The sequence below is a fragment of the Pongo abelii genome, chromosome 1 (assembly GCF_028885655.2).
Source record: "Pongo abelii isolate AG06213 chromosome 1, NHGRI_mPonAbe1-v2.0_pri, whole genome shotgun sequence".
NCBI lineage: Eukaryota > Metazoa > Chordata > Mammalia > Primates > Hominidae > Pongo > Pongo abelii.
Window position 1 is genome coordinate 27,620,389 of NC_071985.2, and position 144,179 is coordinate 27,764,567.

Here is a 144,179-nt window from a genome sequence, read left to right on the forward strand (position 1 = left end):
GGAATGGTCTTCAGGCCCAGCACCGTACTGAGGACCACGCTGTCCTCAGGGCAGCTTCCAACTCTGAGCTCAAAAATGGTGTGTCCTATATTCTTCTTGAGGTTTCATGGATATACTTGACATCTCACATTTCTCATTCAAATTCAGGGGGAGAAAGGAAAACCGGTTCTGGAGAAGAGGCTAGAGGTGGGGCAGGTTGGTGAGTACTCATGGTTCTCCCACCACTTACCCTGACTTCCACCCCCCAGGACAGTCACTGCCACACACAGGTCTCCTAGGCTTGCCCATGTCCATCTTGAATGGTCATCTTCCTTCCTTTCCGTGACTTGCCATCTTTTTGCAACAGCAGGCTGTATCTAGACCTTTCTCTGCTTCAATTTACCTCTTGCCTTACTATTATTTAACTACAGATTTCAGTCAGCTCAAGAAAGCATTTTTGTAGGAGGGAGAGAGAAGGAGCCCAAATGAGAAAGTGTCTTGTTACAAAATCCATTTTTCTGTAACACTTGAGGCTTGGAGCTTCCATTTCAGGTTGACATTTTAAAATGTATCTGTGAGAACACCAGTAAGGGAACTGATGATGACACTGCATTTCTGAAGCCCTTTCACAAGATGGCTGGGGAGATGATTTATCATATTTATTTATTCCAATTTGGCAGCTAATGGTGGGGCCTGTATCAGGGCTGCACGCACTGGTGCTTGGCTCTGGTTTCAATGCCTCTGCCTTGCTCGCCTTAACCCCAGCTTCTCCTCCTTTCCCAGAGGGTCCAGCTGCATCAGGTGACAATCCCTCTGCAACTGTGCAACCTGGAGGGACAGGGCAGTTTGCAGTTGGGCAGCGGCCAGATGATATCATGCAGTTTCACTTCAGTTTCCCCAACGTGAACTGGGTCAACTGTATTGAGGCAAAAAGGCCATAAGTGGCTCAATACCAGACTGCATCCCTGGAAGCAGAAAGCATGCCTCATGGGCAAGACAGAGACCCCATAGCAGGCTGGTCAACCAGTGTGCTGAGCCCTCGCATACACCAAGCCTAGCAAGGCTCTGCATAAGTCCCAGTTTCCTCATCCGTGAAATGGACACAGGCCCCTTTGGAAAAGGCATTTGCCTTCTTACCTACAGAATGTATCTGCAAAGGGATTAACAATTAGAGCAAGCCTAGTCTATAGGGTTGTCTGTGTCCTGGGAACTTTACCCTTCTCAGTACCCTCTTAGTGCTAGTTTGGATTTGCCTAGTTACACTGTTATTTCAGAACTCATAGAAAAGCCTGGCTTTTGTACTCACAGCAAGACAGAGTAATGGGAATGGAATAGAATTAGCAAGCACTAGCAAAGTGATCACTAGCACATGATCGGGTGGGAGGTGATAGGGTTGGGGGTCATCCTCCCTGAGTATAATGGGGTGTTCAATGGGTAGGTGGAGCACTGCCTTAAGGAAACTAGAGAAGCAGGTGTATTGGTTATCTATTCTCTGGTTCTGTTATCTGTTTGACAAGTAGCCCCTAAATTTGGTAACTTAAAATAATTATTCTCTCACGGTTTCTGTGAATTGGGAATTCAGGAGCAGCTTTGTTGATGGTTCTGGCCCAAAGTCTCACATGAGGTCACAATCAGATGTTGGCCAGAAACAGTCTTATGAAGGCTTGCCTGGACCCTGGGATCTGCTTCCAAGGTGGCTCCTGACCCTTGGTGGACAGCTTTGGTTCCTTCCCAGGGAACCTCCCACAAGGCTGCTGGGGCTGATGGCAAGGTGGCTGGCTTCCCCAGGGGGATAGATCCAAGGGCACAAGACAGAAGCTGTCTCCCATGACCTCACCTCAGAGGTTGTACATTGTCATGTCAGCTGCATGCTACTGTGGTCACACAGGTCACCCCGAGTGAATGTGAGATCAAACTGCTCAAGGGTATGGCTGCAAGGTGAGGATGAGTGGGGACTACCTTGAAGCTGTCTACCATAGCGGAGAAGGTGCTATTTGGAAATGCAGGAAAACTGGATTTGAGGATGGGATTGTTGCGGGGGAAGGACAGGGAATAGCAGACAGATATCAAAACAGAAGCTTGGGGACCAAAGCCTAAACCATGGGCCAACTTACTCAAACTGGATCATAGATTATGAATCCATGCACAGGAGACTCATGACTTTAAGGGAACCTGCAAGGGAGGTGACATGACTCGGGCTGCACTACTAGCTTGACCCCTGTCACTTCACTGCAGAGGAATTTGTGAGCCAGGCAGGATCCTAATGTGCATCTCTGGGCCTGCTTTCTCCAGGATGACTGATAGAAGCTGTGGCTTGATGCTGAATTCACCATCAGGGCTGAGGCTGCTCAGGAGCTTCCTTTTTCAAGCCCAGATAGGCCTTAGAGGTAGGTAGAGTGGCCGTCCATGCAGGGAGAGCCCAGAGGCTGGAGAGGTAGCTAGGCTCTGGTTGAGTCTGTTTTGTGGCTAGGTGGTTGGTTCCGCCTTGTGTCCTTAGAAGGTCCAGGGCTGCCCACAGCCTCTTCTGGTTTTCAACTGCATGAACAGACCCCATGCCCCAGACCAGAGAAGAGAACACTGCGAGTGTGCAAGCAAGCTCATAATCAGCACCTCAATGTGCCTTTGTTTGCCCTCTCCCCCTTGGCACATAGAACCAGTCTCAAAAATTGCTCCCTTACACTTCTATCAAAATCTCAAATTTCCAAAGTCCTATCAAGAACATTATCTCCATAAGCCAAGGCTAGAAATGAGTTTTCGTAATAACTTCACTAGACAAAAGAGAAAACTGAAGCTACAAGAGGCAAGACTTACCCAGAACCATTTGGCTGAGCCCAGCACTCTGCCCATGGTCCATGCACCCCTTGACCCTGACATCAGCAAAGCAGTCCCCATCACCGAAGTGCTGTGTGCCAGGTGTCCCTGGGAAGAAGAACCAATCTGACATTGCAAGCAATGGGAAAGGACCTCAAGTCTTGTGAGGCAACTATAAGAACTTTCAGCCCTAGACCTGTACATTTTTTGTGATTTTTTAAAAATGTAACTCGCCATGTTATACATATCCTTAGCACACATCCCGTACACAAGCTCACTCTGGTCCTGGCATTGAGCACCCAGGGTCTCTTTAGGGGACTCCCTTTTTGTCCCCTGAATGGGCCACTCTTTACCATCAAAATGAATTGCCTATCGTCTGTACTTGGCTTTTTAGCAGTCACAAATACAGGGTGGGGAATTTATTGGATACCAGGTGTCCTATTAGCCAAAGTCCTTTCCAGCTCATGCTGCTGAATGAGCCAGGTCGTGACCCCAACCAGGCACTCTGGTTAGAGCTCAGTGTAGACAGACGTGCACACACTGCTGGGCACAGAAGGTTTGGGAGTGTAGACAGAGGAAGTGAGCCCTATCAACTGGGGCGGCTCCTGCACTGAGCAGTTGGGGCTGAGAGTGAGAACTCTCTGATGCTTCCTCTATATACAAGGCCCGTGAGCTTTATGACTTCCTTCTGGCTTGGTTGTAAGCAAAAATCACCTCAAAGGGGCGTGGGTAAGAGCTACTAGCCTTCTTGGAATGTCTACTGTGTGCCAGACATGAAAGCAGATGCTTTTTTCAAATAATTCTGTAGGATGAACTTTCTTATAATTGTGGTACAGATGAGGAGGCAAAGTCATTTGTCTAAGACCCCACTGTTTCAGCTGCAAGCTTTCGTGGCTCCTCAGTTTGCATTTTTTCCTCACTGCAGTATTACTTTGTGAAGGAGGTCTGAAGTCTTCAAATGAAAATAGAGTTTTCTCCTTATGTAAGTATAGCAATCAAATGTTCTGGAAAGAACACTTTGCCCAGCCAAATTGCTCTAGATGTTCAGGGCAGGAGAGGGGCTGATGTCCTGGTGGTGATGACCACATAACAAGAAGAGACAATGTTTGCTTAAGGTACCAGCATCTCAGGGTGGTCTAGTATTTCTCAGAGAGTGGTCTGAGAGTTGGCCTCTCGTGGTATAGGTAAATTTTTAAGTATTTATGAAAATGCTTATATGTCTGGTTTCAGCCTGACTTAGTAATTTGCTTGTATAATCTCTATGTCTATTCTTGGTGGTCCAAAGGGCCCAGATTAAGAATTTTATGAACATCCTGCTGTGTTTAGTGTGTTATACCTTGGAGTATCTATTTCGCTAACCCAGATGGTGCCGTTACCACACACACATATCCTGCAAGGGGAGGGAATTGTATTAACAAGTATAACCAGCAAAACCACAGCATTTCACTTTAGCAAAAGGGGCTGAAACAGGAAGCAGGTAAATTCCCTCCTCCCACACACCTACCATTCTCTCCTCCCTTCTATGAACTTAGAGTCTCTGGTTTTGTGGCCACTGAACTCCTCTCTACCTCTTGGGGCCAAATCGGGCACTGGGGGGAATTCACAAGCTTTATATTTAGCTCAAAATCACCTGGGCTATATGTGGGCTCATCACTTCCTTAAAGGTGGAAGAAGTTATAATTTCTTTTTTCTCTCTTCTCTTTCTCTCTCTCCATCTTTTCTCTTCTTTTTCTCTGTCATTTTCCCCTTCTCCTTCAAAGCATTATAGTCTTCCTTGGACCGCTTTTTCCGAATGGGCTTCCACTGGCCCATTCCAGAGTACAATTACTAGTACTGTGCTACATTTCCAATAGTCAATAAGAAAGCAGAAGTGGCCACATTGGCTTCCCCTAAAAGCAGCATCAAATTTCAAGTACTTTCTTATATTACCCCCGCTTATTCCACCACCCTCTATAAGCACACAACTCACTGCTGAGCACATCATAAATGCTAAAAAAATAGTGAATGAATCAACGAATTAAATAATTCTTTTATTCTAATTTTTTTGTATAGCAAGCCATTGTGGAGAAGATGGTTCTTTTATCCCCAAAGAGGTTGCCTATTGACTGAAAGCCTAAGCACAGCTTCTGAGAGTCACAATGAGATCACATCTCTACTGTACTGAAAATCTTTTCAGGCACCAGAGAGAAAGGCCTGAGTGTGATTCTCCTTCCCTGGTTCTGAGTGAGAAGGTCATTAGCTCACTAGGTACTGGCAATTTCAAGAATTGCCAAAATGACAGTGATGTGATAAGAACAACTGTCCTGTTGGGTCTTTGTGTAGTATTTTTCCTTTGAAAACAGCTTTATGCTAATTATCCCATTTAAAACACAAAAAAAGAAGGTGTGAGGTCAATGTGGCTAAGATTTACATCCATTTCACAGACATGGATCTGAGATATCTCGTGATTTGCTGGTGGTTGCACAGGTAGTGGAAGAGCTGGGGTAGAAGGGTTTCTTCCTGAGCAGGTTGCTGTTCCTCCCAGAAGTCCTGCCTACCTGCCTTTCTCTTACTGACAGCCATATCACCCACTTTGTTTAAGGGTCAAAACTGTCTCAGGTTGTTCTCACTGCTACACTCCCACTAGCGCCATGACAATTTACAGATGCCATGGCAACATCAGGAAGTTACCCTATATGATCTAAAATGGGGAGGAACTCTCAGTTCTGGGAATTGTCCACCTCTTTCCTGGAAGACTTGTGAATGATCCATTCCTTGTTTAGCCTATAATCAAGAAACAACCATAAAAATGGGCAACCAAAAGCCCTCGGGGCTACTCTGCCTATGGAGTAGCCATTGTTTATTCCTTTACTTTCTTAACAAACTTGCTTTCACATAAGAAAAAAAAAAAAACTTTCTCTAGTAAAAGTTTATGTTCACACCTAAAATTTGTAAACCAATGTGCATAGCATCTTTATTCATGATGGTTAAAAACTGGAAATAATCCAAATCCAAATGTCCATCAATAGATGAGTGGATAAGCAAAATGTATAATCCGTGCAATGGAATATTATCAGGCTGTCAAAAGGTATGAAGAGCTGACACATGCTGCAGCATGGCAAAACCCTGAAAACATTATGTTAAGTGAAAGAAGCCAGTCACAAAAGCCCAAATTATGAATTATTCCATTTAGACAAAAAGCCAGAGTAGGCAAATGTATACAGAGGCAAAGTAGATTAGTGGTTGCCCAGCGTGGGGGGTTGATGAGGGTATTGGAAACTGATGGCTAGTGGGTATGGATTTATTTTAGGGATGATAATAATGTTTTAAAATTTTTGATGGTGGCACAACTCTGTGAATATACAAAATCTCACTGGGTTGTATAATTTAAAAGAGTGAATCATATGTGTAAACTATATCTCAAGAAAGCTGTTTTTTTTTTTAAAGACTGACTCTGGGCTGTGGCTTTCATCATCTTCTTTGGCCATGGCTTTCCCCAGGACTCCAAAGCTGGGCAGTGCCCAAAACTGTCTCCTCTAACTTTGTTTTACAGGGAGATATTCCTCCAACTCTGCCTGCTCAAATTTGTGGGGTGAAATCAGGTGCCTCCATATTTCCAAATACAAAGCACTAGAGGTTAAGTTGTGTGCTTCTCAAATGTCAGTGTACATTCTGATCCCCTGGAGATCTTGCTAAAATGCAGATTCTTATCCTTTGGGTCTGGGACACAGACTGAGATTCTGCATTCTAAGAAGCTCCCAAGCAATGTCAGTGTAGCTGTCGTCCTCATTTTGGGAAGCCAAGGTGTCAACCACAGACCCAGAAGATGCAGCCTTTTGACTCCTCAATGCCACCTATACAATTCAATCAAATATCAAGATTTTCAAAGCATAGTCAATCGAATGTCTTTTTTCCACTCTCTATCCAATTATTAGGTGCATTTATAATGGAAGATTGTTAAACACGGTTACCAACTTGGTGAAATCCTTTGGTACACAGTAATATTTATGGAAAGCACCTAACAACTTGGTGGAGTATTTTTTCTTTGAACTAACTGAATTGGCCGTTTTTGGTTTGCATCATAGGGAAAACCCTGAGTTGTGCTAAGTCTGAGCTTCCTTAATCATTAACTATATATTTTAAAAGCACAAGATTAATTTCTGTGTTCCAAACACCAAACATGTTGTCATTTTGAGGAGTGGGCAGGAGGTTCAGAGGACCTCTTTAGAAGGAGATAAAAGCCAAGAGATGATGAAGTTTTTATTTTATTTTGTTTTATTTTATTTTATTTTATTTTATTTTCTTGTAGAGATGGGGGGTCTCACTATGTTGCCCAGGCTGGTCTTGAACTCCTGACCTCAAGCGATCCTCCCACCTTGGCCTCCCAAAGTTCTGGGATTACAGGTGTGAGCCACCACACCCAGCCTGGATGGTGAACTTAACTTAGTTTTATAGCATCAGTGGATTGTGATAAGAGTTATGCACACAACTTAATTTTTGTTTAATAAGCATGTGGTGTGTATCTGTAACATAAAGTACACTATGCCTGTATCTCAGGAAGAGATATATAAAGATGAATAAGATGCTGTCTGTGCCCAAAGAGAGGCCTTTATTCCTAGTCAGGGAGAGAAACAAGCTCACCAAGAAAAGCAAGAAATAAAAGGGAGAAGGAGAGAGCTTTTGGCTTGTTCTTGCTGTTTGATTGGCTTAAATTTTATCTCCACAGATTTTGCTTTCTCCAGCTGCAAAGCTGAAGGCAAAGCTGAAGAATCCTGGACACTCTTCTTTGTTCAAATAAAACTTCTATTTACACAGGATTTGCTAAAGGAATACAAGGAAATGGCAGAGATAGCATTAAGCTCACACAGCAGTTCCGGAAAGCACCCCTTCATTGTTCTCAGGCTTGTACCTGCAGTAACAGGGCCTACAGGCTTTGAACACAAGACAACTGAGTTTGGAACCTCAGAAGAATTCTGGATATGATACAAAAAAATTCAGGTTCAGATTCAAATTCCTGTTGTGCTCAAGTTTAGATATACGATGATCATTGTTTGTTAAACCTGCTGGGGCTTATTTTTTCATCTGCGATATAAAGATGATTCTACTAATTTTTTCAAAGGGATGACATGAGCAGGAAATGAGCTAATGTATGGAGACAGTTTCATGAACTGTCCAGCATTCTACAGATGTAGGATGTAATGACTGTTTTTCCTAGCCCATGTACTTCAGGCCTTGGCTGTCCCTCTCCTGCCCTCAGGTCTGTCAAACCCCACCTGTCAACTAGCCATGGCTCCTGTGCTGTTTCAGGGCCCTACTTGATGAACCAAGTGGATGTGGGGTCTTCCTAAAGACAATGCATTGTGATTGTGACCAGATGGAAACTTAAGTCCAAGTCCTCAGTGAATTATCTGGGACTCAGTGTCTTCAGCTGTAAAACAAAGTTATTGACTACATTTTGAAATTCCATTATAGAAATGCCTGCCCCATAAGCAGGCATGATTTATATTGGGGCACTGTATCTGTCTCCCATACGAAGAAAAAAGCTTATAGTTCATTCTTTTTCTTCCCTGGGTTTTTGAGTCTAAGCCCTTATTTTCCACAAGCTGGGAAACTAGAAGAAGGGAAATACCACAATAAATCTGCTGAATTAGCCACCACCCCTTTTTCCTCATCCCCACCAGGCTTGGGAGCCTGAACCACCTACAGGCCTCCCACCCTTCCTAAGGGGAGCAGGAGCCACTTACCAGCTCCAGCTTTGGAGCTTTGCAAGCTAATCAACTGCAGATTTCCTAATTCCTGTTATCTCCATCTAAGTGATAAGCCAAACATGGAACAAACTCTTATAGGAAGAATATTACTTTTAAATATGATTAATAAATAATAGCTGAGCCAGCAGAACCTTTACTGATAAAGGCTAGTGAAGATTTCTATCAGAACTACTGTTGAAGAGGGTTTTTTTTAACTCAACCATAATTAATTCCATCCAAAACTTGCTACATAAATTCTTACCTCCAGAAGGTAAGATAACATGCATTATACAATATGTGTGTGTGTGTGTGTATACATATATATATATATATATATATATATATATATATATATAAATACACATGCTAGGTAAGTTCTTTTCAAGGCTCACTTGATGGATGTAGGGCATAAATCCAAACTCTGGAGAATCAGATATTAATAATTACTTCTGTAGTGTTTGATATTTGTGAAGTGACTTGCAGTTATTTGTTACATAGTTATTTTACATTGAGCAGTGTTCTCTCTGGGTAAGTAAGAGCAGGGAATGAAGAATGGGCTGGTATAAAGGTCTAGAAAGATGTCTTTGCCATCTTTTATGGTAGATGTCCTGGGGGAGCCCAGGTTCCCCCTCTGAAGAAGCAGACCACTGTGTCCAGCCACTTCTCCCTTTGTGTCTCTGGCCAAATATCCATGGAACAGATAGAACAGGCGAAGGCTAAGTTTTCACTGTGTAGTTGTGATCAAAGTCCTCTTTCTTGACATAAAGCTGTAATTACTTCCCCAACCCCGTCTTTTCTATGAGGATGTCCTTAGTTTTGTTGGGAGAAGGCGGATAACAAAGGTTCAGCAGTGAGAGGGCCTAGGTTCGGGTCCCACTCCCTTTCTAACTAGCTGTGTGATTTTTGTCAAGCAAATTCACTATTTTTGGTCCCTGCATTCTTCATTTGTCATACTGGAATGACAGCATCTCATCTATTGGGTATAAAAAGGTTTGCTTGTTGTGAGAGTAAAATAATGAGCACAATGGCACTTTGAAGATATTGAAAGTTCCATAAGGTTAGAATGATGCTATCTATTATCACTGCTATTCACATAAACAGCTTCTATCCATCCCTTCCAATCTGAAAATTGATATACGTTGGTCAGCAGCCCCATTCTAGATTTTAACCATGCACTTTGCCTTGCTCCTAATTTATTTATGGTTGCAACTTTACTTTCTTTATACTGAGAGGCCTGGTAGCATAGTGATTGTGATGACTAATTCTGGTTTCAGATGGACAGGATTTAAATCCTGGCTTCATCAAGACGTCTACCTCTGGCCATGATGAAGCAACTATTACTGGACTAGCCTTCCAACCATAAACAAATATAAAACTGTTACAACATGCGTGAGGCACTTTTTTGGTTATTGAACAATAGATTGCCCCTGACTATGATCCTTGAGAGAAGGAAAACACACAAGATGAAACTCACATTTGCTCCAGCTCTCCTCTCGTGGAAAACAGATCCACATTATAGCAGAGAGAATTGGACAGAGCAAAGCAGAGCACAGGGGTATCCCTTAGCCAAGGATTAGCATTGAGGCTGTTAAAGGGGCTGGAATCTGTGGGGTAGGACATAGGAGAGAAGGGAGATGTGAAGAGAGGGCCATAAATCTATTTAGGGGTTCTCCAAGGGTTCTTGAATGGGACGTAGTCTGTGTGTGCAAAGGAAGAAAAAAGGAGTCTTATCAAGTAGCAGCTGCTATGGGGTTACAAGTGGAACAGAGATGCTTGAGGTCGAGCAGTGCTGGGGATGTCAGAGGACCAGTGTAGGGTCTTGTTAGGGCCCCCAAATCCTGAGATCTGAGGAAAGTCATATACTAGAGGTAAGGGGCATGCCCTAGAGTAAGACCTACTCTATAATCACCTTATCAAACCCTCATATCAAGCTTTGACAAGATCTGCATGGAAAACAGAGTTAGGAATTTGAAACCCACCAAAATAAAAAGCCTTGGGCAACATCTTGGGCTTTTGCAAATCTTCCCTGACTAAACCTAACGTAAAGTCTAAACAAGTTCAAAGTGACTGGCTAGTAATTGAACTCCCTGCTAGAATATAGCCCAATGCACTTAAGAGACTGATAACAAAGTCCAGTGTCTCTAAAATGTATAATTTACAGTGTCCAGTGTACAATAGAAAATACTAATCACACACACACAAACACACTCATGAAAATATAATTTATGGTCAAGAAAAAGAAATCAATAGAATTTGACCTCAGAGTGGCTCAGATGTTGAACTGTGCTGACAAATACTTTAAGGCATCTACCCAAAATATATCCAAGAATTAAAGAAAACAAGATCTTAATGAACATATTTTAATGGTCAACATATTTTAACATAGAATATCTTAGCAGAGGGAACAAAACTGTAAAATAGAACCAAGTGGACATTTTAGAACTAAAAAGTAAAATAATTAAAGTAAAAAATTTACTACGAGGTCTTAAAGGAAAATTTGAGCTAGAAGAATAAAAGGACTTAATGAGATTTAAAGGGGCTTAAAGAAATATAGATATAAATTATCCAATTAGCAGAACAAAGGGGAAAAGGTGAAAGAAAAATAAATAGGGAGCTCAGAAACATGTAGAGTAATTACATGCATTTAATTGGATTTTCAGGAGAGGAGCATGAGAATGGAGAAGAAAAAAAAAATGTGTTGAGAAACAATGGTGGGCCAGCTGTTGTGGCTCATGCCTGTAGTCCAAACACTTTGAGAGGCTGAAGTGGGAGAATGGCTTGAGTCCAGGAGTTCAAGGCCAGCCTGGGCAATATGGTGAAACCCTATCTCCATAAAAAATACAGAAATTAGCCAGGCATGGTGGCACACACCTGTAATCCCAACCACTCAGAGGGCTGAGGCATGAGAATCACTTGGGCCCAGAAGACAGAGGTTGCAGTGAGCTGAGATTACACACTGCCCTCCAATCTGAGTGACAGAATGAGACTGTCTCAAAAAAACAAAACAAACAAACAAACAAAAAACACAAAGAAATAGTGGCTGAAAAATTTCCAAATTTGAAGGAAAACATCACTTACAAATCTAAGAATTTTGTGAAATCTTGAGCAAAATTAATACAGTGAAAACCACACCAGCCATATCATAGTCAAACTGTTGCAAGCCAGAACTAAACAGAAAAATCTTTAAAAAGAAGAGGGGGATAACATAAAATAAGATAAATAGCTATCAAGCCATAAAACATATGGAGGAATCTTAAATGCATATTGCTTTGAGAAAGTAGCCATTGTGAAAAAGGTACATACAAGTTACATGACTTAAACTATATGACATTCTGGAAAACAAAAGGTACAGAGACAGTAAAAAGATCGGTGGTTGCCAGGGGTTTGAGGGGAGAAGGAGAGAAATAAATAGGCAAAACACAGGGGTTTTAAAGGCAGTAAAACGATTCTCTATGATCCTATAATGGTGGATACATGACATGATTGTGCATTTCTAGAGCTGAACAACAGAAAGAATGAATCCTAATGTACACTGTGGACTTAGTTGAAAATAATGTATCAATATTGATTCGTCAGTTATAATAAATGTATCACACCAATGCGAGATGTTTAGGGGAAACTTAGTGGGGGTGAGATGGGGAATATGGAAGCTCTCTGTACTATCTCTTCAATTTTCTGTAAACCTAAAACTGCTCTAAAGAATAATCTATCAATTATTTACCTATCATTTTCAAAAAGGATATATATACAAGAGGAAATGATAAGAGATTTTGACTACTTCTCACTGAAAACAATGGAGGCCAGAAGACACTGAAGCAATGCCTTTAAAGTGATAAATGGGACAAAAACCTGCCAACCAAGCTTTCCACGTCCCAAGGAAAAATGTCCTTCAACAATGAAGATAAAATGAATACCTTTTCAGTGAACAAAAGCTGAGAGATGCAACTAAGAAGACAATATAAGCAATAAAACACAATACTAGTATTATTCAATTAACTCAAAATAGGTTTTAAAAAAGAGCAGCAGAGGAACAAAAACATGAGGGACAAATGTAAAACAGACAGCAAGTTGATAGGTAAAATTCAACTACATAAATAATTTCATAATATGTAAATGAACTGAACACTACAATTAAAAGGAAGTAATTGTCAGACTGAATAAATAAAGCAATATTGAATTATGCTGTCTAAAAGGAGCACAATATAAATAGAAAGTAAAAGATGGAAAGAAGTATAAACTATGAACAATATGCACTTTAAAAATTGTGTTTATATTAATCAGACAAAGTAGACTTAAGTATTAACAACAAAGAGAAATATTGCATAATTATAAAAGAGAAAATCATTAGGAAGATAAAACAATCTAAATGTGAATATAATTAATAACAGAGCTTAAAGATATGTGAAGCAGAAACTGACAGAACTGAAGGAAACAGAAATATCCATCCTAAAGGAGATTTTAACACCCCATGTCTGTCAGGAATCTCCAAAGAAATAGAATATGTATTTTATATATAATCTGCAGATTACATATTAAATATGTTATATATGCATACATTTATAGATGACTACATATTATATACGTAATCTCTAGGAGATATATATATATATATATATATATATAATCATAATAGATCCAGATATACACATAGAGGGAGATTTATTTCAAAAAATTGGCTCATGCTATTGTGGGGCTGTCAAGTCTGAAATCTGTAGGGCAGGCCAGCATTAAAGGAAGTGACAAAAGGAAAACTCAGACAGGAATTGATGTTGCAATCTTTCTCTTTGGTCTTTGAACTAATTGAATGAGGCCCACCCACATAACTAAGGTGAATTTCTTTCACTAATAGTCAACTGATCGTTGATGTTAACCACTTTTACAAAATAAATACCTTCACAGCAACACTTAGATTAGTGTTTGTTTAAGTAGCTGAATATATCAGATGTTAGAGATATGATGGAGAAAAGCGAATGCTTATACACTAGTGGTGGGAACGTGAATTAGTTCAGCCAGTGTGGAAAGCAGTTTGAACATTCCTCAAAGAACTGAAAACAGAACTACCATTCAACCCAGCAATCCCGTTACTAGGTAAATGCCCAAAGGAAAATAAATAATTCTACCAAAAAGACAACTGTACTCGTATATCTATCACAGCTCTATTCCCAAGAGCAAAGACATGGAATCAATCTAGATGCCCATGAAAAGCAGATTGAATAAGGAAAATGTGGTATATATACATCTTGGAATAGTATGCAGCCGTAACAAAGAATAAAATCCCATTTTCTGGAGCAACGTAGATGCAAAGTGAATTAATGCAGAAACAGAAAACCAAATACCGTGTGTTCCCACTTACAAGTGGGAGCTAAATAGTGGGTACACCTGGACATAAAGATGGGAACAGTAGACACTGGAGATGCCAAAATTGAAGAGGGAAGCAAGGGGGCAAGGATTGAAAAACCTATGGGTACTATACTCACCATTTGGTGACAGAATCATTCGAAACCCAAACTTCAGAATCACACAATATACCCATGTAAGAAATCTGCACATGTGCCCCTGAATCTAAAATTAAAAACAAACAAACAAACAAAAAACTGGATACTAAAGCCTATGCAAGTTGACACATAAAACTAACCACTCTCAGTAATTGATAGAACACATATATAGACATTCAGTGAAGATATAGAAGATGTGAAGACACCATCAATCAACTTGACCTAATTGACATCTGTAGAAACTACAGGAAATAACTTCAGAGTACACATTATTATTATTTATTATTATTATTATTACTATTTTGAGACGGAGTCTTGTTCTGTCACCAGGCTGAAGTGCAGTGGCGCGATCTCAGCTCACTGCAAACTCTGTCTTCCAGGTTCAAGTGATTCTCCTGCCTCAGCCTCCCAAGCAGCTGGGACTACAGGCATGCACCACACGCCTAGCTAATTTTGGTATTTTTAATAGAGACAGGGTTTCACCACGTTGGCCAGGATGGTCTCGATCTCTTGACCTCGTGATCCACCCGCTTCGGCCTCCCAAAGTGCTGGGATTACAGGCGTGAGCCACCGTGTCTGGCCAGAGTATACATTATTTTTAAGTGCACAGGGAGCACTTACAGGACAGACCACATGCTGGGCCATAAAATAAATCTCAGTAAATTCCAAAAGTCCAAAGTTTGGCTTAACTAGTACCTAACGTATGATCATGGGTAAGTCAATAACTTTCTGTAACTCAGTTTTCCTCATGTGAAAAATGGAAATGGTAATAAACTGCCGTTGCTCTGTTAAGAGATTTTTATGAGAAGTCATTGAGTTAACTTATGAAAATCCCTTTGCAGAATGTCTAGTGAATATTCCATAATTATAGCATGATGATGATGGTGATGATGATGATGATTATGATGACGGAAAAAGAGGAAGAGAAGGAAGAAATAAAAGGGGAGGAGGAAAAGGAGGGCTGTGAGAGGTGAAACAGGAGTAGGAGAGGCAGGAGGGGAAGGAAAAGCGGAGACAGAGGGAAAAGACCTGGCCCAAAATAAGCATAAAATCAGTGAAATCCAACATATAATCATTTGTTAGTGGTAGTAAACATTCATTCATTCAACAAATACTGTTGAAACTTTAGTACATGCTAAGCTCTCTGCAGGAGAAAAACAATAGTGACAAAAACAGCTACTGTCCCTGCTTTCATGAAGTTTACCACTTGGTGAGGGAAACATATTAATCAGATAATCACTTTGAGATTAGTGATGTGAGGGAAAGGTTATAATTCTATGACAGCATCTAAAAGGGAACCTGACACAGGTTGGGGAGAAGCGGGCTCCAGAGAGAGCAAAGAATGTGCAAAGGCCCATTTGATGTATGGAGAGATCAACGTGGCTAGAGGGAACAGAGAGACTACAGCACAGCGCATGAGGAAGCCACAACTCCTGGACTGTAGACTGTGCCAGACACTGTGCAGAGCATCTCACAGACAGTATCTCATGCATTCTTGCAACCATTCTGGAGTAAATAACTGACTAAAACAAATGGTTTGACTTATTGTTTTCAGTTATAGCTAATCATTTTTCTACAGTTAGGTTTAATTAATCATCTAATTTTTTGTTGATCTTTTGGCACCAGTAATATCTTGAGACTCTCAAAGGCAGCAATTATTTCTCTCTCTCACACACACACACACACACACACACACACACACGTAAGAACTTTAACAGGATGTTTGGTAATTGGATACCCATCCTGCCTTCCTCAAATGAAAACATCTGTTTGACAACTGTTCTAAGTTCAGAGTCTACAACAAATGCTTCCATTTGAAATAAAACAACCAAAACTAGAACAATTTCCCAGTTTACACCTTAAATAATATTTCCACTATCCTCCCAGTGCAATTTTATTTTTTATCCTCATGAAAAGTGCAGAAAATGGAAGTGGACATTTCTTTTTCAACAAGGATGCTGGAAGTGCTATATGTATATATATATATATATACACACATACACAGACACTGACACAAACACAGACACACACTCCTACCAAGATTGGGGAGAAATATTATTGGTTAAAAAAAATAAAGCATATTGCAGTTGGCAAATGAGGGATTTCATAAGGTCCCCAAGCATCTGGTCTGGGGCTCAAGGTATGGCCATGGACCTAGCATTGAGGTCAGCTCTGGAGTTAGAGGGGGTTTTGTGGGGCTTGAAGCTTATGCAATTTGGGGGAGTCCAATGTAAGGAAAACAGTACCAAATTACGTATACCAAATTTGATCCAAAAGTGATATTCATTTGAAATAAGAAGTCACGAAAAATTACACATGTGGCAAAGCTAGTGGTTCACAAATTCTACAAAATACAGAAAAATAGTGTAACAACACAACTTAATTACTCAACTTAATTTATGGCCTCCAGAACACAACTGCATGACTCACCTCTAAAGTATTTTTTTTCTTGTATATATTCACCACATATTCTTTGACCACCTTTTCATGTATCACTGGTTTTGGAATATCATTTTCTATACAGAGTATAAAGATAAATTGTCTTTTCTCTAACAAATCTTATTGAAAGTTTTAAAATAAACTTTATTTTTTAGAATAACTTTAGATTTACCAAAAAAAAATTTGTAAAGTTGGTATAAACAGGCCCCATATACCCCACACCTAGTGTTTCCTGTAGATTCTCACATTAGTATGATACATTGATTATAATTAATAAAGCAATATTGATATTTTATTATTAAGGAAAGTTCATACTTTAGGTAGATTTTCTTAGTTGTAAACAAATGTCTTTTTTTTTTCCACTCCAGGATTCATAAAAGATACCACATTACACTCAGTTGTAGTGTCTTCTTAGTTCCCTCTTGGCTGTGGTAGTTTCTCAGACTTTCCTTGTTTTTGAGGACCAGTTTTGAGGAATATTGGTCAGGTATTCTGTAGAAAGTCTTTCAATCAGTGTTTGTCTGATGTTTTTCTCATGATTACACTGAAGTTACGGTCTTGGGGAGGAAGAAAACACAGAAGTAAAATACCATTTTCATCACATCATATCAAGGGTATATGTTGCCAACATGACTTATTATCAATATCGATTTGACCTTGGTCACCTGGCTGAGGTGGTGCTTCTTAGGTTTCTCTACTGAACAGTTATTCTCTGCACCTTTCCCCTGCTGTACTCCTTTGCATGCTGTACTCCTTCAAAGGAAGTCATTCTGCACAACCTATACTCAAGGAGTGGTGAGTTATATTCCACCTCCTTGAGAAAGAAATTCTACATAAATTAGTTGGAATGCTTCAGCATGAGAAATTTGTCTCTTCTCACCCACTTACCTATGTATTCAATCACTTATGTATATCACTATGGACTCGTGGATATTTATGTTATATGTTGGGTTGTAATTAAATATTATTTATTTTTTGCTCAAATTATTCCTGCTTTAACCATTGGGAGCTCTTTCAGTTGGCTCTTGTGCCCCTTTAACATACCGCTGTATTTTTTTAAAATCCTTTCTTACTTTCTGACACCATAGGATGCTCCAGATTCATCTTGTACGTTTCCTCTCCCAATTCAGAATCAATTATTTCTCCAAAGTGCTCTGTTTCCTTTTATTAGAGAATGGTATTAAAAACCAAGTTGTAAGTACTAGGTGTGCTCATTACTACTAGAGTGTTATTGCTTGTGGGCCCTTGCCACTGACAAACCAAGGAAAAATAGGTGTATATACTAACTTGTGTATACATACATATCAGTAAATATTTCCATATGTAACTATCCATATCTATATGAAGCTAAACATCAGTTCATACTGACGTCTCTAACTCCAGTCCATTATCTTGTGGCTCATTCTAGCTTCTTCCTTTTGCTTTTCTGTAACCTCCTACTCCAATAGTGAGAAACTTGGCTCTCACCATCCACCATCGATTTACTTAATTATTTAATTTCAGTATACATGGTACTATGGTTTGAATGTGTCCTCCTAAATTCATGTCAAAACTTAATCCCAATTTTGATGGCATTAAGAGGTGGGATGGGGCCAGGCACAATGGCTTGTGCCTGTAATCCCAGCACTTTGGGAGGCTGAGGTGGGTGGATCACCTGAGGTCAGCAGTTCAAGACCAGCCTGGCCAACATGGTGGAACCCCATTTCTACTAAAAATACAACATTAGCCAGGTGTGGCGGTGCGCACCTGTAATTCCAGCTACACGGGAGGCTGAGGCAGGAGAATCACTTGAACCCGGGAGGTGGAGGTTGCAGTGAGCCGAGATTGCACCATTGCACTCCAGCCTGAGAAAAAAGAGCAAAACTCCATCTCAAAAAAAAAAAAAAAAAGAGGTGGGACCTTTGGGCAAGTAATTAAGTCATGAGGGCTCTACTGGAGAGAATTAGCTTAGGCCCTTCTTTGCTCTTACACTCTTCTGCCATGTGAGGACACAGTGTTCACTCCCTCTGGAGGATACAGCAACAAGGTACCATCTTGGAAGGAGAGACTGGGCCCCTGGCCGGAAACTGAATTTGCCGGCACCTTGACCTTGGACTTCCCAGACTCCAGAACTTTCAGTTCTTCATAAATTCCCCAGTCTCAGGTGTTTTGTTACAGCAGCACAAAATAACTAAGACACCTGGATAGTGATTTTGGAATTATTAACCCTTATGCCTGTGGGACACAACTTTATCAGATAGGGTACAGTGCTTATGCAGTGTCTGTTGCCTTGAGTCTTACAGATGCCACTCATTTCCAAAGGCTCTTCTCCTTCTCCCCCATCCACTTCAGTAAGCTTGTTTCATACATTTTAAATTCAGTTAGATTTTTGTATCACACTCTGCATTCCATCCTAGGATCTCCTGACTTCCTAAATTTTTAAAAATTTGCATATATGAAGGTTCACCTAGTGTCATAAATCCACAATTATAGAAAATTTTTGTTTTCATTTTTTTTAACTAATGATATTGAGTTGGTGCAAAAGTAATGGCAAAAACAGGAATTGCTTTTGCACCAACCCAATAATTTAGAGAAGTTTCTTTCAGATTTGTTATTCATTATTACCAATGCCAAATACATTTTCAGAATTGTTATTAAAGTTGGAAAAACTGTTGAAGTTTCATAAATGAGCTATAAGATTTGGAAGAATTTTCTGTAAACTAGCACCTGGTGCCAAACATTTCAAACCTTGTTTCTCCTCCACAATCCACATATAGTCCACATATTTCTGATGCCATGTCCCTGCATCTTTGTGTCACAACAGCAAGTGAGGTCACACAATGAACAGTGGAAGTATTCCTGAAAATCAGTCTTGCTTGAGAATAGCCAGTAGCAACTTAACTATACATGGAAGTGTCTGAGAACTACATAAAACCCCCAATGATTTTAACCAATTGCAGTTTAAATATCTCAGTATTGACAATTTTTCAAAAATATGTGACCATGTGGACACATTGCTAGGGCCATTAGCAAGTAATAGACTCTTAAGCTTAAGTTTGTTGGCTTCATGGCAAATCTACCCATGAGTTAGAGAGATCATCCTTTCACGCACCCAGCAAATATGTACTGAGCACCTACATATCCAAAGGACTAAGTGTTCAGTGATAAGTGAGATGAAGTCCCTGCCTTCAGGCCCTCATCAAAAACTCATTCTAACAGAAAGAAAAAATACAGATTATCAGCCAGTAAACAAGTAATTTCAAAATGTTATCTGCTATGATGAAAATAAACAGGGTGCTATGACACAGAATAAGAAGAGGACTCAATTTAGAAAAATTCTTAGGCAAGTGGCATTTAAGCTCAGAACTGAAGGAAAAATGGAGCCAGATATGCAAAGAGCTGAGATAAGAGCCTTCCGGAGGGGAAATGGCATACTCATATATGTTAAGGCTGGAAAGGAGTCCATTTACTCCAGGAACTGAGCGAGGCTGGAATTTAGTGAGGGAAGAAGAAAGGATATGAGATGAAACTGGGGATAGAAGTAGAGGCCAGACCCTCCAGGGCCTCCCAATACAAAGTGATTTTATTCTAAAAGCGGAGAGATAGCAGTGTAGTATTTCAAGCAGAAGACTGACCAATTCATATTTTCCTGTTTTAAAGAATTATTCTGTAAGAGGAACAGATTAGAGAGACGTAATAAAGAAGCAGAAAGACCAATTATCTGGATTGAGGGCTAGCTTTGACATTTCCAGGCTATGTGGCCTTGAGTAAGTTACATAACCTCTTTTAGCGTCCTCATCTGTAAAACGAAATAAATAGTTCTGATACTTCACAGGATGATAGTGAAGGTTGAATGAGGCTATGCAAATAAAGTGTTTCCTACCATATCTGGCACACCGTTAACACTGAAACAATGTTAGCTATTATTACTGTTGTTACTATTGTTAGGACCAAAGCAACCTGTGGTCTTAAGAGAGAAGGGAGAGTTAGAGCAAGGACTCAGAGATAAGTGGCCAAAGCCTAGTTTGAAGATTGTAACCTCTATGGGGAAAGGGCTGGAGAATGAAACTTGGAACCACATTCTAAGCAGCACAGAGGACCTGGGGCATGGGCACTGGGATGCAGTCCCTCTCACCTATGGTCAGAATTGTGCTGGAACCTAGGGGCAGGGCTCAGAAGCTGAGCTGGGGTGGAACAGAAAGCTGGGCCTCTCCACTCACCTGCCATTTGTCTGCCCTGAGAGGCTCCCTGATGAGACCTAGACCACCTACGAATATGAAAAAGCAACTGAAGCTTGTAAAATAGATCAGGGTCCTGATCATCCACAGCTGTTTTCTCTTACTGAGCAAAGCACACTATTGAGTGAATACATGAACAGGAGGCTAAATCTCAAAATGAACTGAAGTTAAGGAGAATAAACACTTAACTTTTATTGATTTACCTTTGCTGTTGTGTTCATAGCAAGAGCAGGCAGGAAGGGGACTAACCACTTGTATCTCTTCAATCATTATTTTAAAATCAAATGAATTTGAAGCCCATGCTTTCCGAAAAGACAGGAAGAGACCTGGACTGCTTCCCATGCAGTCAGATATCTGGTCCAAAAGATTAAGCTAGACGCTGGGATACGTGACTGAGTAAAACTGGAAGAGTTGTTACTGTTCAGAAATTATAGTCTGGTGGTAAGAACTTATAAATTTATAAAATAAAAGAAAGACTGTAGGTTCTTGTAGTCAGAGGGAGCACACACTACTGTGGGGGTGAGGAGAACTGGTTGGCAAAGTCTTTCCCTAAAATTCTCTTTCCTTAAAAGCTTAGAATATAGCTTCTTCCTTTTACTCTTTCTTTATCTCCAATTTCTGCTTCTCCCTCCCTACAAATCTGTTCCAGCATTATTTATTCTTCCTTTGTCTACGTTTCCTCTAGTCCAACCCCATCCCTAATCTCTCCCTTGAAGCCTGTTTTCTTCTGATATCTGGCCTTCTCTTTACTTTTATTTGAATTGCCATCCACTGAAAATAATCATTTGTTTTTCTCCTGTCATACATATAAAAGATGTATTGAGCATTTGTAATAGGTACTAGGCTGTGAGCAACTTTTCACATTTAATGTTCACTTTTACCCTCCAAGAAAGGTTCTGGTATTTTCCCAATTTTACAAATAAGAAAACTGAGTTGTAGAAAAATTAAATTACTTGCCCAAGGTTATACAAGACGTAGAAGTTGCCAGACTTAACCTCCAGACAGTTGATTCCAAAGCTCACACCATTAACCGTGACGCCATCCTGTCTCCAAATGATGTTGATATACCCCACAACTGTGGATGCCGTTTACACAGAGGGCATTTACAACTCAACAATGGTATGGAAACTAAGCTGCACCTGTGTATAAAGTGGGTGGCAACAGTGGCGGCAGCAGCAGCAGCGTTGTCGCCTAGTGGGAAGGAGGGTGCTGGGCTGTTAGCAGGAGCAGGGCCATAAGGTCTCCAATGTGGTCTCCACCCAGTATTGGATGGGGATGTACTTTCCAAGATGAGCGATCGAGGGAACTCCAACAGTGGGTGGACCTAAGTGGGGCCGCTTCTAGCATGAGGACAAAACATACTCTGAGGAAGCTTAGAAGATAGTCCCGTGAAGAATGATGGAAGATGGAGAGCCATGGTAAGAAGGATCTGACGCATCGGGCTGAAGGCCTGCTTGTTCATACTCCACAAGAAGGAGATGGCAAAGTCCAGGCTGTCCTAGGTGGCAGGGGCCACCTGTGCCGGTGCGGCAGGGACGGGATGGTTTGCAGCTGTGCAGCCATGCTCTTCACAGGAAGCAGCCCCAAGCATGAGGAGCATCTGTGAAGGTGGACACAAGTGAGGTGAGACAAGGTCAGGAATTCTCTTCTTAAACTTCAATTTATTTATTCAGCCAGTAAATACTTATTGTGCACCTCCTATGTTCCAAGCCCTTGTCTCAGTATCAGACATTCAGGGTTGAACAAAATAGGCAAATATCCCTGCCCTTATGGAGGTTTAATTTATGCACTTCTTGCAGCAAAGTGAATTAATCAGCAACCAAAACAAACCAGATGACGATGCGATATGGGTATGCCAGCCTGAAGATAAGCACAGTTAGAGCTGTCAAAAGAATTAATCAGGCAGCGAATATTTCCTGTAACAAGCTTCTTTGCTTCATACACAAAAAAAAGTTTATTCTGGAGTCTTTTCAGAGATGCACCACAGAGATCCCTGAATACGTGCAAAACAGAATCTAAATAATCAAAAGTGAATTTATGCCAAACTTTTCAGAAATCCTCCTCATATAGAGGGCAGGATGTTCTAGTGAGCAGGTACTAATAAGGTGGCCTAATTCTGTGACTGACACTATAATACCTGGTGGAGTTACTAGTTCCACAAGTCTTTTCATAGTAAGATTATTTCAAACATGGAAATCACATGAAATAAGAAAGGCCTAGTAACAATAACCATAAATTAGAGTTGCTAGTATTGATTTTGTAACTAACCTCTCTTGTCACCTTGAAGAAGTAATTTCACTTTTGTAAGTTTCATTTTCCTTTCCTACAAAAAGAGGGAGAAGATGCATTAAACAATTTGTAAATTCTCTTTCCATTATGACATAGTCTTTCTGTATGCTTCCATGGAGGAAATCTTTCTAGGGGAGTAGAATGGATGGAACGTGGTTAAATGCATGCTAGATACAGAGGAAAAGCTGTCAAATTAACCGGGGATCCCAGCTCTTAAAACCTAGATCTGGGTATCCTCCTGCATCAGAATTACTGGACAAATTATTATATAAACACTAGGTATCTTTCCCTCAGGAGATATTTTGTTTTCTTCCCTGCGCCCTATCTGCATGTTGTATGTGGCCCTGCACATAAAGACTTGAGGGGTTTTAAAAGCAGCCATATGTGTATGTGGCCCCTTAGAGAACATGGTGCTCTACATGAGTAAATTCCCAGAAAATCTGGGCTTATTTCTGGAAACATTAGCACTCCTTTCAGCAGCTTCTAACCTATTTTACTCAGAGCCAGTATGAGGAGCACCAACATTGTTGTGTGCTGAGCTACTGTGACTTGCTACAGCTTGTTCAGCAGTGTAGATCTGAACCCAGATAATGGAGCACTTTTTATTTTTAAAGTTTTCTTTGTTGTTTGTTTTCTTGCTTATTTTTTGTCCTTGTTCTTTCCTCTGCAGTCAACCCTCTCATTGCCCTTGCCTTTTTGTTTTGTTTTGTATTTTTTTGTTTTATACCTCACTGCCTGGAAGAGGGCTTAAAGGCAACTCCATGCTTCCCCAAATGTACATAACTGAGCTCTGTGACTCTTTGTTTCCAGAATGAGGCTTGTTAAACTTCCTATCAGGATGATGGGGCTAAAAGGCTAATCTTCATAGGGTTATTTGGGTATGAAAATCTGTATTTAGAAATCAATAATTAATTCATAAAATAATTATTTGCATTAATAAATCTGCTGTTTTAAATAGGGAAAGCCATGGACACTGTGGGTGAGCACTAAAGGGGAAATAAAACATTGACAAATCAGGGCACGTTCATGCTCTACGAAATGTGAAAGACTGCTCTCTCCTTGAACTTCATGTTTTTTTAATCTGCAAAATGAGAATAGGAACATGCACCACAGAGTTGCCGTGGAGTTCAAATGAGATAAAGTGTATAAAAGCACTTTGCAAAGAAAATTGTTATGACATAGCATTGAATTATAGTTATTTGTAAGCATACCTCATCATCTAAACTATAAGCTATTTCAAAACAGGAAGTTTGCTTTACCAGGTGATATTCAAAATTATTATATTCAAAATATTTAACAACTGGTAGGGCATCAACCAATCAGACTGGACATTGGCCTAATCAAAGCAGACACTGGCTATGAACACCCAGAGTGCCTAAGCCCATGCTCACAACAGCCCTGCGCATGCCCATGGGAATATTCCAAAGGGACTAGTACAGTGCCTTGCATATAAGGGATGCTCAGTGAATTAATTCGAAACATTATCGGCTTTGTGAAACTTTATTTTGCTCACAACATTTTTAGAAGAACTTCCAGTATAAAATGAGCTACATCGCTCTCTATTTCCCCAAGATTTCTTAGGGGCATGTGATCTATTCTTGCCCTACTTGACTCCCCAACAGAATATTTTCCTTCCCAAGCTTAGTTCCAGGTACTAGTCCCTGAACACTTGAAGCCTCTTTTCTTTTACCTAAGTTACAGATTCATTAACCCAGACTTTTAAAAAATGTTATTATTAGAAGTTTAATCACCCATGTCCTCCTTTTAAGTTCTTTCTAAAATTACTTTCTGGCAATAATAATTATGTCAATCAGGGGCCAGCCAAATATAGCTGTGGCCCTTGGGCCAAATCAAGACGGGAGTTTCCAGCCATAATCTATTATTTAGCTCCAAATGGTTGTGCTAGTTACCCCACCCCCAATCCCTCTCTGTCCTACCTACCATTCTTTTGGCATAAAGTGACAACCTAGCAGGTGAAGTCCTAAAGACCAGGATAGAATGTCAGAACTGGGGCTGTTTTACTCTCTTTGCTACATTGGTGTCTGTGGCCAAATTTTGCAAGTTGTATCTTATAGGAATGCAAAGACAAAAATTAAATGGTAAGTCAAGGACAGAAGCCAAAATGGTGGTGGTGTTTGTGGTGATGGTGGAGGGGGATGGTAATATTAGGGATGGAAGAGAGAGAAGCCAGGGAAACCTAGAAATGAAGAGTAGCAGACAAAGTGTGTGGATGGTAAGATTCTCATTTTGAAAGATGATCTCAGCCACAGCTGATTTTGATGTAATCCAGGAACACTTTCATGAATGTACCAGATTCAGTGAAGGAAGCCACAACAAATAGATACATTTCAGTAGTGGCTCTCCTGCCTTTCAGCCTCCACAGCACTCCACATCCATTGTTGGGGTTCTATGACTTTCTCTATAGGCTCTGGGATCTGAGACCACCTTGACCATAATCAGGCAGCATTTAATGATACCACTTTGATCAGCTCTGCTCAGTATGAGATCAACTAAGTTATCCCTTGGCTTCATTTACTCATTCAACAAACATGTACTGGATGCCTACGATTTTCCAGGCACTGTTCTGGGTGATTGGAATGACAAAATGTCTATTCTTAGTGGTAAGGAACTAAGAGGCAACAGAAATATAGGCCAAAAATCTTACGTGAAGGAAACAACATGCATAAAAACTCAGAGACCAAGGAAAGGGCAGATTCCAGTAGTTCAAAATGCCAGGCTTATGGACAGTTAACTGAGCCGTGCCTGGTGTTTACATGGGCTATAAGGAACCAGTGAAGGGCCAACCAGTGGAGTAAAGTGTTTAGATTTGGATTTTTGACAGCTCACTGGAGCAGCAGAGTAGAGAAAGCCTTGCTTGGATTTGCCTGGCAATATCCAGGCAAAATTTCAAAGTGGCCTAGACTAGATTGGTGGTAACGGGGATAGAGAGAAGAGGGTGGATTTGAGAGCTATGTAGGGGAGAATATCAACGAGGCTGGTGAACGATTAGTCAAGGCAGGTGAAGAAGAATACTCCTCTATATTTCTGGCTTGATGCCTTGGTGATGGAAGGTGCCAACTCACCGAGGAAGAGTAAACAAACAGAAGAAAGTATAGGAAGTAAGGTGATGAGTTCAGGTTGGTTAGAGATGTCTCTGGAGTATTTAGATTGATATGTCAGTAGGAAATTGTGTGGATCAGTGTTTCCCAAAAGTACCTGCTCTGGACACTGTGATGAGAAACAGAGTGCTGCCAGAATGTAAATTAATGCTGTGCTTCTTTCAAAGAGAAGAAAATCAGTTGTTTGCATTCCAACACAAGCTTCTTCTCTGAATTTGAGCCAGCAACAAATAATCTGATGTCCTGCACTGGCCCAAGGGACCCCGACTTTGAGAAGCTCAGGTCTAGGGTAGGAGTTCAGGAAAGTTGGGACTAGATGTTCAGGTAGACCATCCGCATATGATGCCATCTTCATTCTCCATAGCTGGTCTTGTCTCCTTCTTCACCTCTTCAACTGACCTCCTCTCCTCTCAACATGTAGCTTAATGTTTATTCATATTTCCATTTCATCTCAGAAGCAAAGGTGTCTCCTCACTTTTGAAGGCTAATAAATGCCCCCGGCCAGGTGTGGTGGCTCACGCCTGTAATCCCAGCACTTTGAGAAGCCAAAGCAGGTAGATCACTTGAGATCAGGAGTTTGAGACCATCCTGGCCAACATGGTGAAACCCGTCTCTACTAAAAATACAAAATTAGCCAGGCATGGTGGCATGCGCCTGTAATCCCAACTACTTGGGAGACTGGGGCAGGAGAATCACTTGAACCTGGGAGGCGAAGGTTGCAGTGAGCTGAGATTGAGCCACTGCACTCCAGCCTGGGTGGCAGAGCAAGACTCCATCTCAAAAAATAAAAATAAAAAATAGAATAATTGCCCCCGGTCCTGCTGACCCATTCATTCATTCTCCTTCATTCAGGACATGGTGCTGACAACTGTCTCCCCCTTGTACTTTCCACATCTTGAAAGGAGTTCATTTCCATGAACTCCTTAACACAGCCTCCAATACACTCAAGTCCTCCATTCAGAAAAAAATAAACAGGAAATCTCCAGGGTACCCCTGGCTACTGCATCTAACTCCTTAGCTCTCTCTTTTCCTTTATCACACACCGTTTTGAAAGAGGAGTCTTTGTCAGTCTGTCTCTACTTCCTCACCTCCACTGTCTCTCAGGGGACAACTCCCTCCCTCTCTGCAACCTGCTTTCAGTGAGATTCTCAGTTGTTATGGCCATGTCTTTTTTCCATCTTCCACCTACTAAAATTCTTCACAATGTTTGACATTCAGTCAAACATCAGTTACTCTTCTTGAATTTTGCTCATTTCTAAAGTCCTAGTTTTCCCAGTTCTTTCCTCACTTCTTTGACCACTTGGCCACAAATTCTTCTCCTTCCACAAATGCCTAGCAGGTATGACTAATTTCTGAAACAGTTTTTGAAAGTAGTTTGAAAATAGTTTCTTTTCTGAAACTATTATTGAAAGTACGTTCCTGCATAAGTTTCTTATGAAAATAGAAACTACTAATGAAAGTATGTTCCTGGAATAGTTTCTTTTGAAAATAGTTTATTTCCTGAAACTACTATTAAAAGTATGTTTCTGGGTAAGTCACTCCAACTCTGTCTTTTTTCTTCCAAAAAATGAGCAGGGTTGTGTTTTGACACTTCCAAAGTCTATTCCAGGTAGAGTTTGATTCAAGAAACATTTATTACATGTTTTATATGTGCCAAGAATAGATTTAGAAAATATACTCAAGAAGTGTGAGTTACATCAGGAGTCAAAATTCACCTACAATCTGCCATGCAACAATAACCTAACTAGCTACTGTAAATATGATTAGGGTGCTCGTTGTTTTAGCCATCCAAAAATCATTCATTGAGCACCTAGTCTCTGTGTCAGACATTATGCTAAGTACACAAATAGAATAATTATTTCTAATCCTCACAATACTCAGGAAGGCAGTGTTATTATTCCCATTTTACCAAAAAATAAACTGAGGCTCAGAAATAGTAAGGAATTTTTATACAAGACAAAAGAGAAGTTGGGGGTTGTGTTCTTTAATTGTATATTTATTAATGTGCCTTCTGGTTTAATGTCCATTTTCTCTTCTAAACAGTAGGCTCTTTAAAGCAGAGAAAATGTTCATTTTTTTCATTACTGAATCCCTAGCACTTAAGAGGTAGGTACAGAGTAGGTTACTGAATGATCTAATCAATCAGTTGATTAAATTAAACTCCAGGGTCACTTGATTCTGAAGCCCATGCCATGTTTCCTAGGAGACTTTGTCCTTTATAAATGGAATGTTTGTGTCACAAAGTTTTTTGGGAACACAAAGGAGAGCCCCATTAATGAATTTTTGAGAGATCTTTCCTGTCATTTTTGGCTATATCTTGCTAGAAGGTGTATATCCTGACAGATAGCACCCTAGATGGCCAAGTAGTGTTGGGAGCAACCGTGAAGGGGCCTAGAGGAGGAATGCAGAAATAAATAGTTCCACAGCAGCTCCAAGGAGCAGAGGAGATAGATTAAGAGATGGATCGAGTACCTGGTGAAAAGTGACCAAAGGAACAGAGAAGTTACTTTCCCTCACAGTCTCTCCAAGTCCAGCTCTGTTGATCTAGAGGAGCACTATCCAAAAGAAATACAATGTAAGCAGCAATTGCAAACAACATAAGTAATTTGAAATCTTCTAGTAACTGCATGTTTAAACATAACAAGAAACAGGTGAAATTAATTTTAGTACTGTTTTATTTAACCTAATATATCTAAAATGTTATTTTAACATGTAATCAATAAAAAATTATGAATGAAATATTTTGTCCATTTTTTCCTACTGAATCTTGGAAATCTGGTATACGTTTTATACTTAGATTAGATCTTAATTCAGACAAGCCACAATTCAAGGGCTCAAATAGCCACATGTGGCTAGTGGCTACCGTATTGGAGGGTGTGGATTTAGACAAGCATAGTGTGGTATGTAGTCCAGTTGCTTCAGAATTGCTGGAAAGCATGCAAGGAAATGTACAATTTCCAGTCCCATCCCAAACCTATGAACCAAGCCCCCCAGGGATCTATGTGCCTTTAGAGTTGGAGCAATGCTGCTCTGGCTAGCAGGCAGGGAGCTTCCAGTCTACTAGAAATGAGGGAGAATGAAATGGAGAGCTACGTATTCACAGTCAAGTACTCTACATATCTCTGATAAAGAGCCAGGGAAACAAAAAACATAAGGCAGCTGCAAAAATGGCATACATTTTTATCTCTGATTTGCTTTTGTGAACTGTGAACCCTTCTTGAGAAATCCACTCCTTAGGCTCTTAGCTGAGATTTTATAATTCAACCATATGTCAATTAACTTGGGAAAGCAGAAGTAACAAATAAATAACCTCAACAAGATGTCAACATTAATACTGAGATTTAAAATGGCTTTCTTAATACATGCTATAAAATTGGGAAAGCAATCTGTTCTTACTATGGAAACTCCTGACAGTCTCAAAATTCAGGATGTTTAGAAAAAGATTAAATATGCATTTGAGGGAAAGTAAAAATATTCATATATTTCTTCCTTCAGGCTGAATGGACACAAATCAGAGGCTCAGAAACTGTATCTTAGGTTTATTTTTATCATTCCAATCTCCAGATTTCTTTAGAATCCCAAAGCCAGAAACTTCAACTGGGATTTTCTATTTTTCCCTAATAAATTGTGGGGGGGAAATTTGTTTTTCTTTGGCATCAATAATTCTGTCTTAGATCTATTAAGTGTATCCTCATCACCTTTTTAGGGTAGTTTTAAACTCATGGAAATTATGTTACTCAAAGATGAAGATGAACCCAATTCTGTACATTTTTAGTAATACAGGACAGGATTGCAGGACACTTGGTACAATTCTCATCTTTTAGGCTATGCTTTGCTCTGTCCACCAAAGGGGATAAAGGGTGTATTAGGATTCTCTGGAGAAACAGAACTGACAGGATGTGTATGTGTATATATGGAGATTTATTCTAAGGAATTGGCTCATGCAATATGGAGGCTGGCAAGTTCAAAATCTGCAGGGTGGGCAAATGGGCTGGAGAGCCAGGAAAGATCCAATGTTGCAGTTAAAGTCTGAAGGCTGACTGGCAGAATTCCCGTTGCTCAGGGGAAGTCAGTCTTTTGTTGCATTCAGGCCTTCCACTGACCGGATGAGGCCCACCCAAATTATGGAGGGTAATCTGCTTTACTTAAAGTCCACCCCTTTACATGTCAATCTTATTCAAAAACACCCTTACAGAAACAAACACCTTCACAGAAACAAGCAGAATAACACTTGACCACATATCCCATGATCCAGTCAAGTTGGCCACAGAATTAACCATCAGAAAGGAAGATTGCACTAGCTTAAACATACAAAGGGGAAGTTCTGCATCCACACAGAGAGAGACACAAACTACTCCTTATACCATGGGACTAGTGGAACTTGTCTTTGAGGTTCTCCTGGGTTTAAAGAGAGGGGCCCCAGATGTGTGCTTGACATCCCTCAACTGTGCAAAAGCAGTTGGCACCTGTCTAAGCTAGTGCAGCCTTCCTTAACATGCACCAACACAGACAGCCCTATTCTTTCTTTCCTGTCCCAGGTGGTGGGGCCCAGTGTCTGCTGAAGTCAATCAGAATGAGTTTTAGTAACATCACATTTTTTTTTTTTTTTGCCAGCAAACATTCAACAACCCCTCTGTAACCAGATCCTATTCTATTTAATAGCTTGTGAAATTGTAAATTTCTGGAAATAGCAAAATACCCTCTACTTGTCTTCTCCTGGCCTTCTCTCTGCCTAAAGTTACCCTTCCCAAGTCTGGAGTCAAAATACAAACTAAATTTTAAAACAAAAGCAAACAAAACAAAACAAAAAACCCAGCCAGCCCACTGTTCTTTTTGCCTGCCTGCCTTACTTCTTTCAGTCCTTCTTTAATATGCTGGGCAATTTTGATGAGTTAAAATGTCTGCCTTTAACTCCTCTAACCCATATTCAGGAGGACTCATGTATTACATGAAGATTAGACTGTGTTGAAAAGGGAGTCCAAATCTACCGGCATTTCTATTCTGCAGAATATAGAAAAGACACTTCATTGGACTGTTTGCTATTATTAATCCAATTTAAGGTTTAGAATGGCGGTTCATAGAGTTGCTTCAGTTTTCCTAATTACTGGGAATAGGAATTGCAAACTGAAGCATGAAGGAGCTAAGAGTCCTTGTGAATTATACATCTTAGTTTACTACTGTAGAAAAATGACACAGTTTTTCTGTCACCATACCTGTGATGGTGAGTACTGGCAGATGAGTGAAGCACAGCGCCAGCTCTCTGTTTGGCTACTTTCTGATCCAATCTATTTATCTTTCTTGCATTCTAAATTTTTGTGACCTGCAAGTTAATGGCAAACATAACATTTCCTTCTTTTCTAACATTTCTACTTGAACTAAAATTTTAGCCAGTTCCAATAAGGATTTTTCTGTTACCTATTGAATAACTTGAATTGACTAGACCTGACCTGATTTGGATTAATTTGAATACCCCTACTATATGCCTGAGTGGTACTGTGGGCTCAGTACTTAGCATAGCATAGACACTTAAATTCACCCAGAAAGGGTTTCATCCACCATGTTCGTACATTCTCGGCCCTTGCTGGTCATGAGTATAATTACAAAGTGTTTGCTTTATTTACCAGCTAACCCAGGGAAAACACTGAACCCTCCCCCTGGGTGGGAAATCCAGGTGGAGTTGGGCCCATTCACAGAGCATTAGAAACAGGACTTCTCAGGGTGCTGCTCCCCAACTAACCCAGAATCAGTAGTGGCATTTCCTTTCAGAGCACATCCACCAGGAAGACGAAGAACTTACTGATGTCCAGGCTCAGGTCCTTGATTAAATGCCTTTCTGAAGAAAGCTATTTATTGGCATCAGTCACACGCTAGAGAAAATAAACACTGGACAATCCATCTGTCAGGGAGATAAACACCAGGAAATGCATGCCTTTGAGAATTACAAGAAGGAAGATGTTGAACGAGAAAAGGAAGATACCTTCATCCTGCTGAAACTCAGTGAACAAGAAGAGGAATTTTTTCTAAGCATTGAAGACAATCATAATTGCAAAGAGCACTGACCAAAACAATAATCAAGTACGGTATGGAGTATAATGAGATGGATTATAATGAGAAAGATGCTGATATTTTCTAAATTCTATGGGAAATAAATGGAGTTAAACTGTAAAGAGAGAAATATGATCAGAACAAAACAAAACAAGTGATGTGTAAACAATGTAGCTCCCCAGAGATAGACACTTGGTTAATATCTGCGTAAATAATTCAAAAGAGTAGTGAATTTAGTGACTTTGGAGGTTTCTAAGTTTCCAGCTATTACAGAAGGCCAAATCAGTAGCTAGAAAGCTATCATCAGATGGACCAGGGTATGCCTCTAGAAAAATGAGTAATTCAAAGGTACGTTCTTGCTACAACCTGAATATTTGTGTCCCCCCAAAATTCATATGTTGAAATCCTAAGGCCCAAGGTGATAATGGGGGCAGAACCCTCATGAATGGGATTAGTGATCTTATAAAGAGGCCTTAGAGAGACCCCTCACACTTTCCACCATGTGAGGACGCAGCCAGAAGTTAGTAGTCTGTAAGCTGCAAGAGAGTCCTTACGAGAACCCGATCATGCTGGCACCTTGATCTTGGACTTTCAGCCTCCAGAACTGTGAGAAATAAATTTCTGTTGTTCGTAAGCCATTCAGTTTACAATATTTTTTTTATAGCAGTCTAAATGGACAAAGACAGTATGTTTAAAAAACATTCACAGTTCATTCATTCATCCAGTCACTCACTCACTGAACCAAAGCTTAATGAGTTCAAACTATGTGCTAGCTCCTGGGCCACCTGCTAGGGATGGATGGCAAACAAGACATGGTTTTGCTAATAGAAGTGTCATAGGCTCTTCCTTGAATTTACCAGTCCAATCTGCAGTAGCAACCAAGCCATTGACACAATTTAGGGCAATATTTGAGACTGTTCTGGAAATAAAGTGGAGGTCTGGATCCATTCCCCAATGTGGAGGCTGCGGTTGTAAGAGTGAGACCACATGGAGATTCACATCATAATGGACTTAGAAAAGTTCAGAAGAAAACAAAAGAAAAAAACAGCAAATTCTTATGAAGAGGCAATTAAAAATATACTGCAGTTTGGAGACTGAGGGTGACATGATAGAAGTTTATAAAATTACAACAAGAGTGAATGAAATAACACAAAATGGTTAAAAGCAGATGCTCTGGTGCCAGATTGTCTGGGTTTAAGTGTTGACTCTGCTGCTTTCTAGTTTTGTGACCTTGGGCAAATTACTTACCCCATCTGTATTTCTGTTTTCTCATCTTTAAATTAAGTTAATAAAAAGTACTTATTTATAGATCGATGTGGCTGTGAAGATTTAAGTGAGTTAATGCATGTAAATCACTTACAGCAGTGCTTAGCACAGAACAAAACACTTAGTAATATGTTACCTATGATTATTTTTTCCCCAAATTCTAGATCTTTAAAATCAGTTAATATTCAATTATAAAGATAAAGTACATTAGGATGCACTTTGTTGTCTAAAGGAACTTCTTATACGTAGAAGTGGTACAGTCTGAACCTACTAGGAGATGCTGAGAATGTTAGATTAATTCTTTAGTGTTAGACCTGAAACAAGTCTTGAGGGGGTTTATGAATGCTTTGCGTGTATGTTTACCTTATAACTTTGCATCCCTCAGTAACACAGTTGGACCCAGCCTCCTGGGGTTGAGAAACTGGCACTGACAGCATATCGTAATGATAAAACATGATTGTTCAGTTTAGTGAAGGGGAAAATGTTAACAGTCTTTGATGTAGCAACACATAATAATAACAGGCCATCCGCCACAGAGGAGGGCATTGTTGGAGACCCAAGGCCAGTGAATGTTTTGTGTGTGTTATTTTCATAAAGAAAATAAGCTTACATCCATGGTCCACACACTTGGGCTGAGGCAAAATCTTCTTCTGAGAAAGAGCAGCAGATGTTACAAATAGGGGAGCAGTGAAGGGGAAGAAAAAACTGAAAGGGATCTGCTTGCCCAAATGAAGACAGGGAGCATATTAATTCCCCTAACCATCCAGTCACCTCTGTGTGATCAGTAGAGGCCAGAGTGAACCTTGAAAAGAGGTCTGAGGTCAATCATGCTTTGGCCATGCCATCCAGTGAAATTGCTTTACAGGCAAAAAAAAAAAAAAAAAAGAAACAGGATTAAAAAACAAAACAGAGGATGGGCGTGGTGGCTCACGCCTGTAATCCCAGCACTTTGGGAGGCTGAGGTGGGTGGATCATGGGGTCAGGAGTTCGAGACTAGCCTGACCAACATGGTGAAACCCCGTCTCTACTAAAAATACAAAAATTAGCCAGGCATGGTGGTGAACGCCTTGTAGTCCCAGCTACTCAGGAGGCTGAGGCAGGAGAATTGCTTGATCTTGGGAGGTGTGGGTTGCAGTGAGCCAAGATCATGCCACTGCACTCCAGCCTGGGTGGCAGAGCAAGACTCCATCTCAAAAACAGAAAAGCAAAAAACAAACAAACAAAAAAACCAGAACCACCACAACAAAAAAATCCCAACCAGGATCCTTTCTTTAACTGAAATTTTACTTTGGAACCCCATGAATAAGACATATATCTATCCATAGCTATATCTGCATCTGTCAGGTGTGGAGGTGTGGAGGACAAGATTGTGGTCACAGAGGCTCCATTTCTATTGCCCCCATTTGCACTGATGTCTTTTACACTTTGTATATAAAGTTTTCAAAATCCAATGTGTATTTTAATCTTATGGCACATCTCAATTCAGACTAGCCATACTTCGAGTGGCCGACACGTGTGTCAAATGACCACCACACTGGAAAATATAGATACAGAGCCTTAAATGGCTCAGAGCCTTTTCCTGAGTCACAAACACACCTGCCCATGAATTTTGTAGGAAAGGACTGCAGGCCTCTTGTGTCCAAACTCATAGATAGTGGGACAAGCACATGGCCCTGCCTCTGTTTCCATCATTACAGTAGCCACTGTCTTAGTCCAGTTGTGCCACTATAACAAAATACCTGAGACTGGGGAAGTTGTAAGGAACAGAAATTTATCACTCACATGACTTCTGAAGGCTGGGAAGTCCAAGATCAAGGTGCCACCTGCAGGTTCACTGCCTGGTGAGGGTCCGGTCTCTGATTTCAAGATAGCACCTTGTTGCTGTGTCCCCACAGGGGAATGGAAGAAAACTAACTCACTCCCTGAAGCCCTTTTGTAATGGCCCTAATCCCTTCCATAAGGCTTCTGCCCTCATGACTTAACCACCTCCAAAAGGCCTCATCTCTTAATACTGTCACACTGGCGATTAAGTTTCAACATATATTTTGGGGGAACATCCAAACCATAGCAGCTCCTTCCTTCAGAGAACCCTTCTTATCAGCCCTTCCCTAGGCCTCGAGAGTGTTGTTGGATGTTTTGCCAGGCTGGTCTCAATGACCTCAAACACTTACCATGCCACTTTCCTATTCCTCAGCTTATTCCCCACTCCTTCTGGTATAATATCATCTTTATCCTGGATTATTTTTAAGTTTTCTCCAAGCCATTCTCTGCCTTAATTCTAGTACCTCCAGAAATCTACCTTGACCTTGAGGATTATTTTGAAGGCCCCACCTTCTGCCATTACCCTACACACTTAACCATTTAAGTGCACAAAAAAGAAGTAATTTAATTAATACATTTGCTAAATACTATCCATATTATATCTTATATGTTGGCCTCAGTTATCATCATCTTTTGACTTTAACACATAGCACTTTGTGCTGAAACAGTCAATATTTTTCTTATGATGTTTGTGGGAACAAAGATATGCTCAATACAATCATGTTACAACATCCAAACTGAATGAAGATGCTTCACTGTTTCTTTGGGACTGAAACTAACATTAAGGCTCTGCTGCTGGTTATTGATATACAGATCAGATTTGTAGCCATTGGCTGACTAGCATTACGAATTTAAGTCTCAGGGCATTATATTTCAGTGTAAGTATTTTCACATTTATCACTCAAAAACAGGAACAGAATCACTTCTTCTTGTCCAAAAGATGTTCTGAAGAGTAGTGAATGGAAAAAAATTCCATCTATAATCTGATTTTTTTCACCAGTCTTATGACTTGAATATAAACTTGGAGATGCCTAACTTAAAAAATAACTACAACTTTGCTTATATTCATAATCTGGTAATTATTCCATGTTTCAGGTTTGATACATGATAAGGAATTTTGCCACCTTTCCCAATGTTTCAGCCTGGATGGCTTAGATTCTTAGGCAACTAAATTATAATAATCTACTACTTTGAAACTATAATAAAACAATCATCTCATTACAAGAGTTACATTTCTTTTTGAAATTACTTTTCCTTTTTGGGCCTGTGGGAAAAGCCGTTAAGAACTCTTCTGCAATTGTGTAAATCTATACTTTGGGCTTAGATATTGAGGCATTAGAAATGAATTCATCATTTATAGATCATACATACCTTTAAAGATAGGCACCTTATTTCCTAAAGCAAGTAAATTAATTTTTTTTTCCACTGAATGCCTTTTATCAGCAGGAGATCTTTTTTCCCCCCTGAGCGCTTGAATGAGTTCCCTTTTTCTTCTGAGTTGGGGTATTACCATTTTATGGATAAATGAAGACAGAGACTGGATGAACAGATATAACAGATAGAGTCAGAATCAGAACTTAGAACTCTCAAACTCTGAGTTAATGAAAAATTTTCCCATAATTGGCTATGTTTAGGGAAAGGTAAGCTTGCAGCCTTCCAGCTCCAGATAGATCAAGGGTAGAACCTCTGGGAAGTTCTTTTCTGACTTGTATAGAAATTACCCAGAACCCAAGTTTCCTGACCATAACCTGTTGATTTTCAAACATTTAAGAACCAAATGGTGTGCCCTAAGCACTCTGCTATTATCAGGAGGGTGAATGGATGTGTGTGTTGGTGTGTGGATGGAGAGAGGTGCAAACCAAAAATAAAATTCTAAGCCCCCCTTGCCCCCCCCCTGCCCCGCCTTCCCAGGCAACCCTCTGAACGGACTAATTTGTCAACCAGGGCTCTTGTAAAATTTATCCTGAAAGACTGGTTCAGGCCACGAAGGGAAGTGAGGGTGGGACATGCCCCATTCATTATATATCAACCAACGGACTAATTTCTCAACCAGGGCTCCTGTAAAATTTATCCTGAAAGACTGGTTCAGGCCATGAGGGGAAGTGAGGGCGGGATGAGCCCTATTATATATCAACATGGACTTTAAGTCTGATAAGAAACATTTTACAACCTATTCTCTCTGAACCTGCTGCCTGGAGACTGCATCTGCATAATAAAACTTTGGTCCCCACAAGCTCGTATCTTAACCCATACATTCCTTTCTTTGATCTCAGGTCTTCAGACAAACTCAACCAATTGTCAACCAGAAAATGTTTAAATTTACCTATAGCCTGAAAGCCCACCCGCCCCTTAGAGTTGTCCAGCCTTTCTGGACCAAACCAATGTATTTCTTACATGTATTTGATTGATGTCTCATGCCTCCCTAAAATGTATAAAACCAAGCTGGACCCCAACCACCTTGGGCACGTGCTCAGGACCTCCTGAGGGCTGTGTCACAGGCCGTGGTCACTCATATTTGGCTCAGAATAAATCTCTTCAAATATTTTACAGAGTTTGACTCTTCGTCGACAGACGTTACACAAAATCCTCTCCTATGTAAGACTATCGAACGTGTACGTGATGCCCGTCGTAACACTGGTGTGAAAAGCTGGACTGGGGGGTATGTACCTGCATGTAAGTGGAGGTGCCCAAGGGGATTTCTCTTCACAGCTCATTGAGCATAGCTGACTTGCTAGCTATGGTCTGACACCTCCTGATTTCAGATCTGCCCTGAAAACAATGACATGAATATGCCCCTGCTACTCAGTATACTATTAGGCTTGGAGTCTGAAGTAGACCTCCAAACCCCATCCAATCAGGTAAGGGAGAAAAACGATAGCCCAACATTCCCTAGTGCTCATAATATTATTATTCCATTATTTCACTTTTTATCCCTTCTCTCACAGATAAAAAAAAGAAAAAGCTCTACTTCTTTAGGGTTCTTGGACGTAGACTCTCCACAGTTCATCTGGGGTTGTTCATCTCCACTTCTTTTTGTATCCCAGGGCAACTTTCCTGCAGTTTCCCTAATGAGAATATTTTCCAGACTAGGCATGGGGCGGCTTCCCCCGCCCCCTACTCTTCTCCCAGGACGGGAGCTGAGGCCAGCTACCTGGGGCCGGCCAAAGTCAGGGGAGCGGGGAGAGGCGGCGTCACCTCCTCCACGCTCCTCCGGCCCCATTCAATCTAGCTATTTGCACTCGGCTCTGGCTGTTTTCCGCCAGCTGCGGCTGTTCCAGAAGTGCCGGGCTGCCGGTCCTGGCCTCGGCAGGGGCCGTGCGGGACCGAGGGGTGGCGGCCGAGGCATGTGGGGCGGGTGGGTTGCGCGCGGCTGGCACGGCGCGGGGACCCAGCGCGTCAGGCGGGAAAGGGGGGCGGCGGCAGGCGCGTAGCGGGCCCCAGGACGCCCGGCCAGGGGATTGGCCTCTGCACCGCTGCTCAGGGCGCGTCCCTTGCCGCCTCTGGCGTCGACTCAAGCTTCCTCCTCCGAGCAGCCCTCAGTGGCGCCGCCTTAGTGCTCCGGGTCGAGCCCCGGGAGGGTTAGCCTGGGGACGGCAGGGGCGTGACCGGGGCGCGGAAGTAGGTGAGCAGCAGGGCGGCGCGCGGCGGTCAGGCCGGGACAGCCAGAGGGGCAGCGACATCTGCGGGCGGGCGGGAGGCGGACGCTTCCCGGGAGGAGCAGGGCCGTCGGGAGGACGCAGGCCGCATCGAGGCTGAAGGGCCTCCCTGTCCGGGACGGTCAGCTGCCAAGTTCGGGCCCTTAGCGCGTGGCCCCTGGGAGCGGAAGCATCACCCCTGGCTGCGCGCTCATGCTGGTCCTAGCGCAGAAGACCCGGCGAGGTCCGCGAATTTTGGCTTAGGGTTTGTCAAGTCACCTCGAGCGACTCGGAGAGAACCCGGCGTTCCCACTAGGGACGGTGATCTCAGTCTCTTTCCTTTAGAAAGTTACTCCGATACTTTTGATCATCCGTCCATAGTAAGGAGGAAAAATAGCGTGGTTTGTCCCCCGGTGAGGGAGTATTGGAGGATCCCGTCCAGTGGGAAGAGCCAGTTTTAGGGGAGCAGCGCGTCCAGCCCGCTGACGCTTCAACCTGGTAAAGGGTTAACTGCATCCTGCCGGTTCGGTTTACATGTAAATAGAGAGCAGCTGCTCCGCGCGGCCCTGGCTGGCTCTTTTAAGTTTTTGATTGGTTGCCAATGACATCACCGCCCGTGTTATAACACCGAGGACCCAGGGCAGCGTCGGATAAACCCTCCTTAAAGAGATGAGGCCACGCCTTCTTACCCGCCCCCTAGGCTGCCCATTGGTCGCGGGGCTCTGTGAGGTAGCGGTCGGCTTTCTCCGGATTCTTATTGGTCCAGCCCGCCGTCGGTCGGCGGCGAGTCCGCCCCCTCAGAACCTTACATTTACAGTGTAGCAAAAGAGAAAGTAACTATGTTGCTGCTGGAGATCAATGAAGCCAAGTGAATGGGGGCTGAATGTGCGAGTCCATAGCTGAAGCGGAGCGTCAGATGGTGGAGGAATACACTTATTTATGAAGTAAGTGGAAGTCACCGCGACTACTCCTGAGAGCCCGGGACTGGAGGGGGAGGATTGTAAGGCGGTGCTTGTGTGAGTGTGAGTGTGTTTGTGTGTGTGTATGTGTGTGTGTGAGAGAGAGACAGAGACAGAAAGAGATGCGATGCTGACGGAGGAGCTACAGCAGGTAGGGTTATAAGGTTCCGGCTGTTGGCTCCTGCTGCCCTGTACGTTTACTCTCTCTGCAGTCTACTTGGATTTGGGGCAAAGAAAAAAATGAGGTTTGTTGGGATGCCTTGCGGCAGTTTTAAATGCCCGGGGCTCATTAGTGCGCTGTGTGCCGAGGAGTGAAGAGGGGGCGGGGGGATGTTAAGTGCTCCAGGAGTGGGGAAGAAGCATTCTCTAACCACTTAATTTTCTCTCCAGCTCTTGCCTAGTGGTGGAAGGGAGAGGGGATAGCTCAGTATTTCTCTAGGAGATTTTCTGGGCCAGACTGGATGGTTTCACGGGCAGTATATACGCCCGACCCTCTGCTGCAGGGATGCAGGTCTCTCTATACACCCCGTGTGTGTGTGTGTGAGCCGTGAACTCTGTGTGGAGGTGGGGGTCCCAGCGTGTGTCTCTGTGAACACGCTTATGCGTCCCTCTCAAAAGAAATGGTATGTTGATCCTGGACGTGTCCTACCAGGTAACACAATAGCAAAGACTTTTACCGCTTGGTCCAACCGGGAAACAGTTATAGCTTCTGGAATAGTACTCGCTCCTCAGAAAAAATACTACGCAAGGGAAGGGGGGTTGACTCCTTCGCTCCCATCCAAAGGTGGGTGAGAGAAACCCGAGTCGTTGGAGATCTGCCGACGTGATGGGTGCGTGCCCCGGTGTGCGCTCGTGAGTGTGGATTCCGCCTGTGACACTTTGGTTCTGTGTCAGAGAATGGTGACGGTCGTGTGTAGACGGATGAGAATGGTGACGGTCGTGTGTAGACGATGATAGATGGCATTTTTCCTGATAGCTCTTAAAGTTCGTTTAGGTGAGCGTCTCTTGGCGTGGGGTTTGGTGTCTTTGCTATGTGCATGTCTAATAGAAGAAGAAGAGTTAGCAAGCCTGGGTTGTAGAGTGCCCCTGTGCCTACAGGAGGAAGGAGCCGTCTTTTTGCAGACACTTTTTGAAATCAGAGATTGATCCGGTGGGCAACAATTCACTGCCCCTTTCAACGAGTACAGGCTAATTGGGAGGTCCTCTTTACGGAATCAGTACCCTTGAAGGGGGGATATCTGTATGGGATTGAAACCTTATACAACGTGGCTGCCTCCCATTGAGAGAAGCTCTAGGATGCACAGTCTGTGCCAGCCAGGGAGATGAAGAGGGGAGGAGAGCCCAAGTTGTCCTTTCCAGGCAGGAATGAGGGTGGGGGTAGATGAGAGAGCAAAGAGTGATGGATTTGCCGGGGTTGGGGTTTCCAGGTTTCCAGATCTGGCTCCATGGCTTGAGATTTCGTTTTAGGACACCAGTTAGTAGTGAAAAGGGGAAATGCAGATTAATTTATAAGAGGCCAAAAGACAACATGTGAGGTTTTAATATGACTGTGTTGTGCTTTTCAAAGGACCCCAATAGAGAATGGAAGGCAAGAATAGCTCCAAGTTAAAGAGATTCACTTAAGGGGATTTGCAGAAAGTTGACATCCACCCTGATGTATATTTAGCTGCTGTACATTTCTGTGAACCATGCCAGTGCTCTTGGTTACCCCTTTGCCTTTGCAGCGAGTGAGGGAATTAAATGGCAAGCATGCAAGGGTGGACAAATGGGTCTTTCTCAGATGTTTGCAGTGTACTTGTGCCCAAGAGCTGAGGTTCAGAATAGATGCCTCTTAAGAGCCTCCCTTCTGTCTTCAGCTTTTCTAATTATTTGTGCTTGTACCTTCTCTACAGCTGAACTTTTATGTAGGTCCAGGAAAGTTTGTTCATTAACATTTACAACATTACATCCAAATTTAACCTTAGACTTAGCAACCAAATTGATTGGAGCCGTCAGGTTTGCATCCTCTTTGAATACATAAAAATGAATTTCAAGTTTTGATAATGGTATGATAAAGGGCAATTAGGACGACTTTGCTCAGAGGGATGCAAAGGTCTTTCCTAGGGATTGGATGAGACTGCCTTTTGTGTCATGTGACTTTATTCTTTCTTTCCCCCTTCCCCTTCTTTACAGACTGTCTTGAGTTCTTCTTGAATTGCCAGTTTTCAGCCTCCTCATGCCTCCGTCTCCTTTAGACGACAGGGTAGTAGTGGCACTATCTAGGCCCGTCCGACCTCAGGATCTCAACCTTTGTTTAGACTCTAGCTACCTTGGCTCTGCCACCCCAGGCAGTAACAGCCACCCTCCTGTCATCGCCACCACCGTTGTGTCCCTCAAGGCTGCGAATCTGACGTATATGCCCTCATCCAGCGGCTCTGCCCGCTCCCTGAATTGTGGATGCAGCAGTGCCAGCTGCTGCACTGTGGCAACCTACGACAAGGACAATCAGGCCCAAACCCAAGCCATTGCCGCTGGCACCACCACCACTGCCATCGGAACCTCTACCACCTGCCCTGCTAACCAGATGGTCAACAATAATGAGAATACAGGCTCTCTAAGTCCATCAAGTGGGGTGGGCAGCCCTGTGTCAGGGACCCCCAAGCAGCTAGCCAGCATCAAAATAATCTACCCCAATGACTTGGCAAAGAAGATGACCAAATGCAGCAAGAGTCACCTGCCAAGTCAGGGCCCTGTCATCATTGACTGCAGGCCCTTCATGGAGTACAACAAGAGTCACATCCAAGGAGCTGTCCACATTAACTGTGCCGATAAGATCAGCCGGCGGAGACTGCAGCAGGGCAAGATCACTGTCCTAGACTTGATTTCCTGTAGGGAAGGCAAGGACTCTTTCAAGAGGATCTTTTCCAAAGAAATTATAGTTTATGATGAGAATACCAATGAGCCAAGCCGAGTGATGCCCTCCCAGCCACTTCACATAGTCCTCGAGTCCCTGAAGAGAGAAGGCAAAGAACCTCTGGTGTTGAAAGGTAATGCCCCTGCTCCCTTCCCAAGCACGGTCCTGATTAGCCGGGTTCACTTTGGGTTTTCTCGTAGAAGTGACAGCATTCTCCTTACCCTGGCTACCAAAGACCAAAATAGACTTTATTCTTGTCTTCCCTTCTATGCTCTTTATTGTTTTGGTTTAGTAAGAAAAACCCAGCAGCACTGAACTGGAAGCCAGAAGATCTGGGTTCTACCCTTAATTCGGGTTCTAATTTGCATTGTGCAAGTCATTTCACCTCTCTGGGACTGTTTTCTCATCTTTCTAAAAAGGGGCTTTATACACACCAGATGGTATCTCAAGTCATGCCTGGTCTGCTAGCTCTATTCCAATCAATCACTAGGTGGAAAGTTATTGTCTCTCAGACTTGACCAATGTTGATGGAACAGAGGAAGGAGCAACTATGGTGAACTACAAGTAAACCTACAGGTACCGGTTCTTATTGTGGGAAATTCTTTCCCTTTCTCACCTTCTGACCAGCTTGACTTTTATGTGGTATATAAAGTGACCTTGAAGAAGGGCAGAGCTTCTTATTCTAAGGCCCCATATAAAGTATAAGTTCACCAATTATATCCATTCCTCTGCCAAGGCTCCAAGGGAACAGAGACGTTTTTATGAAACACTCCCTAACCCATTGTTTTTTCTGGCCTCACCTGACAACAGTTGGCATCATGGCTCCTCCCAAGATGGAGTAATGGGTCACTTGCCCCAGTATACTGAATGCAGAATAACTGAGATTAGCGGAACTGAGCTCCAGCAGAAGGAATTATTCACTCACTCTTCTCGGAGCACCTTCCATACCGTGTTGCCTAACCTTTCCAAGTAGCCTGCATCCTGTGCCCAGCCTAGTTGCACCTCTTTGCCCTCAGGTACTGACTTTTGGGGCACTGTATATCACTCTCATTCAGCATCTTTTACCTGGTGGTGGTAGTGAGAGATAGTCATCTTCTCTCTTCTCTCCTTTTGTGTTTTGAGCCAAGGTACACAGTTTCTGGGTCACATCTCCAACCAGTCTCCTAAAGTGTGTTTACCAAAGGTGTTGCTGAGTTTGAACACATTGCATATTTAAATTGCAATAGGCCATGTGGGTGAGCAAGTTAGTTATTTTGTCTCTATGGGACAGCTTTGCCATTCTCCTTCTTGTCTTCCCAGTGAGGCATTCTGCCTTTTGTTAAGCAGCATTCTGGGAACTATAATTCTGAATTCCATTGACACAATCTCCTCTTCCCACCCTCCACTCTCCTCAAACTTGCCCTCATGGGGCTACACTACCACAAAGGCACATCTCTCCTTAGGGCTGGTGGGGTTTGTGGGAAGGAGAACATGAAGGAATTGTATGTAGAGCGTTCCAGAAGCTTCTAGGCATTTCCTGGTGGTGGTGGTTGTGGTGGTGGGTTTTCTTGGGGTCACAAATATCTTCAGATTTCCTCCATATAGCTCTGTATTTTATTGTTTCTCTATTCTTGTTTGGTTGACTTTGAGTGATTCCCAGGATATTTACCCTGCTATTGTCTTACCATAATCTTGATGTGTCTGGCCTCTTACAAATGAGAAAATCCTACCAAGGAGTTTCCCATTTGTAATGGTTTGTCTTGGGGAGCAAAGAGGAGGATAGCCAATGATCATGATGAGCTCCTCTTTTCTCACGCAGAGCAGGTGTTCATGATAAAAAGCAAGTCTTTTGTGTCTTCATGATCTGAAGAGAGGAAACAACACGGATCAAGATGACCCTAGACCTCCTAATCATGGGGATGATTAGGAGTTGCAGACCCTACCCTCTATTTTGCAGTGGGTGGAGTTGTGGGTAGGGGTGACCCATTAGTCATTGAGAAGTGAATCTCCTGGGTGCTACTTGTGAAAGTGAGGTTCCTCTCTCCCTTTCCTGTGGATGCAGTTGAGATTTTGGATAGCCTAGACTTGTTCCTCAGTGTCAGAGTAAGATTGCCTCAATGGGGCGGGGCAGGACACACTGCTGACCTCACCACTGGGCGCCCTGGGCAGCCACTGCGAGGCCTCGTCATTTTCGAGTTGGTGAGACACCGCGGCAGTCGACTTGGAAGACGCTCTGGTGGTAGAGGTTAGATTATTTGTAGCTTTGGGGGCCTTTTCTTCAAATGTCTGGGAATTTCAATGAAAATATGTAGTTCAGGAGTGAAGGGGTCTATATTCTGCTTTATAATTATCATTGTCATTTTGGTATCTTTTGGGAGAATGGCCTAAATTTGGGACCAAGATGGAAAAGAGGGGAAAGGAATGGGTCAATATTAGAATGCCCTTCATTATCCTTTCAACTTGGTAAACCAGAGATTAATACCATAGCACCATTGTGGTGAAAGACAGGGTGGGCATTCCCCAAAGGCATGACCAGCAGACTTCTCCCAGATTCTTGAGTGGGTCAAGCAGACCATTCTGGTCTGGCTTCTCCTCTCACATTTATTTGAGTAATCCAATCCCCTCCCTTGGTGATAAGATTGTATTTCAGCAAGAGTGGTAGTGGTACCATTTCAGAAAGAGTAATTTTTGCAGGGAAGTTGGTGGGAGCGGGGGCATAGTTAGAACATAAGGAGGAAACTTCTAAAGGCTTGTTAGTTTATTTTCAGAGATTTCAGTACAATCTTGGGTAATTTATGGCTGGCCCATCTGATGCTCTGGTTTATGTTTGTAAACACTGGTTGCTACCCTCCCTGTCCAAGCTCCTTGTCCCCCTGTCTCCATGCCATACTCTCCATTTTTGGTGCTGTCTGTCAAGTAGAGCGGCTGCTAACTTGCCATTTTAGTAATGCTGTGTCAGGTTGGGAAGAAACCGATCAGAGGCATGGCAGCCCCTGGGATTAAGTTACTGTTCTAATTTACAGTGCCCTCCCTGTTGTGACCTATGTTAGAATCTATGTTTTAGTCTCATCTTCTGAAGAATAAATGGCATCAGACCTGTGCTTCTCTTCAACTTCGTGAAAATGATCCAAATGAATAAATATTTAGGGATTTGTGAGGTCTTTGAAAGAATTATATTGTTTTACTCAAAGCTGAATTTTAATCAACTAAAACTTGCTTTCTAGTCAAACTGAATAAGAAAGCTAAACAATTCTAGACCATCCATAATGAGAGCTACTGTTTTTGGTATAAAGTTTTTCAGGCTCCCTTTCTTTTCAGTAAAGCTGGGTTTTGTCATTTACTTAGGTAAGAAGAAATAGTCTACTGCACCTTTTTCTTAAAGACAGTATATGCCTTCAAAAATGTTATTATAAACATTTTCAAGCATATAGAAAAGCAGAAAAGTGTGTAATGAACATCCATATACCTATCAACCAGATTAAACAATTATATTTTTCCTATTTGCTTTCTCTTTTCCGTTGAAATATTTAAAAATATAATATAGATAATGTTTTAATGTATTTAAGTATGTTTAATGTGTAACTTAATGTTTCAAATTCAATAAAGCTGGAAATATTTTATAGTATACTATGAACAATATTTTCACTCGTAAACACTTGAGTGTCATGTACCCATTTTTAAGAGCTTTTCAACTTAGAATCCCTCAGTGACTGACTGGCAGTCAGGTCTACAGAGAAGCTTTCCTCCCTGGCAGTGGGAGGGCTCCAGGTGCCTCCTTGGGGTCTGTGTGTCCCCCTTCCTCCCTGGTATGTCAGAGCCCATGCCTGTACTTGCTCTATGCTGTTGTAAAACAAAGAATGACCAACTGCTACAATCTTTATAGGACTGCTCTGTACCAAAGGCCTTTACTGGGGAATGAGAGAAGAAGAGGGAAATGGTTTAAAAGGATGATCCACGGGGAGGATTTGATCATGCAGGCAGTTAGGCCTTCATACTATAAAACTTCATCACTCCTTAGAATTGAACACCATAGATTGCACACTTTTCCCTAGTTGAAAAGAATTCTGAAATATACTCTTGTTGGCAATGTAGAGTTCTATGACAAAGTGGATGGCTAGGCTCAGAAATCAGAGACCTGTGAAAAATATTCTGTTTCTGCCCTTTTTTGGGGGGTGGGGTGGGGAAGGGAATAAAAGTCTCCCCTTTTCTCTCAGAGATGTTATGAGGATTTCAAAAAATATCTGAAATAAAGACATATCTACATTCACAAATGTGCTGTTGTTATTCTGAGCCTCTGGTTAACATCCAAGGCTAAAATGTCAAACATTAGCCTTGTAGCGAATGATGGAGAAATCAAGGCAGAATTTTGGATCTAGTCAGCCTGAATGCTAGTCTTGGCATTCTCCCCTCTAACTAGGTATGTGCCCTTGGGGAAGGAACTAAATCCTTCAGCTCCTTAGTTACCTCATTAACAAAAAGAGGATATAACAATAGCTATCTCAAAGTGTTAGTTTCTGAAATAAATGAATTAATGTGTGTAAAGTGTTCAGAACTTTACACACATACAGGGTAAGCACTCCATAAATATGGTAGAATGTTGTTATTGATATTGATTGAAAGGAAATAATAGTGCCAGTAAAAAGGTAAATTTTGTTCCTAAGGAGTACAAATAACAAGCTAGGTATAGTAGAGTGTGTGTGTTGCTATGGCCTAAAAATAACTTGGTGACTGTTAACTAATTTAAGTAGCATAGAGTTGGAGTGCCAAGTAATTGCAAAAACATATTGGGCCAGGAGGCTGGAGTAATTTGGGTATATCCAGAATTATTTGTTTTAGGGAAATCTGTAAAAACATGATAATAATTCTGTCCAAATTATGTCCCATAACAAAAGCATAAAACTTTTTAGCTTTGCTTTTTGTTGCCTCTCATCATCTCATCAGGAGGATTTATTTTTGGAATAAGGATTGTGGACTGACTATAAAAGGGTAGATGGAAGGAGGGGTGTGCTGGTTCCTGAGCCTGGGGTTGTGATGAGTTAGAATGTGAAGGAAAAAGGAGGGAAGGAGTTGAATGGCCTGCTCCTGTCTTTCAGGAAGTCCTGAAACTTCTTTCTGAACTGCTGCACAGTTAGTTGGCTGTCCTCTCTCTGAGCTTTTGGGTACACTCTCCTGCTTCCTAATTTAAGTGTAGGTGAACAGATAATAGAAATGAACTCTCTCTCCCAGCCATGTTCTTGCTTCATCTGTTCCTCATTCACGATGTGCTCAGCAGAGTGAAATTTTGCTCACTTACACCTGGGTTCAAATCTAGGCATTTCCATTGACCAACTGTATGCCTTTAGGGAAATCAGGATCTCTCAGAGGCCAGGTTTTCTTCATTGTAAAACAGGGACAGCTCCAGCATCCTAGGATGAAACAAGGTAATATAAAGTACCTGGCATTTGATGGCTGTCAATAAATCAAGCCTCTGGACTCTGCTCTCCTACTCTCATGCCCTAATGTAAGAACCTCTTACATTGCAGGGGCAGGGGTGTTGGGGAGGATGGGCAAGTCCTTCTAAGGACAGTACTGTGGGAGCTTGTTAAGTATGAATACTCTTGCCCTTACCAATTCAGAACAGTTAACTTAATAATCCAGCTTGTCATGGACAAGTTCAAGAAACTCCTCTCCTGGCAATAGTAGACACGATTTCACATTAGAAAAAGCAATGCAGGGGAAGGAAACTGAATAGGTAAAGCACTTTGCCTATTTCTCTTTTCAAAACACAATGTGTATAGGAGAAAGGAGAAGGGAGAATGGTGAATATGTACACTTTTCTACTTGGTCCTTTGGGCAAACCCATCTGAAGGTCTGACAAAATTACGGGAGCAGAAAAACTTTCCATCACATACTCCTGGTGCATACACCCTCAGGGACTAAGTGGGAGCTTTTGACCAGTAGCAAAGATCTAGTTCCTTAAACCCTGCATTATCAGAAGCCAGAACCTCCAAGCCCCAGCATTGCTGAAGAGCAGTTTGGGCATGACTGGGTGATATATCGGAGTGCTTAGGCAGTTTAATTCAAGTTGGTTGAAAAAGATAGACTACATACTAAGGAGAGAAATTCTAGTTCCAGGAGAGGTCATCTCACCTTTTTGGAACTAAAGAATCCCAGCTTCGAGAAGAGCAAGGAACTTTAGAGGGCCCCTAATCCAGTAGTTTTCACTGCAGGCTGTTCATTGGTATCACCTGAAGGTGATTTATAACCTATGATGCCCAGTTCCTGTGTCCAGAAAGCCTGATTAAATTGGTCTGGGGTGCAGCCTGCACATCAAGATTTTTTTAAAGCTCCCAAAGTGATTCTAACAGGCAGCAAAGTTTGAGAACCATTGATTGAGTCCAGTATTCTTATTATGCCACTGCAGGAAAGGGGCTTGTCCAAGGTCACATGCATGATTAATTTTAGAGATTTGGTCCTTAATGTTAAAGTAGGTCTTGCCAGGTTCAACAGATTCAATAGATATCAACAGACTGGAGGTATTCATATGTATTATTATTTAATAATAACAGAATCTAATATATAGCATAAAAGATAAGATTTTTGAGTACTGATGCCTTTTTTCTTGAATTTTGAGATTTCAGTTCAGAACTAAAAAGACCGAAGTCTGAGGACTTTCAAAACCAGCAGTTCATGGTCTATATATTTACCTGGATATTAGAATATGGACCAAATATTAATGTTGATTTAATCTCTTCATCTAGGGAATCTAGTGGTTTCAGCTCTTAACAGCTGTCAAAACAGCTATCAAAGAAGCCCAACCATCTTAGGCTTCTAGGGACTTTTTGGTAGGTGGTCTCCACAGCTGTACAAACTTGTGGGTAGAGGAGATTCATTTGTTTGTTCAATAAATATTGTTGAATGCCTTTGGTGTGCTAGGCACTAATCTGCAGGCTGGGCAATCTGCATCACAATGCTTATCATTCAAATGCAAGAAAGACAACATATATGGATGGGACCAGTCTTCCAGATCCTTTCCATCTTGGAAATTGTGTTCGTGTTTCTATTCTTCATTTTCTTCTGCCACACAATCTTATTTAGGGAGGGTTTCATCTTCACGAAATTTTGTTATCCTGTGAAGCACATGTTTGTACTTTTTTTTTCTTTTTCTTTTTTAAGAAATAGCCGGCTGGGTGTGGTGGCTCATGCCTGTAATCCCAGCACTTTGGGAGGCTGAGGCAGATGGATCATGAGGTCAAGAGATTGAGACCATTCTGGCCAACATGGTGAAACCCCGTCTCTACTAAAAATACAAAAATTAGCTGGGCATGGTGGTGTGTGCCTGTAGTCCCAGCTACTCGGGAGGCTGAGGCAGGAGAATTGCTTGAACCCGGGAGGCAGAGGTTGGAGTGAGCCAAGATCGCGCCACTGCACTCCAGCCTGGCGACAGTGAGACTCTGTCTCAAAAAAAAAAAAAAAAAGAAAAGAAAAAATGAAATAGCCTAGCCTTTTCTAAATATGTCATGGGTCAATAGGATTTCTTTCCAATGTCTTGATCTGAAAATAAATGATTGGTTGGTTTTTAATGAAAAATAAATATTTATGCCCTCTGTGCCTCAAAAGCTCAGGGCTGACAAGTCTCCTCTGTGTGGCAGAGTGAAACTTTGTAATTTGGACCCCCCTAATTTTGTACATGTTGATGATAGGAATAAGGGCTTCGTTTATTTTCACTGCATGCTCTCTATGGAAAGAGGATGTGCTAAGCAAACAAGCATTGTAAACAATATTTCAGAGGCAAGGTTTTGGCCTGCTTTAAAAAAAAATGTTTGCAAGTACAATTAAAAACCAGTATAAGGGACAAGGGTGGGATGAAAACATGTCTCTAAGATTTCAAAGCCTGTGTTATTTCCCCTAAATCCCCTTCAAGGAAGATTTGAATCCCTCTTCAACAAATTTTCATTGATTGTGTTTCTATTATATATACTGTAGACTCTATATTCATGAGTGTAATCATACTAATTCAGAAAAATATAGGAAGAGAAAATGAGTATGACCTGTAGCCTGAATTTCATTGTAAAAGATTTAAAAATATACATTTTATATTAAAATTGATGTAATCTTTTAATTATGAAGACTTTGATTCTTTCGATGTTTTCATCCATAACCCAAGAGCGAGATCTTGGCATCAGTTTTTCCCAGGTTATGTCTACATCATCTATTATTACTTAAAAGTTGGAGTTACATATATAGATATATAGAGAGATATAGATATATGTAATTTTTTTCATTCCAGTCCCCCACCCAAGCAAGACCCATATTTTATGTAACTTAAAAGTAAAGAAAAGAAACCTTGAGCATGTTTTCGGATAAGGAAATGAGCTGTGCAGGCCTAGTACTTTCATATAAGATAAAGGCTATTACCCTGTGCTCTGAATCTGGCAAAGTAGAGAATCACTTACAGAAAGAAAAGGATTTGTGGATGCATCAAATTATCTGCGTTGCCCTTAATGTTTTATGTGTGGTAAAGGCCTACTAAGGCCACCGCCCCCAACCCTGGCTCCCTGACTTGAATTTCATAGAACACAAAACAAAGCGCAACTCTTCCTGAGTGCTTCCACAACGGGATTTTGCTTTCTTGCCTTACTACTTCAGAATGGACCACCGTCAGGCATCTGTTGTCCATTGCACACATCAAGTAAACAGATTAAACTGCCTGAGCCAGGGGGTCGCATCAGGCCTGTCCTCCCTTTGAGGAGCTTAAACCTCTCATGTTATAATGCGAACTCGACTGAGGTAAGGAAGCAGTCACCATTTTGCATCAGAACATCACTATCTGGTTCCTTAATATCTTATATTTATTTTATGGAAGAAATAATCTCGCATTCTTTGTATCACAGCCCTGAGCTTCACTACCATTGAGCTAAATATTACCAGCTGTTGCTACTGGCAAGAGAGAAGCAAAAAACAAATTGAAAGGAGAAAGAGGAGGGGTGGGGGAGTAGACAGAAAAGAATAACATGAGGGTTGAGGGTCTTAGGGTGACAGCAACATATCTTCTAGCTCCCAGACCTGAGTTCTGGGCTCCAGTATTGAAGACTGTGAGTCATTTTCTTCAATCATTACAGTGTTTCTTCCTGTCTTAAAATAATAAGACTAGACACAAACTTCTAAGAGGGCCTTCCCTGAAGAGATAGGGAACATTTTATATTGTTTCTTTTAATTTCTATTTTTATTAAAATGCTATGTTTTTATGATAAGACTTTAAAGGAATGGGTTTTATGGTTCTTATGAGGTGATATTTTAATCTGCCAGCAGAACATCAGTTAATCACATAGAACTACTCTGGCTCTGTGACCAACCTATCATCCCTGAAATTAGAAAATTATTTTCCAGATAGTTTGGAAGAAAAAAAAGTTAAAAGCTATTGAATGCTTTCTAGATGCTGGGCATTGGGCTGTCATATATGTGTCTTATTTAGTTCTCAGAGAAGCTCTGTGAGTGTCATTTTATATCCTGACTTTTATAGCTAAGGAATCTGAGGAACAGATTAAATATTTTCTCCCTTGTTATTAACTAGTGAATGAGAGAATAAGGATTGAAATCCAGTTCTTATGATTTCAAAGCCCAAATTCTTTTCAGGCTGGCCATATCTATTTGCAAGTTTCATTCCTTATGGTGGCTTTAGTTGTGCTTTACCTCTGTGGTGCCTTAGTTATAATGCCATATTCCTTTCCCCATTTTTCTTGTATATCCTCAAATAAAAATTCCATTGCTAAGGTGAGTAGCCTATTCTGTGTCCTTAGAGTAGACTGGCTTCCCAGTAACCTTGCCTCAAATTATATCCCAGCTTTTGGATACTTTAAATTTTGGTCATGACAGTTTTTTAAGGAATAACAATTTGAGCAAAACAAACTTTTGAAAACTGTGATAATACTAACATATATGAAGTATTTCTTACATGCCAGACTGTATGCTACAAGTGTTATGTCTCATGATCACGTTCCAATTTACATACGAGAGATTGAAACTCGGAGAGGTTCAGGCACTTGTCCAGCATTCAGCTGGTGCCTAGTGGATCCTGGGTGTAGCTCTGGTATACTTCTGCTCAGTGTGCTTTTGATATCTGGAACCTTAGAATTCATTCTCCTAGTAGCCTGTGGATAGAAGGATGATATTTCCTGCTTTTGCACATATTAATAAACCCACTTTCTGGACTAGGAAGTAGATGAGTAAAGGTAAAGAAAAGTACAAGTACAAAGTTAGGTATAACGAACAAGAAAGAATCTGTGATGAGTATGATGACTACATCCTAAAGACTCTAATGCCAAAGGTATTTGATTGTTTATGCTTTATATTCATTATCTGTCCTATTAGCGTAGATGATAATGAAAACTATAGATTGTTTTCCCTCAAGTATGTGAAGAAAGAATCTCTAGTAGGTTATGATTGCCCTTTGGGAAGGTTAGTTATCAGGGATAAGTGAACAGATCCTATCAAACCATTTACTGTTTAGTTTCTCTCCTCTCCTTTCCTAATCTTTCTTATCTCTGTTCTTTCCTTCTACAGTCTAAGCCTACAAATATAGCTCAGGTAATCTGGGGGTATGGCAAGGACAGCCCCTGGGAAAAATAATAATGAACACATTTGAAGGACAGCAGGATGGACGCCTTGGAATCCTGTGTTAGGGGCGGCATTCAGAGAGGCAGAATCTGTCTTCTGACAGAGCACCCAGTTTCACACAGTGAAAGTGTGTGACTGTCCTCTCAGATGTCAACTGTAAGGTTTCATCACTGTCTAAGTTCATTTTATGCTGCTAAAACAGAATACCTGAGATTGAGTAATCTATAAAGAACCGTAGGTTATTTGGCTTATGGTTCTGGAAGCTGTGCAGTACAAGAGCAGGGTGCCAACATCTGGCAAGGGTCAGCCCATAGTGGAGGGCATCACATGATGAGCAAGTGTGCAAGACAGTGAGAAAATGGAGGCTAAGAGTTCATCCTTTTTATTAGGACCCACCCCTGTGATAACCCACTCCATGGAATGGCCATGCAATTATGGTCTTAATCCACTCTTGAGGGTGGAGCCCTCATGACCTAATCACCTCTTAAAGGTCCCATCTTTTAATACTGCTACAGTGACAATTAAGTTTTCAATACATGAACTTTGGGGGACATATTCAAACCATAGCAGTAAGGTCACCCCAAACACTCAGGTCCTCCAGTGAGAGGGGAAGGGAGGGGGACATGGGTGATCAAGGTGGCAGAATTAGTGAATGGAGAACAAAATTTAAAAATCTGAGCATTTTTTATTCTGAAATATAAAAGTAATCAATTTTAAGAAAGCTTAAAATAAATTCAAGGAGATTAACTTCATTGATCATAAGTTCTCACATTTACATGGCAAGGTGAGTTTTCTGAACCACAACAACCCCAGGATGACTTTAGAGATGTTGAAAAGCCATAGAGTTACAGTCCATGGCACAGCAAGCATTCACTTACTCTATGCTGAATTAGAAAGGAAGGACATTTTTCAAGGAACTTGGTGCCACAGAATTGTAAGAGATGTTATCAAGCATTTGATCTAACCATCCCATTTTACAGACATAGAAACTGATTACTTATCCAAGAGGATATAAATAGCTAGTAGCAGTACTGGCATAGGATTCATGTTTCCTAACTCTCAGTTTAGGGTGTTTAAAAGCCCAACCAGTATATAATCCTTTGGATTAGTATCTGAGTTGTTGTTAAATAAGCAAATCTTGTGGGTTCAAGTATTCAGCCAGGTCATTCCATAATTTTTCTCATTACCTTTCTTAGGAGCGTATTTAGTGACTGATTGAATGAGCCGGCTGATGCTCCCTTATATTTGTATGCAGTTTATATATTTTCTTGCGAAGGGAGTATAGTTTGGAGGTTAAGGGCACAGATTCTGGAACCAGGCTGCTGAGTTTGAATTCTGGTTTTGCCAATTATTATAATTTTGGACAAATTCACTTTTCTGTGCCTCTGTTTGCTTGTCTATAAAATGGGGAGGGTAATGGCTCTTTTCTCATGGGCTCAGTTGAGAATTAGATAACATATATAGAAGTGCTTTGAACAATAACTAATGCATACTAGCTAACATTTATTAAAAATCAACCATAATTATAATATTGAATCTCTACAATAATAATTCATAATCTGCTTATATTCAACTGATATATGAGTGGTATAGTTCAGTAAAATGCTTTGATGTCACCACTAATGCAATACAAGTAGGAAATACTTTTCTGATGCTTGGTAGATCTTTTTGTTTAAAAGTTTGGAAAAACCCAGTGTTTCTTGTGGGGTGGATAGATAACTATGTAGGGTTTTTTTTTTCCCTGAAATAGTGCTGTGCTGAAAAATTATATGCTATTTCTGTGTAAGGAAATCTTATAAAAGTCTTAGCAGAAACACTTTATGTATACTTATTGTTAAGATATTAAGAACATTTTAGAAAGAAAAACATAATATTACTAATCCTGCCCTGACTGGCCTAGTTTCATTTTTATGTTTCTTTTTGTTCTCTACCCATATATGTGCATGTTTTTCAGGGTTTCTCACATAGAAACTGAAATTCATTTTCACTTTATATTGCATGTACTTTTGCTTCCTGTGTTGTCATCATAGATTTTCTTCTTTAATGCTGTAACCTGTCTTATTACCACATTTTACTTACTTGCCTATTAATATAAATTAAGATTGTTTCCAAGGTTTTGGTATGACAAAAGAAACCTCTCGAGGGAAACCGTTGTTTGAAATTTTCTCCACCTTCCCACCCAACTGCACTCCCCATTTAGAGAAATGGGTACTAGCTGCCATTTTGGGTGCTAGTTGCCAGTTTGAGTTTATTTTTCCCCCCAATTCTCTTTCACTTTTTAACTTCTGCTTTTCTTTCCTGAGTGTAAGATCCAACTACCTATCAAAGTTGTGAGTTTTTAGGGACATCTTTATCCTTGACCACAGGTCTGATACTGATCCTGAATGTGTGTGTTTACCACATGTCCTGTAAGGCACATATTGCAGATCTTGGACCTCTTTGGTGGATAGAGTGAGGACATGTGGAAGCCCCACTCAGCGCTATTAAATATCAGAAGCTATTGTGGAAGTGAATGATCTGGCAAGGCTAACAACGGCTCCTTGTTTCATAAATATGAGTCACTCCCAGTTTTACACTGTAGATAAAACACTCTGAAAGGGACAATAAAAACAGCAAGAGGTAGACTTAGTGAGATGCTGAGTAGATGTGTTTGTGTCTCCCTTCCTCCCAACTTTTCTAAATCCTGAGGTTTTAGTGCAGTGCTGAAGTTTTCTAGGGGCTTAAGCAAACACAGGCAGCAAAAACACATCAGAATGGAAAGATAATTCCCATCAGTTCTTTTTGCCAAATTGAGGTAAAGTGCCGTTTAAATAGGAGATAATTCTTTGACAGATAATTAGCTTGTCTTCCTTGATAAAATATGTGAATTGGTTGAGTTTATTATAATTAATTTTGCATATTATGTAAAAATCTATTCATGTACACTTACTAGGTGAATCTCTTAATTCCTACCTTGAGGATGGCTAGAAAGCCCCATTTCTGCTCCAGTGAGAATAGAAAGAACTGGATGAATGCTGTGGTTATGGAGTCCAGGAAGCCCTCTCTTACAAAGATAGGGAGGAGCTGAATGTGGGATATCATTATTAAAAGACGCAGAGACTTCATATTAATATATGCATTTATTAAAACAAACTTTGAGAACACTTAGGCCTGAGAATGAGATGCTACAAAGTTGCCTGAATAATTACCTTGAAATCAATCTCTTGCTAGTGACATTCTTCTGGCTTCCCAATGTGGAGCTTTTTCCAGGGAGTGGAGTGAGTGATTGGCTGGGTGTAGCTAGCTGTTGGCTGGGCAGTGGCTGTGGGAGGTAGCCTGAGAGGGCATGGAACAGTTGCTCAATGACTCAGTGAGTCAAAGCTCCTCTCTGCAGTTTTTCTTCCCCCGACTCCTTAAGACATTCTGAGCTCCTTCAGGCATCCGCATGTATCTGCACACTGCTTTTGGGGTGTCTTTTCTCATTCAAAGCTATTGTCATGGCTACTTGATTTGGCTCATATTAAAACCTGCACTGGAGATGTGGGAGTGCTGAAATAAAAGAGCATGCTGTAGTTAATCGATCAGACAGCCTCTCTTCTCCAAGTTGAAGTGTTTCTTTTCCTGAAAAGAGAGTGGCTATTTGATGTTCCATGGGAGCCGAATGACTTCCTGGTGTAGTGTGGCTTATAGCACCTTAGATTTTAGTCATTGGTCACTACCTCTCCATGTGCATGCACACACATTCACATGCAAACAAACACACATTTTAGTTAACATTTGTAGAATGGGAACAATTATGACACTGAGCATTAACTCATTTAATGGGGATAGCAATCGTATTAAATCTGTCTGCAGTGTCCAATATAGTAGCCTTGCTGCAAGCCAAACGTGGCCATTGAGCACTTGAAATGGGGCCAGTCCAAACAGAGATGTGCTGTAGGTGTAAAATATATACTAGATTTCAAGACTTTATATAGAAAATAATGTAAAATATTTCATTAGTAATTGTTTTAATATTGACTCTTGAAATGATAATATTTGCACATGTTAAGAAAAATATATTAGCAATATTTTACCTGTTTGTTTTTACTTTCTTGAATGCAGCCACTAGAAAAAAATTCTTGTTATTATAGCAGCCTGAATTCCATGTCTATCAAATGTTGCCGATCTCAATGTGGTAATAACAGTATTATTATCCCCACTTTTTAGATGAGGCAACTGAGGCTGAGAGAGGTTAGGTAAGTTGCCCAAGGTCTCACAGCACAATGCCAAATTCAGACCCGCCTGACTCCAGAGCCCACTCTCTTCATCACTAAGAAACTGTTGTATAATAGAGAATTTGTCTGGCCGTTGTCCTCAGTTCCTGGGAAATAATTTCTAAACCCTTGGAACTCCCCGAGTGTTAGGAGTGTCTTTGTTATGCATGATGAGCCCCTTGGATCACACCTGTGTTTATGCTAATGCGATGACTCAGGATAAGAGTTTGTCATCAGAAAGACATCCACATGATTAGAAAGTCAGGGCTTTGTATTAGTTCATCTTCTTTAGCAGAGGAGAGTGGGACTGAAGATTGAGTTCAATCACAAGGCCAATAATTTAATTAATTATGCCTAAGTAATGGAACCCCAATAAAAACTCTGGACACCAAAGCTCAGTTAAACTTCCTAGTGAACACATTGCTGTGTCAGCAGGGTAATGTGTCCTGATCTCACAAGGAGAGGGCCTAGAAGCTCCATATGCAGGACCCTCCCAGATATTGCCCTGTATGTGTCTTCATCTGGCTCTTCCTGATTTGTAGCTTTTATAATAAAAACTATCATCATAAAGATAGGGCTTGTGTTCTGTGAGTCATTCTAGTGAATTATCAAGCCTGAAGCATTGTGGAAGCCACAGAATTTATAACCAGCTGGTTAGAAGTGTGGGTGGCCTGGGAACCCCTGAACCTGTGGCTAGCATCTGGAAGTGAAGGCATTCTTATTTGAGACTGTGGCCTTAACTTGTGGAGTCTGCACTGACTCTGCTTAGTCAGTTTCAGAATTATATTGCAGTATTGCAAGAATAGACTGCCTTTTATTTGGATGTATGTATTAGGAGAACAGCAGCTGAGACAGCTAAGTGCTGCAGCTTAACTTGCTTATCTCTGTAACACCATTTCCTTGGTGACAATGGCCATTTGCATTCTAGACTTGGAAAATGACTCAGCCTTTGAGCAACTGCTTTTGCCCACTAGGATCAGTTGGGAGGCAGGCAGGCCTCTGAGACCTTCACATTCAAAACCCTTCAGGCTGTAATCTCTGGGGCCTATTTCGTCTCCCAGCTGGCATCATGTTAGTGGTGGTGACAAACATATGTGTTGGCCCCTCTTTGATACCAGGGATTCTTAAGTATTGGTTTTGGGATTGAGATCTTCATGGGAAGCTGACACAGGGTGATACTATGGGTAAGGAGTATTTTGATTTTTGTTGTGTTTTTTAATCATTTGCCTTGTCTGGAATTACGCTTTTGTGGTATGTCCTATTACATTTCATAAACAAGGTATTTAGTTCAATTGTTGTTTTTTCTTTTGGGGCTTTTGTTTGGATTTTTAAGCCAAGATCCATGCGTTTTATTTATTTTGGTTTAGTTTCTTCATCCCTGCTTAAAATAGACACTGCCTCTTGTCTGTGGTCCTGGTAACCACTACTCTTCTGTTTCCTGCTCAGGCCTGGCCCATGTTCTGTAAGGCCCTCTTAGGTCACCAGCTCCTAGAAAGTTGACTCCTATGAGTATCTCTTGGGGCCACCTTAGAATGCAGATTTCTAAGAAAAGTCCAACATAAACTCTGCAGTTATTGGGAGGAAAGTTTCCTTCACCAGTGAAAACCAGGAATAAAACAAGATTTTGGAATGTATAAAAGAGGCCTCTTTCAAAAAGAAATCAATATGACTTGTTTGTTTCTAACATGGGCCAGCCCTGGGCACTTTTCATCTGCCATCACACCAGGCCTGCTCTTCAGAGGTGTTCAGCTTTAAGACTACGGACAGTTCACACCAGATAACTATGAGGCAGTGTTCTCTGCTACTCAATGACCATGGAAGTCTCAGTCCCAGTTTCTGAGAGGGGAAGAGCAAATTCATCAGAACCAACTGAAGAGGTACAGAACATGAGGCATTCACTTCTCACACAGTCCCTGAGAATCTCACCTTCCAGAATACCAGAGGCTTCAAGGCCCTTTTTTTACCTTTCAAGAGCATTACAGCGTGCTATTGCTCTTTGAGAGATCTAGGGCTGTAACAGCCCTTATTTTTAGAAAAGAGAGAACTCCTGTGTTTGAAGAAATAGCTCTTATGATATGATCATGTGGTTTCACATGGTCTTAAGGTCAAGTAACTTGCCCAAAGGTGCACAGTTATTAAGAGGGATAAGAGGAACCCCAAATTACTGATTTCAGATCCAGAGTTGTATCCCTTCAAAAGGAGATAGAAGAAACAGGGCCACCCGGAGGTGGTGAAGATACTGTCAGAATCATCTGTTACTGCTTACCACATCTAAGTGAGAGGGTCAACAAGCTCTTGAGAGGGCCTACCTAGATTTTAGCTTGTGTATACCCTATACTGAGCACTGTGCCCCCATTTCATATTTAGTGCTTAATAAATGTATATTAAACTGAATTGAGGGCCCCTCCTGCTGCTCAGTGACATCCCTCAGGGTGAGTTTCCCTCCTGAGCCTTCTTTTCTCTTTCATGACTACCTTCCATCCATCTCTACCATTCATCACTCATATAGAATGTCCAAGAAGTAGGGGCGAGGAGAGAGGAGAAGGGGTAAGAGGCCACCAAGTGTTATTTGCCTTGGATCTCAGCCCCCCCGGAAGGTGCCCATTTGTCACATTTAAGGGAGGCCCAGCACCCCTGTAAATTGCCTTTTCCTCATAAGTCTAGTCAGCCCTCCTTCCCAGCCTTGAAATGCCAGGATTTCTAAATCCTGGTGCTGAATTCACCTGGCCAGTCCTGCACCTGACTGTGTGAGTTACAGCTGGATGGCATTGTTCAGATCAATCTTCAGTGTGTTCTGAAAATGTTTCTTCTGCCAGTCCTGTCACTGAATTTCCCTAAAGTTCCTTCCTCCTTTCCCTCATTAGATTTCTCTTTGGGGACTATTTTTTCAATCAAATCTCGCAAATCCATAGCATAATGCTGAACAGCATATAATAGATGCTTTACAATAAACTGGCCCTATCTCATCTCATTCCAATGTTCACTGAATCTAAAAATATTTAATGAGCACTTACTATATACAATTCAGATGCTAAACAGTGAATACTTAGAATTTCTATTAATAACTACAATGTAGTAGCTGATTTAATTCTTGCAATAACTATTGTTGCCTGTTAGTACTATTATTAGCTCCATTTCAGGGTACAAAGAGGTTAAACAGCTTTGTCAATATCATACTGGAAAGTTGTGGAGACAGTCTGGCCCTAGTGCACCAAATCATTACACTCTATTTCCTCTAAGACAAAGAACATCTTGACTTTCTTGGGGTCCACATTTTAATAAGAACAATAAACAGGGAAGAAATAAATAGGTAACTTCAGATAGCGATAAGTGTTCTGAAGACAATGAAACTCTTAAAAACTTCATGATATGATAAAAGAGATTTGGAAAGGTAGCTGTAAATTGAATGTCAGGGAAGACTTTTCTGAGAACACATCTGGTCTGAGGTCTGAATCACCTATGTGAGTCTAAAGAAAAATAAATTTTTATCCTACCATACTTTCAGAACACCTCTGTGGATTTTTCCCCCCTACACACAGAGCAGTCTTCCAGCAGACACTAGCAGAATGTCTTGCAACTTAATTTTGACTCCACCTGGTGTTAGCCTCAGACCCCACAAGTTGAGGGCTCAGTCCTACAAGATTACCCCACCTTCCCCGCATTGGTTATAAATCAGTATTTCTGCAGCCCCCTCCCTGGGTCCCATTAATTTTCTAGGACAGTTCACAGAACTCAGGGAAATGTGTTTACACATTTATTATAAAAGACATTACAAAGAATATAGATGGACGGTCAGATGAAGGAAATGGATGGGGTTTATGGAGGCTTCATTACATAGGCATGATTAATTACATCATTGGTCATTGGTGATCAACTCAACCTTCAGTCCCTGTCTCCTCCCTGGAGTTTGGGGGATGCGGCTGAATGTCCCAATCCTCTAATTAAACTGTTTTCTTTCTGGTGACCAGCTCCCTTCCTGGAGCTATTTAGGGGCCCCCAGCCACTAGTCATCTCATTGGCATTCAAAAAACACTCATAACTTCAGAGATTCCAAGGGTTTTAGAAGCTGTGCTACAGGAACCAGGGGCAGAGATCAAATATATGTTTTTTCATATCACAGTATCACAGTGAGGATCTACAGGAAGGGAGTTTGCGGAAGAGGGAACAGCAAATGCAAAGGCCTGGAAGTGGGAAGCAGAGCACCCAGGCTTTACACACCCTCTGACAGCTGATTTTGTTCTTGCCATTGTTCATTCATGTCATGTCATGTCATATCATATCATATCATATCATATCATATCATATATATGGTTTATCAAGGCTATATTGAAGTTATAGAACACCAGAGTTAGGAGAAACTTAAAGATTACCCTAAGTCCTGATTGTATAGGGGTGGCAAAAGAGGTCACAGAGCTAGAACCCAGTATCTTTTTAGTGTGGAAGGAATGGCTGCCCTCTGAGTCTTTGCTGTCAGGGCTTCTGTTACCCTGTGCAAAGTTAGACATGGCTTCAGGGGAAGTGGTCAAAAGTCTGATGGTGCCAGATACGGGATGCCTCCCAGGTCAGCACTTCATTCCGCATGCCCCAGGTTGAACTGACCATCACTTGGCTGGTCCTCCACTTAGCCTCAAGTCCATGTTGACAATATGTAATTCCAGCCCACCTCCTCAGAGACAAGCAGTGTTTTTAATGGTTTTGTTTTCCCCCAATCTCAGAAGGTGGTCACCCAGGCAGGGAAATGCTAGCTTTTTTTTTAACCCAGTGTAACTTTGTATGTCTCTTAGCGCATGGAGACCTCACCTTGCTTTGGGTGGACCTGTCAAAGCTCAGCCCTCATGGTATGGTGTGATCATTAGACACGGCTGAGTCCATGTTTAAGGAAAGCCCATGCCTTTTCTTTCTGGAAGTTGATCCTTTAGTCCTCAGCCTTGCTCATTATATTCACCAAATATAGAATCCAGCTCAGTGACTTGAGGAAGTTGTTGCTATGCCTTTTGTGAAGTGAAAACATCGGTTCAGGAAAACAATTCAAATTTTGATGCTAACATTTGATCCTTTCCCCTACCACTTCCTGAATTCCCTAAGCCACAACTCTTTGACCTCCAGATCCTACTGAAATACAGTTATAAATACTGTTTGTTGGACATGGGGGTTTTATTCAAAGCAAACTCAGATGCAGCATTTTTGGCAGGGCACTTCCATATATGATTTTAGCAATGGAACCCTATCCAGGCTTCACTTGTGTAACTTTGTCTTGCTTACTGCTTTCCCCCACCCCTCCTGTCATGGATGTTTCTAGAGGACCTTTTGTGAATGTAACTTCCAATGGGAATGTTTCACAGTAGAAATATGCTCTCCTGTGAGGTTCGCACGTGACATTTCTGAAGATTTATTTAATTGGACTTTACTTAAATCTCATTGGGAAACATACTTTTGCTGTGAAGCTGTGATGTGTTTAATCTGGGGTCTAAGATAAATGTTGGTCCTCGGGGTGGATGGTTGAGCAACAGTTTTCCTTTTGTACAGTGGGCTTGTGTAATGAATAGCTTTACTGGGCTTTCCTCTGTTTGTTTGTTTAGCAATGCTTCATTATTTAAACTTCTGCACTGAAAGGCAAGAATGTTTTTAGACATTCTTTAGAGAATTAAATAATAATTCAGAATATCTGGTTGAGCTTTCGGGAGAAATATGGCTTTGTGTTTTATAGCACTCTCCTCCTGTTAACATTCCTCTCTCTGCAGCTTCCCAGGATGATCTCATGGATTTTTCCCCCTCCTTTAATCCGTCTTGATGGATTAACCAGTATTAAGTTTGAGACCAGTGAGCAAAAAAGGTGGAGCCCTAACATGGTATAGAGTAGCCTCCCCAGTACACAGAATATCTCCAGCTAAAATATTCTTCCGCCCAGAAGGATGCCACATGGAGGTCATGTGCCAGTGCTGATCTGAAAGGGGATATATCTAATGAGGAGGGAAGTGTCTTTGGGAGAGGAGTGGGCTTCTGTGCGTGCATGTAGCTGGTTCATGGAACTAAGGTTCTGCAAGGCTTACTGCGCCTGCCTTTTATAGGCATGCTGGTCCTTTCAGAACACCCCCACCCCCTGCAGCCCCCGCCCCCACCCCCACCACCCTGCCACCCCCATTCTGACCTTGTACCATTTTTGGCTTGGCTTTAAGGTATGATACGAAGTTGAGTTGGCTCTCAGGGGCTTTGTTCTCAGGCAGCCCACAAGTTTTAGTGTGGCTCTTCAAAAGTAAGTATTATACGTTGTATTTCTAAAAGTAAGCTACACTGGGAATTACAAGTGGCACTATATTGATTTGGGCTGCTTTAACCAAATGCCGTAGACTGGATAGCTTAAACAACAGAAAGTTATTTTCTTATAGTTCTGGAGGCTGTAAGTTCAAGATTGGGGTGCCAGCATGGCTGGGTTCTGGTGAAGCCTTTCTTCTTGGCTTGCAGACAGCTGTCTTCTTGCTGTGCCCTCACAAGGCAGAGAAAGAGAGACAGCAAGTTCTGTGTTGTCGCTTCTTATAAAGGTACTACTCCCATCACAGGAGCCCTACCCTCATGACCTCACACTGGGGATTAGGGCTTCAGCATACGAATTTGTGTGTGTGTTTGAATATGGGGAGGAGAGATACAATCAGTCCATAGCAGCCACAAAAAATGCATTCAGAAAAGGAAAGGGTATGAATTTTGCCCAGAATTTGGAGTGTATGTAAATTACACCATTTGGTAAATCAGTGCATTCTCTCTCGCTCTCTCTGTTTCTCTTCCCCTTCCCCCTCTTTTCTTTTCAAACACATATTGATCACCTGTTGTGGACTTTGGAACACTCAGGAGCTTCCCACTGAACTCAGAATAAAACCTGCCTAAGAGGCCCTGTGAGGAGGGTCCCTGCCTCCCAGCCTTCCCCTCTCCTAGCCCTTCTCCCCACCCGCCTCTTGCCCAGTCATTGTGCCTCTCCACATTTGGCTCCCTTGAGTCACTCAGAGGCCCCCTGAGTTCCCTGCCTTTCCCAGTGTGGTGTTCCCTCCCTCTGTTCTCCTGGATTCCGTCCCCTCTCATACCTCAGAGAGGCTGTCCATGAACCCCAGTCTAATTAGTCCCCTCTCATAGCACCCAGGAACTGGAGAGCGGCTTCCGTTATGACTTATCCTAATTTGTGACTGCCTTCTGGAATCTGTGTTTATGGTTGTCATCTGTCTCCTCCTGATGGAGTGGGGAGGGTCTGGGAAGGGGCCTCTGCAGTGTGTCACTCACCTCCTCAACTCCCAGAATGTTTGGGGAGGGTTTGATCTTAAATACAAGAGATTATAACAGTGAAAAATGTGTTAATGTAACTGGCATGTCTGTTAACAAATCCCAGACTTGATCTGAATGTTTATGGTGTGCCTTTCTCCCTGGGAACCAGTTGGTCTGTGCTAACATAGGTAAAGTTTAGACACGTACCAAAAAGAAAACTGAACTTGCAAGTTTTCGGGAACATGGGAGCTGGAACTTGGCTGTCTTTCTGTCGGCCCCTGACCCCTCACCCCCAGACTGGATCTTGGTAGGCACCCTTCTTAGCCATTCACTTGATTGAAGCCCAAAATCCTTTCCTGGAAAGCAAAAATACTTACTCTTATTTTCTTTAGTTGGCATTTTTGTTAGTGAGAATGGAGCTCAATAGAAGTAGACAAAATCCTGGTGGAAAAAAAAAAATGAGACTACACAGGCTGGGAGGAAGGTCTGTGGATGGAGGTGACAACTGGAACCACCAGAAACATCTGTTCTGACCCTTCTATTCCAGACTAGGATTAAGGGAGAGCAGAAGGCACTTCCCTGCCCCTCTGGCAGAGGGACTGACTTGAAGTCAACTACGCCCACACCCTGTCTTCAGGTGGTTCTTACTGAAAGCTTTGTGAGACAGAATGGGGAGGGTGAGTTAAAGATGGTATTCTCTGCACTAGCAGAGCCTTACTGTGTGTTTGGCTGGCAGGGATGAGTGCTCAATCACTCTTCCCAGCCCACCTTTGACTTTTTAAAAATAGGTCTAACAAATATTCTGTGGATTCGTTTGAAATTCAAGCATCAAAATGCATTCCAGGTAGAAGTCTCTCTTTCATGTTTTCTTCCCATCTGCTGCTGATGGATTTATGAGAGACAGAGAAGGTGTAGGGAGAGGGAGAGAAGGGTAGAAGAGGGGAGATGGCAGGGACAGGGAGAGAAGAGGGAGAGGGGAGGGGAGGGGAGGGAGGAGGGATCAGGGTAGAGGAGCAAGAGTGGGGGAGAACAGGTGAGGGAAAGAAGAGTGGAGAAGGGGGCAAAGGGGATAGAGATAGAGACCAAACCCAAGGCCCTGGTGGGGAAGAAACCAGAGTCATAGAGTCTCACTGACTTCTGCAAAACCTGAGGCGCTTCCTGGCTCTGGGAACTCTTGAGATCTTAACAGTTCAACTCCTGCTCACATAAAAGTCATCTGCTCATTAAAATAACACAAAGCTGTTTAATTGTTGTCTTTGTGGAAAATTACATGACTGTCATCAGCTGTTGCTTCTGGCAGTGCTTTCTGTTCTAATGTAAATAAATGAGGTAACAGATTTAAAGAAATAGGCTGTATTTACATACTTCTGAGGTATCCTCTCAAAACAATCTGCCTGTGTTATTCAAATACACACAAATTAAACTTGTGGTAGCTCAAACATTGGTTATTCATTAAAGCCTTAAAGTTGAAATGGTAGGAGTGGGGCAAGAGAACTGCACCTCCCTTCAGGGGGTAGGAACCAGAGGCTGACTTTTCCGTGTGGACTGAGCTACTCCAGCCGGCGGAAATCCAATCCCCAGCTCTTTTCTATACCAATTCTGTCATGAGGCAACTTCTGAGCCAGGAGGGGAGGGTGGTGGGAGCAGAGGGGAATCGTTAAAGCTCTGACAAAAACTTTCCAGGGCCAGCATTTCTTGGAAGGCCTCCAATTAAACTTTATTTTCAGTTTTCATAAATCACAATTCCTAAATCATTGGATGTTTCTGACTCAGTTTACTTTTTTGAGGTAAATATGTGGGCAGTAATTTTTTAAAATTCTTCCTATTGAGGGCATGGCAAAGGTTTTATCAAACAAGGAAGGAAACAGTATATTCGAAAATATAAGAAAAATGACAAGAGACCCCTCCAATAAACAAGTTAATGACTGGAAAATGTAGAAGTATATGGAACAAAAAATGGAGAAGAAAGCACACTGCTAATTATACAAAGATTAGGAAGTAGCAAAAGTGACTGTTTTAGTTCTTGGTGAGTGTCATCGTCAAATATTAGCTTATTTCTGGAATGCTGGATTTTTTTTAACCTTGGGGTGGGAGGGATGGCACATGAGCTGAGAGAAACAGTAGTAACTGTTGAAGTGGCTACCTTGTCTGGGTTAAATAACCGGGGTTCGTTGTCTCACACCAAGAAAATTTAGGACATGGACACACATGAGGAGTTTAGAAGTAGAGGTTTAATAGGCAAAAGAAAGGGAAAGGAAAACAGCTCGCTCTTTAGTGAGAGAGAGGTGACTTCCAAGAGGAAAAAGGCCGACTGGTGGTGGATGTGCCAGATTTTATAGTCTGGCTTGAGGAGGCAGTATCTGATTTACGTAGGGCTCACAGATTGGTTTGACCAGGTGTGAGGTTTACACAGCACTCAGGGAAGGCTGGTCACCGCACCCTAATCTTATTATGCAAATGAACTCTCCCCTTGCCTGGCGCCATCTTGTCTGCTCCTTACTGTACACGTGGCTGGCAGAGAAGGGAAGATGGAGCCGCCATTTTGAACATGTCTAGTTGCGGGTAATTCTTTCCTGTTGGTGCCCACCCGTGCAAACTCTCAGTTTGCTTGTCTGTATCTGCAGCTCAACTTTACAGGCTGCTCTTCGTTGGAAAATGATTTGGGGCTGCTTTTCATTAAAAGGCAAACGTTACGAAGGACTTCTGTACCCTCACTATCTGCCTAAGTAATTTCTTCTTAACTCCTGTATCACTATGATACCAAAGTTACTATAGGATGACAACGCAAGCAATGTCTATTTCATGTAAGCGTCAGTATTCTATATTATGTTGTTTTGTCCAGACAATCCAAAGAAAAGACTATTGTTAACTCAAAATTCAGGCAAATTCTGATATCAACTTTTCAGAATTTTTTTTTCTCTTAAAACATTACTAAATACTACTTGGTTAGATGAACTAAGTAAAAATGAACAACTTTTATTATTGGAAGATAGTTTTGGGAGGGCTATTCTGGAAGTGATTTCAGCCTATCATTTATCACTAGGAAAACACCAGGAAGATCTTTTTATTTTGTTAAGGTTTGTAAATTATTTCCAAAAAGAAATTGACCACCTATCTCAATACCTCTTTCCCTATAGCTCCTGTTGGTATCTCACATACCAGCAGTCACCTGTCTTCATGTGACTTGGGGCTAATTCCTGTGTACAAAGGGATTTAAATAAGACTAGTCCTGCTCTCCAAGGACCTAAATTCTATTAAAGCTCTTAATTTGGATATACACAGAAAGGAAAATATATTTTAAAAGAATATGTATTAATAATGCAGTTATAGTTGTAGAGTGAGGCTGCATGTATACATATAATAAGTTGTTGAAACTAAGTTTTTATAGAATGACTCTGAGAAAAACTGTAAACACCTCAACTTATTGAGGAAATTGAGGTATGAAAAAGTTGTGTGTGTGATAACTTTTCTGTACGTCCATTTAAAAAATTTCTAGAAGTATACATATATTTTTAGAAAATATACCAGAAATGTATTTTTGGCTATTTGATACGCCTAAAAAATGTCTTTTTTTCAAGGCTTCTAAAAATCATAGACAGAAAGAACTAAATATAATGAGGTTTTCAAGGGAGACCACACTAACCACCAGCCTCAACCCGCACTCTGCATGCCACTTCCTCCGGCAGTGATGGAGTGTAGACTAGGCTAACAGCACTGAGTACACTTTTAGCAGAGCAGAGGTACAGTGGGCTGTCCTCATGGCTCCTGCTTTGTCCTGTTGTCCTCCCTCTCTGGTGATGCCCTTGCATGGGGTTGCCTCTGCAGGATGGTCTCCTTTTCCCCACTGCTCTGAAGCAACTGTACCAGCACCAAAAGTTCATCTCTAGCAACACTGACATTGACCACTGTAGTCTCTGGTCATCTTCCTGCATCTGACTACCTCCAGTGCTAGTTAGCTTTGCTGCTCCATTTGGCAATCATTCAAATAGCTGCAGGGTTTGAATGCCTTCTTAAAATACCAGGATGGCTATTGTACACACAAAATCATTGAATCATTACGACAGACCTAAGTAGTAGTGTCCTATTTTATAGTTATAGAAAGATAGCCTGGAAGACTTCAATAACTTTCAAAAAGTGACACACTTGGCATGTGGCAGACCCACTATTCTAAATCCAAGGCAAAGCTCTTTTTTTTTTTGCTGCTTTATATATCATCCACTGTCTTTTCTAGAGTTGGCTTTTAAGATATATCTGTAGATAACTGTGTCTCCTTCACACAGGAAAAACCCATGAATGGAGGGACTAAAATATTTTTAGATATATCTTCCTAAAAGACTTAATAATATGGCAAGCCAAATCATATGGATGGGTACTCAATGGGATTCAAGATCCCATTATGTTATATGAGTATATCTGAAGTTTTATGTATATGTGTGTATTTTAAGCATGTGATACTTCCTTGTTTATGTCTTTTCAAACATAAGGCATCTCACATGTAAGCCAGACCACACTGGTTTGAGGGAAGCAGTCAAATGACGTGATCATAAGAAGACTTCTCTCTGACTCATAGTCAGCCTCCTAAATCTCTCTCTTCCCCTGAGTAAGATAAATACTTCTTTATCTTTTGTTTCATACCTTATACCTAGTGAGACAACACTCCCATTCAACTCTCTCTGCCTCTGTTTGATAGGGCCTCCCTTTACTCTTCTTGGGAAAGAAATACAAGTTCCCTGGGGGCAAGATCCTAAGACAATTTAAGTAACACTTCCTTGGGTATTTTACAGTAGGAATCATTTTCATCTTGAACTTGAAAATACCGTACTGTAAAATACCCAATTCCTACTGTAAAATACCCAATCACATCTATGGAGTATAAAGAACATTTCATAGAAAACAAGAAGTAGAAATAATCTTTGTGGATCGAGCTGGTACCCACCCCCACCCCACATGTTTCTCCTGTTAAGATAGGTGATATTCTGTCCTGAAACTTATGAAGTGACTCTGACCCTGTCTTTGAAGAAGATTTCAGCCTTGGCAGCCTGACATCAGCTCCAGTTCATCCAGGCTTTGTTCTTCCACAGATTCTTGTGCTTATAGAATCTTGAGTGGCTCTGATGTTCTGTTTCCATGGAGTATATCATAGCATCCATCTGTTCCTGGTATAAACAAAATAGTATCCAACTTACAGCAATGTCTCTCCCACTTATAATAAAACACCTAACTCTCATGTAGCATTTTATCCATATTGAGAGCTCTGTGAGATAGAAATTATTATATTACAAGTCACAGATATGTAAACTGAGATGCAGAGACATCAATAACTTGCTCAAGATTACAAGGTAAGTGATAGGAGTCAGGATTTTTAACTCAAGCAGTCTGGCTCCAGTCTATGATCTTAACCACTATCATCAAGGTACTGTTTTACTTTAAAAGACTGGTTACTCAGTAAGAAAAACTAGGCAACAGAGAGGGGTGATCAATATGCTTATAGCAAACTGTAGAAGAGTCCAATTTTAGCCTACACCCCTCCCCCTGGTCTTTGGACATTACTGTTTGCTGACCTTCAGTGAGAGTGTTCCTTAAATTTCTGGAAACAGCTCACTTTCTAGCTTAGCATAAGACCAAAAAGTGCTGTCCACCTTTAGAGTATAAAAATCTCTTGCTTATAGATTCTGCATTTGGATGTGGTTTCTTTAACTCACCACCCAGTGCATTGCTTGTGAATCACATTACAGAGGACTCTTCTGTTTCCAGGACTGCAGTAGCCAAAACAGCAACAGGAGCTGAAATGCATCTATAAAGAGAAGTTTCCCACTAAAACTAGAATCCATTGCTTCAGTAGGACTGTCACTGAACTGACTGTGTGTTAGAAGAAACTGGCAGGCAGTATTTCCACATATAGTTCTTTAGAGGTTCTACGTATTCTTTGTTGCTGCCATTTAGAATCAATGTACTGACCATACTCATTTTGGCAGAGAACCTACTTTTGAGATAAGCTTTGAAAATATTTGCTGCCCCCCCAACCCGCCCTGCCTCACCCCACCCCGGCATTGTTGCTCATGGCTACAATATGTTCGCACTAATAACTGCAGGCTCTTGTGCACATAGGGAAGTTAGCCACCTTGGTAGAAATTAGAGAAAAGGAAGAAGGAGGGAAGAACAGTTTTATTTTCAAAATTCAATTCTGTGGAAAAACCAGAAATGCAAAGACAGTCTTTATTAGGAAAGCTAGGACCAACAAAGTGAAATCAGATATATTTGTTTAGGAAAAATAGGGAGCTGTTGCTTTCTTTATGTTAAAAGTATGTTTTGCAAACTTTAAAACTGCTCGGATACCTTGGTTCCTAATTCTTTTTTGTTAAATAAAATTTTAAAAGTAAAAACTCAGAAACATTAGCTTACTTATATAGAGTCTTTGTATTAAGCAGATTTTTTTTTTTAGATCTTTAAAATGGTAGTTTCCCAAAGTGATGAAAAGAAAAAGCACTTACAATGTGCTGGACATTGTTTTAAGGTACTTTATTAACCACTCTAATCATTGCAACAGTACAGTGAGGTAGGTACTATTATTATCCCTGTTTTGTATACAGGGAAACTGAGGAAGAGACAGGTGAGAAACCTGCCCAGGGTCTCATAGCTAGTGTTTGGCTGTGCTGGGGTTTCAAACCCAAGAAGTCCAGCCTCAATACCCCTGCTCTGAATCACTGCACTGCACTTAGGGCTCTCATGGACTATGCGTGTGCATAGATCAGTTGGAATTTAGGACAAAGGTGATGATATTGGGGTTAATAAGACATTATTTATCGAATACCTGGTTGTGTATCAAAACCTTTACATAGGCTTCCTGAACTATGACCCTGATGGGTAGATGATATTACATCCACTTAATAGATTGGTAAACTGAGGCTTAATGAGGGAACCTGACTTGCACAGGGTCTCACAGCTGCTAGGAGGCAGAATCATAACTGCAGCTAGGTGTGTTTGTCTCTGACCTTAGCTCTTAACCTCCATGCTACAGTGCTCCTGCTTTGTTTGTTAATTATCATGTTCTAATATTCTTAAATAGTAATAAATATAACATCATCAAGGTTCCTCATTAAGTGATCAGTCACTTTGGCCTCTGGTGATATTTGATGGGGTAGGGTCGGAGGAAAGTAACTGGAAAAGAAAAACCAGATTAGCTTTACTCTTCCCCCTCCCCTCCAGATTTCAATTTCAACCCTTCTCCAAGAGAAGAAAACAGTCCTTCCTGCAGACTTCTCTGGAAAAAACCACCACTGTGAGCTTCCACTGGTTTTTTTTTGCTTTAAGCACCGTCCACAGAGAGAGTTTTTAACTGCAATACATAGCTGTGCATAAGCCTTATGGAAAACTGATGCCCAAGTTGATTAGCAGACTGGCAGTTGAACAGGAGACTCTTTTTTCAGACCCCTCAAGGAGAATTTCCTTGTTTACCTTATATGTTTAAATTGTAATATCTCCTTTTCTCTCCACCCCTCCCACCTCCAAATATTATATGAACAGAGTTCCTACATGGCTTAAACATACAATACACCCATACTTTTGTACATAAGCATGCTCTGTGATTTGGAGCATTCTGTGTGTCTGTCTCAAATTCCCTCCTCCCCCCACTCCGCCATGGGTTTTTTCCCCCCATTAGGCAAATGGAAGGCCCATGCCACCTGTTAGCATTACATCATTGGCTCCCCAGAACACAGTTGCACCAAAGGCCTTAAACAAAGTAGTTCTTCTTGTATTGTTTGCACTCAAAGAGCTGATATCATGCCAACTGATGTCATTGTATGTCTTTGTGTAACTGCTATGGCAACTGGGCAGGTGGGGAGCCTCCAGCTGATGTCATTGAGAAAGGAGGTGTAGAGGCAGAATTTTAAAAAGCTGGACGCTGCATTTTTCTGTGTGTGGGGTTTTCTAGCATGTGTTGGGTTTTTTTTTTTTTTTTTTAAACTAGCTGCTTTTAAGACAAATTACAGCTTGAGTACCCTAAATAAGAACAGAGAGGTTTTTCCCCTGCTTTTAGAGCCTTCTTTTGAATTTGTTTTATTGTTCTTCTCTCTCTTCTTATATGGAAAAATGTAACAACTGCCTTTTTTGAAGAAAAAAGTGAATTAGGTTCCCATCACAGAATCTGTGTGGAATTTGGGTTTTTGTGGAGGCGAAGCTGAGCAGATTTTAACTCTTCAGAATCCCTTTTGTGGAGGCTGTGATGATGACAATGGGTAGTTTTTATCTTATTTATTTTTTAAGTCTTCACTGGTGAAGTTATTTTCCATATTTTCTTTCTTCTACTTCAGAATTATCTCTTCAGGTTCAAACTTTATTGTCATAATTGCCTAGCAGAATAAATTATCATATGTAAGGGCAGAGGTTAATTCTAGAAATCAACTGAAATTCGTATATAGCTCTTGTTTTTCTTTTCAAAAAGCTGGGGTAGGTTTTGACTTCTTACTTTCAATGAGTAAAGTGAACATAATATTGCCCTTTGAGTTTTCTTTGGATCATAACCATACCTTAAGGAGAATATGATTTCTTTCTTTTACACAGCCAGCTCTGGGTCCATTGGTTGTGAAAAGTCATGAGACTCGGTCTAGGTTATGGTCTGGAGTTTCCCGCTGTGGTTTGTCAAAGATGAGACTTGAAATGGAGAAGAACATATGCCAGGCTCAGAGGCTAGTGGACAGATAGACTTCCTGTCCTTATTGCAACATAACCGTCTCTTGTTCATGCTTTGGGTTTTCTGCCTTATCTCCTGGAACTATCAAGACAGCCACAAGCCATCTGTCTTTGAGGGTAGATGTTGTGTTCTGGTGGCTTTCAGCTAACAGGACTTTTCCACTTCCCCCTCTTTTCAAAGGGAAAGCCAGAGTGTATCTAGTTCTGTTTGATTAGGATTAGAGCTCAGTTGGCACTAATAATGTCAATCCAGATTTTATAGCACTTACATGTATATTATTATAATTTGAGCTTTGTAATAATCCTTTGGGTTTATCTGTGCATGCCATTGTGTGTAAAAATATTAGCAGAAAATTTAAACAATAAACTGTGATCCGTAAATTCCCTAACTTAAACAATTGTTCTTTTTTTGTACAGTTCTTCAGCTTTTGGTGAATGTTTTTTACTTAGCTTTTAAAAAATGTAATATTAAACCAAAATGTTTTATTTATTTTCACATCCTTTTTGCAACTACTCTTTTAAAGGCTACATAATACTCCGTGGAATGAATGTAATAACTTTTTTCTTTTATTTTTGTGTTTTACTTGGCCTTTTTAAAATATATATAAAACAGATAACATTGTAGTGAACATCTCCATATATCTAGCTAACTATCTTTGGTTAGATGATTTCCCTAAGATCCATTCCCAAAAGTGAGATTGCACTTGTTCAGGGGAAGGTTTGCATTTTAAAAATGGAGAAATAAGCACAGTTTATAAACTTTTTATGCTAGACCCATAACTCTTGGGAGGCAGAGCAGAGCCGTAAGCTCAAAAGTATGCATTCACACATCCGAAAGAGGTTTCTTGATGGGTTTATGTGCCCACAAGCCTTGGAAAGTCGAGGAGTAAGCAGCTGCACTGCTCTCACATTCTGTTCTACTGAAAGTCAGGCTTGACAAATGTCAGGGCCCTACATGGAGAATATCAAAAAAGATTATAAGAGCAATCCTTCCCAGCCCACCCTGGCTTGTCTTTTCCGAGTACATCTCTGCTGATTTCACCTGTGGGCAATCATATAAATAATATAAATTAAAATAGTGAATGCCTGCTGAGTTCTACTGTGTGCCAGGAGATGTGCTAAGTATTTTACACGTATTCATTTATCTCAGGCTCACAATTGCACTCAAAGGGAGACACCATCACCCTCAGTTTACAGGTGGTGAAACTGAAGCACAGAGATAAATGAACTTCAGTCATAGTGTCAGGAAATGATGGTACCCAGATTATAATCAAGATAACCTGTCTCTTCCAATGTTCCTGCTTGTAACCACTCTGCTGTATTGGGAGCAAACTTGTCCCTCTGGGTGAAGTGAGTTATGAAGGGTGCAAGACATGCTCCTGTGGTGCTGAGATTCCACCCGAGGAGGTCATCTGTGCCTTTCTTGGCTCCCAAAGTTGCAGGATTCTATGTAGGCCACTGAGCATATGGCTCTTTGAGGCAGGTCACATTTGCAGCTGAGGCAATTGCTTGATGTCGCGTGGAACTCTTGCTAGGGGAACATGCCCTCATTTGTAGAAAGAGCACATTTCCAAAGTGCTCCATGCAGTGATATTCCCCGAAGCTTGTCTTGGGTCTCCAAATGGACTTTTATTTTTTATTTTTATTTTTATTTTTTTTGCTTAAATACATATTTATATATGTATTTAAAATATGCATGAGCTACAGTGCAAACTCATTCTAATGGGGAGGTGGCATTCTCTGCCAGCTCTGAAATCTCAGTCACTCTCACCTTCTGTGTTTGTGTTCTAGGTGGACTTAGTAGTTTTAAGCAGAACCATGAAAACCTCTGTGACAACTCCCTCCAGCTCCAAGAGTGCCGGGAGGTGGGGGGCGGCGCATCCGCGGCCTCGAGCTTGCTACCTCAGCCCATCCCCACCACCCCTGACATCGAGAACGCTGAGCTCACCCCCATCTTGCCCTTCCTGTTCCTTGGCAACGAGCAGGATGCTCAGGACCTGGACACCATGCAGCGGCTGAACATCGGCTACGTCATCAACGTCACCACTCATCTTCCCCTCTATCACTATGAGAAAGGCCTGTTCAACTACAAGCGGCTGCCAGCCACTGACAGCAACAAGCAGAACCTGCGGCAGTACTTTGAAGAGGCTTTTGAGTTCATTGGTAACTATCTCCCATAGGGAATTTTCATCCTCTGCCTTCCTTTTCCCTCCGGCTCTTGCTTTGATATCAAGTTCAAGGTTTATTCCTGTGTTGGAAAAGAAAAGCTGCCCTGGAGTTTTGGAGGGCTCTGCTACCTGAAACAGCTTAAGCATTCTCCTAAGTCATAGCCTGTCGAGTGTATCCAAGCCATCAGGATGGATATAAAAGGACAGTAATTGAATTTGTTGGGATCCGTTCAACTAGAAATCCTCATCCCTCAAGTTCTCAGTGAAATAGTGGTAGGGGTTAGCATTTATGTGCTCTATAACCAGAAAAGTGGATGGAAAGTAAGGAATTGGAGGTCAGAGTTGGTGCTACTGCTACTTGATCTACTATCGCCGTTGAGCACCTTGGAAGCAATATCTAGTGAATATGACACCTCTTCCAAACATACCTATGCCTTCCGGTCACCCTACTAAGCCTTATTCATCCAGCATAAGGGGAGATGGTACTAGTTTTCCTTTGACAGTCTGCCCCAAACTCATTGAACTAGGAAAGATCAGGTTGTGTAGACGGAGTAGTTCCCAAGGAGGAAGTTTTAGCAACAGCAGGCTTTAATCCCCAGAAGGAAGCAACTATTAGCCTAACCCTAATCTTAATTTCTGCAACTTCTATAGCCCCAAACTGCTATAAGACTCAAAATATCACCGGGCGCAGTGGCTCACACCTGTAATCCCAGCACACTGGGAGGCCGAGGCGGGTGGATCACCTGAGGTCAGGAGTTTGAGACCAGCCTGACCAACATGGAGAAACTCCGTCTCTACTAAAAAAATACAAAATTAGCCAGGCGTAGTGGTGCATGCCTGTAATCCCAGCTACTCGGGAGGCTGAGGCAGGAGAATTGCTTGAACCTGGGAAGTAGAGGTTGCAGTGAGCTGAGATCATGCCACTGCACTCCAGCCTGGGCAACAACAGTGAAACTCTGTCTCAAAAAAAAAAAAAACAAAAAACAAAAAAACACTCAAAATATCATTTTGGGAGCACCTGCAATATAGCAAAACTCAACATTTGTTTTTTTTTACGTAACTTCAACTTTTATTACCATAAAGGGGTGGCCTAGTACTTTTCCTAAATATTACAGCAGGTTGTTATTCCAGGAAGAATACAGTTAAGTGGAGTGGGGTGTTCCTTTGTCAGAGAAAAAAAAAAAAACAGCCTTAGGTTTAACAGCCAGTGGGGTCTGGTGGATTTGCTGTAGTGTTGACATCTCTGGTCATTTTGCCAAGCTGTTTTCCTTGCTAATTATGCCGTCAGCACAGGACCGTGGAATACTGAGTCTGAAAGGAAATTCAGGGTGATCACTGAACTTAGAGAAGTAAAGTGACTTCTCCAAGGTCATAGGAATTCTAGTGTCCAAGAAGGGGCCAGAATCCAGGGTTTTTGACTCCCAAGCCTTGAGGCCTTTTCACAACACACTAAGGCAATGTTTATGATGCCCTATTAAGTAATTCCCAACTGGCAACACTGAGGATGCAGAGATACTGCAGATTCTTTATTAATAAAATCTGAGCCAAACCTGGAGCGCTGAAGAAGAAAAATTTCTCAACAAGCATATGAGGAACTTCTGGTTGATACATGATGTGATGTTATGACTAAGATTCCATCTGACTTAATTCCAGTTGGAGGAAGTTAGGAAATTGTTTTCTATTTAATGAGTAGGGTAAGATATACTTGTTCTAAGAGGATTTCAACCAAAGCTCTCACATTCCTTATAGATTACTCAGGCTTACCTGCCTTTTTTTTTTTTTTTTTTTAAGGAAAACAAAACCAATAACAAATAGCATTCAGCCCAAAGAACAACTCCATATCACAACCTGCATAGGCACAATTTTATTTTCATTGTTATATTATTGGATAAGCTGAAATCTTACAGTCTTGCTTTAGGAAAAACACAGCAGGTTTTATAAACATAATAGCTTTCACTGAGAGTGTAATATAAGCTAAGCAGCATCTAAGTTTAGTGTTTATACCAGTTTATTTATTCCTGAATCAAGTGTGTGTAGTGGAACCGGTGGTCCAGCCAGGCACTCAGAAGCTCATTCTCTCACCACCATGCTTTCTGGTCTTGACTTGGAGCTAAGTACTGTGTGCTGAAGGGAAAAAGTTGAAAAAGAGAGATGCTTACTTTTCTTGAAATACTGTTGACTATGACAAGTAAACCTCATCTGTAAATTTTTAAGATGAAAATTTACATCAGGTTTTTTTTTCCTTGGTCCACTGGTGGGTAGCCAGTAGATGTAGTTTAGGTGAAATCACTACTCTCTCTACCCCTTCTCCTTCCCTACCTGTTTATCTAATTGGTGTTCCTTCAAGGAAGCTTTCATAGGGATGTGTTAGAGTCTAGAAATGTCATTAAGAATCTGTTCAGGTAGTGCCTGCACGCTATTGTCCTGAGCTTTTAATATATCTGAAAACTTAGCAAGTCTTCCTCTTTCAATTGCTCTGGATTTTGAGCCATTGCTGGGATTCCTCCATCTTCTGCATTATTGCCACATTGGAATGTCATACATGGAAGCAAACGGGATTGAACGCTTGAGAGGTGACACCCTCAGCCTGTATACTACTAGCCTTTAGTTAACTTTGCAACAACTGGATTTTCTGGGGAGAAGCTGAACATAGTATCTTTCTAGTTAAGCTTTTTTCCTTTAACCTTAATCAGGGTTTAGTAAGACTAAAACTCTTATCCATTTAATGCCCGTTCGTGTACAGAGCAATTCTATAGAATAAAGAAAGTGTTTTTTCTCTATTACAAGTGAGAGAGTTGTTACTAGCACTAGGTTTGTTAAGTCACACAACCGAAAATTGGAATTAACATCCTTAATCCAAAGAGGAATTGTATGTGTATATATATGTATATATACACACACACACACACACATATATATGTGTGTGTATATTTTCATGTGTGTGTATAATTTTTCCCCTCCCTCTCTCCTTTTCCTTCATTCTTTTTTTTTTCTTTCAGTAGTGTAATTCCAGAAAAAAAGAGAACAAGACATTTGAGAGAAGGTTCAGTGACTGTTAGAGTCGACTTAATCAGTAGCTTGTTCAACGTGAAAGCTAACTGTGTTATAGGTCTGGCTTCAGGCCACTGCTGTCACCTGTGAAGCAAACTGTTCCTATGAGCAATTCTTTCATTTAATCCTCTCTTTAAATGTAGACGTATAGCTTCTTGTTTGTGCTGATATCAACTTTAGCCAGTTCTGGAAGTTGTGACGTAAATATACATAATGAACTAGTGGATTATACTTGGCTTTAAAACTGTTTTAATTCATTATTTCTATACAAAATAAGGCATTGCAAAGTTGAGATAAAAGTTTCTCTCTCTGTGCCTCTCTCTTCCATCTTCCCTTCATCTCTTGTCTTTCTCCCTTTTTTCAGAGGAAGCTCACCAGTGTGGGAAGGGGCTTCTTATCCACTGCCAGGCTGGGGTGTCCCGCTCCGCCACCATCGTCATCGCTTACTTAATGAAGCACACTCGGATGACCATGACTGATGCTTATAAATTTGTCAAAGGCAAACGACCAATTATCTCCCCAAACCTTAACTTCATGGGGCAGTTGCTAGAGTTCGAGGAAGACCTAAACAACGGTGTGACACCGAGAATCCTTACACCAAAGCTGATGGGCGTGGAGACGGTTGTGTGACAATGGTCTGGATGGAAAGGATTGCTGCTCTCCATTAGGAGACAATGAGGAAGGAGGATGGATTCTGTTTTCTTTTCTTTTTTTTTTTTTTTAGTTGGGAGTAAAGTTTGTGAATGGAAACAAACTTGTTGAAACACTTTATTTTTAACAAGTGTAAGAAGACTATAACTTTTGATGCCATTGAGATTCACCTCCCACAAACTGACAAATTAAGGAGGTTAAAGAAGTAATTTTTTTAAGCCAACAATAAAAATATAATACAACTTGTTTCTCCCCCTTTTCCTTTTAAGCTATTTGTAGAGTTTTTGACTAAATAGTCTGTGCAGGTTCATAGACCGAAGATACTACACACTTTAAACCAATTAAAAAGAACCAAAAGTAAATAGAAAAGACATTGAATCACCAAGGCCTGGGATCAACCTGGGCTGTCCACACAGAAAACAAAAACCCAACCAAACCAAGCCCTGTTGTGCTCACTGGTGCAAAGAGAAGATCAGGGCAGCTTAATTGGTCTAAGAATCCTTCAGGCATTCTTTAAAGAGACAAAGGATACCTTTGATTTTGTGTGTTTCATGCTCTGGATTTTATTTTATTTTTTTCCTTCTCTGGGTTTAAGAGATTTTTTTTGAAATAGTGAGGAACTGACCATTATATGCCTTCACTGGCTTCTTGTGCAATAATATGATGTTTTAAGTGTGCAAACAAGTTAGAGCTGGCAGCTGAATGATAGACAAATAGTGCAAATTTGCCAGCTTGGAGATAGAAAGGAATTCAACAATATATCAATTACTTTCCTTCCCACCTTTTTCCTTTTTTTTTTTTTTCTGATTTGATTCTGGTTACAGTGCCATAAACCTTGTTACATATGTATATCAGAATGTAAGGAAAAAAGAAAAATTTATTTAAAAATATTTTTCGCAAAAAAAAAATCTTGGTGTGTTTCTGTTGATTGTGTGAAAATTTATTTTCATTATATAAATGAAACTGGTTTGGGATGTGTCTTTTTTTCCCCACTCTTTTACCTTAACTCAGGTTCAAGCCTTTCTTAGCTCTGGTAACTTGTATATATAACAAAGTCGAAATAAAACAGATTTTTATACAGGGAAAGAGAGATGAGGAAGGGAACATATCCAGTTTTCTCACTGTGAAACAGAATTAGCAAGGAAGTGAAAGAGCTCCAGTATTGATCTGCCCAGTCACTGTCCCTTCTATTCTCACAATGCTGTCATCCTCTCCTGCAAATATCATTCCTTTTGCATTGGGGAAGGCTTGCATTAAGGGGATCCCATCTGCCTTTGCACCTTGGTGACCAAATCACTGCCAGATTGATTGGTGAGAATTCAGTGATCTCCGTAGTGGCTATTTGATAAATACTTAGGACAATCTTCCATTTAGGGATCTTGATGTTCCTCCCCCCACCCCCCCACCCCATTGTCACTTGCTCACTTGACATCTTTGGTGACATTAACTATGTAATGCATTGTAGCAAATTGCTATTGCCTACTCTTTTCCCAGCAAACTGAAACTCAGCTCCATACATATGTACAGCTTCCTTATAACACTGGGTTAATGCATAGCTGGGTTCCCAATTCACTGTTGATGGAGGGTTGAGGGTATGGGAAAAACACAATGCAAATATTTTCTGTGTTTCATTAAATTAAAAGTCTAGTGGGACTTGGCCATAAGGAAGATTTATGGCAAACTGAAATTTGCCTGGGGTGAATAAAAGAGTTGAAGAATCTGGCATGTTGGATTCTATGTGACAACATTTGACATAAATAATTTTGTGTATGTTGGCTTGAAAATGTTATAAGGAAATATTTTTGACATTTAAAAAAATAGCTTTTCTACCAAAAATAATTTAAATTTTTCTTTTATAGAAAAGTGGAGACTGGATTTAACAGGAATTAACAGCTGTTTTAGATTATTTTAATAGAAAGTGTTAATCAGGTGAAAAGTAAATCTCTGTGCTTTCTACTCCTCAGGCTAACAATTTCCTTGCTGTTAGAGTATTTAAGGAGTCAGGTTGATATATAATAAGTGATTTAAAATACATGGTAATTTAGCAGACATTTCTTTTTGTTATTTTAAATCTAAATGTTAAATTTCTGATTGCATGTAAGGTATATTGCCTCCCTCTGTCTCTTCCTTCTTTCCTTCTGCTTTTTCTTTGTTCCCCTCCCTTCCTTCCCTCCTTCTTCCCTTCCCTCTCCCTTCCCTTCCCTCGCTCTTCCCTTCCCTCTCCCTTCCCTTCCCTCCCTCTTGCCTTCCCTTCCCTTTCCCACTTTCCCACTTTGCCTCTTTCCCTCTTTCGCCCTTTGTCTCTTTCCCTCTCTCTTTTTTCTTTCTTTCTAACAAAACAGAGAAAAGTCAATACAGTTTCTCATCTTTATCCCCATGGAAATGATTTTTGTTTTTGGAAGTTTATGATTTTGAGAGAAAAGCCTATCCTTGGGCAAACAGTAATCCTGCCAACCAGAATACCAAGGATTCTGAGAGGGACTCAGGTCTCTTCTACTAATCCGCTGTGAGTCACTTAGCCTCCATTTCTTCATAAGGAATGTTAACCACTTCATGAAAATAATACAGATTAACCAAGCCATAGCTCTAGAAACCAGACTCCACATGTTGCTGGGCCTCACTAGCTGTCTGGGAGCTATAAGGCTGCCCTAGGAAATAATTGTGTCTCCCCAAGAAAGCCAAGTCCCTGACCAACGCATGAACCATTCTCAGAATCCAGCAACGGTTGTTTTATACTAAATGAATCTAATTACTTAGTAGAGTGAACCTGTAATTAATTTAAAGAAATACAGCAAGCATTGTTATCTTAGGTTGAACAAAACAGCAGCTTTAGCTTTCTGTATATTTTACATTTATTTCAATAGTTAATACTTTTCCAATCAATGCATGTGAACCAGGATAGGGAGTTTTCATTTCTCGAAAGAGTTAGTGCCAGTGTCTTCTGGTAAGGAAAGGCATCATGGGAGGTAGGGCAAGGAAGCTGACAAAAAACATGTACAAGGGGAAATATTCAAGAAGAAATGTACACAACCCCACAATCACATGCTGGCAGTAAAGGGGAAACATGGCCTTTTGTAATACGAGAAACAGGAGAAAATGGGAGGCTAAAATGAAAAGAAAAAAACCTATGTCAGAGTAAGGAACTAGGACCTGAATTATACTCCAGAAGCTGACTAAGATAGAATGCTAATAAATTGCTCAACTAGATATTCTGATGGTAAGAAGTCCAATGAGCCAAGTTAAATAGAGATCAATCAATGATGGCCTTCACATTATTTGGGGACAGGCTCTTGTAAATAGGGCACACCACATTTTATTTTATGCTTTTTTCCCCAAACATGAAACATGAAATATCACAAAATATAGTTGCTGTTTGGTTTCAAGCTCTGATTGGAGACAGTTGTTGCATATGAATGGAGGTCAGATGAAGGGTGGTAGCAAATGACTATTGTAGCACTGGCACCCAGAAGGATGGGTCATAATTCAGAAGTGCCCCCAAATCACACCTATCTGTAGAAGACTTCCTGCCTTTTTGAGGTGGTGGAATATGAACACCAGTGCTTTCTGTGGTTCCTGATTTCTTCCTTCGTGACAACCTTTGTCAGTGTTTGATACAAGGTGCATGTATCGGTGTTTAATAAGAAGCAGAAACAGTGACATAGAATGAGGGTTTTATTCCAGGGATTAGACCTCAGGCAAGTGTGGGATCTGGTGAAGAAGTCAACGGGAGTGTGTTGCATCTGTCTGATAATGGGCTGAACTCTCTGGGTCAGCACAGCCATCAGTAACAAAAGCTGGGCGTGAAGTAAAGGAGAACAAAGAAGAATTGGAATTAGGAGGAAAAACTGGAACCCACATCAGCCTTTTACCAACCTCAATGGGGGTGACTTCCAGAGGGATCTAGTGCCCTCTGCCATGGAGCTGAACATGTACCTAGCATAGGACTTGGCAAAGCTGAAGACAGAGTTTTGGGAGCTTCAACTACAGCTGCTGCGCTAAGTCCAGGTGAGTCACCACATCAGGGAAAATGTGTGCTTGCCATCATAGAGTTTGGTGCCCCCTTCAAATGGTTGCTGCTTCAATTCTGCTTTTCCAACCTCATGCAAATTTCCCCTAAGGCTAACCTTAACTCAGTGTGAATCAGGAGAGGAAATTCTGGAAAATATAGCTCCTGATTTAGCTAAGTTGATACTGTAGAAAGCTACCAAAGTCCATCCCTTGCCAACTTGGCATCCATGTCCACTTCTCTTAACTAAATATAACTTCCAAATGAAGACATTAGCAAAATGATGCTTCTATCTAGTATGATGCAACTATCAGTTCTACAGATGAAAACACATTTAAAAGACGACCGGGTGCGGTGACTCACACCAGTAATCCCAGCACTTTAGGAGGCTGAGGTGGGTGGATCACATGAGGTCAGGAGTTCGAGACCAGCCTGGCCAACATGGTGAAACCTGTCTCTACCAAAAATACAAAAATTAGCCAGGCATAGTGGTGCATGCCTGTAATCCCAGCTACTCTAATCACTTGAACCCAAGAGGCAGAGGTTGCAGTGAGCCGAGATTGCACCACTGCACCAGCCTGGGTGATAGAGTGAGATGATGCCACAGAAAAAAGAAAAAAAGATACATAGCCTCATAAGTTAGTTTGTCCATTTTGGGATGATATTCAGTCTTTTTTTAGCTAAGATCCACTTTCCCTTTGATGTCATGTCATTTAAATATACTGAGATATAATGATATTATGGGTTGAATTGTGTCTGTCAAAAAGCCATGTTGAAGTGCTAAACCCTGAACCTTGTAAATATGATCTTATTTGGAAATACGATCCTTGCAGATATAATCAAGAAGAGGTCATACTGGATTAAAGTGGGCTCTAATTCAGTGACTGGTGTACTTATAAGAGGAGGGGAATTTGAACACAGACACAAAGAATGTCATGTAACAATGGAGGCAGAGATTGGACAAAGGAACATCAAAGATTACCAGCAACCATCAGAAGCTGCAAGAGACTTATTGAACAGATTCTCCCTCAGAGCTTCTAAAAAGGAAGTGACCCCACTATCACATCGATTTAGGACTTTTCGCATACAGACTGCAGTAAAATAAATTTCTGTTGTTTTAAGCCACCCAATTTGTGGTACTTTGTTATAGCAGCCCTAGGGAACTAATACAAAGACTATTATTACCCCATTTTATATTAGATGGTGGATGGGGTAGAAAAAAGAATTGGTTAATATACAACCAAATATATGTATATCAAAAAATAAATATTCATAATTCTTACCATCCTAATTTCTATAACTGATCTTGTGGTCATAGCTGGTATTTATAACTTCCTTCTTTCACTACCCATTCCATATACTTGTGTCCTCAGCAAGCACATCACCTAGTCATGGTTTCTTGCCTGTTGGGGTGATGTCAGTTTTCATTTTTGAGGGATCCAAGCTTTTGCAATTGAGCCCGCATTGGGTTATTTTCCACTTACTTTGTTCGTTACAGCAACAAAAGTAATTACAAGACTTGAGAGTATAAGATATGATCTTGAATTCCAGGCACACTTTTTCTTACTCCTATAGTCTAGTAGTAATCCAATTTCCCCAGTCATCCCAGCCAATACACCAATATCTGACTTTGCTTGTTGATTCTTTAGCATGAGGAGCCCAAAATCGGCAGCAGGGAGTATCAACTTCCATCTTAATGGAATCATTGCTGTATCTCCTAGTAGAAGCATCTCTCCCTTGGGGACCAGAACTTCTAGACCAGCAGAATCTAAAGTTGAGAATAGAAAGAATAAATTTTGCTGTGGATCACTATGGGTAACAGTAAGAGGAGCCCTTTCCATTTTTTCCCCTTGGTTCCTGGATCTATGAAATCTGGATAAGAGAGAAACAGCAACATGCATTGATTGATCATTTAGAGAATTTACTGCATCTTTCAGGACATTATCCTAGCCCTGCAAAGTGTTTCCATCCATCTAGCACAGTAAATAGTTAAAAGAAGAATTCCACCTTTCTACTGCTTTAGAGTGATGAATAACAAGTTAAGACTAATGAATTCCATGAGCATGAGTCTGTTATTCTTCATTTGCTGCAAAGTAAGTTCCTTGGTCAAAAGCAAAGCATTGTGGAATAACATGAAGGGAGATAAGATATAAGAATTCTTTAAGTCCACAGATACTGATCTTGGCAAAAGTATTACAGGTAGGGAAGACAAATCCCTATAAAGAGTAAGTTTCTATGGAGCAAGAACAAAATACTGCCTTTTCAGGCCTTGTGAGTAGAAGTTCATGTTGCTGAATTCATGCATACCCTCCATGTCTACCATCATGGCTATTTTGTTCACGAGCTCATTGGTCAAGAACAGAAGAAACTGGAAAGAAAAACCTGATAGAGGTCTGCAGAATGTGTTCTCTTGTCCATTATTAAGATTCTTGTATGCTGAAGTTGAGCTTTGATGAACATTCACATGGGCCCATTTAGGAAGGTCTATCCATTTACTTCTTCCCCAGATTTTCCTGTCACTAATTTTCCAGTCATGTTTCTTCTAAGTCCCTTATTATCCATCTAAACTGTTAGCTACTGCCCAGGAAGCAATGTAGATTTATACCTCTGGCTGTCTTTCCTTTGAGGCAAAATGAACATTAGGTACACTGCTGGAAGTTCTTATTACTGGGAAAATTTTTCTTCCCCACGCCACCAGTATAGGGCCACAATGATGTAGTCATTCGGTTTTGGATGATACCAGAATATCACACAAAAATTTCTGTAAACAATGCCAAATATTTTTCAGTCCACTGGTCACTGAGTGCTTCCCATGAGGCCATGGGTGTAAGATTCTGAAGCTATTGTTGCACAAATAGACACCATGGGTAACTGGGTCACTTGCTTATTTAACATACTTGTTCTTGATCTCATATATTCTACTTCCATTTGATCATTGAATGAACAACTTAGAGGCTTCCATTTGATCATTCATGCACAACTTAGAGGCTTGATGGATCAACAACACTTAGTTCATCATGGGCAGTTCAGGTTGCGTTATAACTTGATGGCCCATGATCAAGCTTCCAGTTTCAAACTGGTATTCTAAAGAAGAATTTTGAAGAGAAAAGAAGAATATCTGAATTAAAAGAAGAATTTTTCTGAAGAAGTTGTTATAGTTTTGCTCCAGAATTCTAAATGTCTGCTCTATGATTCATCTATCAGGTTAATGGCTTCATGCAGGATTCCTGCCTAATAGAGACATTTTTAGCACCATGGAATCTACTGGATCTAGATGTAAGAGCAGTTTGCATGGCAGCCTTGTATTGTAGAGGCTTTTCTTGTTTTGGACCTCACACAAAACTAATGACCTTATATCTTACTTGGTAAATGGATTGTAGTAGCATGCCCAATGAAATATATATTCTCTTCAAAATCCACAAAGGCCCATTAGACATTATCCCTCTTTCTTAGTAGTAGGAGAGGTCAGATATAGCAACCTGTCATCATGTTCATGAAAGGAATATCTTGGCATGCTCAAAACAAGTAGATCACTACAAATTTCAGTAACATTCAGTGGATATAAAGTGAATTTTGTGGAATTTATCACTCTCTGGTATGCAAGTATCTTAACATCATTATCTAGAACTAGTTACTTTATCCTATTTACCAGGTATGGTAATCATGACATAATATCATTAATATAATGTGCCCACATGGTATCTGATAGAATGGATAGACAATTATGGTCCCTGCGGACTAGATTATAACACAGGGCTGTAAAGTTGAAATAGCCCTGAAGTAGGACGGTGGAGGTATATTAGTAACCCTGTTGGCTGGAAGCAAATTTCTTCTGATGGTATTTACCAGAGGTTAGCAAACATTTTCTGTAAAAAGCTAGAAAATAAATATTTTAGAATTTGGAGGACATATGGTCTCTGCCATAATTACTGAAATCTGCTGTTGCAGCACAAGAGCAGCCATACCTAATATGTAAATAGATAAATGTAACTGTGTTCTAATAAAACTTTATTTATAAAAATCCAGTAGTCTGAATTTGGCCCATGAGCTGTAATTTGCTAATTTCTAGACTTTATTAACAGGTATAGAGAAATAAGCATTTGCCAGCTCAGTGGCTCCTGAGCAGGTGCCAGGAGCCCTATTGATTTGTTCCATCAATGAAACTACATTTGGAACAACAGCTGCAATTGGAGCCAACATCTGATTGAGATATTAAAAATTCACTGTCATTCTTCAAAATTCATCTGTGTTCTGCATAGGATAAATCAGCAAAATAAATGGGGAATTTGGTAGGAATCTCCATCCTTGCATTTTGTTTCAGTTCCTGTTGGTGGCTCTAATCTTCATACTCCTTTAAGAATTCAATATTCCTTTTGTTTACTATTTTGGCATGTTGCTTATGGCTGCATAATAAACTACTACACAACTTAGGGACTTAAAACAACAACAATTGTTTTGTTCACTAATCTGTTTTAGGCAGGTTCAATACGGACAGTTCATCTCTGATAAACTCATGCAGATAAGAAATGTCATCTGGGAAGGCTTGACTGGGGCTGGAGAACCTACTTCCAAGATAGCTTGCTCAAATGACTGGCAAGTGCTTCTTATAGTTGACTTGGAACTCATCCAGGGTTATCTACTGGATACCTTGGATCCTCTCCACATGGACCTCTCCTTAGGGATGCTTGGGCTTCCTGAAAACATGGCAGCTAGTTTCCAAGAACAAGGATTCCAAAAGGCATGGATGAAAGTTGTAAGTCTTCTAAATCACTTAAATTCCGAAGTTCTGGATCACTTCTGCCAAATTCTATTTATTAAATGAATCAGTAATGCAAGCCCAGATCCAAGGGTTGGGTAATTAGACTTCACTTCTCAATGCATAGAGTAGCAAAGAACTTGTGGCCATCTTTAATCCACGATAGTTCACTTTGCACAACAAAGCCAAAACTAGGAGACTGACAAAGGTTCCTACCCCCAGAGGAGAGTTTTTGTAAGAAAATAATATCGAATTTCACAGATCTACTAAACCACTAGGGGCTCCAATGAGCAGTATTTCAAATGGATTACACTCTACCAAGTCAGGAAGAGAAGTAAGAGAGGCAGAGAAAAAGGCCCAAAGAAAAGAACAGAACACAAGTATTTATTCATTAGTCCTTATTCCTTATATATGTCAATTTCAAGAAAGTCATCAGAAAGACATTTCCTTTCTCCTAATCTGGACACGAGTCTCTGGGATTCTCTTGAAAGTCATATTCCCAATGCTAGGCAGCACTGCACCTTAGCATTTATCCATTTATTTGTTTGTTCAACAAACATGTGTTTCATTGATATCTTTCAGTGGCCCAAACCATGGCAAGTGTTTATTAAGAAGACTGTACCCTTGAGGGGCCCATAGCCTCCCATGTATCTATTTAGGCTATAGGTTAAAGACGTACTTGGTCTTCCCTATAACACTTAGGTCAGTGTCTTGGTTGTAGTATTGCTCAGTATTTTAGGATTGACTCATCAGAGCATTTTTACTCCATTGGCTTTTGACATCTAAAACAGTTGTCAACTTATAAAACTCCAAAATATTTAACAATCAGCTCTCATAAGCTGGTGTGTGGGATGGTATCAAAAAGCTCTCCTCTACTTCGTAAGGTTGTCACAGCAGACGGTACCTCAAGGATCTTTTTTTTTTTTTTATCTTTAGCTAATTTAAAGCTGTCACTTCTTATTTTGGATGGGAGGGAGAAAATAGCTGATTGGAAGCAGAGGAAAAAATAGTTTCAGGATCAATGGTGGAAATAGCAGCAAAATAATTATTATTATAGTTGTAATGCTCTGCATTTATATGGGATTTTTTTCCAAAGGTTTCAGAACACTTTTCTGAATATCACCTATAAATTCAAAAACAATTATGAAGAAGTCAGAGTAAAGCATAATTATACTAGAAATTTACTCTGAAATATAATTCAATACTCTAATACAATTTTACTCTCAAATATAATTCAGTGAAAAGTAGACTTATTGTAAACTGAATTATAGGCATACATTTAGATTTTTTTTTTTTTTTTTTTTTTTTTTAAGACAGAGTCTCGCTCTGTCACCCAGGCTGGAGTGCAGTGGTGCGATCTCGGCTCACTGCAAGCTCCACCTCCCGGGTTCACGCCATTCTCCTGCCTCAGCCTCCCGGGTAGCTGGGATTACAGATGCCCACCACCATGCCTGGCTAATTTTTTTTTTTGTTTTTGTATTTTTAATAGAGACGGAGTTTCACCGTGTTAGCCAAGATGGTCTCGATCTCCTGACCTTGTGATCCGCCCATCTCAGCCTCCCAAGGTGCTGGGATTACAGGCAGTAGCCACCATGCCCGGCCAAAGGGTTTGGTAATTTCCTTTTTTTGTCTTCTTTTTCCCCCCCCTTTCTGTGGAGAACGGGGTCTCACTATATTGCCAAGGCAGGTCTTGAACTCCTGGGCTGAAGCCATCCTCCCACCTCTGCCTCCCTGAGAGTTGGGATTACAGGCGTGAGCCACCGCACCCGGCACATTTGGATTTTTATGGCATATTTTAACATAGGAAGTGCCAGGATATGGGTCTTCAAGGAAAGCACTAAATATAGGTGCTAACAAATTTCCATGTTATGGATAGGGAAACGGGAGAAAGTTGTCAGAGAGCAGGTTGAGATGAAAATCATTTCCTGACCATAGTCCAGCACTCTTGCTAGAGGTATTTTAAATGACATGGCCCCAGGGCTTCAGTGAAAGATGAAATCTTCTTTTCCTGGAAGCTTGCCAATTTCTTGTAAGATGGCAGAGAGCAAGAACTGAATCGACAAAAGTATCTAAGATAGAGATAGGAGGCAGAAGGCCAGCAGGAGGGGAAAATGCAGCCCACAGATTTGCTTTTCTGCAATGTTTGGACTACTAAGGAGATTATAAATGGACTAGGGTATCTGTGAACCATCAAAAAACATATGTAAATTTGTGTATGTGTTTGAACACATTCATTATGATGAGGGTGTCTACATCTTTCATCAGATTTTCCTATGGTCTCCTAACCAAATGGGTTAGGTAAGATCTGCTGGCCTAGAGAGATGCCTTGAGAAACGAATTTGATATTGCTTGTAGAAGAAAGTCATTTTCCTAGCTTTTGCGTGGTTTGGGCCCTTGCCTACCATTTTCATTGTCAGCTGAAAGGCAGCACAAAGTGATAGCATGGCAGCCTCTAGAGAAAGATTGCCACGATTCAGATCCACACCCTACCACTTTGCAGTTGTGTGACCTTGAGCTAGTTACTTGGTTATTCAAGTTGTCTGCAGCTCAGTTTCCTTAAAAATGAGGATAATTATAATAGTATCTATTTCATCTGGTTTGGAGGCACACTAAGCTTCCTCACACTGATCTTCTCCCATTACATAAAACACCATGTTCCTTCTTACCTCTTTTGTACAAGTTATTCCTTATGCTTGTTATTCCTTATGCATTGTACAAGTTATTCCTTATGCGTGAAAAGTCTTTTGCTCTCACTCCTGGCAAATTACTGATGATCCCTCAAGGTTCACTTTAAGTTTCACTTCATCAGAAAAGCTCTGACCCCCCATAGCTCAGTTTAGTCCTTCTCTATAATACCTGATGTGACGCAGTGGTCTGCTGAAGTTGGCTCATGCTGGCTAACCAGAGCTGATTGTTGAATATTCTAGAACTGTGTGAGCTGGCAACTGCAACTGCCCGTAGCTTGAAATTAACTGTGGATATATTTACACTGCAGAAATTGGCAGATGCTACAAATCAAGGCTTTTTTTGAAAGCTCGTTTACGAACAACCACTGTATACAGCATCCTGTATGTTTTCTTTGTCACACTTGTCACAATTTTAATTGTGCATTAATTCTCTGATTGCTTATTTAATGTCTGTGTATCTCACCAAGAAGTAGATTTCATTAGGCAGGAAGCATATCTGCCTGTTCACTGCTATACTTGTAATACTTCATAGTCTGGCCTGGGCATTTAACTTTGTCAAAGAAACAAATCAAAAAAGAAGGTAATCTGCAAATGGCACTTCTGTTGCTTCCATGGGCAAGAGGAGAATTACTTAGGTATAAGGAAGTAGAACCAATGTGACATTCTTCTTCTGAAACTCTCTCCCACGTGTCATGTGATAGCTAGTGGTGTAATACATTGTGTGGTTCTTAATATGGGGACATTAGAAGCTCCTGACAACCATAGAACTTGAGTTACCATGTGGGATGAAAATATGTTTCCTACTCAGGATTGGAGAAATGCAGCCTGTCACCTTATCATAACTGTTCTTCTCGGTCATCTGGGTAGCTTAGTACTCCTAGAGATGCCATCGTCTGTGTGCTTCTTTGCAGCCCATACTAGTCCACGTGAGTCAACTTCAGATGGGGCTCAGTGGATGCAAAATTGCCTGTGAAATAGTGTCTCCAGGGTAGTGCACTGTCCATCACCCCATGGTACTTTGCAGCTGAAAGAAGATGTCATTGGGTGGTTGTGATTGTCTGAAGCCCATGAATTAGGATAATATAAAGAACTCAAAAAAGACAGTCCAAATGGCTTGTCAGAGATGGAGAGTCTGGATCTGTCTCAACAGCTGGGCTGAGTGTCTACTTCCTGGGTCTTAGTGCCTTCAAACCCTGACAGCGACCTGCCTGGTCAGCAAGCCCTCCAAATACCTGGAAAAACAGCAATTTCCTTTTATATCTGGGGCAGTTGACCTCTACTGGAGCCAGCTCCCACCAAAAATTGATTCCAGTGGATCTGCTTAGGATACAATGGCCCCTGCTACCACGCAAGAAGTTTTGTAAGGCCAGGCAAACTTAGCGTGAATAAAAAATGGGCTCCGTGGAAACAAGGTATACAGCTACAGAAACACACCAAGCCACTTTCCCCATCTTGAGGATGTTAGTCACTGAGCTATAGATCAGTGCAGGACAACCCCCTATGACATTTGGTAACCATAAACACAACTGAATATCCTAAATCAATTAGGAGACAGGCCCTCCCAGTCTAGAACCTTTGAATCCTCATCCCTTGTGAGATGGATGAAATGGAAAGGCTTAAGAATGAAGACTTGGCCTAAAATTTTACCTTAGGACCCTCAAATGCACCCATCCTGGAAGGCTGGGAAGTTGTAAGACTTTCTAATCATCAGACATCAGGAAACACAAACCAACCAACCATAAACAAGAAAACAACAAATACCTGGGGCATTGCAACAAATGGCCTCACACCCTCTCCCAGATACAAGGCAATGGGCCTCCTGGAGAATATTTCTTAAACTTTAATATTTCTCTTAGTTCATATGGATCACCAAGGGACCTTGTTAAAAGGCAGGTTCTGATTGAGTAGATGAGACCTGAGATTCTGCATTTCTACCACACTTTAAGTGGAGAACAAAGCTGCCAATCCAAGGACCACACTTTGAGTAGCAGGCCCCAGAAGATGCATTTTGCAAAGAGGTAATTACCATGAAGACTAGTGGCCACAGGAACTCAGGATGGCTCTCTCTGGGACCTATTGTGGGCTCTACCTATGGGTCTGGGTTTACGATGTCCCCCAACAACTTCTAGAAAATAAAATCCGTAAAGTGAAGCTAATATACTCAGCACATTCTCTACCCCTGAGCAACATCATGAGAAAATAATGACTGTGCAGTATTTTCCAATCTTGTGTGCTATGAGCTTATTACTTAGGAGTGTCTTTTCAGAAGGACAGAAAAGTCCTGCATAATGACCCAGTGTCCACACAACTGTTTGGAGTCAGAGGGTGTTGTAATTACATACTATAGCATCCTTCCTTACCCACTGTTTTTGTTTTTTTAGTTGTTCTTCTTCAAATATAAGGTTTACAGACACACTGCACTCCCTCCATGCCTTCATCCTAAGCTAAACTGTCCTTTTTGATGAGTTGGTGGCAACCCTATGGCTTGGCAAATAGGGCCCATAAATGTCAGGTGCTTTCCTGGGGCTGATGTGGTTTTCACTCCTGAGTTTTATCTGACAGCCCATGTGGGGCTAAAAGGCCAGAGCATTTCTAGCTTGAGTTAAGCAACACCAAAATCCTCCAGGTTGAAGCTAAATCCCCCTTTACTGCTGTTGGAGTGCTAGCTGAGGGCACAGTGTATCCTCAGAACCCAAGGCACCGGCACAGATGGGGCTGCTCTGGGTTGATTCTCCTATATTTAACACGGCCCTAATTACCCACAGGTCTCTGAGTGAGGAGGGCTGATGAGCAGTTCAAGTTCCCTGCATAGAAATAGCCTCAGAATAGTTCCAGTGTTGTTTCTAATTGCAATGGATGAGCAGACTGTCTCATTAATCCTCCCCTATCAGCGCGCAAACTGGCTGCCCCAGAATAGCCCTGATCTCAGCCAGCCCACTTGGGCTTAGGGACTGGTGGTTTTGTACGTATTTGGAGAAGGAAGAAACTTCTCCCAGGGATGAGGGAGTGAGTGTGAGTGTGTGTATGGGTGGAGGGAGAGGGGAGCAGTCTATGGATTCTGGAATCTTAGATAAACACAGGAAAGTGATATGGAAAAGTTTAGGATAGCACCTTGGGTCCGGGAAGGAATTGGTTCAGAAAAGTTAGGACATAGCTGAAACATGTCCTTCCAATATCTTCAGCCTATTCTTTTGCCTTTTTACCTTTCTATGTGAATATTTTATTATTCTGTTTAATTCTTGCTCCATTTTTTCTGTCATTACTCAGTGTAGGGTCTGATTTCAGCCATTTACACCTTAGTGTGAATGTGCCATTGGTAGGTTTTTGTATGTTTCTAGCTTTACAATTTACAAAGGTCATTTACATGCTCATTCTTTTAGTACCTCACAGCAATCTTGTAAGGTTAGCAATGGCAGGCATGGCTCTCATTATGCAAGAAAGGAAAGTGAGCCTCAGCAAATAAGTCTATGAGCACCTCAAGATCATGCACTTAACAAATGATACATCTTGGACAAGAAACCAAATCTTTTCTCTGATAGTTCTGAGAGATAGTTGGTTCCATGTTAGAAGAACATAATATCTTAATTATGGTCAGGATGATACCATGGAAAGAAAAGACTCGTTGGAATCAAATAGACTGGGATTTCAATCTCTATGACTTTGGGCAAGTTTCTTAAACATTTCTGAGCCTCAGTTATGAGGATTAAATGAAATGATGTACATAGTGAACTGCTAGTAATTAAAGCAAACTAAGATATATGGCAACTAAATATAATGTGTAATACTGGATTTGATGCTTTATTAGGAATAAATAGCAATAACAAACGTTTTGGGAGATAGTTGGCAAAATTTGAATATGGACCCTGGATAACACTTTTATAATAATGTTAATTTTTTAAAAAACATTGATAATTGCACTGTGACTATGTATGAATATTCTGAGGAAATACACATGGAAATATTTAGGAATAAAGGCATGATATATATATAACTACTCCCAGAAGGATGGTTACCAGATGCTAGGAAGGGTAATTGTGGGCAGGAGTGGGAGATGGTTAATGGGTACAATAAATAGTAATAAAGAATAATTAAGACCAAGTATTTGCTAGCACAACAAGGTGACTATAATAAAAAATAATTTAATCCTTCATTTTAAAATAACTAAAATATTATAATTAGATTGTTTGAAACACAAAGGATAAATGCTTGAGGTGATGGATATCCTATGCACCCTGATGGGATTATTATGCATTGCATCCTTGTATCAAAATATCTCAGATAATCCATAAATATGGACACCTACTATGTACCCACAAAAATTAAAAATTAAAAAAATAAAGTTGTATCTGGCAAATTAAAAGTAAAATATATATTTATATACATATGAAACTACTCTCCAATGATTCAGAAAATAGTGTGTATATAATTTGAGGCAATAACATAATAAATATGGGCAAAATTTTAATATATAAGGAGACTGAGTAAAGAATATATGGAAGTACTTGTGATTCTTCTGTACATTTGATACTATATCATAATAAAGTTATAAAAGCAAAAAATAAAAGGGTCTTCTGTAAGGCAGACATCTGTATGTTTTCTGATAATTCAAAGTAGTGTCGGGGTTGGAGAGGGTGGTGACCTGCCATGGTGGTTCTTTACCTCCACCCTCTTGGCACACCCCAGTTGGCAGCCTTCACCTGGGCCTTCTCCCTCTGGGCTCTGGAAACATGCTCACTCGGCATGCTGCTTCACTCTGAACCTGAGCTGGGAAGCCCTGTCCTTCCAGTCCATTCCCGTGAGCCTTAGCTAAAACCCAAAATGTAATAAATGGCATGTTCAGGGAAATAAAGCACTTAGAAAAATAGTGTTACCTCATCACACTTGTCCAGTGCCGATTGCCTCTAAGATGGGTGAGCAGCATTCCTGGGAAAGGCTGGGGCCATACCTTTAAACTCAGCTGGGTACACAGGGGCACATACCAGACTCCAGGTCAGGACCTGACAAGTTCCCAAAGCAATGTCATTGCTGGAACCCTGATACCCACACTCGTGGTCTGGTCCCTGATTCCCCCTCCTGCTCTCCAGCTTCATCTCTTCTTCTCATCCTGTGATGGTTAATATTGAGTGTCAACTTGATTGGATTGAAGGATGCAAAGTATTGTTCCTGGGTGTGTCTGTGAGGGTGTTGCCAAACGAGATTAACATTTGTGTCAGTAGGCTGGGAGAGGCAGACCCACCCTCAATCTGGGAAGGCACAGTCTAATCAGTTGTCAGCACAGCCAGAAGGAAAGCAGGCAGGTGGCTAGAAAAAAACAGGCAGAAGAAGGTGGAAGGAACCGACTTGCTGAGTCTTCTGGCCTTCATCTTTCTCCTGTGCTGGATGCTTCCTGCCCTTGAACATCAGACTCCAAGTTCTTCAGCTTTTGGACTCTTGGACTTACACAAGTGCTTTACCAGGAGCTCTCGAGCCTTTGACCACAGATTGAAGGCAGCACTGTTGGCTTCCCTACTTTTGAGGTTTTGGGACTCACAATGACTTCCTTGCTCCTCAGTTTGCTGGTGCCCTACTGTGGGACTTCACCTTGTGATCATGTGAGTCAATTCTCCTTAATAAACCCCTGCACCAACCATATCTTTCAGTGCTTACCCTATACTAGCATGGACTTCCTTGCTTTTACCCACGCTGCTTCCTCCAGTTGGAACCCTCTTCTTCATTCTCTCCTGCCTTTCAGGCTTCAACTTAGATGTCTCCTCCTCCAGAAAGCCTTCCCTGGTCTTCTGAAATCTGTGTTATAGCCCCTGTAACATGCCCTGTGCACTCTATTCTTATTTTAATCACCTTTTTACTCTGCTTTCTAATAGCCTCTTTGTCTGTATCCTCCAACAAATACAAGATCTGTGAGACTTGTTCATGTTTTTCCCTAGTGCCTGGCACATTTCTATACATATAATAGATTGTCCATAAATATTTGTTGAATGAATTCAATAATTAGACTAGATTACCATATCTCTGAAGATAAAGGTACCTTTCTGTCATTGCTTGTTTGTTAATCCTCCTCAGAAGGATCCATCACTGCTAATAGAGATTGTATTACATATACTTAGGAGATTTGGGAGTGATTCATCCAGAAGATGCATTCACAGAGTCCTAAAAAATCAAGACTGAGAGAGATCTGATTCCAAGCCTGCTTATCTCCAAATACTGGTCTGTGTGAAGCAAGAATTCACTGGAAAGATTTTTAATGACATATATTATAAAGCCCCACCTCTGGAAGTACTGGTTTCATTACATTGGATGGGGCCCAATACCGTGCATGTAGAAGGGTCCATAGGTAATCCTGTGACACAGCCAGGGTTAGACAGTCACTAGAGAACCTTCCATTTCATTCAAGAGAAGCTGAAGGTGAAGTGATATGCTCAAGGCCACACAGCTTGAAGTGCTGAATGAGGGGTGGGACTCAGGATTCTAATCCCCACCAAAGGGCTTTCCATTGCCTCATTTCCTCTACTGGGAATTCCTCCCTCAAATGCAGCAGGTTTGTTTTTCAGTTCTCATCTGGCCACACAGGTGCGTGCTTGCATAGAGGTGATTTTTTTTCCTTACTGAAATAGTTGCATTTCATTACTGAGTGAAAGAATGTCTCAGGGTAATTCTGAAGATAATACACTTCAGAATAAAATGCACTGTGTAAAGGGAGGCTGGTATTAATATAACCCCTGGCTTTTGAGTTGTTGAAAATATATGTGGTAAATAACCTGCTGATTTTTGGAGAAATATCATGAATGAAGCAGGAATTGTGTTTATATTTTTAATAACCACTGGCTAATTGCTTAAAAAAAACCCAATCAAAAATCTGCTTTATTGTTACTACATCTGCTAGAAGGTCTCTAACACATCAGAGAATGTTCATACTGGAAGGGGCCTTAAAATGCCATCTAGTCAAAGCCTTTCAAACTTCAAATTACAGATTAGGAAACTGAAGTCTCAAAGGGAGAAGTGACTCACTCAAGGAATATAACCAAGACTAAGCCTATTAATTCCCAAGCTTGTGTTCAGCAATAATAAATACTTGCTGCATCGATTGTCTTTTATATAAGGAACTAAAAATATTTAAAGCTTTAGATGACTTATATGACAAAAACCTTTAGAAGTCCAGGAAAGAGCTGTGGGTTATCTGCTTAGTATTCCAGATCCCCATGGACTGCAGGACTAAAACTTTCTCTTCTCCTGCCTGACTTTAGGAGGACTACATTGAGAGTTGCAGCAAGTGATCAATACTATAGTCTCAGCATTCTCATTTCTCCCCAGTCATTTACTTCTCTAACTATCCAACTAACTTTTGTTAGGATCTTACTATGGGCTGGGTATTGTTTGAGAATTTGGGGGAAAAAGAGCAGTGGTGCTCATTTTGCTGCTGAATAAATAGTTTCAGATAGGCAGCAACAAGGTCTATCAATGAAATGTGTACCTATATATTTGTAGGATTATGCTCTCAAATGACCTCTAACTCCTGACCATGGTCCTTGGAAGCACTACAGTAATGAGAAAACAGAAGACACTGTTTGATAATGAAGTCTGTTGAATACTTCATAGTAAACCTCTTTGGAAATGAGGTCCAAGACAGGCCATTTCTCTACCACCAACACCAGTAAATATGCTATCTAATGCATAATTTCTTAGCTTATGAAGGTAACATTTTAAATTTTTTCATGATACTTTTGGTTTATTGGTGTATTAGACCAAGGCAAAGCTGAGAAAAATACTTGAAATAAATCCTAATAATTAATGCACTCTCATCTATTGGTAATAAAGTTGGGGATAAGGTTAAAGGCTATAAATTTTTTTCTCCTAACACAGATAACTATTATTTTTATGTTTTTATTTCATTTGTTTTTTTATCAGATTTAATAAGGTATAATTGACAAATAAAAATCATATGTACTTATAGTGTACATTATGTTTTGATATGTATATACATTTTTATAATGTATATAGTTTGATCTTGGGTTCAAGCAATTGATCTAATTTATTTATTTTGTCAGGAAAAGGCAGAGAAGTTAGAATTTTTATGACAAATTTCCAGCAGACATACCAGCATTTCTTGACAAACACGACTGCACTTAGAAGTTTAAAGAATATTCTGGCTCCCTTTCAAGTCAGTAGACTAGGCAAATTCTAGAAGTGGCCTCATTAACTCACTATTCTCTACTCCAAACACATAAAAATACAAGATAATGGATTAAATCATTTTTAAAAATACATTGCCAATTTTGAAAGCAAGAAGTGAATTCTTCAGGTATCGATGATAAAGAGGATCAAGAAATAATTGAGTAGGATTGGAGGCCATATGGCCCAGGTTACACAACCAGATGAAAGCTGCACGCTTTGAGTACTAAAGACAGAGCAGGAGCCCAGCAGTAAGCTTTGTATCTGGAGGGAGATGAAAATGGATACTTTGCAAGAAAGCCTGCTTCCTAGTAGAACTCTAGCCCCTGTTCAAGGATACAAAGCAGAATTAGGGTCGTCTTGCTAATATGATGAAAGCATACTCACCATTACCAATCAGAACCTCAAGACTACATTATGCTTTGGTGCAAAGGTAAAACTCTTGGACAGTTGCCGCCCACATCCATGGATTTTTGCATCCATGAATTCAACCAACTAGAGATCAAAAATATTTTTTAAAAATTGCACCTCTGTTAAACATTTACAGACTTTTTTCCTTGTTATTATTCCCTAAACAATACAGTATAGCAACTATTACATAGCATTTACATTGTATTAGATGTTGTAAGTAACCTAGAGGTGATTTAAAGTATAGAGGAAGATGTACATAGGTTATATGAAAATACTATACCATTTTATATCACGGACTTGAGCATCTGTGCATTTTGGTATCTGCTGGAAGTCCTTAAACAAATCTCTCATGAATACCAAAGGATGAGAATATTATCTATACAATAAGAAAATTAAGAGCACATAGCTCATCTAGAACTAGTGGTATCAAAACGGTCTCAACAGAAACAACCATGGCTTTAGGGATAAGGAAAGGGTGGGAACTATTCAGAAAACTGGTCTGATAAATATTTAGTTCTTCTCAACCTTAAAAAAGACTTTAAAATTAACATGTTAAAGATGTTCAAATTATAAGGGAAAATAATCCAGAAGATAATAATAAAAAAGTGAAGTAGAACAGATACATTTGAAAAAAAAATAGAAATTCTTGAAAATAAAAAATAGCCATTAAAATATATATAAAATTGGTAGTTTACCAGAAGACAGATTAAAACATTGTTAGATAATTTTAAGGAAACCACTTAGAATGTACTAGATGGTAATAAGTAAATGAATAATTTGGAGGAGAAATTGAAAGATACAGAAGACAGGAGAGGCTCCAACAAAGGTCTAGTAAAAATTCCAGAAAAGGAGATTACAGAAAATGGGGACAGCCAATGTTCAAAAAGACGATGACAGAGAGTTCAAGAATTGAAAGGACATATTGGATGTAGATTGAAAAAGAGCAATGAGTATCAAGCAGGATAAATACAAACAAATTGATTCTTATACACATCACAGACAAACCACAAAATATCAGGAAAATTAGAAAATCTTAAAAGCTACTTGGACGACTAGTAAATTGAACTAATTTTCTTACTGAAAATAATTAGCACATATGGACAAAATATAAACAACAAATGATTGAAAACACCAGATTACAGCCAGAATTCAGAATTAATTGTGAAGACAAAATTCAGAAAAAGGAAACTCAGAGAGATGAGCTTGACATTTTGGGATGCTTTCCCTCTAATGCATTGTCCAGTTGTGGAAGAGTCCATTGAGAAGCTGTAAACTTGAGCAAAGCTTCTGGAAGTCTGAAAGGACTAGGGAAAACACTGGTCTTCAGAAGCCCTCAAGGAGAGAAGGATACTGGTAAATTGTCCAGGCTTTAGTTGCTGTCCCAAGAGATGATAGCCTTGGACTCAAGTTGTATAATGAATATACAAACCTACATGGAGATTAAAACTCAGTGTTTAAGAATCTCAATTACTTATTGGATTAAGGTGAGTCTAGGATTCAGCATGCTCCTAGCACCAGCCTGGCTGAGAGATGTATCATCCAGAGCTTCAAATTATCTCTACGAGTGTGTGTGTGTGTGTGTGTGTGTGTGTGTGTTTATGAAAGAGAAAGAGAGATACAATGTGCATGCCTATGTGTGTACATGTATGTATGTGACCATGTATAACCATGTATACATTAGGACACAAGAAAACAACATGACTGGAAAACAAGAAAATGACAGAAAATAGGAAAAGATTCACCGGTGGTCTAGAGAATAGACTTCCAGACATGGACTTTATATCTTCAATTAATGCATAAGACATGATAATTTGAGAATTTTAAAAGAGAACAAGAAACTTTAAAAAGGAACCAAGAGGGATATTCTAACACTGATAAAATATAGTAATTGAAATTAATGACTCATTGGATGGATTTAACAGATTAGACTAGACATAGCTGAAGAGAGAATTAGGGAGCTTGAAGATGAATTGTAAGAACATTTCTAGAATAACGAATTAAAAACCAAAAAGATGAAAAATACTTATAGATAACATGAATTACATATGAGGAAATACATATGATTCGGTACATGGTCTTATTTATGTGTAATTAGAGTTCAAAGAGGAGAGAAATAGAACAGGATAGAAGCAATATTTGCCTAGATATTTTTCTAAAAATGATGTTCTCAAACCACAGATTTACAGAGCATTATGAATCCAAAGAAGAATACTTAGAAAGAAAATCACATCTAAACATCATATTTAAGCAAAGATCAAGAGAAAATTGTAACAGTTGCCAGAGGCAAAAAAGATAATTACATTCAAAAGAGCAGCAATAAGAGGGACAGCTGATTTTTTTAACAGAAATAATGAAAACCAAAAGATCAGTAACACTGACAGCTAATTTTTTAACAGAAATAATAAAAACCAGAAGACCAACAGCTTCAAAAAGCTGAGAGAAAATCATTACCAATATAAAATTCTATACAAAGTGAAAATACGTTTCAATAATGAAGGTGAAATAAAGACATTTTAAGTGTAATCAAAACTGTTAGAATTAATCATCAGACTGTTCCTAAAGGAAATCTAAAAGTTGTTTTTCAGGCAGATGAAAAATGATCTCAGATGAAATCTTGAAGAAGTGGGAAAAAAATTAAGTACAAAAGAAAAAATATATATATAAATATAAATATATGGGTAAATCTAAACAAATATTATCTATATGCATAAACAATAATATCATATAAACTTACACACATGTATCATACAACAGCATTGGCATATATGTTCCGAGAAGCATAATGAAAGTTAAAATGTTCTCAGTTTCAGCACTATATGGAATGAAGTGAAAGTATTAATTTAAACTAAATTTTAATGCGTGCATGTTATAATTTTAAGTAAAAAATACATGTAATGTGTAAATAGAGGTAAAAAGAGTCTAATTTTTTAAAATACTTGATTGATTAAAAAAAGGAAAGAAAGGAAAAAGGAAAATAGAACAGATTGGATATATAGAAAACAAATAGAAACATACTAGATTTAAAGTCAAATATATTATACTGTATGCAAAATGTAAATGGACTAAATATTCCAAAAAAATGTTGATACTGTAGATAGAAAAAAGAAAATCCAAATGTGTATTGCTTATAAGTCACACCTGAAATGAAAGAATTCAGAAAGCTTGAAAGAAAAAAGATGAGCAAAGATACAAACACTAACCAAAGGAAAACTGGTGCAGCCATGTTAACATAGACAAGTAGATTTGAAGGCTAAATGCATTAATAACGACAAATGAAAGATGGCTGTAGCTGCAAAAGGAAGAAACATTTTAATGGCCTTTTTAGGAAAGTGTAAACATTCTTCTTTGATACTATACTCAACTTACACAAGTGACAATTTCTTAAAGGTAAGCCGCAAACTGGATTCTGAAGCTGTATTATGAAACTTTCATAATTAGTGACATTAAAATCCATTAGTCTAGTTTGTCCATTTAATCATGCATGATTTTGTTAGATCATGAGCTGGCCATTTGGAAACTATTGGTTCACTGAATGTATTAGTTTTCTATTGCTGCTGCAACAAATTTCCGACAACTTAGGGGTTTAAAACAATACCCGTTTTCCCCAAATTCCATGCGTCAAATGTCTGGACATACCATAAATGAATTAGATTCTCTGCTTAGGCCTCAAAAGGCAAAAATTGATGTGTCAGGATGTGTCAGGAGTGCTGTATTGCTCATTGGAGGCTCTGGGGAAGAATCTACTCTCAAGTTAAGGATTTTGGCAGAATTCATTTCCTTCCTGTGCTTTTTACATGGCATCCTCTGTCTTCAAGCCAGCTAAAGCAAGCTGAGTCCTCCTCATGCTTCACATTTCTCTGGCTTTCTCTTCCATTGCCTCTCTCTCCTGTTGCAGTTTGAATCCAATCAGATAATCCAGGGTAATCTCTCTATCTTAAAATCAACTGAGTAGTAACCTTAATTATATCTGCCAATTCTTTTGCCATGTAAAATATCAAAACCATGGCACTAGGAGCCAAAAGTCAAAGGTCATGGGGTCAAAATTCTAGATGTTACATTGTCTTATGCAGCCCTTGCAAATATTGACATATTTTATTATATAATATTACAAATTACATTCATCAACATCAGTGCTGATCTCATCAGAAATAGCTTTAAATATTGGGAATTTGTCAAACTAAATGTCACTATAAAAAGCTATATGCCAAAATAAGATTTTGTCAAAATTCTAATTTTCACTTGAAATCTCAAATTTTACCACTGACAACAAATACTCTCAGTTGCATTATTGTACTGACAGAATCACTTTATTTCTGAGAAAATGTCTGACAAATACCAAAGCCTGACTAACCACAGTTTGTCTGACAACCATTAAAATAAATATAATGATCCATGAAATCAGTGGCAAGTTCGGCTTGCAACTCAAATGATCTCCAAGTGCTCTCCCTTGAGGCAATCAGAATACTTTGGTGTGTAGCAGCATCGCTTTATGTTTACTTCCCAATTTGTAACATACTCAAAGGTTGAGATTTGATAACATTAATAGTTTTTACTGATTCATCAAAGGTTATTTTTAGGTGAAATGGGTACTTTTTTCTTATCTGGGAAGGTGCAGCAAGAATAAAACAATAACTACTACAGGTTGAATATCCCGAATTCCAAAACCCCAAATACAAAATTCTCCAAAATCTGAAACTTTTTGAGCCCCAACATTACACTCAAAGAAAATGCTCAAGGGAGCATTTTGTATTTTTAGATTAGGAATGCTGAACAAATATAATGCAAATAGTACAAAATCCAAAGCAAAGTTGAAATCTGAAACTTTTGGTTCTAAATATTTTGGATAAGGGATATTTATCCTGTAATACAGTTGGTATTAGTGCCTTAATTTGCGCTAAATCACCAGCAATTTTACTTGTCATTGATTTTGTACTATCAGTGCAAATGTCAACACAGTAAAAAAAGCATGTAGTGTCTTGGCGTTACTATAAAAATAGTTTGTACATATAGAGTCTTTTAAATGGTCTCAGAGACCCCTAGATTCCTTGGGCCATTTTGACAACTGCTTGCCTATGGCAACATTACTTAAAGGATTAAGAGATGTATTTGAACCTTCACAAAACTAGTTTCAAAACTAAAATTTCAAAACTTATTTCCCCAAGAAGAGGTATAGTCAGAGAATATGCAGACTCTAAGGCCTTCAAGTATTCTGCTGGATAACATGAAGAATCCCTAAATATTTTTCACTGATGTCCTGGAGAGAAGCCACAGTATCCACTAAAGTTCTTTTAGAAATATTCTCAGAGATGTAACACTGGTATTAATGAATTATGAATTAGACTCAGGGTACTATTCATTTTATATGGCTATAAAACAAGGAGAACAGCTACCTTCTGCAACACAAAGAAATTGAATAATATTTAGACTCTGTCTGTATATTTACGTATGTGAAGGAGTTAAGCTTATGTATAGGATTGGTGGGAAGGAGAAAAGAACATATCCTTTGGGACCAAAGGCAAAGAAGTGTGACTGACACAGACTGATAACATCCATCAACCATGCACTGTAAGGGTAGAGAAAGCTGTCTAGAAAGGGAAGAGCTGGCATTGCCTCTGTTATTGGGTCACCTCCCGACATCAATATGATCTGGAGAAGATAAAATTCTTTTGGAATGAACCAAACTCAACTTATCAAACAACTTATAAATAGGCCACCATCCACCCACCATGTGAATGATATCAGAGGCCTTTAGGCCTCAGACATTGACAGATGGAATGAGGAAGAGCAAAATAAATGAATATTTGAGTGGAGGGCTATCTTACTTTGTAAGAGGACTGGCGTCTCCCACTGAGTGAAACTGACCCACAGTCATCCCTCCCCATGATAAAGGGCAAAGTGCAGGGCCCATCCCCAAAAACACCTCTGGAAAACATCCGGGGAAACCCAACTGCCTGAATAGAGCTGTGTGGTTGGTTCAAGTAGAAGAGAGGGCTGTTTGCTGATGATGCTGAGTTTAAAGGTTCAAGGTTGAGCCTTACTCTGACCTGCCTGGCTCTCCCTTCTTACCACCTGTTACCCTGCTCCTATCTGCTGCTGCATTAGCATTTGGGCTGGGTTCTCAGAGAGGGTAGCTGGGCTTCCCAATGACCCAGGAAAACATTGTTTATCATGCAATCTACCAGCATTTTCCTGGCTCTTTTCAGGCTAACCTGAAGTTTTGGAGTGGGATAGCAAGGGCAGGTGAGGTCAGAGCGTCGAACCCTGCCCAGTGACCTGGGAAACTGAATGTTTTACTCAACCTGCTTTGTGGAAATTGCCCCACCCAGGAGTTGAAAATATCAGTAAGGACAGATTGCAATTGATTATTTGTGTTGTGGAAATAAAAGGGAAGGTGATTTGGCATTTTTCTCTAAAAAATGCTAGTTAGTATTTTTTAAATTAGCAAGCCATTCAGGTGAATATATACTGAAAGAGAGTTGAATTCCGAAGAACAGCATTCCCATGCTCTCATATCTGTTTGGGATAATTAATAACTTCCTTAATTATGAATGGTTTGAAAATCTCATTCATTCAACAAACATTTACTTAGTGGTCACTGTGTGCCAGGCACTGCTCTAGGACTATGAAATGACTCTAATATATTACAGTGACACTTCATTTGACTTATTTAAACTACTACATTTAATTTTCTTTTTTTAACTCTTCTTGGTTTTTTTTATTTCTCTCCCTCTGTCTCCCTCATACAATAGAAATGTGAAAAGTGCACAAAGCATCTACGAACCCACAGGACTCCTGTCAACATGGATTTCAAAGGCAATAGCCCTGTCTCAGAGAGAAGTGTTTCTTTCAAGCCGGAGGGGCGTTGTGGATTCTGTGCGGGGGATGAATTAGAGTAAAGAGCCTCAGCCATGTTTCCTGGAGCAATTAGAGCCCACTGTCCTCAAATGGACTTACATTTATTGGCAAAAGGTGGAGTTAATAAAGCCATCAGAAAGAAATGCACTAAGTTGCCTGTGTCCCTGGAGGGATATTTGGTTGAGTCATACTAGGCATCAAATTAGATCCTGAGTTTATTTTAAATTTTTTAGGTGTTCTTACTCTGAAAAGGAAAGAGATGGCGAATGTGATTTTACTTTTGTTTTTCGGAGTCTCCTATCAATCCTGCCTCCCACTTAACTGTGCATCAGACATAAGAGATAACACCAGAAATATCTTACCAAGGAAGTGGAAGGATGGTTGTCAATTATTTTATCATTTGGAGTCCATACTTACCTATTTAACAACCCCTTGATAATATAGGATAGCAGTAACAAAGCATCTTTCCCTTGCAAGTAAACCCAACCTTTTCTACACTCATGGCAATGGACAGACTTCATTGTAATCAACCTTAAAATACCAGTGATTTCCTACTGGTGGGGTGGAAAGTGGGCTGCAGAATTGGGGCAGTTATTTAATAAATAGCATCTCCTAGCTGTTCCCAATGGGAAATTAGAAAGAGTGCTACAGACAGCTGTTGGAATCCCAGACTAGGATACCACCATGCCAAGGTTTTGAATACCAAACTCCCTTTGCCAAAGATCTTGAGATATTTTAGGAGAGAGATGTAAAAAACTATTTGGACATGCCAAAATTAAACAGCCCCATTTTCTCTTCCCTTTTGATTTAACTGTTTGGTGTTTGCGTAGGGAGGATGAAATGTATTGGCTGGATGTAAACAGATTGAAAAATAGGAGACTCAGAAAGGAAGGAGACAGATGATCCGGTACTCTTGTCTTCTGGCCAGTGAGTGTCCAAAGTGCTGTAATTGATGGGCATTCATCTATTATTTTATTGCCAGTGTGTTCTCTTAGCTTGGTAATATAAAGAACGTACAGGAGGAAACCTAAGTGTAGGCCACACATGAATAGGCCGTAAGTGATTACAGGGTAAACTACTAGGCTACTATAGACCAATGTGGGTGTGTGATAGAAGGATAGAGAAAGTTTCCAGCCTTTCATGTTTTTGCACAAAGGGAAGACCCAGATTTTACCAATCTGAGAGTTTCTCTTTTCATTATAGGGAATGTGATAAAACATCTTTGCTGACACCAGGCCATCAAAAGATGATTGAGCTAAACAGCTAAAAATCATAACATATTCCAACTACTCACCCATAAAGAGGAATGAAATCATGTCCTTTGCAGCAGTGTGGTTGGAACTGGAGGCCATTATCCTAACTGAAATAATGCAGACATAGAAAGTCAAATACGGTATGTTTTCACTTATAAGTGGGAGCTAAACGATGGGAACACACGGACATACAATAGGCACTAGAGACTCCAAAAAGTGAAAAGGTAAGAGGGAGACGAGGGTTGAAAAATTACCAATTCACTGGGGGATTGAGCAAGCTGAGCTCTTTAGAGTGGTATCTCCAGGAATTTGGAATTAGAAACAAGAGGACAGGTCAATTTCTCTCTGGGTAGCTGGATGTGTACTACGTAAATTTGGAAGTTGTTGGTGTCTATGGCATGTGGGAGAAAAAAAGATGAAACATCTTCTGAAAGAACAGAGCTGAGAGGCATACAGAGGTCTGCTTGGATTTCTTACAACTTTTCAGTTCCTGGTTGTCATCCCTTTCCTAAGAGCAAGCTTATTTTTTCTTGTTTTCTCTAAGCTGTTATTAAATCCTCACAATACTATTTTTTCCCTTTTATTGTTTAAGCTTGGCTAGAGCGGCTCTTGTTATTTGTACTTCCAAGAGGCCTAACTTAGAAAATGGCTCAAAAATATTGTTTGTAATCTCAAGAATCTTAAAAGTTAGACATCTGAGAAATAGATCCACCATCCTAACAATGTTCCTTCATGTTTCTGTTGGATCATGTCAATGGTAGTCTTTGACTAAGTTTCTGTAGACGTTGCTGGTAATCATTACAAATAGTGAAGTCCAATTTTCGAGTGTAGAGGTTGAAGAAGAACTAATTAGCAATGATTCAACTTTAGACTGAAAATTTGTTCAAAGTTATTTTTATCATGAGACAGAAGGCTGAAGCATAATTGAACATGTATTACAAATGTATGTTGGGAGTGAGTTCTCAGACTCTTAAGTAAACAAGATACGATTATATGTGCTGCTTTGCTCATCTCAATTTACTCTGACAGCCAGGCAGCGAAGTTGTTATGAGTAAGCATCAAATTTCCCAAATGGAGAGATTGAAGCCTAGAGAGAGGTTATGCTGGAGATCTTTTAGGAGAAGAATATTATGAGCAACCCACTCTCTTGAGCAGCCTGTGCTTCTCCAAAGTTTTTATTATAAATATAGTATGTGCCATTAAACATGATTTTGAAAAGAAAAACTTATTTCCAGTGTAAATATTTTGGTTTATTTCTTAACACATTTTTTCTAGGCATTTTTGATGTAGTTGTAGATGTGCCATACGTACAACTTTGTAATTACTCTTGTTGCTTAACATGATATCAAAAGTTTCTTCTTAAGTCATTACTTAGTATTACTGATCATTTTAAATAATCACATAATATATCATCCTGTGAATGTATGTTGTTTGCTAAAATATATTACTGGATATTAAGAATGTTTGTTATCTTCACAACTGTGAATGAACATCCCCAGCAGTATCTTTCAAACAATATATGCCTATTAATGGCTGCTCTTTCCTTCAACTGCACAGCCTTGTCCCTCTTTGGCAGCAACCCACATCTACTACTTCCTTCAAGTTACTTTGACTGCATGTAGCCTGATTACTCTCAATGATTATATCAGTTTTGTTTCTTTTAAATTGACTGGACTCCATACCCCTCAGCTCACATCTAGAAAGTGGCTGCTACATTATCTGGCATTTGTCCATGTGTGGCTTTGCTTGCTTGTTATTTTACCATGTTCTCTCCACCCAAGGACTTACTATGTTGTTGACCTCATATTAAAGATTAGTCATTTCTTATGGAAGGAGAAAGGAGGGAAATGCATGGGAAAGCAGGGAGAGAGTGAACTAGCACTGCTTTTTAAATCTTTGCTAAACTAAGTTACAGTTTTCTATTTCTTGAATGACTAACGCCAATTTTATTTCGAATCATGTTACCAGTTATTACTACACTTCTAGCCTAGCATGATACCTTTACTTATTAGGCTATAGCAAACTTTCATGGTTAGCTGCCTTCCCGATATATACCTTTTAGGTACATCTATCAGCGAGACAAAACACTATGGAAGCTTACAAATACAGTGTCTTTATGATGGGGCACGTAGTGGACATTTCAAGGCTCTTTATCCAAGAACAAGTAATTCAATACACATTTTTTGCCTCTAAGACTCTGAGATGGTACATTAATTTATGAAATAAGATTTTCCTTTGAGTGTTTTCTTCTTTCATTTGAGGCTTTATGCCTATTATGAAGTCATTTTAAAAAAGGCCACTAGACAGTTGGAAACATACCTCTAAAGTCTTGTGAAATTGGTTGGATTTTTAAGGAGAAGCTACTAATCCAATTAGCAGAAACAGAGAGAGAAGACTGTTCCTTCACACTAAAGGATAATTCTGTTGACAATATTGCTGTAGGACTTGTGTTTTCAGCTTTTCTTTTTTAAAAAAAACATTAAAACTTAGTGGGAAAGGAAAAGGGAAGCAGGGATTGAGGAAAAGTCTATCCCTTATGGTTTCTTTTTTGATGACATGAATTAATTTCTACCTTCTGAGCAAGCTTCCTGCTTCTGTGCCTTCTCATCCAAGCTCCACAGGCAACACACCCAGAGACTGAGTAGTCTTGGGCCAAGCTTGCTCTGAGATGCACAATCTACACAGGTTAATCAAAGCCACATTTAAACATTTACCTAAGAATTATTGTAATTCACAGTAATTAGGCTGAATGTTGAGCAATTCATGTAAATAACTGTAATTAGTACTATTTTTATACAGTCCAACCAAATTTTACATATTTTCTTTATTGTGTTAGTCTCCAATATTCCCAATTAGTATTAATATAAATTTGCCTAAATCCCTGTATATTTTAGTTCTCATTTTATTCATATTCTCTCTCTGAATGCCTTCCACTTTAGATGATAAATTACATTATGTAAGTATCTTAGTGTTCTGGTATTAACATCCCAGTAAATACTCAGAAAGGAAGAAGGTTAAAGCCTGGTTGAAGGAGGTTGTGGAAGAGTAAGGATGCTGGGGACAAGATAACCTACTGTTTCTATTCAGATCGTCTTGCAGTTGGGGAGGTCAATTGATTTTGTCTGTCAAACCCATCCACTTTCAATACCAGCCTTGCTACTAACTAGTTGGGGTGATTGTACTTATCTCTCTGGTCCTGTTTCCTCACCTGTAAAATGGCGGTGATAAGACTTATTGCATAGAGTTCTTGTAATTAATAAATGAGATAGTTTGGAAAAAGTATCAGGGGCTCAGTAGGTATTAGCTCCATTGGGATCCCCCTACCCACATTTTCATTACCTTTATTCAATTTAACCACGTTTACTGAGCACCTACCATGTTCAAGGCACTAATACCACACACTAGAAATAAAAAGATATGTAAGATTTGGTACCACCTTTCAAGCTGCTAATTGTATATGGGGAAAGCTTGGGTCATAACTGACTTAAAACAATGATAAGAAGCTAGGTCTTCTGTTTGAAAAATGGCATGTGAGGACTATAATGATTTAAATGGCCAGTGTCACATGCTGTACTCGATTGGAGCTTCTTATATTTTATTTGTTTTTCTGTCTTAACCATTAATGAGAGCAGACACGTTCAGGAATGAAATTTGGAGTCAATTATGAATCATCTGTGACTCTCCCATCATCTTTCCTTGGTGTAACTGCATTTTCTTTGCTTAAGCTGATATTAAAAGGAAATGAATATTCTCTCTTTTATTCCCTGGGTGGGAATTAGAAATGGGATGAATTTCACAATCTAATCTTTCTCATGAAGCAGAACAAAAGACAATAGAATAGTTTAAAATTTCTCCAAGATGATCTCTTGCCCTCTCTTCACCCTTGTGGATCTGGTTAAATTCCAGAAGCTGTTTGTGTGGTCAATTTCCTCAGCATCAGGAATCCAGACTAGTCCAAAGGGACACCCACATTTTTTTAACAGTTGCATAGGGTCATCAATTATCTGAAATAAAGACAGAAAAATCAGAGAGGCTGACAAGCAGAAGCCATCGAAATAAAAAAGGGGAAACACAGCAAAGAGGCTCAAGCAGAGTTTTGGAACCAACATTCTAAAGATCAAAGGGTCTCAGTGATTAGATAGTTCTCTAACTCCCATTCTCCAACTTTCCCTTTTATTTTTTAAAATAGAAAAGATATCTACATACCACTCTGAACTAGCATGCATTTTTTTTTCATATCAGTATTTGCCAATTTAATTGTCTATTTAGTGATGCAATTGATGTTCCTGGGGCCATTTCAGGAACAGGTGATTCCACATTCTGTCTTCTGGAGCAGACTGACCTGGCTGATAGGCTCACGTGGTTACAGTTAATCACTATTTCCCACATGCTAGCATGGTTCCTATCACACAGAAAGTGCCAACAGGTGTGAGAAGCCAAAGACAGAGCTTTTGTTCTCCCAGCAATTCCCCTTCCATATGACTAACATTTATCTATGTCAGATGAGAGTTTGGGCTTAGGAAGGGATATGTAAATATTTTTCTGGATTTGAGTCAGAGATGAAAGTAAATTAACCAATATCTCTGGTAATTGACCTCAAAGCTGTCCCTATGCTTCCTCTTACTGATCTATTACTCCTGCCATAATGTTGGGTCTAACATTAGTGAGAATAGTGAGAACCATTGGCCAAAGCATGTCCAGTGTGCAGAAAGACCAGGGACAGCCTAGTCAATTGACCAAGGATCTGTCTACAAAATCTGAACTTGTAATCTTATGCAAGAGAGCATCCCCAAATTGTAAATCTTGAAGAAAAGTCCACTCGTTTTCAAACAGCATTTCTGGTGAGACTTTAATTCTGTATCATTGTTATTAAGGCATATGGATCTTCACCTTGAATGTATAATTTTGATTAAATATTGTAGTTGAAAACAAAATAACAACAACAAAATAAGGAAACCAAGAAAACAAATAAAATTTCTTTTTCTCCAAGAGTGAGAAATGTGCAAACTATTTGAATGGGGAGGGAGGTAGGTGCTCAGAGGTTCCTGTAGATTGTTGACAGCCAGGACAAGTCAGTTCATCCTTCTCTGTATGTTCTTGACATGCAAGTTTTGTCTGTTGGCTATCAAAAAACAGGCAGAAGCTTCTCCTCAAAATAAAACAGAAGCCCATCTCAAAACCGGCCAAAGAATTTGGTCATATCAATGATGTTTCTAACTCTTTAAGAAGTTCATTCCATTTGACCTAAAATTTTCACCTGTGTGTTTGTAGCTCGAGAATATGAATTAATCACAGATGTAGCTAAAAACTTACATGCAAGTCACATTCTTTATAATAAATGAAGCTTGAGATGACTTAAATGTCAAGTGATAGGTGAATATTTAAATAACCAAAGGAGATCTAGTGAATAAAAGATTATTCAATTATTAAATGCCATGTTTTCAGAGTATTTAGCAACAGAGAAAATAGCTCACAATATAATGCTAAATTAAAAAGAACTATTAACACAATTTAAACATTTTTCCCTTTTTTTCCTCATCTTCTCTTTATGTTTTTCCTCCTCAGAAATATGTCAAAATATTTACAGAGTTTTCTTTTCATAATTTTTTATTTTTATTTTAAAAATTTTAAATATGAGCATGGATTAAGTTTGTAATCATGAGATACTTTAAAAGAGTCTTTAAAAAAATCTCCCTATATTTACTTATCTATTTTTTTCTGACGACACAGTTCTCTGGGTCAGAAACAGATCATTCACTCAGAGAATCTTAGCAGCACTAGTTCCCCATGTCCCAATTCTTGTTGTGGGGGTAACATAGTGGGAGCCAGATTTACCTACTTGTGCAGCGGTTGCTTCATAGGACAGAAAACGAATATTATGATACTTGAAGCTTCTATAAGATGGCTGGCACATGTGTCTTACCTGCCCTGAAGGGAGGGGAGAATGAAAGAGACCTTGCTGCTCTGAAATGTAAACAGATCCTCTCTGGGGAGAGGAAAGGAAGGTCTCTAGGTTTTTATCACTCTTAGAGTGTAAGCAAATGGTTCTGATGGAGATGGAACTTCAGATCTCTCCAGAGCAATTTACTATGTCTAATTTATAAAGCATGCTTACCATTCAATCCTTCCAACAAGGCTGTCAGTAATTTGTATATCTGACAGTGCAGAGACATGAAACAATTCACGAATCACTGTTTCCAAAATCTTCCACTTATAGCCACTATGGAATAACTGATATTAGATTTGCTCTTTTGCTGTAAACAGCTAGAATATGGGACAAAGCACATGACACATCATGTTCAGATCTTGAGCAATAGGAACTGCAGGACTGTGACTCATAAGATAAGGGAAACTAACAAGGCAAGTCCCGTAATTACCTGAGGTTTCTGCATAGAAACCTTTTCTTAACTAGCATGCACAGTGGGGGAACAAGCAGAGCACAGCACTCTCACTGAGTGAGGAGACGTAAAACCAAATTCAGGGAGACCGAGGCAGCTCAAGTTGGAAGGGCTGGGTTGCAGAGAAGAGGGAATTTTCAAGAAAAATAGCTCCAAATATTTGCCCAGGAATCCCCTTGAGTCTTTGCCTGAATAAGCTGAGCTTGCATCCAATAAAAGTCTATGAGGCCAGGATAAGAAAAACTACTAAAGAGCTGTAAGTTAAATAATTCACAGAGTTCATAGAGAGTAGGAGGATATTCCATTTCCAAACAGCCAGAGCGAAAACAGACATTATTGAATACCTAGAACATCTGTTAGAAACTCCAAAATGGTTGGCCTTGAGAGCAGGGTTTAAGCTAGCCATAGAATAAAGCCTCCTCTGTCCTGTCCTGATAGATCTTAAACACCAATATTGAAAAAAACCAAAGTACTTGCTACATAAAAATTACAGACTCTTTAAATAAAAGTAAATATAGACAAGTGATTTTTGACAGAGGTACCAAAGTAATTTGATGGGGGAAAGATAGTCTTTTAAACAAATTGTGTGGGAACAGCCAGATACTCATATTGGGAGTGAGTGTGGGAAGGAACTTTAACACTTATTGTAAATACAAAATTTAAGTCAAAACACATTATAGACTTAAACATCAGAGGTAAAATTATAACATTTCTAGAAGAAAACAGGACAAAATTGAAAAACTGAACTTCATAAAAATTAAAAACTTGTTCTTTGGAAAATAGGAAAATAAGGCAAATGTCAAACTGGGAGGCAAATGTCAACTTGTGAATATTCATCATTCTATAATGAATATAGTGGAATATCTCATAATGAATAATATCTCATGAGAATAATATCTCATAGTGAAAAAATGAATATCTCATATCCAATATATATAAATAACTCTTTCAATGAATCAATAAGATAACTCAATATTTACCCAGTAAAAGATGTGAGTACATATTTCAAAAAATATGTCGTCCAAATGGGCAACATTGGCTGGGTGCAGTGGCTTACACCTGGAATCCCAGCACTTTGGGAGACCGAGGCAGGAGGATCACATGATCCCAGGAGTTTGAGACCAGCATGGGCAACACAGGGAGACCCCATCTCTACAAAAAACACAAAAAGTAGCCGGGTGTAGAGGCATGCACCTGTAGTCTCAGCTACTTATGAGGCTGAGCTGGGAGAATCACGAGTCCAGGGAGGTTGAGGCAGCAGTGAGCCATGATTGCGCCACTGTACTCCATCCTGGGGGACAGAGTGAGACCTTGGTCTCAAAACAAACAAACAAACAAACAAACAAACAACACAAATGGGCAATCAATCTTTACCTAAAGAGATGTTTTATATTATTTGTTACTTAGAAAAGGCAAATTCAAATCACATTGAAATACCTCTGTAAATTCATTAAAATGACTAAAATTAAAAAGACTTATACTCTCAAGTGTTGACATGGATTTGGAACTATTTAGATGTCTCATATATTGCTGGTGAGAGTGTAAAATAGTGTAAATACTCTGGAAAAAGTTTGGCATTTTCTTATATGGTTAAATATATAGTTACCTTTTGACCTAGTAATTATATTCCCAGCATTTATATAAGACAAATGAAAATAAATGTCCACATGAAGACTCGTATATGAACATTCATAGCAGATTCATTCACAATAGCCCCAAACTGCTAAAAAATAAAGTACTTATTAAATTATGAATGATAAATAAACTAGGGTATAGTCATACAATGTAGTGTTACTCTGCATTGAAAAAATGAATGAACTATTGATGCACACAAAAACCTGGAGGAATCTCAAAAGCAATATACTGAGAAAAACAGGCTGAATTAAAAAGAGTATATACTGCATGATTCCATTTGTTTGAAATTCTGAGAAAGGTAAAATGAATCTGTGTTGACAGACAGATCAACAATTGCCTGGAGTTGGAATTTGGGGTGGGTGGTTTGAATGTAAAGGGCCACAAGTGAACATTTCAAGGTGATAGAAAGTTCTGAAAGGGGAAGGTGGGGTGGTTACACAGGTCTGAATATTTGTCAAAAACTCATTAAACTGCATAACTGGATGTAACTTATACTACAATAAATTTTGTTTAGAAATATTAATTAGAAACAAAGTGACATATCCTATAGGTCAAATTGTCTTGCGAGGGCTATGGGATTATCTCATTTACCTTTCAGAGGAGGGATATTAAAGGAAGAATTATTCTCATTCTTCAGTAAAGAAAAAACAAAATCAGACAACACAATATTTTCTAGTGTCTAATAATACAGGCAGCTGTCAAGCACATCCATTCCTGCCTGCTGTTTGATATCCCACCATGATCGGCCTTTACCTATGCAAGTTTCCCTAAAGTATTGAGCATCTACCTCTTAAAGAAAATTACCATTTGAATTGTCATATGACACATTAGGCTGTAAATGGAGACATTTCTAATGGTAAAACAAAATAGGGCTAAGAAGCTATTTGACCCTTTCATAGCACATTAATAACTATCCTGTTTCATCTATGGCCAGTTTTAAATTAGATCACAAAAATCTGCCTGTTCTTGTCTCCCAACACTCATTTTTCTTTCCCCTGGGTCATGTTGTTTCCACTCATTCAATTATTTATACATTTATCTATGTCTGAGAGGAAGGTGAAGTAATGCACTTACAGTATCACTCCCCGTTATATGGGGAATAAAAACAGAAACAAAGACTTTCACACATTTAAAGCACTTAGGGAATTATGGTTGAGGTAGTTGACTTTGTTTATGAATTATCAGAAATGACCATGTCTCATAAAAAAAAAAAATCAATCACTGGAGACAGCACTCCTGGAGTACTGAAATGAAGATCTCTTAAAATCTACTCCACAAGAGCAATGAGAACACTGGCAACAATTCTCAAAATCAACTTTTTCAAAATTTGAAAATTAACCTAAAGATTTCAACAATCTGAGGAGCAGCTATTCAAGGAAAACAGGTGAATCTTGTTAAGAAAATAAGCTTTGTGGTGCTTCAACCTACCCCCATTGGCATTCCCTTCCCCTCAGTTCTGTGGTAGCCAGTTCTGTCATAATCACAGTAACCATGAAATAGCAGCCTAGCAGCCACTAGATGGGCAGAACAGGTTTGGTTTTCCCAAAAAGCCCTGCCCCAATAGAGTATGTCATTATTCAACCTGTCTGGAAGTTTGCTGGAAACCCTACCTCTCATGACTTGTCATTATTTGACTAAACATTTCCCTGAGGCATTTGTCAAATATAATCAGAGGCAATTGTTTAACATGGCAGCTGCCTAAGTCAGGGATAATAGTTGGTACCAAAAAAAAAAATAATAAAAAAATAAAAATAAAAAAAATTGTTGCTGACCGAAAAAGGTTAAAAGAAAAGCTGGGGAATGAGGTTTTCGCAGGGGATATGTTAGTTTCCTAGGGCGGCTGTAATAAAGGATCACAAACTAGGTTGCTTAAAATAATAGAAATGTATTGTCTCACAATTCTAGAGTCCAGACATCTGAAGTCAAGGTGTTGACAGGGTTTGTCACCTCTGAAGGCAATGAGGAATGATCTATTTCATGCTTGCTCCTTGCTTCTGGTGATTGCCATAATTCTTTTGGTGTTTCCTGGTTTGTGGCTGTATCACTCCAATCTCCACCTTTGTCATCACACAGACTTCCTCTCTGTGTACCCTTGCGTCATCACATGGCTTCCTTATAATGACACCATGACACCAGTCATTCAACGTAGGGTCCTCCCTAAGCTGTTGTGATATCATCTTAACTAATTACATCTGAAAAAATATATTCCCAAATAAGGTCACATTCTGAGATTCCATGTGGACAAATTTGGGGGGACCATTATTCAACCCAGTACAGAAAGCCTTAAAAGCCTCCTGTGAAAGTAGAAGTCCATGTGCATGTCCAGGGAATATCTAAGAAACCCTTAATGCCTCTTGCTTATCTTGAGGTTCTATACAAATGAGAAGTAAAGGCTATTGCAGAAATGTGCTCTGCCTGCCAGATCATTGACAGAGTGCTATAATACACACACACAGCACTCTGGAGAGGCCAATAGACTGATTGTTTCAAGGAATTTAAGGAAATCTCTGTCTAATCATTAGTTAGCCACAAAGCAAAACAATCAGTGATTCAGTGGCCATGCACAACAATGAATACAAACTTTATGTGATTAATTCAGAAAAGTTACTAAAGAGGACAACATCAGCAATGAACAACAAAACAAACCTTGGGAAGGGTGAGGAATCTAATTTCCTGGGTTGCCACGTAATAGTTTTTACAATGTTCAGTTTAAGAAAAAATTGAAACATAAAAGGTATTAGAAAAATATGGACCATACACAGGAAAAGCTGCCAATAGAAACTGTTTCTGATGTAGCAAACACATTGAACTTTAAGAAAAGAGCTTAAATCAGCTATCATAAATATGTCCAAAGGATTAAAGAAAATGATGTCTAAAAACTAAAGGAAAGTACAAGAATAATGTCTCATCAAATTGAGCTTATCCAGTCTGAAGAATGAAAGTCAAAGAAAATTTTAAAAAGGAACAGAGTCTTGGAGATTTATGAGACATCACCAAGCATACCAACTAAAGAATAATGAAAATCCTAAGAGAGAAGAGAGAGAAAATGGATAAAAAAAAATCTTTGAGGAAAGAATGGGTGAAATCTCCTCAAATTTGATGAAAAACATTAATGTACACACCCAAGAAGCTCAACAAACTCTGAGAAGAAAAACTCAAAGAGATACACACTTAGATATACCATCAACTTGCTAAAAGACGGAGAATATTTAAAGCAGCAAGGAAAATGAGACTCAGCATGTAAGGGATCTTCTATAAGGCTAATAAGCAATTTCTCCTTAAAACTGATGGAGACCAGAATAAAGTGGTATGATGTATTTGAAGAACTGAAGGAAAAAGACTGCAACCAAAAATTCTATATCTAAAAAAAAAATAAAATAAATTAAAAAACCTATCTTTCAAAAATGAATGAAGACATATCCATAGAAACAAAAACTGTGAGAATGCTTCACTAGCAGATTTATCCTGTATAAAGAAACTAAAGGGAGTTCTGTAGGCTGAAATAAAAGGACACTAGACAGTAACTCAAATCCACATAAAGAAATAAAGAGAACTAGTAAAAATAACTTCTACCTGATTGAAAAGACAGCTACAGAAAGCAACAATTATAAAACTGTGTTGATAGGCTTATAATATATAAAATGTAATTCACATAATTCACATGACAATGATAGCACAATGAAGGGTAGAAGAGAATAGAGCTATATAGAAACCAATTTTTGTATACTATTGAAATTAAACTGCTGTTAGATTTTAGTTCTGATTCCAAGGGAAACCACTAAAAAATAACGCTAAAAAATACAGTGAATGAAACAATGAAGAAATTAAAATGGTACACTAGAATATTTATTTAACACAAAAGAAGGCAATATTGGAGGAATAGAGAAACAAAAATGACATATAGAAAACAAATAGCAAAAAGACACATGTAAATTCTACTTGATCAGCAATTACATTAAATGAAGATTGATTGGACACTCCAATCAAAAGGCAACAATTGGCAGAATGAATGAAAAAATATGATTTAATTATATAAAATCCACAAGAGATACATTTTAGATTTACAGACAAATAGGTTGAAAGCAAAAGGATGGAAACATATATACCACATAAACTACAACAAAAATTTGTTAGGAATGGCTTTATGAATATCAGACAAAATAAAATGTAAGAAAAAATTGTTACTAAAGACAAGAATATTTTATAATGATAAAAGGGTATATTCAACTAGAAGACACAATAATAACAAACAAAAAAAACCACAAAAAATTATATACACCTCTCAACTGAGCCCAAAATACATGCAGCAACAACTAGAAGTGAAGGGAGAAAGAGATAATTTCACTATAATCATTAGAGACTACAATACTCCACTTTCAAAATGGATACAACAACCAAGCAGAACATTGACTAGAATATAGAATACTTGAACGGCACTATAAACCAATGAGATATAACAGTTATCTATAAAACACCCACGCAACAATAGAAGAATTATTCACCTTCCTCCCAAATGTGCATATGAAATATTCTCCAGGATAGATCATATGTTAAACCTAATACAAGTTTCAATAAATTTTAATGAATTGAAACAGTACAAAGTATGTTCTCCAACCACAATGGGAAAAATTAAATATTAATAACAGAAAAAATTGTGAAACCTATAAACATACAAATTAAGCAACAGTCAACTAATGACTAATGAGTCACAGAGGAAATCAGAAAGAAATTAGAAAATATTTAGACATGAATAAAAAAGAAAACAAAACATATTAAACCTTATGAAGTGTAGCTAAAGCAGTGATTTGAGGAAAATTTTTTTATGACTGTAAATGCTTATATAAATAAAAGAAGACCCCATATCAAAAAAAAAAAGAGAAAGAAATCTCAAATCAACAACCTAATGTTTACCTTGAAGAATTCGAAAAAGAAGAGCAAACTAAACCCAGAGCAAGTCAAAAGGAAATAATGAAGATTAGAATGGAAATAAATAAAATGAAGAATAGAAAATCGATAGAAAAATAGGTTGGTTACTTGAAAAAAATCAACAAATTTGGTAAACTTTTAGATAGACTAACCATGGAAAAGAGCGAGGGCGCAAATTACTAAAATCAGGAATGAAAGAGGGGACAGCACCATCAACTTTCCAGTAATAGAAAGGATTGTACAAAATGCAATGAACAATCATATTCCAACAAACGAAATAACATAGATGGAATTTACAAACTCTAGGAAGATACAAACTAATGAATTTTACTTAAGAAGAAACAGAAATCAGAATAGATGTAAATACCAAAAGAAGAGGTTGAAAAATTTACACACATATACACACACACACACCCCCCAGGCCCAGATGGCTACATGGGTAAACTATACAATTATTTAAACAAAAATTAATACAGATATTTCACAAACTTTTCATAGTTTCATATTTCAAAATAGGAGAGGAAACATTTCTCAACTCATTCTACGAGGCCAGTATTATGCTGATACCAAACGAGACAAAGACATCACAAGAAGATGATAGACTGAAAAAAATATTCCTTATAAATATAGATGCAAAAATCATTAACAAAATACTACCAAACAATTCAGCAACATATCAAAAGGATTATACATCACAGCCATGTGAGATTTATATTAGGAATGTAACGTGAAAATCAATCAATGTAATACACCACATTAATAGAATAAAGAACAAAAGCAATTGATTCTTTCAATAGACACAGAATAGGCACTTGACAAAATGTAACAACCTTTTATGACAAGACCATTCAACAAACTAGGGATAGAACAGAACTTTATCAATTGAATAGAGAGTATCTACTAAAACCCACTGCTAATATCATACTCAACTGTGAAAGACTAAAAGCTTTTCCTCTAAGATAAAGAAGAAAAGATGTCCGCTGTGTGAGGTCATTCTTGTTGCTATGAAGAAATACCTGAGACTGGGCAATCTTTTTTAAAGAAAATAGGTCTAACTGGCTCACAGTTCTGCAGGCTGTACAGGAAGCATGGTGCTGGCATCTCTCAACTTCTGGGGAGGCCTCAGGGAGTTTTACTTAAGGCAGAAGGTGAAGTGGAAGCAAGAGGAAGGAGATGCCACACACATTTTAGCAGCCAGCTCTCCGGAGAACCCATTATCATGAGAACAACACCAAACCATGACCCAAACACCTCTCACCAGGCCCTACCTCCAACATTGGGGATCACATTTCAACATGAGATTTGGGTGGGACAAATATCCAAACCATATCATCCATTTCTGCCACTTCTATTCACACTGTACTGGAGGCTGTCAGAGCAATTAGAAAAGTAAAAGAAAGAAAAGGCATCCAGTTTGGAAGGAAGAAATAAAATTATCTCTATTCCCAGATAGCATAATCTTGTATATAGAGTCCTCGGAAATTCACAAAATCATATTAGAACTAATAAACAAGTCCAGCAAGTCTTCAGGATACCCAATCAATATACAAGTATCAATTGCATTTTATGTATTAGCAAAAAAAATTTGAAAATGAAATTTAAAAAACAATAGCATGTATAAATGCACCAAAAAGAATAAAATGCTTAGAAATAAATTCAGTATAAAAGCAAAAATATATTTTGAAAACTACAAAACATTGTTGAAAGATTTTTAAAAAATCTAAGTAAGTGGAAAGGCATTTCATATTTATGGATTGGGAAACTTAGTATTGTTAATATAGTAAAACTTCCCAAAGTGAGCTATAGATTTATGAAATCCTTTTCAAAATCCCAGCTGAACTCTTATAGAAATCAATAATCTGATCCTAAAATTTATAACAAAATTAAAAAAAAAAAAAACAGAGAAGCTGAAACAATCTTAAAAAAGAAGAACAAAGTTGGAGGATTCACACTTCCTGGTTTCAAAATTTACTACAAAACAGCAGTAATCAAGAGAGAATGAAATTGAATTGAAAGTTTAGAAACAAATCCTCACGTTTATGGTCACTGATTTTTGACAAGGAGGGCAAGATAATTAAATGGGGGGAAATAATGATCTTTTCAACATATGGTGCTGGGACATCTGTGTATCCACAGGCAAAAAAAAAGAAAAAAAAGATTCAAAACCTAAATATAAGAGCTAAAACTACAAAATTCTTAGAAGAAAATCCAATCTAAAACCTTGGATTTGGCCACGTTTCCTTGCATATGACACCAAAAGCTCAAGCAACAACAATAGCAACAACAATAACAAAATAAATTGGACTCTGTCAAAATTAGAAACTGGGTGTTTCAAAGGACAGTAATAAGAAAGTGAAAAGACAACTCACAGAATGAGAGAAAATGTTTGTAAATCATATATATGAAAAAGAACTGGTATTCAGAATATGTAAACAACTCTTGCAACTCAATAATAAAAAGATAAATAACTCAGTAAAAAATCGAGCAATTATTTGAGTAGAGATTTCTCCCCAAAAGACATACAAATGGCCAGCAGCACATGAAAAGATCCTCAATTTATTAGTCACTAGGGAAATACAAACCCAAACCACAATGAGCTACTATTTTATATTCATTAAGATGGTATAATAAAAAAGATGGACAATAACAATCAAGAATATGAAGAATTTAGAATCATCATACATTGTTTAATTTTCTTTCTTTGTTTTGAGACAGGATCTTGTGCTTTCACCTAGGCTGGAGTGCAATGGTGTAAACATGGTTCACTGCAGCCTCAACCTCCTGAGTTCAAGTGACCCTCCTGCCTCAGCCTCCTGAGGAGCTGTGACCACAGGCACTGGCCACCACACCTGGGTAACTTTTTTTTTCTTTTTTTATACAGACGGAGTCTCCCTGTGTTGCCCAGGCTGATTTCAAATTTCTGTGTTCAAGCAATCCTCCTGCCTCAGCCTCCCAAAGTGCTGGGATTATAGGCATGAGCCACTGTGCCCAGCCCTCTTACATTGTTTATGGAAATGTAAAATGGGGAATCTGCTTTGGAAAACAGCTTTGCAGTTCCTCAAAAGGTTAACCACAGAGTTACCATTTGACCCTGAAATCCTACTACTCAGTATATATTCAAAGGAATTAGAAATAAATGTCTACAAAAAATTTTGGTTACAAATGTTCATAGCATTGTTATTCTTTTTTTTTTTTTTGAGACAGAGTCTTGCTCTGTTGCCCAGGCTGGAATGCAGTGGCACAGTCTTGGCTCACTGCAAGCTCTGCCTCCCAGCTTCACACCATTCTCCTGCCTCAGCCTCCCGAGTAGCTGGGACTACAGGCACCCATCACCACGCCTGGCTAATTTTTTTTTTTTTGTATTTTTTTTTTTAGAACAGATGCAGTTTCACGGTGTTGGCCAGGATGGTCTCGATCTCCTGACCTCGTGATCCGCCTGCCTTGGCCTCCCAAAGTGCTGGGATTACAGGCGTGAGCCACGGCGCCCAGCCAGCATTGTTATTCTTACTAACAAAAAAGTGGCAACAATGTACACATCCATCAAATGATAATAGATAACCCAAATGTGGTATATCCATACAATGGGATTCAGTCATAAAAATGACTGACAGAGTGATGCGTGCTACAATGTGGATGAACCTTGAAAACATTAAGCCACATGTAAGAAACTACACACAAAAGACCACATAGTGTATGATTCCACTTATATGAAATACTCAGAATAGACAAATCCACAGAGGCAGAAAAGTAGGAGTGTTTGCCGGGGGCAGGGGACAAGAGGAATACGGAGTGAATAATTGGTATGGGGTTTCTTTTTGCGATGATAGTAATTTTCTGAAATTAGGTACCGGTGATGGTTGCATGACTTTGTGAATATACTAAACCACTGAATTGTACATTTCAAAAGGATAGATTTTATGATATCTGAATTTATCTCAGTTTTTAAAATGTGAAACTCTGATCCTTCCTCCTGATCTGTGCATGAGAAGACTTTCTTTCTCTTCTAGGGCATATGGAAAAGCAAGATGTCTCCTGTCCTTTTTAGTGTCACCTGTACCTCAAAAAATGAGGAAAGAACAAAGCAAGAAGAAGCTACGTTTCAACTTGCTGCCATTTGAACCTGGAATGAACATGAGAAAATTTATAACAAAATTATCTCTACAGTTAACATCTACAAAAAGCAGCCCAGACCAAACACCAGGCCTGTGGTTTACAGGGATGGCCAGTGGTCTTGCCCTCTCTCACTTGTGAGGTTTCAGTGAGTGATGGGAAAACACTTTAGTGAGCTCTTCATCACCTAGGGAGCTTGTTAAAATGCAGATTCTGTCTTAGTAGGCCTGGAACGGGGCCCGAGATTATGCCTTTCTTACAAGCTCCTGGATGGACGGTGCTAATCAGCTTTGAGGAGTGAGGTTACAGGCATCATGTAAGCAGGCATTCTATCTATCAAGGAAGCCTCCTGTATTAGTTCTTTTTTACACTGCTATAGAGAAATGCCTGAGGCTAGGTAATTTATAAAAAAAAGATGTTTATTTGGCTCACAGTTTTGCAGGCTATACAGGAAATGTGATGCCAACATCTCCGTCTGGTGAGGGCCTCAGAAAGCTTGCAGTCACCGTGGAAGGCAAAGGGGAAGCAAGTGAATCACGTGGCAAGGGAGAGAGAAGGGGGGAGATCCATCTCTTAAACAACCAGATCTCCTATGAACTAACTGAGCAAGAATTCACTCATCACCAAGAAGATGACACTAAACCATTCATAAGGGATCTGCGCCCGTGATCCAATCACCTCCCACCAGGCCCCACCTCCACCTAGCACTGGGAATCACATTTCGGCATGAGATTTAGACGGAACAAACATCCAAACCATATCAGCTCCCTAGGGGAGAAGTTTAGACCATGTTTTGAAGGAGGAAAGGACATATTGTTTACCAGGGCAGGCCATAATATTTCCAGTGAAGGATTAAGAAGGTTGAAAGGTAGAAATAAGTAAGGCAGGTGCAAACAAATGATAAGCCGACTGGCTCAGCTCTGCTAGAGAGATGGAGACATAATGGTGGAAAGAAATAAATAGTCAAACAACCTCGGTGGCCCACCTATATCATCTGGCTGTGTCACACTCAGCCAGCAATTCTGAGGCTGTGTTCACTGGTGCACTGTTGGTCTGTAAACTGTTCATAGGTGTCAATCTCGTTGTGCGGTCAAATTAAGAGGAAATTCTGAGGTTAAACACATTTATTTTTAAAATTTTTAAAAATGCTTATCTTTTTCTTCTCGATTCTGGGCACGTGTTTTCTGCTTTTTAAAAAATAGTTTCATGTCGCCAGGTATAGGTTTTTTAGAAGTTGCCAAATGACATCTCTTTTTTCTCTCCCTTTGAAATGGTGATTTCCAATCCCGACTGTTCATTCAAATGATCTGAGAGCTTCTTAGAAATATCAATGCCCAGGACTCACCGCTAGACACTTTGATTTAGGGAGTCTGAGGTGGGGCCTGGGAATCAGTGTTTTTAAAAAGCTCTTCAAGTGATTTAAATGAGCAACCGCTGCTCTCTGATCATTATCTCACCTGACTCTAACTGCAGCGGGCAGCCTACAGGAGTAAACACTGAGTGGCCATGGCTTACCTGGTAACAAGAGGCTGCTCAGAGTGTCAAAGGCTGGGACAGTCTCATAAATTATTTATAAACTATTACCTGTGCCTGAAGGATTGTATTTTTTATGTTAGGATTTTTTATGTTAGGATTGTACAGCAATAGTTAATGGTTGTCTGTGAGATCCCAAGTTAGGCCCCCTATTCATACTGAATGTCAGGTCAAGAAACTCACACTTGCAATTTTTAAAGATGGGCATTGGCAGTTTATAAGATATGACTGGGAAGTAAATGTATCTAAGATTTTGGAGGAGTGGAGGAATCTCCTTTCAAAAAGATTGGATTGGGGGCCAGGCATGGTCGCTCACGCCTGTAATCCCAACACTTTGGGAGGCTGAGGCGGGTGGATCACGAGGTCAGGAGATCGAGACCATCCTGGCCAACACGGTGAAACCCCGTCTCTACTAAAAATACAAAAAAGTAGCCGGGCGTGGTGGCAGGCGCCTGTGGTCCCAGCTACTCGGGAGGCTGAGGCAGGAGAGTGGTGTGAACCCGGGAGGCGGAGCTTGCAGTGAGCCAAGATTGCGCCACTGCACTCCAGCCTGGGCAACAGAGAGAGACTCCATCTCAAAATAAATAAATAAATAAATAAAAATACAGTTCCATAAGTGAGATGTGTCTCTCTGTGTAACCATCATCCCAGTCAAGATATAGAACATTTCCATCACCCCAAAATGTACCCCTGTGAACTCTGCAATGACTTCCTCCCCAGGCCTGCCCTAGGTAACTACACTGGTCTTATTTCATATAGATGAAACATAAAATATGTACACACATATATGTGGCTTCTTCACTCTGGATAATATTGTTGAGATTCATTCATGTTATTGCAGGAATTCATAGTTCACTTTTTAAAAAAAGTTATTGAATAGTGTTACGGCTGCACCACAGGTTTTTTTTTTTTTTTTTAATCCATTCACCTAGTGACCAACATTTGGGTTAATTTCAGTGGAGCTATTATCAATAAAGCTGTATGAAGATTTATTTACAAGTTGTTTCTTTCATGTAAATAATTGGAAGTGAAGTTGCTAGGACACATGCTAAGTGGGGCACATAGTAAATTTATAAGAAATTGTCAAATTGTTTCCCAAAGTGGTTGTAACATTTTATACTCTCACTGACAGTGGATAAGAGCTGCAGTTGTTAAATATCCTTGTCAACTCTTGTATTGTCAGTCTTCTTAATTTTAGCCATTCTAGCTGATTTGCAGTGGTATCTCATAGTGATGAGATACCATTACAAGTACGGTATTCATTTCCCTGATGGCTAAAAACTAAACAAATATCAGCCCCTATCTGAAATCATATATAAAAATTAACTAAATGAAATATAGGTATAAACATAAAAGGAAAAACTATATAATAGTATTACAAAAAATATAAGAAAACCTTTGTGACTTTTGGGAGTAGGCAAATACTTCTTAGACAACTCATAAATAGTACTTGGACATGAAAAAGAAAAAGTGATTATTTAAATTTCATCAAAATTTAAATAATCTGCCCTTCAAAAGACAGCATTAATAAAATTAAAAGTCAAGTCACAGACCAGGAGACAATATTTTCAATGAATACATTTAATAAATAGTTGTGTCCAGAATATACAAACAATTCCTACAACTCAAAAACAAACCCACTTAACGAAAAAGGGGACAAAAAATTTAATAGATACTTTAAATTTATTTTTATCATACATAATCTCACAAGTGCATAAATGTGATCATACACACTTCTTTTTTTTTTTTTTGAGACAGACTTTCACTCTGTCACCCAGCCTGGAGTACAGTGACACGATCTCGGCTCACTGTAACCTCCACCCGCTGGGTTCAAGTGATTCTCCTGCCTCAGCCTCCCTAGTAGCTGGGATTACAGGCTCCCACCATTGCACCCGACTAATTTTTATATTTTTAGTAGAGACAGTGTTTCACCATGTTGGCCAGACTGGTCTCGAACTCCTGACCTCAGATGACCCGCCTGCTTCGGCCTCCCAAAGTGCTAGGATTACAGGTGTGAACCACCACATCTGGCTGATCATATACACTTCTAAAAATAGTATTTATTTTTCCAATTTTTACTTGGTTTTCACTTTGTTTTCCTTATTCTACTTGCATCAGTACCCAGCCCAATCCCCTGGGTACCCTTGGTAACAAGCTAGAAGTGTTTCTCTAGTAATTTAATCATATCAAGGCACATACACACACACAGTTTTTGTCCATTTTTTTACCAAAATTAGAATATTATATTTATATTTCTGTCTGCATATTTAAAATTTTTTTAACAAGTTATCATTATTAACATTGATCCAAGTCAGCTGTCGTGATTCTAATTTTTTATTTTCATAGCAGCATACTATTCTGTCATGTGTATTTACCACAAATTATTCAGCAATTTCCTTTTCTTTCACTTTTTTCCACTTCAAAAAATGGGGCAATAAGTGTCCTTGCACATATCCTTACTTCTTGGTATTTTTTGGTTTTAGGAGTGGAATTCCTGCCAACTTGCTTTCCATATAAAGGCTGTGCTCTTTCCCATACCCCAACCAGTGATGTGGATAGGGGAAGAGGCAGTACATCCTTGTCCTTAGGTGCAGACAATCAGGTGCCAGACTGCCTGAATTCAATTCCTAGCTCTGTAACTTATTAGATGTGCCCCCTTGTGCCTCAAATTCCACATCTGCAAAATGGTGATAACAACCCTTACTTCATAGGACGTAGGGAAAGTCAAGTGAATTCACCTGCAGAGCAATTCATGCTTGGCGCATAAGTGCTGTGGAATTGTTACCTATACCCATCGTTCATTTCACAAATGTCGAGCAAGCACCTATTTTTTTCAGAATCTATTTTAGACTCTAGGGATACAGCACTGAATAAAAATATTACTTTCCCAGTGGAGCTTTCATTCTGGTGGAAAAATCTGCTACAGTGTTTACAGTTTAAAAATAATTTGTTTTTCTGGTAGACATAAAGTGGTATCTTATTATTTGTTTTGATTTGCATTTTCCTGACTAGAAGTACATTTGATCATCTTTTCACTTATAAATTTGATACCTCTTTTTTTGTTTTGTTTTGTTTTTGAGACAAGGTCTAGCTCTATGGGCCAGGCTGGAGTGCAGTGGCACCATCTCGGCTCAATGCAACATCTACCTCCTGGGCTCAAACCATCCTCCCACCTCAGCCTCTGGAGAAGCTGGGATTACAGGTGCACACCACCATGCCCAGCTAATTTTCATATTTTTCGTAGAGACAGGGTTTCACCATGTTGCCCAGGCTGGTCTCGAAATTGGGAGCTCAAGTAATCTGCCTGCCTCAGTCTCCCAAAGTGCTAGGATTGCAGGCATGAGCCACCCCACCTGGCCTAAATTTGACACTTCTATTTGCATCACTTAGGTTATCTATTTATATATTTTTGGCCACATTTAAATTTTTTAACCATTTTTGTTTAGTATAAAAATGAATACTTTTCTGTGTGTTACAAATCCTTCCTCAAATCTATAACTTGTCTACTGACTTTGTATATGGCATCGTTTATCATCTGATTGTTTTTCATTCTGATATAGTATTTAACTATTTCCATTATCATTTTATGGCTTTTAGACTATAAGATTAGGTTAGGTTCCATTGTACCTGTAGTTTCTGAAATATCTCTGGCAAAAATTTTATTGTTTAGGCTTCAATGTTGAAAGAAAAAATTTTTAAAAATTATTGTTTATCTTTTCACAGGTAAATCTTTATCTGAAATTGATGTTTGAATATGGTGTTACATAGGGTTTCATTTTTCTCTTCTAAATGAGGAGTCAATTATTCTGACCCTATTTCTTAAAAATTCCATTATTTTTCCATCTAAATAAAATGAATATTTAACACATATACCATATATCGCACTTCTGAATGATTTATTCTATTTATAAATCTGTGTGTTCCTACACCAATACCACTTTGACCTGATCATACTTACTTTTGGGGGTTGTTGGTATCTAACGAGGCAAGTCGTGTTCCCTCACTGTTCTTCACTTGCCTTGGTGCTTCTTGGAAATGTGTTCTTCCATATTGACTTTAGAATAATTTTCTCTAATTTAGGCCAGGCATGGTGGCTCACACCTGTAATCCCAGCACTTTGGGAGCCTGAGGTAGGAGGATCATTTGAGCCCAGGAGTTCCAGATCAGCCTGGGCAACATGGTGAAATCCTGTCTCTACAAAAAATACAAAGAGTTAGCCAGGCGTGGTGGTGCATAACTGTAGCCTGTAGTCCCAGCTACTCAGAAGGCTAAGATGGGAGGATGGCTTGAGCCTGGGAGGTTGAGGCTACAGTGAGCCAAAATTGTGCCATTGCACTCCATCCTGGGTAACAGAGTGAAACCCTATCCCCCACCCCCCAAGAAAGAATAATATTCTCTAGTTTTAGAAAGCAGGAATTCTAATTGGAGTTGAATAAATTGATATGTTAATTTTAATAGAATTGATATTGTCTTTTTCTTTAAGAACATGGTATGCCCTTTCTTTTATTAAGATGTTATTTTTATGTTTTTAATAACATTTTATAGCTCTTTCCATATGGGTACTGTGCCTTCCTTGTTAAATTTATTTCTAAGCATTTTATGGATTTTACAATGAACTAAATTTCACATTGCTGTTTCTAGATGTTACTGTTAAATGAAATAAAATTTCATAATGTTTTTATTTCATCTTGTACCCAGTAACTTTTCCAAAATTACTCTGGTATTTTTTATCATAGTATTTTGAGTTTTGATTGGTAAAAGGAGAAATAACTTTCTTCTTTCTCATGTGTTCATATCAGTTATTTTATGTTGTTGCCTTATTGTATGTGTGAAAACCTCCAAGGAAATACAAAAAATGATGATAACGACCACCTCTGCCCAGTTCCTTTTGTAAATTAAAACCACCCTACTATTTTGCTATTTATTATCATGCTATATCATTATCAAGTATATGGTATTTGTTATATTTAAATATTTCTTTTTATTCTTCATTGATATAATGTTTTAGTAAGAATGGCTCTTGCATTTCAAATTCCTTTTCAGAATCAATGAGTATGATTTTTCTACCATAACATATTGGAGAGTGGTTTATACTTACATGTTTTTTGGTATTAATTTTTCTGGCTTTCCTGAGATAAATCCTGCCTAATCACAACACGGGATTTTTAGTTACAAGTCTAAGTAAGTTTCTTTACCAGAACTTCTCAGAAACTTTCATAAGCTAATTATCTTTCCACTCTTAAGAGGGAAATTGAGTAGAATTCCTCTTAAATAATTTAAAAATCACTTTATTGATGTGTGATTGACATGTAAAAAGCTGCACATATTTAATATACTAACAAGTTGATGAGTTTGGGAATAAGAATATACCCATGAAATCAATCACCACCATCAAGGCTATGAATGTTATCTAACACCTTCCAAAGTTTCTTCCCATCCATTTTGTTATTATTGTGTGTGTGAGGAAACTGTAAGAACACTTAACATAAGATCTACCTTCTTAGTAAAATTTAAGCACATATTACACCACTGTCACCTATAGGCACTATGCCATATAGTAGATCTTCAGAACATATTTATCTCCTATAACTAAAACTTTGTACGCTTTGACTGAAGTGAATTTTATTTCAGATTCCCTTTCTTTCTCATGCAGAATCTGCTAACATCCCCAAGAGGTTTGGGAAATGCAACGCTAAGAAATATTGTTGTTACTGGTAGTTGCATCTGTATGTAGTATAAATAACATCTTAGTCCTTAGCTTTTTCACAGGTAAAGGGTAATGATCTAGAGAGAATCTCTCATGCCCCATTCATAGTACAACCATTCCAGTCTCCCAGAGTTGTTTCTACAAATGTCTTTCTCTCTTAACTCGATATGCTCTGGGTAGCAAAGTCAACTTAATTTCAATAAGAATAGATTATAATTATTCATCTTCTAGTAATACCTATAGAATAAACTGTATATCTTTTTAGGATTAATATTTTAAAGCACATTTTACAGAGGAAGCATAAGTTATTAAGTAACATTTTTTTTTCCCCGAGATCACATAGTTAAGAAACCAATGAGTCACACATTGAATCTGGTCCACACCTTTGACACCTTACCACATAGCTTCCATACTATAGCCTAAAGGAAGGGAGATCCATCAATCCTAATAGGAAAAGCAGGGAAAAACTAGTAAGCAAATCCTCAGAGACTCATTTCATCTAACTGACTTGGCCATTACCACTCCCATGTGTCCCAACATCCACTGCTTAAATCACCAAATGGTTATTCCCACTGGATGGTTACCAGCTACCCCTTCTCACCCACCAGGGCCACACCAAACAGATAGTACTATGGGCTCTGGCGTTCAGTGCCAGCCACAGACAAGTTACTTAATCTTTACTTATTGTTTGACTATGCATAAGTCATTTAATCTTTTAATGACTTTGTTTCCTCATCTACACCATGGGTGCAATAATAACACAATCCTCATAGATTTTGTAAGGATTGAGTGACATAGCACTTAATAGCTTAAAACAGGGTCCGTAACATAGTAATTGCTCAGTGTAAGTTAGTCATTGTCATTATCACTATATTTAGCTCTATTCTAGTAGAGGAATGGCCAACAGTCAAATAGTGATAGTTAGGAATTAAGTTCTCCCTCCTCACACTGCACTCTTATCCAGGACTTTGTTCCTTCAATCATTTGTAATATAATAGGATTTTGAGTTTTTTTCCTCTTTCCAGTTTGCCAGTAATTCTTTTAAAGGTACTGGATTCGATGTTGCCAGCCAAAAGACAGTAAAGCAAAATCAATATACTCCTCATTATAGAGGCTACCTTTCTAGAGGCTCAAGCAACATTAGTTTTCACGGCAACCACATCACTCTATATATCAGTGATCCTCAATAGAGGTGAGAGAGACATGTCAGCATGTTGGTATGGCATGTGCAGTCTGAAATGGCATGAGAATATTAAACATTCTCAATATGGTAATTATGAAGACTTTTTAAATCTGTTATTCAAACTTAGAATATAAAGCTCATTAAAAGCTTCCTGGCTGTGTGATATGCTGACTCTTCAACTATACCCAAAGGCAGATGCCTACTTCAGTTGTGCCTTAAAACAGTCTTGCTTTTGTTTCACATATTTGACTACTAGCTAGCAAGCAAAAAGTTCAAAGAGGTGTAAAGCATAGAAATCTACTATTCATGACTGCCACAGTGTTGAATGTGCCCCCAAATTTCATGTGTTGAAAACTTAATCTCCAAATTCATATGCTGATGGTATTTGGAGGTGAGGCCTTTAGGAGGTAATTAGGATTAGAGTAGGTCATCAGGACGGGGCCCCCTTGATGGGACTGGTGGCTTTATAAGAGGAGGAAGTGAGACCTACACTGGTACACTGTTGCTGTCTTGCCATGTGATGCCCTCTGCCATGTTATGAGGCAGTAATAAGGGCCTCCCCAGATCCTAGTGCCATGCTCTTGGACTTCCCAGTCTTCAGAACTGTAAGAAATACATTTCTTTATAAATTATCCAATCTGTGGTATTCTATTATAACAACAGAAAACAGACTAAAACATCAGCCTTCATGATTTGACCACATACACATTTCTAATCCGATGTGAGGTGGTAATATGCAATTTGTTGGTAAATTAAAAATTCAGTTAATCCAGCTGGTTATTCCATTGAGGCAAGTAGTTGGACAAATTTTTTTGTCCAACGTACTAAAGTAACTGAGGTTATTAAGCCTTGGGTTTATATAAGCTGCATATCCTATATTTATTTGTTCTAAGTTTGGTTTCTTCATAGCCCTTTGGGATTATTGGAAAACATTTAAACTGTGAAATATAGGGATTAGTTTCAATAGTTGCTTGGATTCATTAGCATAAAAAAAGAAAGATAATAGGAAATAAAATAAATTAAATTAAGGATTTTAATGTAATGCCCCTCCCCGACTCCAACAAATGGAGTAAACTCTTAGGTATTACAAATAGGAGAACTGTAACAATAGCGCCCATTTATTGAATGACTGCCTTGTGCCAGGTATATTTTGGTATGTCATTTTACTTAATGTTCCATCATTTCTATGAGCAAATGTTGAATTCCATGTTATTTTCCAGGAAATCAAGGCTCAGAAAATGTCAGTTTCTTCCTCAATGACTCATGACTGGTAATTAGCAGAGTTGGATTCATATTCACATCTGTCTCCTTCTAAAGTTCTTATGCTAATCTGTCTCTTCCATGATACAATAACATACCATTAAAGAGAAAAAATTCATAAATAACTAGAATAGCACCAACTCATGAGCTATAAAAATGTTATATTTAAAAATAATTCTGTGCAAAGTTAATTATTGCTATTTGATAGAATTATAAGATTAATGCACAGGGGAGACAGTGGATACAATACATCTTTATATGGAAATGGTGATTTCTTTCATTTGTCATGTTGTACAATTATTCAACTGGTCTAGATTGGCTTTTTTAGTATCTCCAGGAAGCTCTTATTGTTGACAGAAGGAAAATCCAATTGCCTTAAGTGTCTTTTGCAGGAAGCTAACTCCAGACTGTGCTAGCTGTTCTTTAGTCAGGTTTCTGTTGCTTCTGGCATCGAGGTCTGGGAGAGCATCTGAGCCATAGAAGGGAACCCTGCGTAGCCTCTGCTCTAGCCGAGTCCTCACCCTCTTTACATCCTCATTCCTGAGGGCCTGAAATCCCCACTCTCTCCTCTTCTTTGTGTCCCCAGCTCACACTTTAAGATCTGGTTCAAGTGTATTTTTCCCCATAAGGCATTGCTCAAAAATAATCACATTAAGTCTCTTTTATCCAAATTATTCAAGCATATATTGCTAAAATCATTTAGTCATTTGCTATCCTCTACTGTCCTTAACATGATAAGTCTTGACTCTATAATAAGACCTAGAGGGTCCTAAGAGCAAACAATCTTCAGAAACCCACTGAGCTTGAGGAAAGTTCTTCATAAACACTGCAGTTATTTACTTGAACTCTTGCTTATTCAGAAATAAATTAAGACCTGGCCTGAAAGAAGCTCTGAAAGTTTGAGGAAATCTATGCCTCTTTTATTAACTAAAATGTGGTGAGGGTTATAGCCAAAGCACTGGGAGATTCTTTTAGTCCTTTCTGGAAATGCATCAGCATCCCCAGTAGACCAGGGGTTTCAAATCAGACTATGCGGGTCTCCTGACCTCAGCTTTCCCCAAGGTTTTGATTCAGGTGCAGTGTGCTCTGCCTCTATTTAGAACCACAGTTCAGAATGCAGCAGACGGTCTCTCAGTCTTACAAACCTCCATTCATAGATGGGCCAGAATATTTCCAGAGGTCTTGTAGTGAAAGGATATGCCCTCTGAAAGAAACAGAGCGGCGCGATTGCCATCACACTGTGGTGAGAAAAGAAATGCAAGCAGTGTTAGTCCTTCCAGGAACAGGTGTATTACTCATCTTTAAGTCAGTGAGATAAAGTGTGGCTGCTACACGCTTAGTAGGGGCTGCTATTTAACAAGGCTTCTGAAGGAAACGTTTTTCCTCCCTTCTTGTCACTGGAATCATGCAGTGATATCTACTGCAAAGGGCAGGCTGTCTTGAAATCCGGAAAGCAGCTCACAGGAAATTGCTGTAATTAGGTGCTGTTTGGTAAAGAACTGTGCAAATCATAGCATGTCATTTTCAGGATTAGCATTGCAATGTCCTGGAAGATTGTGAGTGAAAAAAATATCGTAGTGTTGTAGACATCCCTTGCTTTGCTTTCAGCTTCTCTGGAAAAATGGTTATATGACTTCGGTGAACTTGCCCTCCTTGTCTGAGAAGGAATCCTGCCCATCTCTGCATGAACAGAGAGGTAGAAGTCAGTGAGGAAAATCTTCAGCCTGTCTGAGCCATGATTTCTGCTGGGCCCTTTTTTGACTTTCAATGTGTCAGATACTGTAGTTTCCCAATAAAGAGTTGCTGTTCGATATGCTGATTGACTTAATGGCTTTTAAAGTGGACTTGAAATACTGTAAACAATAGGCACTCCTCTCCTCAAAAGTCAATCTGAAAAGGCCTGCCTAATTTGGAGGTATCCTATGGCTTGAGCGCAAATAATGGAATAAGCATAGCTGGAGCAAGAACGGAACTGGGGAGTCTGGGGTTCATGGGGACTCCCGGATGGAAAGGCAGGCCTGTGACCCGCTGGAGAGGACAAGAAGCAAGGTTGTTGAGAATGTCCTCCTCCCTCGCATTTGGAAACAAGTTTGAAATCCATTTCAAACCCACTCGAATCACAGAAATAGGCTGGAAAGGACCAAATGAAATGAGATAATCAAATCCATCCTACAGCCAACAAAGGACACCATCCAAGATGCAAGAACAAATAAAATAAAAACCTTCTGGCAGAGCTAAAAGAAAAAGAACTGCAATTCAAAAGGGAACTGAAATTACTTTTAATAGATCTTGGTAAAGCTGCTGAGAGACCTCAATCTCTCAACTCTACATATTATTTATTGATTGGGCTAGAGCCCTTGCTGAATCTTGAGTGCTTTGTAGATTTACACAAATTTTGGGTTGCAGAATGCAGCCCAGGAAAAAGAAATCTTTTCTTTGGAGTCATTTCTTCTGCAGCAAGATGGTTTTGTTGTTTTTCTCATGCCTCAATTTTCTCATCTGAGAAATGGGGAGAAGCACACAGCCATTTCTTGTCTCTTTCTCAGAACTACCTTTACTAGGCAGCCATGGTTCAGTAATTAGGACTTTTGATCTCTCAGGTTTAATTATCAATTCCTTTAAGCAAATTTTACCTTAATACATTTTACTTGTGGTTTATAATTCCATAAATCTGCTAAAAGAGAAATTCTAAGTATTCTTGAACTCTACTAAATTAGCCTGTGACTGCATAGACAACCCAGGTGTTTCTGAATTAGACTAGTTGCCTGTTAAATGTCCTAGGCCAATTAATTATGTAAAATCAGAACTTGGGTTCTAGTCTTGGCTCTATCACTAGCTTGTTATAATGTCTGTAACCAGTCAATGTACTTATTTATTTATTTCATCTGTAAACTGAGAGGATTGGACGAGGTACCTCCTTCTGTTCCTGCAAGCTCTTACAGTCTATATTATTATAATTTTGAGATTTGTGACATTGCTTCTCTTGCAAGAAGCATAAAATTTTGGCTTTAGAGACACACACAAAAAATGGTATATTTCTCTCACTCCATTAAGAAGAATTCCTTCTTGCCAAATTACTGACATAGTAAATTGAGGTTACAGTATTCAGTGTCTCTCCTTGGCCGGCATAAGCTGGTAGTCAATCCTAGTTCTGTGATATAGAGCATTCTCTTTTTCTTTTTCTTTTCTTTTCTTTTTTTTTTTTTTTTTTAGGCGGAGTCTAGGTATGTTGCCCAGGCTGGAGTGCAGTGGCACGATCCTGGCTCACTGCAACCTCTGCCTCCTGGTTTCACACCATTCTCCTGCCTTAGCCTCCTGAGTAGCTGGGACTACAGGCGCATGCCACCACATCCAGCTAATTTTTTGTATTTTTAGTAGAGACGGGGTTTCACCTTGTTGGCCAGGATGGTCTCGATCTCCTGACCTTGTGATCTGCCTGCCTCAGCCTCCCAAAGTGCTGGGATTACAGGCATGAGCCACTGTGCCCAGCAAGAACACTCTCTTTAAAACAAAGATAACACCAGTAATCTAAATAATAAAATAAATTTTTAAAATATGAAAGTTTTTTGTTTATATCTATTGTTAAGTAAGCAAAATTTCTGTTTAAGGCTAAAGCAAGAATATATTTTACAAGGTAGCCAATGTCTGTCTGTCTGTCCGACTATCTATGTGTTTCTCTTTACACCATCCTCCTGCCTCTAATCATGGATCTTCAATCTTGTGTTGAATATACACATTTCCAACTTAAAAAATTAATCATCCACTCTTGAATATTTTTTAATGCACATCTCAAGTATTTCCTATTAATATAAGAGCTTCACTTTAACCCCTGAACCAAAGACTGAGCTATATTTATTTTGTTTTCTCTTAATTTATTTAGTGATGATGGGGAGAAGGTATAATCTCTGGCATTTGTTTAAAAACGAGAAGACCTAAGATAAGATGTCACCAAATAATCATACTTCTTCATTTTATATAGATGTTACAATTTTTTTTTCCAAAAATTTAGTTAAATGAGCTGATGCCCAAAGAGACATTGCTGAGAAGAAATGCAATGCTACATTTGCCATTGCTATTTTAACTACTCACTATGGCACAGAATTGGAGGAAATGGCAGTGAGGGAGACAAACGAGGTCTAGGCAGCATGGAAGGTGGAGAAGGCCACAGCACTGCAGAGGGGCTCTGAGGGGAACACACCTGCATGATGGATAAAGCAAGCAATATGAAGAAAAAAAATGTATATGATTTTTGGCAGTGAATCCTGCCAACTAAGCTCATGAAAATTTTTGGCAAATCAAGCCACCACTCAATCTATGTATTGAGGTCTTCCACATGCTCAGCATTCTGCAGGACAATCTTGCAGCTACAAAACTCTTATTTTCAACTCAAAAATACTTCTTCAATGTCCAATAAGCACTAAGCTGTGTACTAGGAGACAAAAAGAGGAATAAAATCAGAAGTAGGACGACCCTCCAGCAGTGTGATTTAGGCCGTACTGCTACTGAGGGACTCTACTACCAAGAAGATCTCTATACAGTTTCCAACGTCTCACCCAGTCCTATTTAAAGGGTGTGGCCAAACTGACATATCCTTTGCCATGTAGAGGCTCCTGTTCAAACAGAATTTTTTATTTCTCCAAATGGGTTTATCATCTTCTATATTCTCCTATACTTTTGCTGTGCTGTTTCGCTTGTAATGCCTGTTCCTTATTTCTCCTCCGGAAACACTCCTACTTATCTACTTACTCTTTTTTTCTTTCTCTCTTTTTTTTTTCTTTTTTTTTGACACCACGTTTGACTCTTGTTGCCCAAGCTGGAGTGCAACAGTGCGATCTTGTCTCACTGCAACCTCTGCTTCCCGGGTTCAAGAAAGCAATTTTCCTGCCTCAGTCTCTCGAGTAGCTGGGATTACAGGTGTGCGCCACCATGCCCAGCTAATTTTTTGTATTTTTTTTAGTAGAAACAGGTTTCACCATGTTAGCCAGGCTGGTCTTGAACTCCTGACCTCAGGTGATCTACCCCTCTTGGCCTCCCAAAGTTTTGGGATTACAGGTGTGAGCCACCATGCCTGGCACTCCTAGTTATTCTTTAAGAAACCTGCCCATCTTTTCCAGATGACATTTAGTCAGTTCTCTATCACTACTAAGTCATGGTTTAGTTATTTATTTATGTATTTATTTATTTATTTTTGTGAATGCCTAATAACATCCTTCAGGAACATTTTATTCTCAGGTATTGTCTTATGGCTTTTAACTAAGTATGATAGCAAATTTGGTTAATGACAATTATGCAAAGCATTATAAAACAGTGATTGCTGCTTTTGGGTCCTGTGCTCGTTATCTTAATCTCTTTATCACCTTTAGCATTTTCAGTATAATTTAAAGATGTCAAAGAATGCTGATGTTTTATCAGTATTTCTTATAAAATCAAACCCATGATTTAATTTTTTTCTCAATTGAATAATCGTATATAACTAGACTTTAAGCCACCTCTGTTCAAAATCGGCTTGAATTTTTGGTCAAATTGATATGTGATGCTTTGACAATAGTCCTGCATTATGCATGGGTGAGACATACCAGCTCTTATTCCTTTGAAATTTCTTCTGTCTGTTCCAAGGGAGTCGGCATTTTCTTCTTCCTTCGGTTGCATGGCTTAGTGTGTAATGGACAATCCTTTTTCATGCATTGCAGGAACAAAATGTAACACAACTTCAGCTACTTGGTTATGTATTCTTTTCTTAGGTCAAGCAAAGCCTTTGGTAGCTGCTTTGCAAGAAAATATGAAACTGTAGTACCTTTTCTAAGGTGGAAGTATACATCACTAGTATCTTTTCTAAGGTGGAAGTGTACATCACTAATATAAATGTGTGCCCTGCTGATCTATTTCCATGTATTTCTGCACCCACAATAACTTAATTTTGATGCCAAATTATACAGAAAACTTTTTGAAGATATTTTAAATGGCAATTACCAACAATACTTGCATGTCAAGTGAAGCAAAAGTATGAACAGCGATAATCGAGTTTGTGCAATAGCAACTACAAGATAATTACTTCCTGGCCACGGTGATAGTAAGATACAATTGATACTATTCTTTCAAAATTTCTATCTCAGAGATGTTAAAATATGAGAAGGGCATCTTAGAATTGGTGAGATGTGGCAAAGATTTATGGAATACATAGAGAGATTTTCTAACAGGAAAATTCGTAGCTTGAACATCGACATCACGGAACAATAAAGAAGAAAGTAATGTGACCCACTTAAGAAGTTTAAAAACCATAAAAAGAAATGAAAATCTAAGGAAAGCCAAGGAAAAATATATGGAGAAATTAATAAATTAGAAACCAAAATAGAATTAATTGTTTTTAATAATTTTATATTTTCTTCTGTCCTGTTATCATTTTTTTCTTGGACTTTCTGGACGTAAAATAAGATCATCTGAAAAAAAAATTCTCTCTCTCTCTCTCTCTGTCACTCCAATATCTATGACTTCTATTTAGTTTTACCAACCAATTGCATTGGCTAGCATGCTGTGGACTTTTGGTTTAAGATGCATATATTTTAATCATGTTCATCTGTCCTAGTTTGCTAAGAATTTTTTTAAAAACCTGGATTTGGAATTAAATCAAATGTTATTTTATTTAATCATTTTTGAAATGATTACATTGTTCTTCCCTTTGATCTAGTCATATAACGCATATAATTAACTTCCTAATAATGCAACATCCTTATATTCAGGAGCTTAACTGCATTTGTGATTTCTTATCAATTTAGCAAACCACAGCTGAACACATTTCATTTGTGAAGAAAAATATTCAACTTGAACAGAGTATCTCTGAACAGATTCAACTTGCTTGTGCCTGGGATGGCTACTGTCTTGGGGCTCTGGGTTCTTGTATTTTTTCTACATTAATCTCAAAACTCCCACAACAGGGAGATTAGCTCTATTTGGTAGGAAAATATGTGGTAAAGCTATAGTAGTGAAAATAATAAGGTACCGGCAGAAAACTAGACAGAGCAATAAGACAGTCTAGAAATAGATCCAAATAAATATGGCAATTTCATATCATTTTTTAAAATGACTATTTAAGTAAATAAGGTAAAGATGAAGATAATTTTAATTTATCTTCCAAGAAGTAGCATTTTCTATTTCTCTGAAATTTCCATTTACATCTTCTGTGAACCTTGTCCCATGGTGTTGGCAGCGTGGTTGACTATGGCAGATGGGATTTCCCAAAGCTATGGAACTATGAAGAGTGAGAGAGCGAAGGCAGTTTCCCCTGTTGTATGCATTCATCTCTATTGTTATACATACCTCTTAGGAAACATCTCTTTTGGGGGACATCATGACAACATCAAAAGACAAGAATGTTTGATATGGTTTGGCTGTGTCCCTACTCAAATCACATCTTAAGCTGTAATTCCCACAATTCCCACGTGTCATGGGAGGGACCGAGTGGGAGGTAATTGAATCATGGGGCAGGGGTTTCTTATGCTGTTCTCATGATAGTGAATAAGTCTTACAAGATCTGATGGTTTTATAAAGAGGAATTCCCCTGCACAAGCTCTCTCTTTGCCTATCGCCATCCATGTAAGACATGACTTGTTTCTCCTTACCTTCTGCCATGTTTGTGAGGCCTCTATAGCCATGTGGAACTGTAAGTCCATTAAACCTCTTTTGCTTCCCAGTCTTGGGTATGTCTTTATCAGCAGTGTGAAAATGGACTAATACAATGTTCCTTTTCTTTTTCATGGAAAGATGAAAGAACGTATAGATTATATGGCCATATGTTTACCGTGTCAAGCATTTACTTGTGTTCCTTCCCAGGAGATACATTATGTCTTTTCAACAAGAGATTTAAAAATATGTAATACCTGCAAAATCCCTTTGAAAAGTTTTTTTAATCTAAAAAGTTTGCTGTTTTATAATGTTTCTATTAAAGTAGTTATAAAAAACGCTTTCCCTTCAGAGTTCCAAATAAAAAAGAGAGTTTTGGCTAGATATCCTTATTGCTAAATCTCTTCAAAATAAGTTGATTTAAAATAATGGTCAGGACACTCCTCCATTCTTGGTGGCAGGGACTTTGCTGCAGGTAGCAGTCACTTCTCTCTGTTGTTAAACCCCAAAGATCAAGTGAACTACTCCAGTGTAGGGGATCTAAACTATTCAGATAAGCAGCTCCCTATCTTTAGGCAGAGGAGGGAAGCAGGGCCAGTAATGTCCAGATACTTCCTGGCTCTGGCAATGTGTGGCAATAAGACTCTTTGGGAAGATATTTATTTATTGGTACCAGAGATTCTGAACTCATTGAAATGAAGACAATGTAAGTTCTGTCCCATAGAGGGAGGCATGGTTAGTTTTGAAAGAGTCTAGAATGTCTCAGAGGGGAGTGACAGAGCCAGCCTGGAAAAAGCCTGGTGAAGCTGCAGTCCCAGCACCAAGCTGGATGGAGGCTGCAGCAAAACATTCTTGGCAGAGCCTCAAGAAATAACGATGGGTGCCGTCTGCTCCAGAGAGCTGTGGGCAGGATGCTGGGAGTGGTGTGGGCCACATGTTGCTTAGTCTGCTGGCCTCTAGCTGGTCTACAAGAACAAAAAACACACCCAAGCCTAGGGGGCAGTGGGATGGCTAAGACTTCACCTGGCATGGTGCCTCTCCTGGGATCAAGCACCTGCTTTCTGAGAGATGGTCCATAAAGGCAGCTCCAGAGTATATGTTTCTGGGAAAGATAAGGCTTATTGTTTTTAGAGTGAAATTTTGTTGTGAACAGATTCCCTGGAGAAATAGTAGGAAGTGGGAACCAAAAGTAAATCGTTTTGGTTCTAGGCAACAGAAGGGACATTTTTTTAAAAAGCTGTACTGTCCAATTCTCCAGAGCAGGGTAGTTCTCAATTGAAAATCCTGGTCCTGGGTTCAGTTGCAGAGTCCCCAGACTTGGCATCATTGCCTTCTCCATTACCAAAATGACTCTGGCCCAAAACTTACTGTGCTTTCCTTCAAGTCCCAGAAATTCAGGCCATTGTAAGGGAGAGGGTGTCTGGGGTCGGCTGGTGGCCAGTACAGTGAATCAGAAGAAAAGGAGTCATGTGGACTCATCAATGCCACTCAGGCCTGGTCACTGCCACTTGTCTAAGCAGACACAGAAACCTCAAGGTTAGACTGGCATCTCAAAGTTGCTATCAGTTCCTTGGGTAAACATCTATTTTGAACAATTATAAGCAAATGACTTCATCTGTAGCACACAAAGCCACCGTGGTCTGAGATTGTGTATCTCTCTTTCTCTCCCTCTCTCCCTCCCTCTCTTTCTCCTTCTAATTTTTCTCTCTCTCTCTCTCTCACTTTCTTTCTCTCTATCTCACATGTGCACACACACCCACACTTCCTTCATGCCCAAATAACACGTTTTTCTGTCTAAACTGGAATAGTTTAGAATTTTCATCTGCGTATAAAGCTTAAGTACTTACATGGACTGTCATGGAATTTTGGATATTTAATTAAAGACATTTGGGATTATAAAAAACAAAAGTCATCCAACTTCCTGTAGGATACTTTCTGTTTTATATAAGCTAGAATTGTTGAGATTAAATAGTAATATGGTTTGGCTCTGTGTCCCCACCCAAATGGGTTATGGGGCTGGTTTCACCCATGCTGCTCTTGTGATAGTGAGTGAATTCTCACGAGATCTGATGGTTTTAAAAGTGGCAGTTTTTTCCTGCACTCTGACTTTTCTCTACTGCTGCCATGAGAAGAAGATCCTTGCTTCCCCTTCTGCCATGATTGTAAGTTTCCTGAGGCCTCCCCAGATGTGCAGAACTGTGAGTCAAATAAACCTCCTACGTTTATAAGTTACCCAGTCTCAGGTAGTAGGGTAGTATCTTTATAGTAGTGTGAGAATGGACTGGTACAGATATAATGCTAGGAAATGAGAAGAAAGCCTGTCTGAGCTTTCGAAGGGAGTACACCAACCCTGAGCCCCCAGT

The 144,179-nt window shown here is 39.6% G+C and overlaps 1 protein-coding gene and 1 long non-coding RNA gene across 3 annotated transcripts; one reads left to right on the forward strand and one right to left on the reverse strand.

The window, feature by feature from the left end:
* The first annotated feature begins 35,754 nt into the window (after positions 1-35,754).
* Positions 35,755-80,280, forward strand: DUSP10 (dual specificity phosphatase 10). Of its 2 annotated transcripts, none has more exons than XM_002809427.4 (4): positions 35,755-39,786; positions 41,974-42,827; positions 75,235-75,606; positions 79,027-80,280. In XM_002809427.4, exons 2-4 carry the CDS (start codon positions 42,017-42,019, stop codon positions 79,290-79,292), a joined length of 1,449 nt encoding a protein of 482 aa, XP_002809473.1. In that variant the 5' UTR covers positions 35,755-39,786; positions 41,974-42,016; the 3' UTR covers positions 79,293-80,280. The 2 variants fall into 2 exon arrangements, with proteins under 2 accessions (XP_002809473.1, XP_054376026.1); XM_054520051.2 differs by lacking the exon at positions 35,755-39,786 and adding an exon at positions 39,806-39,952.
* Positions 56,380-69,903, reverse strand: LOC129047874 (uncharacterized). The gene is made up of 4 exons (XR_008509730.1): positions 69,759-69,903; positions 64,960-65,108; positions 62,305-62,495; positions 56,380-56,797 (listed from the first exon to the last, which is right to left on the reverse strand). It is a non-coding gene; the product is annotated as an uncharacterized LOC129047874 (long non-coding RNA).
* Positions 80,281-144,179: the final 63,899 nt, after the last annotated feature.

What these genes read in the sequence shown, in the direction of transcription:
- DUSP10 (XM_002809427.4), top strand. Translation starts at nt 42,017, where the DNA reads ATGCCTCCGTCTCCTTTAGACGACAGGGTAGTAGTGGCACTATCTAGG. An exon ending in AGAACCTCTGGTGTTGAAAG is followed by an intron (nt 42,828 to 75,234) that starts GTAATGCCCCTG and finishes TTTGTGTTCTAG; the next exon opens with GTGGACTTAGTAGTTTTAAG. An exon ending in AGAGGCTTTTGAGTTCATTG is followed by an intron (nt 75,607 to 79,026) that starts GTAACTATCTCC and finishes CCCTTTTTTCAG; the next exon opens with AGGAAGCTCACCAGTGTGGG.